This window comes from Tachypleus tridentatus, chromosome 13 (genome assembly GCF_004210375.1).
Source record: "Tachypleus tridentatus isolate NWPU-2018 chromosome 13, ASM421037v1, whole genome shotgun sequence".
NCBI classification, from domain to species: Eukaryota; Metazoa; Arthropoda; class Merostomata; order Xiphosura; family Limulidae; genus Tachypleus; species Tachypleus tridentatus.
The window spans coordinates 77,646,437-77,790,615 of NC_134837.1; the positions used below are offsets into that span (position 1 = coordinate 77,646,437).

At 35.1% G+C, this 144,179-nt stretch overlaps 2 protein-coding genes and 1 long non-coding RNA gene across 4 annotated transcripts; 2 read left to right on the plus strand and 1 right to left on the minus strand.

Annotated features, from left to right (window-relative positions):
* Nucleotides 1–13,114: 13,114 nt before the first annotated feature.
* On the plus strand, nucleotides 13,115–61,811 carry LOC143237442 (excitatory amino acid transporter-like). Of its 2 annotated transcripts, XM_076476689.1 has the most exons (10): nucleotides 13,115–13,683; nucleotides 29,800–29,911; nucleotides 46,258–46,456; nucleotides 47,601–47,808; nucleotides 49,402–49,589; nucleotides 50,357–50,483; nucleotides 53,429–53,662; nucleotides 55,006–55,200; nucleotides 57,716–57,850; nucleotides 59,399–61,811. In XM_076476689.1, the coding sequence occupies exons 2-10, from the start codon at nucleotides 29,810–29,812 to the stop codon at nucleotides 59,667–59,669; spliced, it is 1,659 nt and encodes a 552-aa protein (XP_076332804.1). In that variant the 5' UTR covers nucleotides 13,115–13,683; nucleotides 29,800–29,809; the 3' UTR covers nucleotides 59,670–61,811. The 2 variants fall into 2 exon arrangements, with proteins under 2 accessions (XP_076332804.1, XP_076332803.1); XM_076476688.1 differs by lacking the exons at nucleotides 13,115–13,683; nucleotides 29,800–29,911 and adding an exon at nucleotides 36,779–36,980.
* On the minus strand, nucleotides 39,942–42,603 carry LOC143239862 (protein FAM200C-like). The gene is made up of 4 exons (XM_076481444.1): nucleotides 42,548–42,603; nucleotides 41,651–42,380; nucleotides 41,250–41,385; nucleotides 39,942–40,042 (listed from the first exon to the last, which is right to left on the minus strand). The coding sequence occupies exons 2-4, from the start codon at nucleotides 42,365–42,367 to the stop codon at nucleotides 39,942–39,944; spliced, it is 954 nt and encodes a 317-aa protein (XP_076337559.1). The 5' UTR covers nucleotides 42,368–42,380; nucleotides 42,548–42,603.
* Nucleotides 61,812–71,875: 10,064 nt separating the features above from the next.
* Nucleotides 71,876–76,701, plus strand: LOC143237444 (uncharacterized). Its single transcript, XR_013020072.1, has 2 exons — nucleotides 71,876–72,395; nucleotides 76,309–76,701. It is a non-coding gene; the product is annotated as an uncharacterized LOC143237444 (long non-coding RNA).
* The last annotated feature ends 67,478 nt before the right edge of the window (nucleotides 76,702–144,179 follow it).

Here is a 144,179-nt window from a genome sequence, read left to right on the forward strand (position 1 = left end):
AGCAAGGAATAAGATGAGTGAACAATCTCTGAGATTGTACGCATGTCTGTAATTAATCTCGTATGATGAAGTATCTCAAAAACTGATGTATCTCAGTTACAGTCGTTTGCTCCTTTCTACAGTTTCTCATCGGATGGGGACCACCGACATAGTTCATAAAGAAGAAAGCTTGAAAATGTTGATAAAGAGCCTACGCCATGTTATGGAAATAAAACACTGATGGTAATCGTGAATTTCTGTAACAATATTACAACAACCATTAGTTTACATTATTCAGTTTGGTATTGAAATTTAAAATAAATAGTCTGTAGTTCCCTTATTCTAACTCTAACCACAGGATGAATACTTTGTTAAGGGTCAAATAAAAGTCATAAAAGAAGAAAATCCTAAATGTTAATAGGATGAGATGAACACCCTAGTTTTCTAGTTTTAATAAATTTCAAACATCTAATTCTAACATCTTTAAATTTTCAGAGTGGAAATTAGTGTAATAATATACGAGACCTAACTATTTTATTTTGTATCAAAAACAATAATAGTTCTTGTTATTAACCCTCTGTTCGATTTGGTGCTGTGTGTATCCTATAGCTGAACCCAGAGAATCAATACGTGCTTGATGATAGACATGCTCCGCAGTCTGAGGCCGCGAGTGCTTCAAAACAGTGACGGTCAAATCTCACAATTCAATCAGAAAATAGTAACTTACAGTGTATTTCTTATGACTTGGCCGAGAATTTAAGCTTAACATTTCCAAATTCAATTACTAAATGATAAACAAAGCTAATTGCTACTTATTAACAGATTCAAAAATGAATAATCACGTACTCTTGTTTATCTTACGTTTTACACTGCATAAATAGTCCTAAAACTTTAGAGACATTTCCAGACGTCAGGCTCTGCGCTCGTCACATTATGACAGACTTCCATATGGTTAAACTACCATAAAAACGTCTTAATCAAAAATATAGTTGACAACAATAAAAAAAATACTTAAATAATCATTTCACGTAATAATCATAAATTTATTTTTAAATAATTCATATACATATAAATATATGTGTAAAACAGTAACACAGTACAATTACAAAAACAACGGCAAGATTACAATGGTCCACACAGAGCTGACAAAAGAAATAAGAGGACCATATTCCTCAAAAAAAAATCGAAAAGTAAACAACAGTTAAGTAAACTAAATATCGTATTTCCAGGTTTTACAGTATCAAAATGAGGAGACCAAGTTTAAACAAATAAAGTTAATACTTTAAATGTATGTATCCCTGCATCACTGTATTAAATCTTCTAATAATTTTACTTCTGTCTAGTTCCCAAATCTTTATTTTACAAGAACAAACCTGTCTTTATATACAAAACTACCGAAAACTACATCGATAAAGGTAGGTTCACACACAAATGCGCCTCACATCCAAGATCTGTGTGCAATGGTATACGACTGCCCCTAAGCGTTCGTTATCCGATTCGTTTAGAGAAAAAATTGCTGAGTGTCGCATACTATCTCCCCTGCAAAAGCAATGGCTAATTGCCAATTAGCGAACCCACATCTTTCATTATCTTAAAATAGGAAAAGTTAAAATGTTACTTCAATGAATATGAAAAATTCGAAAAATATAATTATTTTGAAAACAAAATAATTATTCTCATTTGGTCTACACCTTTGTCTTGTTGCTAGTAGTGTTATTTGGTCTTCAGTTTAGTAAAGCAATCCAGTTGTTATTATTTGGTTTATAGCCCTTAAGAAAGCACTCTAGTTGCTGTAGTTTTTACTTGGTTTATAGTTTAGTTGTTGTTGTTATTTGACATTCAATTCAATAAATTATCCCAGTTTTTGTTATTCTTACTTGTTTTATAGTTTAACAAATCACAGTTTAGTTATTGTTATTTAAGTTGTACTTTGTAAAACAATACAGCCTATACTTTATTAAACTAGTTCTTTGAATCCTTGTTAAAAGCATATAACAAGTAATTTCAGCATTTTAAAAGTAAAAACTTTAATATTTTTCCTATAAGTTTCTGGGCCTCTGCATTGCATGGTTGGAACTATTTTAAACGACATATTATAAAGATGGCAAAAATGTCAAAACTGAAAAACTAATAACTTGTACCGGCTTCAAAATGTTTGTTGTGTTAATAATTATGTCTTTTTGTCTTTGTAATTACTAAAATTAAAACGAAAAAATGCATTATAATTGATTTTATTTTATAACAATCGTAGTTTTACTAGAGCAACGTTTGCTGTCTAAACTACACTAAAAGTTGGCTTTTGTGAGCCCTGAAGTTATAATAAAGTGCTGTTTTTTATAGTATGTGGGTGAGTATTCTTGTAGAAAAGCCAAATCGCGCTATCTGCTGAGTTCATCGAATGGAATCGAACCGCTGATTTTATCGTTGTAAATCTGTAGACTTACCGCTGTACCAGCAGGAGAAATTTAGAAAAGTTAGGCGTAAGTAAACGTATGGCTTCAAATAAGATACCACTTTTCTTCATTAATTAACAGGATCAAACTCATAATATCACAGATAATACAGTTTTATTATCTTACCACAATTGCTATGCTAAACACAATACAAAATTTAAAAAAAAATTGTGCTAGCATAAGTAATTGTTACTGATACTTTTGGCAAAAAGACGTAGCAGGTATAAGAACATACACAGTAAAGCCAGTAGAAGTAGAAATAACTTTTATAATAAAAAATAAAAAGAGGACAATACTACAACATTGTTTTATACCAGCTACGGCTCAAACCATGTTCACCACTTACTATTCGTGCCTATTTGGGTTCATTAGATACTGTACTAATTTATAAATTATAATATAATTAAAAATTATAATATACCTTTTTTATGTGACACATTTTAATGTGTATCTTAAAGTTTCTCATGTCAACTACTGACTATAGACGGCGAGCAGAAGTAAAGGTAAAGACATCTTCACGTTATCCTATATATTTTGTTCCGTTCCTTGATAAAAACACCGTCGCGTTATCCTTTATATTTTGTTCCGTTTCTCGTTCCTTTGAGCTGGATTGATTAGTATCTCACCTACAAAAAGACGTTTAATAAACTATTAAAACTTGAATGAGTATCAAAAAACTTTATTACAAATTTAACATAGTGGCAAATGTACAAGGTTTTCTCATCAACATCTGATTTCATTAGCCTCAAAGTGGGTTCCTCATCATCCTGTTTGACAGGCTCGGTGTCTCCGTCATTAAACGAGTCCTGTTTTCAATATTGCACATTTGTGTTTCTTTCACTTTTATGTTTGTGTACTGATGATTGAAAAATATTACGTACAGGTATGTAGTTATACTATTTCAAATTTACTCCTTTGTGATAAGACTAAAAAGTTGAAAGAATCAGTATCTTTTGGTTTTGCAATAGGCCTTCGACTTTGGCATTTATTGGCATTGTGATAAACGCCATCTAGAGAGATTTCTTCAATGATTTCTGGAAACTTACTACTGAAAGTATATTGCAACTTTTCTGTCTCTCTCTAAATTGAGAAGAACCGTCACGCTTTTATTAACTTAATATTTGAAGAGTTGAACGCCACCTAGTGGTACGAATACAGGACACAAGGTTTGACTTGAACTGTGAACGTAATATCCGTTTCAGTGCTCTTTTGTATCAAAACAACGTTTGCATATACATCACAAATAACCATACAAAAAATCTTATGTTTTCACCATTTGTGTCTTCGGTCATTTTTCTAACCAAAAACGTATTACTCGGTATTTGGAAGAATGTTAAGTACCAAGGTGCACTGTCATGAAGGTTTGTAATGTACTATAGTTTTGGAAGAATGTTAAGTACCAAGGTGCACTGTTATGAAGGTTTCTAATGTACTATAGTTTTGGAAGAATGTTAAGTACCAAGGTGCACTGTTATGAAGGTTTCTAATGTACTATAGTTTTCTTTTTATGTGGTTTTTACTTATTCACATTAGAACATCATGTATGCAGTGCACTTTCGTTTTAAAAGATCAGACATCGCTTCTTAACATCAACTGATGTACTTATCTTTGTTACTTCAAAATATAAATTACTAAAGCTCAGAAGTCCCATAATATAAGCGACCTCTTAGAGAGCTCGGATTGTAACTTTCATAATTCGTGGTTCGTATTCCGTTGTTACAAAAGCGATCTTCAAACTTTGGGCCATCACATCACACTATTTGGTAAGACAAAAGCAGTCCAAGAGTTGGCGATGGGTGCTTTTGGATGGCAAAATGCGCTCAGCAGTTAAGTTTATATGACACTGCTCTCGGGTTCCAAGTAACAGTGCTAGACCAAATGATAGTGAAAGATGGAAAAATTCTAACTTCAAATTGAATGATTGTTCAGGTCGACATCAAAACAGGAAATTAAATTTTACGTTAAAAATGCCCGAAAATAAAATTATTGTGCAGACCCAAATGTGCACCATGCAAGGTGGAAATTTTCTCCAAAATTAGTTATCGTACAGGTTTAATTAGTTAGAACGAGAGAGTATTTGACAAAACAAAAGTAGTCCAAGAGTTAACGATCCAGAATTAGGAAGGCTAATAGATGAAACCTGAAATGCACTAATCCAGTAAATAATATACTATACGCAGAAAAACTTTATTAAAGTGTATATGTGTCGTTAGAGAGAACTATTTATTACAAATATATACATGTTTACTGTTTTGTTTAGTTAGTCAATTTGTTGTTTAGCGCAATGCTACACAATGGACTACCTTTTCTATGTCAACCAAGGGTATATAATCTAAATTTTTAACATAAGAACTTCTAGACATAATGAACCACTGTGAGCAGTTTTCTTAGTAGAAAATAGAACAATTTCCAGTCTAATACTTTGTCATAGATTTACAGCGATTGTTGGTTAATTAAAGTTAAGAAAACAAACACGATCTTTACACTCTAGATAAATATAAAGTAATATGTTTCTATTAAAACCAACGTTTCGTCTTTACGGTTCCTTGGGGATACATAACTGTCTGGTAAAGGTTAATAAAGGTTGTTGCTTTTTCAACTTAAATGGCACAGTTGGAAATAAATATACACTGGTTTCTGTTAGTTAGCTTTGGTTTTCCCACTAGACTACTATGGGACTATTTGTTTTGGCCGTCCCTAATATAGCAGTAATAAATACAGGGAAGACAGCTAATCAGCAATACTCACTGATAATTCTTTTGTCAATGAACAGTAGGACTGACCGTCACATAACACCCTCACGGCTGAAAGGGAGACGCAATCGGCAGATAACGAGTCGAACGCCTTAATCATCAGGCCATAGATACAAAATCATGCATAATGGTATTGTAAAGAATAGCTTGTTTCTTTCTTTCTTGTAGAGTAAAGACATATTGGACTATCTACTGTGTTACCGTGGGGAATCGACCTTATATTTTAGAGTTATAATCTGTAAGCTTACTGCTAATCCACCGAGGGACTGTAAAAATGTGTAATATTATGAGTGATGTCATGATCTACATATATATATTTTGTCTTTACCGTAGCAAAATGTATGTAGAGATACTGTTGACATTAAATGTGCATCCACTACCTCTCTCTCTAATGGGCCCGACATGGCCAGATGGCTAAGACACTCGGCTCATAATCCGTGAGTCGCAGGTTCGAATCCCTGTCACACCAAACATGCTCACCCCTTCAGCAGTGGGGGCTATGTAATATGACAGTAAATCGCACTATTCGCTGGTAAAAGAGTAGCTCAAAGGTTAGCGGTAGGGGATGTTAACTAGCTACCTTCCCTCCAGTCTGACACTGCTAAATTAGAGACGGTTAGTGTAGATAACCCTTGTGTGGCTGGGGCACAGATAGCCTATCTGCTTTGTGCCATAAAACACCAAATCAACCAACCAACCAACCAACCTTTATGTGGCTTTGCGCGAAATTCAGAACCAAACCAAACTCTCTCTAATGATGCATGAATGTGATACTCCAAGAATAAACCACGCTTACAGTTACCCAAACTTTGCACTGCAAGAGACTCGCGGATATAACATATGAAATGACAGGTATTACAAGTGTAATAAAAAAAGAGACAAGACGCGATGCGAAGTTGAGAGGAAAATAAAGACCTCATTTATGAAGATGACAGGAAGCAGATTGGGAGAAAGCAAAAGGAGTCTATAGCATTGTGATGAAGGTTAGGGCAAAATAATCTGTATTTATATAAGTGTAAGATACTGTAGTTAAATAATGAAATATGAAAATAGCTATACTTTGTAGTAAACTAAAAATTTGTTGACCGGATAACTAAGGATTGGTTTGGTTTGTTTTAAAGTTCGCGCAAAGCTGCTCGAGGGCTATCTGCGCTGTTAGCTAAGTAAAATACGAACAAACCAGGAGGAGAGTGAAGGTTAATATGGTTAACAGGTCTTAGCTCTCCCAGGACAGAAACAGGTTTGATTTGGAAATGTCAATCCATGCTCGGGAATCAAAGTTCCACTATACACAATCAATTATAATATTGAGCCACAAGTATTCTGAAGTACGTCTTAAAGCAATCCAAAAAGTACAAGACACATACAGTACTATTGTGATAAAAAACAATTATCTTAAGAACTGTAGATAAACTTCTAGTCTAATTCCTGCTACAGAAAATAGCATTTTGTAAACATTTTGTAGGTATAAATATATACTATACGAGAGAAAGGTTTATATTACTATAACCTCTTCTAAGCATTCAGTGGCATTGATAACATGCATTAAAATCGGCCTTTCCTAACTATTATCCTTTAAATCATCCTAAAATATTAATAACACATCTGTCACAGTCTTCCTGTTTGCAAGGTTAATGATGATAAATTACCAAGTAAAATTCATAACAAAGATGTTAACAGTACATAACTGAGGTCTTACTGTTCAAACGTATCTCATTTTGTTCATATTGAACAGCTCCATCAAAGAGCCTACAGATATAACAGTAAATGTTTAATAGCCGTCATGTTCTCACACACATTATTTTAAGCATGCATAGTATTGGTTAGTTAACAATAAGAAAAATAAATTAAACCCCAGAGCTTCTGAATCATGGTAAATACTGAGGGGGCGTACATGAATAACGTCGTACATATGGTGTATTTCTGCGAATACTTGTAATAAAGTAGCACAAAATCATACACCTATAGTAATTATATAAATTGGTATACTGATATAAATATGAAACAAAATGGGAAATACTAACGTGTAATCAAATAGTCAATCGATTAATATTGAATCATATTTAAGAGGCCAGGCATAGCGAGGTGGTTAAGGTACACGACTCGTAATCCGAGAATTGCAGGTTCGAATCCCCATCACACCAAAATTGCTCGTCCTTTCAGCCATGGGAGCTTTATAATGTAACGGTCAATCCGACTACTCGTTGGTAAAAGATTAGCCCGAGAGTGGGCGGTGGGTGGTGATGACTAACTGCCTTCTCTCTAGTCTTACACTATTAAATTAGGGATGGCTAGCGCTGATAGCCCCGTGTAGCTTTGCGCGAAATTCAAACCATATTTAAAAACAATTATGATTGTAAACAAAGTATTAAATATTTAAGAGAGGACCATCTAGTAAGCGTTTTTTATAATACTGTTTTGTTAAGTAGGTAAAAGAACCAAAGTTTAAAACATCAAAGTGTTTTAATCCAAGACACTAGACATTTAGCCTTGTGTTAGCAACATATCTTTCTGGCCTGCTCATTCACGAGATGTTTACAATAAGTCACAGATGCAAGGAAGTCGATTAGCTTCTTAACGACTTTTAATATTTAATAGGTCTAGTAAGTAGATTTTTATTTCGCTATCAGCAGTTATGCCTTTCACAAACGTCTACGTGAACTTAATAAAAGATCCAAAAGCAGTGACATCATAAAGCGTCTGGAGTACATCAAGAAAATGTTCAAATTGAAAATAATTTTATACTAATTGATAATTTTTTGAACAAACTTCACAAAATGCAGGAAGGTGTCTTGACCGACTGTAACACATCCGCCGAGAAGTATCTTTAGAGTTCGTCCCAGATATACTGAAAAGTCAAACTATGATTGGACTGTTACGAAAATATTGTAGACATACTTTTTGAACCAGTTTCGTAGAACATGAGATTGTTAGGAACACAAAATGGTGGAACAGATATGATCAAGAATACTCTGGAAGGTATCGACTCTTCTGAAGACACCACAGGAACACACACACACTAGTATACCACCTGTCTAAACGTCTTATCGGTCATAATACATTGGCGGCCAAAGTGTTACTAGTTGGAGATGTATTTCCTACGACTGGCACTGTTGATAGGTTATTATTACTAATATATTCAATATTACTGTCAAATAAACGGCCTTTGGTGACCACTTTCTTGTCAAAGGGTATCTACTGTAAGTTTATTTGTTTTGTTTTCTGCTCTTTTTTTTTTTAATTTCACGCAAAGTTACACGGGAGCTATCTGCGCTACCCGTCCCTACCTTAGCAATGAAATATTAGAGAGAAGGCAACTAGTCATCACTACCCACCGCCAACTCTTGGGCTACTTTTTTTTTTTTTACCAACCAATAATTGGATTGATCACAACGCTGTGACGTCCCCACAACTGAAAGGGCGAGCATGTTTGGTGTGATGAAGATTCGAACCCGCGATTCTCGAATTATGAGCTGAGCGCCTTAACCACCTGGCCATATCGGGCTAACTACTGTAAGCGAGAATCCTGTTTATAACCAGTTATCTTGCAGACAAACAGGTCTAACTATAAATGTAGAAATATAGTCATATCATAGAAATGTAGAATAATTTGAAATAATTATTACCTAAAGTAAATAAAATGTTTCATAACTGTGAAAATACGTCATAATGTTAATTCATTGTTCATCTGTCTATCACGTAACTTTGTAAATGTCCAATATTTAAACATAATTACCTATTATTTATATTGTGGAAAATGATTGTGAAAATTATTTAACTTTTTCAAGGTTTTTTTTTATAAGTTTGAGGAACAAAATATCCGCGAAACTAGATTAATTCAGTGCCTATCAGAAGAAAGAACAATATACTACGTGATTCCTTGACAAGAAGTTAAGTGTTCCAACATAAAAAAAAGTTTACAATAAGAACGAGTAAATAAGTAGAAAAGTATGTATAGAGACAGACATATCGGTATATCTGTAAGAAAACCAACAGTTCAACATATTCTAATTAGGACTCCTTGTTATCTTTTCTAACTACCTCATATCAATCCCCAAATAATACAACCAGAACACAAGACTTTACGTTATCAAATTACTAGGCCTGACATGGTCAGGTGAGTTAAGGTGCTCGACTCGTAATCCGAAGGTCACGGGTTCGAATCACAGTCGCACCAAACATGCTCGCCCTTTCAGTCATGGGGGCGTTATAATGTGACGGTCAATCCCACTATTCGTTGATAAAGGAGTAGCCCAAGAGTTGACGATGGGTGGAAGGCAGCTGCCTTCCCTCTAGTCTTATACTACTAAGTTAGGGACAGCCAGCGCAGATAGCCCTCCTGTTCCTTTACGCAAAGTTCAAAAACAAACAAACAATCAAATTACTTTACAAATTAAAAGTAATTATTTTTCCAAAAACGTCTGTAGGTGTATAATGCTGTTTGTATACAACTGATGCATTTTACTGATCGAATGAGGTAAGAGTACTTTTGTTCACACTGGTTCCAATCAAACATTATTTATGTGTGTGTGTGTGTATTATGAAAGTTTAAGGTTTCAGTCAAAACTCGACTAATCCAGTCGTTGTTTTCTTCTGCCTCCGAATGTTTCATTAACACATGAATATTTTACAAATTAAATCTCATTAAACTCCAAACGCTAGGTGGTGTTGCTGTGAATTATAGATGGATTTCTACGGAAAAAAAAAAAGAGAGAAACGACCGCCATGTTTGGAAATTGGTCACAACATGTTAAATGTTGAATGTAATGAGCTTATATAAGTACCTCTATAACACAGTTGTGTTTGACAATCCTTTTATTGTGTAACTTTTATTACTTCAACAATGTGTTTCTCCGTTTTATACATAAACATCTGTAAGAAAAATGTTTTGTTTTGTTTTTATTTTGCGCAGATCTAACTGACGGCTATCTGCATTAGTTTTCACTAACGTAGAAGTAACAAACTAGAGGGCAAACAGTTTCTGACTTTCACCCACAGATGCACACGGGTTATCTGCACTAAGAGTCCATACTTTTAATGTGATAAGCTAAGGGGAAGAGGGTTAGTCAGTAGCACCCACTAATAATTCTTGAGCAACTAATCGAATAGTGGGATTTGTCTGTCACTCTTATAACGTAAACACGACCATAAAGTATTGACCATGATTTTTTTTTAGGTAACAGATACAAACCTTGGATCCTGACATTCACAGTCCGACACATTAACCACTAGGCTTTGCCTAACTCCTTGCTTTATTAATAGACACACTTAACCACATTAAATCTACACAAAGCCTACTTTCCTAACATACAAACAGATGCACCATTAAGTTGCTAATTACTAGACCATTATATAGTTCACAAAAAAACATCGTTATTTAATATGTCTCACTCTTTGAATTACACTGAAGGTTTTCCTTCGTCAACTACATGTCATAGGCTTAAATATAATAAACAATTATCTCACATACCAATTTTATATCATAGATAATTTTCTAGTTAACATATGCCACGACTTCTGCCAAAAATGTTTCACTATTTTAAACCACGTGATAATACGCTTCACTACATGTGTTTGTTTTGTTTTTGAATTTCGCGCAAAGCTACTCGAGGGCTATCTGCACTAGCCGTCCCTAATTTTACAGTGTAAGACTAGAGGGAAGGCAGCTAGTCATCACCACTCACCGTCAACTCTTGAGCTACTCTTTTACCAAAGAATGGTGGGATTGATCGTCACATTATAACGCCTCTTCGGCTGAAAGGGCGACGATGTTTGGTGTGACGGAGATTCGAACCCTCGATCCTCAGATTACGAGTCGTAGGCCTTAACCACTTTGCCATGCAGGGCCCATCTATGAAGTATACACACATATATACTGAAGTCTTTTAACCTATTCTTATATATGATCTGATATTTCTGAGTTATTTAGTTATATGAATAATATATATCGCAAGTAAAACACGTTCAGTTTTTTATTTTGAGAGAAATGTTTATATATATTTTTCGTGTTCCGTGGAGTGAAAATATATTATGCAATCATGTTTGTGTTTTGTGTACTTTAACATGATATTCGAGTTACGTAAATTATTTGTTATGTTACTGATGGTTTCTGCTAGGTAAACTTTTTTCGTGTGTGTGCGTGTGAAAATAATATAATTTTCCATATTAGGTGAAATACTTTATAAATATATAATATAAATAACCCAAGTGTGTATAAATACACTCTTTTGCACATGTAGTGAGGCATGGCCAAGCGTGTTAAGACGTTCGACTCGTAATCTGAGGATCGAGGGTTCGAATCTCTGTCACACCAAACATGGTCGCCCTTTCAGCCAAAGAGGCGTTATAATGTTACCATCAATCACACCATTTTTTGGTAAAAGAGTAGCTCAAGAGTTGACGGTGAGTGGTGATGACTAGCTGCCTTCCCTCTAGTCTTACACTGTAAAATTAGGGACGGCTAGCTTTGCGCGAAATTCAAAACAAAAAACAAACCAGATTTAATACACAACAATTATATTGTATGTAGTGTTCCTTTAGTAAGGCTCAAGAGTTAATACAGGATAACTAATAAATGTTGTGTAAAGTAGGCCGTTATTACAATATAAAGTTGATAGACGGTAATTTATCTTTTGTCAAGTTTTATTTCAACGAAGCTTCAGACTTAGTAGCGGATAATTAATTAATCTTATGTGAAGAATCACTTTAATGACCTACAAAATTAATAGAAGATAATTCATCTTGTACGAAACTATAGAGTCAGCAGAAAATACTGTTATTTTGTAGACTGTGATTCTGAAATAAAACTTTAAAACAGCAGTATACTTCCTGTGATTGTAGTTTTTAGACCAAATATTCTCATATTTAAATAGAAAAAAGTATATTTTAAAAAAGTGCTCTGGGTAACAACTAATGACGTATTTTAAAGCCCCCGAAGCTTTTGTACATTTGACATTTGTACTTACTAAACTAAGGTAGAAAGAACAGTGAATTTAGTATCTGACTCACAAAAAAGGAATGATTTTGTTACTCATACTAAAGAATATTTATTGGTGTACATGACAGCTTTTAAGTATATTCACTGTGTATTTAATATTCAGTTCTTTCAAACTACCCTGGGGAGAAATAAAATGTTAAATGCGCGTGTTACAGTCACTTTACAACTGAATTACCTCAGAGGTAATTATCCTCTGCTATCTCTGGAGCTTATATAAAGGGACACTACACATAATAGGTAATTATTCTCTATTAATTCTGGAGCTTGTATAAAGGGACACTACACACAATAGGTAATTATCCTCTATTAATTCTGGAGCGTTACTGAAGGGATAATATCCACATGCTTACTTATCTCTATATTACAGGAATAGGTCGCATAAGTTTCCACCATTTAGCTATTGGTTTTACTAAAAGATTTAAATGCATTCTTATCTTCCCCAGTAAGCTTAATAAACGGCTAAAATCCACTATAGATGGCTTATCTGTAAAATATAAAATAGGGTGAGTACAAGATACCAGTAAAGCTTCAATAGAAAACAAAGAAGAAGAAGAAAACAAGATGTAATATTTTAATAAAAAAAACCATGACGATGTATTTATAGAAACTGTTTCTCAAATAGTTGATGTTATTCCCTCTTTATCCATTGACCCTCAAATATCGAGAATTCTCCAAGCTATTTTAACGTTTCGCTTACGTCGCTGGCGGCTCTGTACTTTGCTTTTTAAAGATTTGAAAATTGTTCATAATGTCAACTCAGTTTCGACTATCATTTCAAATGTTTCATGTGCGTGGGTGTAACGTACAGATATGACATAACGTGAATGAATCAAGGTGCTTTAATACTTCTCAAAATTCACATTTGTTGTTTTCATCATATATAAACTCTCTTGCACTGACACTTGTGTTTATTTACGTTCGGTGCAGTTTCTCATGGCTTAAACTGATGAACGGCCGAAAATGTCTCCGTAGCTAAGATGATGCACGGTGATGGAGAATCAAGCCAGGCAATGAGAATAGATTTCATTTCCCACAATCCAACATGATGTCGAAACGTCCTACGCTAACGCAATCCGAGATATCACGTGACTCGAACCTTTATCGCGAGAGCGTCACAGAGTACGTGCCGTGACGCTTATTTTTTTCGAGTTCGGAAAGTTAGTTCACTGTTCAAACCAAGAGATCCATGCTAGAGCACAAGCTCTGTCGCGGATGCGTCGTGTAACATCAAAAGGTTCTTTTTGCGCTCGGAGCAAAGTTACTCGACAGGTTTAACATCGGAAATCTCAATGTTGTTTAAAATCCAGCTTTTATCTTAGTGCCACTAGTGTTTGGAACCACCTAATCTGAACGGTCATTAGTTTTATTGAATAACGATTAGAATAAATAGCTTATGCAAGATAAAAATAAGCAACAGACTACCTGCACAAACTTATATCGGAGTGCTTGAATACAACTGTTGACATAAGAACTGAAAAGAGAAAAAGGGAACTTAAAACAGGTAAGTAACACAGCAACAGAATACTAATTCATGATTCTTTGTCACACAGATGATACGTATTACCTTAATAATGTAGTTTTTATATCTATTCCTGTGCTATTTTGTGGTGTTTAAATAAACAATACGGCTATGTTATGTTTCTAAAATTGACGATATTGTTAATATACAGTATTCAAGGAACCAGGATATAGAAGTTTCATTATACTTTACGTTCTCTTCTGTACTGTATCGTGTTTTAGTCTATTTACAACAATGATAAAAAATCAATACAACACGAACGAAAATAAACTTTGAGAACGTTTCTTACATGTATAACGACGGTGATTAAAAGAGATGTCGAAATATTTACTGTACTTGTGCTTAAATCACGTTCTATTTTCTTTGCTTGCATAATTTTCCTGCATTTATGAAGGATTTATCTCACTTCTCATCACGCCTGAAAGTGGTTTCAAATTTTTATTTGAGAATCAAGCGAATATTATTAAAACTAGTGGTAGCTTGTTTTGCTTGCTTACACACTATTTTTATCATCAGTAAATTATCAAAGTTGGCATTAATTTCTTCTTATAAGTGTTCGTGAAGCACCTTTCAGAAGTTGTAAGAGAATTGTCGTGTTGTCTGGTTACAGTTTCTTGCACACCATTTACCATCTGTAACTTGACTGTAATTTCTTCTCAAGACAGTGTTCGTGAGACACCTTTAAAATCTTTACTAATCGCTATAAGCGTTTGACTTTTCTCTGTCATCTATTTGACAAAGATCTAATATTAGTTAAAAACACTTAGTAGTCACAGAATTTGATTTTATCAGCCATGCTGGATAAACGAAGAGGTGTATCGTCAGATACTCTTAAACAGACGAAGTTAATGTTAGTAATAAAGTTTTAGTGTTGATTGATGAACATCGAAAACAGGAAGCTATCACTAAGATAATAAACAAAACTACAATTCAATAGCTGTTATTGTATTTTACTTTGTTCCTCGGTGGAGCAGAAGTAAGTTTACGGACTTACAGCGCTCAAATCCGAAGTTCGATTCCTCGTGGTAGACACAGCAGAAAGTTTAACGTAGCTTTACTCTGAAAAGAAGCGAAGTAGGTCGAATTTATTTGTTGATTTAAAGATAAATCTATATGTGATTCCCGCATTAGTTTGAAACCATTTGCTATGATATAACAGCAACATTTTCGCTGTAAAAATACAATTTGTAAGGTAATTTTAAATAAACACGTGCTTCGATAAATAATTTGAATTGTGTCGTCTTAATATAATGCTTCGAAGAGCGATTCAAATGTCAGTGAATTGACGTATTAAAGCTAGGTTAGACACGGTTGAAAATATGTGTAATGTATCGTTTTGGCCATAGGTACTATATCAAATAAAGTTGCTAGGTTTTGGTCGTTTTTAAACAGAACTTTTGAATCCAATATTGTTTGTTTGCAGTTACGCTCAAAAGTATAAAATGGGCTATCCGTGCTCTGCCCGCTACGAGTATCTAATTCTACAGACTGCCACTAGGGTGCCAAATTCAGTAATCCATATGCCAATTAAACTTCGTTTACGTAATACTTTTGTTGTAATTTATCCATATATCAAGATAAGAAATTATTTTAAAAACTGGAAATAACCATATGTCTGTAACTGTAACTATAGTAACCATGATGGACCATTAATACCCGTTAGTTATGAGCTAAATTATACTGCACCAAATTAATCTTGAATGTATATATATATATAGCTTCCCAACTACCACTAAGCCTGTTCTGTTATAACCAGCCTAAGAATAGTCGGACTGATTTGTTTAGAATTTTTCACAAAGCTGCACGAAGACTATCTACACTAGTCGTCCCTAATTTAGTAGTGTAAGACTAGAGGGAAGGCAGCTAGTCATGACATTCTACCGCCAACGTTTGAGCTACTGTTTTACCAATGAATACGGGATTAACTGTCACGTTATAATGCTCCAACGGCTGAAAAGGCAAGCACGTTTTGTGGAACGAGAATACAAATCCACCAACCACAGACAGCAATTCAAGCTCCATAGCCGGGCGAACAACTTCGTCGACACTGAACATAACATATATATCAATATTACATCATCTCGCTATTATAAAACATTTCCACTCGAATATTCAAAAACTATTGTGACGTCACAAAAATATTACTTCATTCGTTTGTGACAGCCTCGATCCCTGAAGAGGATATTTACAGTTTACTAAACTAATAGGTTCTTCATATTTAAACAGCATGGAATACATACAGCTATGTGCTTAATTTGTAGTTTGTTTTTCAAAATTATTTTTCTACTTTGGTTTTAAAATAATTTTGTGAATATCTCTGCGATGTTCATTGACTCGTAATCTGAGGGTTGCGGGTTCGTATCCCCGTCACATCAAACATGCTCGCCCCTTTAGCCGTGAAGCGTTATAATGTCACGGTCAATACCACTATTCGTTGGTAAAAGAGTAGCCCAAGAGTTGGCGGTGGGTGGTGATGACTAGCTGCCTTCCATCTAGTCTTACACTGCTAATTAGGGACGGCTAGCGCAGATAGCCCTCGTGAAGCTTTGCGCGAAATTCGAAACAAAACAAACGTAACAGCAACAATAGTCCTAAGGATTTTAATTTGCAAAAGGATATTTGAACTTCTTTGCAAGTGAAACGAATGACATTTGTTTTAATTAACATCAGTTGTTTCGGCAATGAAACAGTTTTAATTATTATCTACTGCTGTCTATGACTCACGTTTTGTGTGTGTTGGTTTTAGTTAGGTTTGGTTGGAATTAAACAGAAAACTACACAATGGGTTTTCCTCCTCCACAACTCTCACGAGTATCAAAACCCTGTTTTTAATGACGTGAGTCCGCAGACATGCAGCTGTGCCATTGAGAAGGATTTAGTTATATTATTGTAACGTATAATTTCCAGGTTGTATTCATGTTATATTTTTAATTTGGATAGGAAAAGTTAGATTTAGCCCATAAAATACAACACTTATATACAACATGTATATATATATATATATATATATATACATATAGGTCGAAGTATAAAGCAAAACAAAATTGCCAAAATAAGGAAATAACTCACAAAAAAGAAAAAAAATAAGCTTTTTAACCCCACCTAACTAATAACAGTACACTCAACCATCAATCAGCACAGACGTCAGTAACATCTGGATATTTCTCCACAAATCTTTCAAATAGTTAATTGTTTCAAACCCTAATAGAAGAGATCTCAGTCAAGTGGATATAATACAAACCTTTCGAATTCTGGCCTCTATTACCACAAAAGTCCTTAAAACTACCCTAAGAATGACGACAATAAATTAGCAGCTACAACATGGAGTGATAATTGTGTTGCAATTAGTATTCGGTAAAAAGACAAATAATTCATAATAACTTTCGATTGTAGCAACTAGAAATCGGATTTGTAATGAGCGTAATTAATCAAATATACACTTCTTACGTTCTCACGTTGATTGTATTGTTTCATCTTTTTGGATATCTTCACTGTTAACGATGTTTTTGGCCTTAAATCTAATTGTAGCTCACGCGGTTCACTATATTAGAAAATTTACGTTAGTCCTATATGCATATATAATATTATACATTTTATAATACACACAAGAGAAAGATGATCTGGCAGATTGTTTATCATGAACCATGATGGTGGTTCTTAAAAGCGATCACAATGAATTGCACAAAACACTAATAGAGCGTTCGGCAAAAAACACCTTGAAGAATAAAGATTCTGTTTAAATAACACTTTAAAACCTTTCATATTGACTGCTACGACTGTATACATATAATAAAGCACAAAAAGAGCACGCATAATAGTGTTACAAGGAAAATAAACTCCACTCAGAACGACCCGTTTGTAATTCTTATTATCTTGTTAGGCTAAAACAAAATAGACTTGGTATACTGAACCCTAATCGTTTGTAGGATACTAAATAATGTTCTGCAAAGATTGTAGTCGTATTGAAAAGTCGATTTGTTTCTTCTATATTTTACGTAAGCTAAAAACATCTTAATTCTTGTGAAGAAGATGCTTTCATTACCTAATTGAAATTAGCTTTCTTACAAACATACCATGTTCTTTAAAAAACTTAAGTACAAAGTGAAACAGGAATTACCAGCCAATAATAGATGAACATTAGTTGACTGTTATATGTAGATACTTAATGCTTTGTACACTATGCAATCGGTGTCTTTAGGGAGCCAACTCCTACAATATGTGTAAAATGAAAGGATAAAAAAATAATCCGTACACATAATAGTAAATTTTATTACACAGATTTGTAGAATAGTTACTTTAAAAGACACGAAGGTTTATTTAAAGCGATGTTTTAAACGTGTATGTTTTATTTTAAATGGTTTGCTGTTATACTGGTAGAATGTTATATACGCTTAGTGTGGGTTGTGTCTTAGACAAGGTGCATTGTTATGCAGTATATGTATATAGAATTTACACAGACGCTATAAATGCTCACTGTATTCTAAAAAAAATCTCCATGATAATCTCTTGCTGCAGCTTAAAATTTTACATCTTGAACTAATGTGATCAAATAGTCAATATTTACAGTAAATCATCATGAGCCGTATCAGCTAGTTGCTGCCTATGTTTATTATCATTATAATGCATAAAGTGAGATACTATATCAATAATTCTTTGCCCGTAGTTGAGCATAAATAAGCCAGGAAACAAGATAAATAAAAAATTGGTAATTTAGTAAACTGCAAATCGAGATCGTAAAGAAGTAAGGAAACAAGGCTGGGATTACATTAAACATCATTTACCCAAACTACAAATCCCTATTTCGACTCCACGAAACGTAATTATAGGTAACAGCATGAAGCCAAAGTAAGAAGAAAAAGTAGCCTGCTAAATTGTTTATGATTAAGAATTGTGATTTTTGGGTGAAGTATTTTTCTAAATTCAGTTCAATAATTTTAAAATATTCGGTAAATATTTTTAATTTAAAAAGAGAAAACGACTGAGCGGACTTAGGAAATGATCCAACACTGTTGTTTCCTTTACAATGGCAGATACAATAATTTCAATTATTCATTTCCGATTTTTACTCATGGTTTCAAACAATTCCTGAATGGATTGTCTCACATAAACAACATCTTTAGGTGACATCATTCGTAAGATTACACTTCACTTTTCTGCCGGTACAACCTCTATTCTCTGTTACAAGTAAATGGAAAACTTGACTTCCATAATGTGTTATACTTTATGTAACATAACACAATCGCTCTCCAGATCTTTTTGCCAAGATAAAACTTCTTCAAAATCTTCTTCCAAAAACACGAGCTTGAATATAAACCCTTTGTCACTGTTGGTGAGAGGAAAAGATTTCTTTAATGTCGGGCATTGTTTTTGTTCGGGACATCCTTCCTCTCCAAAAAAGCCATCAGGCCATTCCACATGTGTATAACAATAAGCAGGCTCTCAACGAAACTAAACCATCTAGTAGAAATGAAAACTGGGGTTTTTATTACATTTTCAGTTCCAAATTTACCACACATTTCATTGTACAGTTGTTATAGTTTGCAGTCATGATTAAACAAGGCACCAGATTTGATAAACACTTTTCTAGCAGCTGAAACTGTGAACCAATTAAAGGCAGTGTCAACAGAAATTTGAATGAAATGTGTCATATCTTTGTCACGCAGGACTTTACATACACTTTCACCACATCGTATGTCATTCGCCACTTTTGAATGTACCGTAAAGAATCAAATACAATGGGAAGAACGCCAAACCATTTTTTCTCTTATTGCAATAAGCATCCAAATAACATTATGTAATTTGACGTCAATGTATGGACTGTTCTTTCTAAGTACATCCGACTAACACCAGTGTATGGACTGTTCTTTCTAAGTACATCCGACTGACATCAGTGTATGGACTTCTTTCTAAGTACATCCGACTGACTTCAGTATATGGACTGTTCTTTCTCAGTACATCCGACTGACGTCAGTATATGGACTGTTCTTTCTCAGTACATCCGACTGAAATCAGTGTATAGACTGTTCTTTCTAAGTACATCCAACGACTCGTCAACAGCTAAACATACTTCTTTTTAGCATTTTACTTATCCTTTAATTTCTGTTTCAAGTTTCCGATACACTTCAAGCAAGTATGTTTCTTAAGGAAATAAACAGGCTTTGGAATTCTTTTTGGTCCTGAACAACGTTTCTTCACAAATTATTTTTAAAGATACATCACTCACATGTAAACCCAACTCAGCTTTGTAAAGTACAAGAAGAACTGCACCCTGACCTTCCTGTACCTCGTTATCCCTCTACATGTCTTGCATATCCATTAAAGCTGACTACACAGTTCTAGAATTCCATCATTTTTCAGTCTCTGTTTCAGAGTACTAATGACCTGCACTACGAAAATGCTCATTTAAATGGTTTCTTTTGTCTGTTAACAAAACTTCAATTGTCAGTATTTGCGTATAATAGCTGTTTCTTTGAACTCAATACCAATGACGCCACAAAGAACAAAACATGATACTACTTTACCCTGTCAACAGGTACTTTGCATTTGCTACCCATAATATGAAAATGAGCTTATCAGTCTCCCCAGTTCTATACCTTCTGTTGTTGTTTCATTTTTTATGTTCCAATTCAATTTTTATTACTTTGCAGAAGAGTTGCAGATAACAATTGCATTACAAAACATACAGAAAACCGAAACTTATTATTTCTTACTTCATGCCGTTTTACAAAGATAAAAGATTGGTCATGGCATCTATACTGGAAGTAGAAACTAAAAACTCAAAGCTATATTTCTATAATAATTGTAAAATCGAATTCAAAATACACATTTTCTTCTTACAGGAAAAAACCTTGCATGGCTTTGTTGTTAGGGCGCTCGATTCACAACATTCCCCTTCTTTAAACTATGGGAGCATTATAATGTAACAGTCAATCACATTATTCGTTGGTACAAAAGTACTCCAGGAGATGGCAGTGGGTCTTGTTAACTCGCTGCCTCTAGTCTATTACCACTAAATTAGGGACAAAGGATGGCGCAGGTATCCCTCGAACAGCTTTGTGCGAAATTCTGAAGTAATTTTTACAGATAAGTAAATTTACCTTTGTCGACATCAACTTTATATTTTTGCATTTGAATCACAGACAAGCTTTGTTTTTCTTACACAGTGTTCTGCCTATTTGGAGAAGATTTTGGGTTAAATCTCAATACAGAAAAAAAAGGAATTCGGAAAAGGGGACAAAATCGGGCACAACTCGAAAATTACAAACCTTATTTAAAAAGTGGAGAATGGTTTGGTTTGCTAGCAGTCCCTAATTTAGCAGAGCAAAAGTAGAGGGAAGACAGTTAGTCATCACCACCCATGGATAACTCTTTTACCAACGTATAGCGGGATTGACCGTCACATTATAATAACCCACGGCTGAAAGGGTGTTCATGTTTGGTGTGAGGGGAATTCGACCCCGCGACCCTCAGATAAGGAGTCGAGTGTCCTAACCACCTGGCCATGCCGGGATCTTTGTTTATAGTTTATCAGAACTGTATCCCTTGTAGCTACTTATGAATTTTGGTTTCCTTTTCTTTTGGATTTTTGAAAATAGACATTAAGAATATATATAAATAAACACAGCGTAACACTATTTTTTTTAACATCAAGTTTCTAGGAAATATTTCTGATAGATCTGACACCATGAGCCTCAACGGACAGAAAATACCCAACGAAGGTTTTTACGACAGAAAAATTAGGCAGTATTGAGTTTTACTGATCTGTGCCAAGAAGATAACTTTCTTGTTGTGTGTGGTTGGTATAGAGTTATTTAAAGAGTCAGCCAACATACCAGCCTCTCTCTCACACCAGAATAAGTCGGGTGCTAAACAGGCATACAAAAAGAAGACAAAACAATTTAAAAGTTAAAGTAAAAGAGAATTTTTTGGCATCATTCTCCTTCTGTTTCTACAAGATTCCTACATTTTACTTTTATCTTGGGGACCATCTTTTAATTTGCAAAGTGCATTTCTAGTGTCATTGTACATATAAATAATGAATTCGACCATAGCAATTATTCCTAAATCATGGAGAGTTTCCTCATCGTGAATTGTTTCTTGTTTATCTAGCAGTTCATTATGGGTCGTGGAGAGTTTTATCCTTTATCGTTTATTTATGCTTATTAAGCAGGTCGGGTTAGGGCGCTCGACTCGTAACCTGAGGGTTACGGGTTTGAACCCATATCATACTAAACATACTCACACTTTCAGCAGTGGGTCATTCCCAGTATTCATTGGTGAAAAAGTAGCCCAAGAACGAAGAGTGGCTGTACATTATGGACGGCTAGCGCAGATAGCCCTCATGTAGCTTTGCGCGAGATAAAAAACAACAACAACAAACAAACAAAAGAAACTAATGAGGTCCTCATAGGTCGTGGAATTTTCCGTTGTAGTTGTTTTCATGTAATAAGTCATTTTTCATTGGCCGTGGAAAGTTTTACTTCTGTAGTACTTTTTATTTGTTAAGAAGCTCTTCCAACGTCGTCAGAATTTTTCTTTCGTGATTGTTTCTTGTATTAAAGAGCTTTTCCAATGTCGTGGATAGGTTTTCTTCTCTAATTGTTCTTGTTTATTAAGAAATGTTTGCAATGTTACGGGGAAGTTTTCTCTTTTTGTTCCGTATTTATTTTTCTTTACTACTCAGTTTTTCCAAGGTCCTGAAGAGTTTTGACTCTATAATTTATCTTGTGCAATACGCAACTCTCCCTAAGCCATAGATAGTTTTCACGCGAATCTGTTTTTGCTGAGTTGATCATTCCTGCTAAGGTGACAAGAATTATCCGTTGTCTTTTAGTCAGTAGTTTTTCGGAAGATACTAAGAACGTTTAGAAAAATTAGTGCCTTGTTAAACTTTAGGCTACTTAGGAAATTAACTAATAGTAACAAAGAAGTAGGACGTTTTCATTAATTAACTTTTTAAAGTGAAACATTATTATAGTTTGGTTTGTTTTGAATTTCGCGCAAAGCTACACAAGGGCTATCTGCGCTAGTCGTCCCTAATTTAGCCGTGTAAGATTATAGGGAAGGCAGCTAGTTATCACCACCCACCGCCAACTCTTTGGCTTCTCTTTTACCAATGAATAGTGAAATTGACCGTCACATTATAACGCCCTCACGACTGAAAGGGCGAGTATGTCTGGTGTGATGGGGATTCGAACTCCCGACCATCGGTTTACGAGTCGAATGCCTTAACCACCTGGCTATGCCGGGCCTAACATTATTATTACTTGCAGAAATATCCGCTCTCCGGACAAGTATAACTGCTGGTTCCCAGGGAATGTTATTGGGCCTGCGGCCTTTTCTGGAATTGACTGATAGTTTTACAAGAATATATGCATTGTTGATATGAGAAAACGGATTTTATTAAAATTTTAGTTTAAAAATAAGCTATCATTACAGAGTATATTTTTTGAAGATGCAGTTATTAATGAAAGTGTCTTTCTTCTTGTTACAACAGTCACGAGAGTTTCACGAAAGAAAAACAATTATTTTTTAAATTTGTGTCTCATTGTTTTGTGTCCCACTCTGGTACGGCGATATTTCAACAGATATACACCGCTAAAATCAGGTGTTTGATTCCCCTCCGTGAACTCAGCAGATAGCCCGATGTGTCTTTGCTATAAGAAAAACACACACACACATTGTTTTATATTTGAAACTTACTCATTTTTAGCCCCCCGCTAGTACAGCGGTATGTCTCCGGATTTACAACGCTAAAATCAGGGGTTCGATTCCCCTCGGTGGGCTGAGCAGATAGTCCTAGGTGGCTTTGCTATAAGAAAAACAAACAAATACTCGTTTTTGTAATTTTTATTGGTTAAATCTGAAACTTGTTTCTCTTTGTTTTTATTTTTATTGGTTAAATGTTAAACATATCGTTTTTGTGGAGATTTCTATTGTTTTTTTATTGCTCAGCTAATAAAATACTGCCTAGTTACAAAAATATTATCCAGTTATGATCGGTGAGGTAGTTTGCGAAATCCGAGTTTTGGATGTATACATCTAAGCTCCGTTACAATAAGATTATATTCACATATCTATCTATCCAGCTATATATCTAGCTATCAAAAATAGACTGAATTCAAGAACGTCTATGGCTTATTTTAGATCAAAATGTCATGAAATTTCATTTTCTGAAATAATTTCTTCATTTTTTTTACTTTCTAAGCCCTGGGGGCGTTATAATGTGCGGTCAATCCCACTATTCGTTGGTAAAAGAGTAGCCCAAGAGTTGGCGGTGGGTTGGGATGACTAGTTGCCTTCCTTCTAGTCTTACACTGTTAAATTAGGGACGGATAGCCCTCGAGTAGCTTTGCGCGAAATTAAAAAAAATACTCAAATTCAAAAACAAACAAACAAACCCTAACCACCTATCAATGCCGGACCCGACTGTTTTATGAAATAATAACTCACGTTATTTTGGAAAATAATGTTGTTATAGCTGAAGATCTCTATTTGAGAAATTTTTGCTCGGCTAAGGTAGATTTTGTTTTTTCTCTAAAAATGTGGAATTATAAGGCAGTTCAAACATTTTTGAAAAACAAAAATTGCAGCGGTATTTTTTCTGGTAAATCTGGTGGTGTTGAGACCCTTCCTACTGTCTGCCAACTTGTAATTGTCAAGTTAAATCATTAAAAAGCATAAAATAAAAATAGTTTGTTTGTTTTATTGAACTTCATGCAAAGCTACACGAGGGCTATCTGCGCTAGCCATCCCTCATTTAGCAATGTAATACTAGAAGGAAGGCAATTAATCATCACCATCAAGTGCCAACATTTATTAAAAATAGTGGGATTGACCGTTACACTATAACGCCACCACGACTGAAAGGATGAGTATGTTTGGTGTGACGAGAATTCGAACCCCCGAACCTCAGGTTAAGAGTCGAGCGCTCTAACCACCCGGCCATTCTGGGTAAAATGAAAATGGCCACTAGAAAACAGGAGGAGATCCAGTTTTACTTACTAGTGCCATGACAGATCTTTCTAAATAATTTTCCCTATGAAATTGGAGTGCTGAATCCAAATATCTTATCTGTTAAATCCAAGGGCAAAGTTTAAGGTTGAAGCTGCACCCAAACAAAATGGCTACCAATGCAGGAGCAGCACCATTATTCGAAAACGATAATGCTATGTAGTTTGTTATAACTACTTTAATATATACTTAATGATTAAAACTTAGCAAAGATGTAGCTACATAATTTCAACTGGGGCTTTTTTTTTCGAACTTTGTTTTCAAAGTTAAGCGCAAAGTTACCTGAAATTTAGGTCGCCTAAAATTAATGTTGTAAAATAATAATGTGATTCAGTAAAATTAATTATTTTATAGATTAATGTTCAAACATGGTCCTAATTTGGATTTTATTACTGATCAGAATCTTTACGAGACTACTCTCAAAGCAATCGAAAATATTTTATTACCTGAGTCCAGAACTATAATTATATCTCAAATCGGTCAAGAGATGACGGAGTTATAAGCTACACTATTAAAACTCATGACCATTCTATTAACCGCTATGCTACGGCTAAAAATAGCTAGATTTGCCATCTAGATTATTGGTAGAAGTGTATCAGAACAGAATTGGTAATCTTAGCACTAGGTTATGAAAATCAAACTGAGCTCGACGGTGAAGAAAGTAATTCCAAACATAGCACCTTATCCGGAATATAATGTTTTATTAAGTGCGAGCAGTCCTCATCAGTAGGGAAGTAATCATGACGAAGTGGAAATGAAAAGCGTGAAGATGGTCCGGACCAGAAAAGTCATTGTTTTGCATCATGTTATATTTGTATCAATATATATGAGACCCAGAAATTATGGATTAAAATAATAGTACAATTTTTTGTGTCTAATATTATTCTAATATTCTAAACAAGATAAAAAAATCCTATCTGACCTGTGAAACGTCCCCAATAAGTCACTGTTACAAGCATAGAATGTCTTATTGAAGGTTCATTTAGTTGTTCCTCAGCGACACAGTAATATGTCTGCGAAGTAGCAACACTAAAAACCGGGTTTCGATACCAGTAGAGGGCAAAGCATTACTATTCTATCATGAAGCTTTGTGTTTGAGAAACAACCGAAGTGACTATTTAGTTAAAAACAGAAAAACAGTGCCATCTATGCTATTTTTAATCAAGAAACACTCTAAAATATATACAATACTGCCCTCCTAAAGTGCCCCGCTAATACATTAAGTCTACGGATTTACAACGCTAAAATCAGGGGTTCGATTCCTCTCTATGAGCTCAGCAGATAGCTCGATGTGGCTTTGCAATAAGAAGACACAAACGCCCTCCTATAATTTTTGAAGGAACTAAATTTGACTCCATGTGACAGTGAAGCCTTTGTCTTATAAAGAATTCTTCCCTGTCCTGCCAGATTTCTAAGGCCTCTGAATCAGTTTTACCATATTTCAGAAGTAGAAGATTTTTTTAGGATATTCTACTTGTTTATCTAAATATAAGAGTTAAGTAGCTGTATGATTAAGAAGAGACATGTTTGAATTCCCTTGTTTTCTGATATATTAAAATACACGCTGGTCTGTAGAATAAGTAAATATCTATATTCAATTATTCTGCGGCCTTTAAGCATTTTTAAATAGAACTTACATACATATATGTGTGTTCTATTTACATGTATAATTTTCAAGTGTAATAAAACGGATTTTTTACCAATTGGACAACATTAATATATTCTAGGACTGACAGCTAGTCTTTATTTCTACCTGATTGCTATAATGATTACTATTTTTGTGACTAATGAGATAACTGGTGAAGCTTAATTTTAGCTCTTGTTTGTTATTAAGCACAAAGAGCTGTCTGTATTCTGCCCATCACGAGTATCGAAACCGGGCATGCCGCTGTACCGCTAGGGGGGCTAACTTTAGTCTAGCTTACTTACCCGAAACAGTATGCGTCATGAACACTTGTAAATTATTACTTTCTTTTAACTGAATGCTGTTTTATTACAACAAAATAAAATTAGACAGTATTTCCGAATTGTATTTTTCTGAGTAGTCATCATATTATTTCGTTTTTCTCGTTTTATTTTTGTCAGCAGAACAAACTACATATTTACAGCGACATCTAGTGTTAAATATTAAATTTAAGTTTATTTTTATACCTTCTTTATTAAAAATCTGATCATTTTATCTGTCCCAGTGTTTACTGTTTCCAATAACACCAATATTTATATTTCATCCATTCCTCACTAGAAAAGAATAGAATAAACAAAATGTTGCAGAACACAAACTCTAAAACACTTTACATAAAGACAGCAAAGTAAATTTATTCACCTTTATTAACGTTCACAGATCATTATCATGAACCATCTAACAACGCACACTGAGTGGCCTTATAAACGTTAAGTTATGATCTAATCCTCCAAAAAGTAATGTCAGGTTTAAACCATTAGTGCTTGCAACACTTTGCGAGGTTAGGTTAACTCGACAACTTTTATTGTTAAAACATATAAAAAACAATGTGTTAAAACACTAACTAATCAGTTACTTCAGATAACAGCTTAGAGAATGTCATTAAAAACTAGATATATTTTTGATCACGAAGTTAATTTAGTCGTTTGTCCTGTTTTCTTGCATTTTTGTTTTAAAAAACGACTGAAAAGGAACAATAAATCACCAAAAGCGACTTTGTGTGCGTTTAACATTTTAGGTCAAGGCCTATGTACGACATTTTGAGGCTTAAGTTCAATCTGCCATTAAGATGATACTGTCGCTGCAATAAGGAAGTCGCTGTTCCCTTTTATCAACTTTATTTTTTTTTTAAATTAAGTTGACAGTTGACTGACAAAGTGCAACAGATAAGTTACACTATAAATACAACAACAATAAAAATGTTTCATGATTACTCTCAAAGTATATATGCCCCTATCGCCGTAGTAAACTAACAAATATTCATGATTTATGCTTACGCAATAGAAATTACTACTTTGAAGCCTGGTAACACAACAAAAAATAAAATAAAAATAAAGAGAAAGTAAATGCTTTGCTCATCAAGTTATTTCGTTGTTCTTGATGAAAACTCTTAACACGATCTCGTTAACTGAAATAACGGTAAATCATGCGTTGTTGAAACACATATTTAACGACTGATTTCGCTTACGTCACTGAATAGTTTTTTTTCACACCAGTTTAACTTCAGCATTGCAAAAAATAAATATTAATGTAAAATTTACAAATTAGTGGGGCCCGGCATGGCCAGGTGGATTAACGCTTTCGACTCGTATTCTGAGGGTCGCGGGTTCGAAGCCCTGTCGTATCAAACATACTCGCCCTTTCAGCCGTGAGGGCGTTATAATGTTCGGTCAATCCCACTATTCGTTGGTAAAAGAGTAGTCCAAGAGTTGGCGGTGGGTGGTGATGACTAGCTGCCTTCCTCTAGTCTTACGCTGCAAAATTAGGGACAGCTAGCGCAGATAGCTCTCGTGTAGCTTTGCTCGAAATTCAAAACAAACCAAACCAAACAAATTAGTGAGAAAGATAAAAAGCACTGAATTATAGGAAGGTGGTTTAAGTCTTCTCTTCCAGGGTTTACACCAAGATGAGATTGTGATTAGTTCTCAAGAAAGTTTATTGAAACATTTCTGTCAGACTCGTATTATTGTACACTTACGTAACATAAGTTAATATTTTTTCGAATACATTCTGTCTTTTATGTTGTCCTACCCTTTTAAACTTGAAACAAATGTGTAATTACGCATTATAAAATGTCCTTCGTTGATAAGCGGTAAGGTTACGGTTTGTTTGTTTGGTTGAAGTCAATCTACACAGTAGGTTTGGTTTGTTTTGTTTTGAAGTTCACGCAAAGCTACACGAGGGCTATCTGAGCTAGCCGTCCCTAATTTAGCAGTGTAAGACAAAAGGGAAGGCAACTAGTCATCACCATCTTCCGCCACCCCTTGGGCTACTTTTTTATTAACGAATAGTGGGATTGACCGTAACATTATAATGCCCTCACGGCTGAAAGGGCGAGCATAATATGATATCACGGGGATTCGAACCCGCGACCCTTAGATTACGAGTCAAGTGCCTTAACCACCTGGCCATGCCGGACTTGCAATAGGCTATTTGTGCTTTGCCCACCGAGTGATATCGATTTTTTTGTTTAGAATTAAGCACAAAGCTACACAATGGGCCATCTGTGCTCTACTTATCACAGGTATCGAAACCTGGTTTCTAGCGACGTGTGATACATAACAAATCATTAGTTTCAATATTTTACACGAAGAGTAAACATAAGAAGAATGGTACAACACTTAGCATGGTATCACCATAACACAATTCACACAGATTTCATCATGTCACCATAATACAATCCACATAGATTTCATCATGTCACCATAACACAATTCACACAGATTTCATCATGTCACCATAACACAATTCACACAGATTTCATCATGTCACCATAACACGATTCACACAGATTTCATCATGTCACCATAATACAATCCACATAGGTTTCATCATGTCACCATAATACAATCCACATAGGTTTCATCATGTCACCATAATACAATCCACATAGATTTCATCATGTCACCATAACACAATCCACATAGATTTCATCATGTCACCATAATATAATCCGCATAGTTTTATCGTGTCGCACTTTCTTTAATAATTGTTTCGCTCTTTACATTTTATATGTTGTACCAAGCTAAAATCATTAAGACCTCTTGAAATAACTATAAAACAGTTTCAGGAATGACCACCCTGATGACCATCCTACGCGCAGTACTAAAAGATGCTGGGCAGATGTTAAATAAATCATGTTAAAATTATCAAACAGAAAATTTTTTATATACCATCTTTATAAATTTCTATCCGTTTCTTTTTACTGAATATTATACAACAAAAGCTTGATTAATAAATTAGTAAAAAAATAACAGACACACACTCTTGAAACAACAAATGTTTGTAATGTGTATGCACGCAGTTTGTCTGTTTATCTTTTAATAGCGTATTGTTAACAACCCTATCTCTTCTTATTACCTGTGTTGGGTCAGTAACTAAATATTTTTTTCCTTCATTAACAGAAGAGTCATCATGCCAGAAGCCAATTCTCCAGGCGTCAAAGCGAAAACACCCATGTTGGGTATGGTAAATGTTATCCGAACGACAGAGCCACCTCGTTCTTGCTTCAGAAAGGTAAGTTTTATACGAACATGCACGATAATGTAAACATTACTCAAATGACGTAGCATCTGTGGCCTGAAAATGATTGACTTATGGAACTTCTGCAAATGTTTTCATTCACAAACTAAACTGGTGATTAGAAACTACATGACTGCTACGACTTCCAAGAGCTGATTCCTATCACATAATGTGTAAACTGACGTTTAAGAGCTAATATATTTTATGGCTTGTACGACCTTTGAGATCCAACACAAGGCTGTTTTTAAAACAAAAACGTTTAAAGTTAGTATTTATAATACGTGTCAATTACAGCTTATGATATTCTACTATTGGACATACAAGAAGTCAAAACTCGTTTCTTTTGAAGCTAAATAGCACAACTAAACCTCATGACAATGGAGCAGAAAGTAGTTAATCATGCTCGTTCTTTTAGCTATTGGGGCGTTATAATGTGACGATCAATCCTACTATTCATTGGTAAAAGAGTAGCCCAAGAGTTGGCGGTCGGTGGTGATGACTAGCTACCTTCCTTTTAGCCTTACACTGCTAAATCAGGAAGGGCTAGCACAAATAGCCCTCGTGTTGCTTTACGCGAAATTCAAAGAAGCTTGTTGTTTATTTAAAGTTAATATTAATTTTCGCCCCCCCAAAAAAACAAAAAAAAAAAATGCTTCACAGCCTTCAGGGAGGCCGCGGTTCCCACTTTGTAAAACACTGAAATAAATTACTATGTTAGAGATTTGTTTGTACGTCTAACTATATAGTTATCAGTGCTTAGCGCCCACGAGTGCTGAAAGTTGCCTACCACTTATGTTTTCACTTAGCCATCGAAACCCAAGACGTAGCTGAGTTTTGTGTTATTAGACCGTATAACAGGATTCTTCAGTTTATAAGGTAAGGAAGGAGTTTACAAAGTATATGGGAACATCGTGGTTTTCCGATACAACTATCACCATACTTTTCATTGCAAAAAAGTTTAAGCTTATCTAACCAGCGCTAGTTAGAGTAGGCAATCTAAAAATATTCTAGAAAAACACGCCGTTTATCAGTCAACAAAATTTAGATCAACAATCCTTACGACTACTTAGAGCCTTGCCTGGTGGACATACCTTATTACTAACGTAATTCGGTTGATAGAGAAGGGGCACAGATCAGAACTGAAGAATAGTAAGGATTTTTTACACGCCTCACTATGAACTACTGCGTTGATTTTACCAAATGATGTATCGGCTACAATAAATACACTTTATTAAGTATTTATTGTTGCTTCCCTCAGTATTATATTCTATATCACATAAGCTATTCTCGTGAGAAGCAGTCCTATACAAACTGTTGTGGCCAGTAGTTCCTACAATAAAGTATCAAGTAAACAATGTTATAGTTAAACCTCCATTAGCTATTGTTGAACGAGGCAGCATTTGTTATGTGTCAGTGTTTTACAATTAAACCAACAATATAATAGTACAAAGTTCCTGATATCTATTCTTACTTTACGTTCTTATAACGTCATCAGCCTTTATTTTTATTATTTATTAATTTTTTGTTTACAATATTTCTTCCTGTAAAAAATAAATTCTTCCAATGACTTTTGGGTGATTTAATCTAAACATAAATGAATTAATTCAATATTTTATTAAGCCTTAAAGTCGATTTATCTTCAGTTTGAGCTGACGAAAAAGGTGACGACAATTTGAAACATAGAAACAGAGTTCAGCATTAAAGGCTCCAAAGTAGAATTATGTGCTTTACCTTTGAGGAAAGGAACATCTCAGCTGTCAGAAACCCGTTGTTACACCTGTTTAGTCTTTTCAATAACAGACACTTCCCCAAGTGGCTCAGGGGTAAGTTTGCAGGCTTGCAACGTTTATAATTGGGTTTCGATTGTTCGGTGGGAAGAGCACAGATGGTCCACTTTGTGCTTGAAGCAAACAAACCAGCCATCTTGCATAGCATATTTCAAACACTCTACCACAGTCAAGATGGAGGTGATACTACTAAAAAAAAACTTAGCTATCTAGGGATAAGACGTACAATCATGTTTGTATGAAATATTGTTATCGTCCATATAAATACCAAATAGTTGCCGTAAGCTACTATTGATATTTGTAGGGAATATAGACTTAAAATCATGTTTGTGTATATATTATAACCACCAATACAAACAGGTATAAAATAAGTGCCACAATTATATAATTACATCATAGTTATAAAGCTGTCACGTTTTACCATTTACTGTTCTAATGTAGTGACAGAAGAGAATTAAACCCTGAAGTTTAGCATTTTAAATTTGTAGACTAACTGTTGTCCCATCAGTATAGATAGAGTAACATACTGTCTATCTGATTTCAAATATTACATAATTTTCTGTACTGAAGATGACAAAACTCGTTGCTTTTCTGAAGCTAAATAGCACAACCAGACCTTATGACAATGGAGCAGAAAGTGGTTATTCATGCTCGTTCTTTTAGCTATGGGGCGTTATAATGTTACGGTCAATCCCACTATTTGTTGGTAAAAGAGTAGCCCAAGAGTTGGCGGTGGGTGATGATGACTAGCTGCCTTCCCTCTAGTCTTACACTACAAAAATAGGAACGGCTAGCGCAGATAGTCCTCGTGTTGCTTTGCGCGAAATTCAAAAACAATCAACAACACTGCTTTTTCTAATTCAACTACAGCGTGTGATAAACTAAATATTTCGGTTTAACAAGAGAAACTACAACAGCGTTAATTTTTCACAAAGCATGTAGAAGCCCATGAACTTGCCATTTCTTATGCTAGCTGTTATGTACTACAATTTTAAATATTTAAATATTTATTTATACTCAAACAGCGAGGACATCTGCAGATCATTTTCTTGCTCGACGATCAGTTTGCTTCTAGCAAACAAAAGTTCAACAAATGAACCAAATCTATCACATCCATTATTATCAGTTACCGAAGAATTGTCAGTAGAACAATTATTTACAAGGTTTCTGTCAGTTATAAAATATGACTTATACAAATACATTATATCTTCCTGTAAATATGCGTCTATCATTTCTTTGTAGCTTAATTTCTTAGTGATCGGCTCACCAAGCATTTTGGGTTCAGCAACAGCTTTTCCCTCAGCCAAGTCGCTTCTCAACAATAATAATAATAATACACCCTTTATTGGCAGAGCAGGTCTTACTCCAACCACAACTGGTCCTGAAACTAGGTCTGATGTTAAATAAACGTTATGGAGAGGAACATTAACAAAGCCACCCTAAATACTCTGAGCAATAACAGACTGATCAGTTGCAGAACTAGAATCGAAAGCAATATACCTTCTAACAACAATGATTGAGTCACCCTAATATTACGTAGAATACAATACGCATTGGTATGGTATTAGTAGTGTCATTTATCAAAGACACAAAACCAACAGACACTAAAGGTCTAAACTCCTCTCTGACTACATTAGCCTTTGCATCAGTAGCCGAATCATTAACATCCGCTGATATAATGATTTGTTTGTTTGTATTACAATTTCGATCTAATGGATTGTTTGTTTGTATTTCAATTTCGCGCAAAGCAACACAAGGGCAATCTGTGCTAGCTGTCCCTAATTTAACAGTCTAAGGCTAGAAGGAAGTCACCACCCACCGCCTAATTTTCAACTGATTAGGAATGACCGTCACATAATAACGCCTCAACTACTGAGAAAACGAGTATGTTTGGTGTGACTGGGATTGGCTACGAGTCCAGAGCAGCTGGCCTGATCTAATGAAACTATATCTACAAGTGGACACAAACGTACTGGATGTTGCCTCCTTTTTTGTTCAAACACCAACAATCAGACACAACATGACAAGGTTTTAATTAGAATGGCAGACAGACCTTGATGATCTTTATGAAATTTTGTCCTGCCTTTCATCAGATTTCGAACTGAAGGAGCTGGATTTTTTATAAAAATCCTCAACTTTAGGGGAATGAACAGATATAGGTTTATGCTGATATGGCAAGACTTTCTATGAAAAGTGGTTTTATGTGTTAAATTGTAATCATCGGAAAGAGCAGCTGCTTTCTGTAGTGTTTCAACTTTCTTTTTAATCTCATCATGATTCTTTTATAGAGAGAGCATCAGAAGCTTCTTGTGCTTTACCAGTCAAAACACTTTGTAATAATAATAATAATGACCATTTTTTATGGGATATTCCATTATATGGGCAGCCTTTTCAAAATGTTAGAAATATTTATCAACTTTATGTTCATTAAATGATGATATTTTAACATTAAGTTCAAAGCTGTAATTTTACCTCGGTCGATCGGAGTCGAGTTTCTTTCCATTTCTGTCAGCTTACTTTCTTTTTCGGTTTCAATACAAGCTTGTTCAGCCTCGAGACATTTTCCTTCTCTTTCAACTTCGATACGGGCTTGTTGAAGTTCGATTTGTTTGAGTTTTAGCTGGATCTCAAACTTATCTTTGTCACTCAACCCCAATTGAACAGTGTGGACACTAGAATATTCCTTTAACACTTCTTCAGGCAACAAATAATTATCGACTAGAATTTTAATAACATAATTTTTTATTTCATTTCTTCTCATTGATTTCTCAATCTCTAGTTTTGAAACTTTGGCAATTTCGAGCAATTCACTTTTGTATATATTTCTAATTGTTAAAAGAAGGATGATTTAAAGGAAACCGTGGTAATGAGACACGATTAAATCTTATTGGCACTGATAGGTATAAACTGAATTATGATTTGAATTATAATTTAAATCGAATTTTGTCTTTGATTCAGATCCTGGACGAATTCCTAATTTGTTTGTTAGGTATAACAATTTCAAATATCCTGAAACTCAATTAAATAATAATTTAAATTTAGAAGTTAAAAAAATGTCGACATGTATCAAACCAATGATACTTTCTAACAAGATTGATACATACAGCTTCTTTTTTAATACAAATTGATTTTAATATACAAATAATAATACAATTTACGATAACGGTTATTACAATCGAGACTTCTTTGTGGTCTGGAACTTCCTTGATGTCTTATCGAGGGCTCATGATGAACGAGTTAATTTCGAGTTGATGCAGGTAAAATTTCTTTAACAGGGAGCTAGCTATCCCTGCGTTCCTCGCTGATCACACGTCGACTTTTTCACAGCTGAAGTTATATAATGCTTTTGTGAAAATACTAATATCCGATGTGAATCCATTAAAGTTGAACTGTTTGTAATGTTCGAAATCTATTAACGTTCCTGATCAAATATCTGAAGTTTCGTGATTAAAAAGCGTTTATCACAGTTATAGCTTCCAAGCTTTACAGTACACCAATTATGTCAAACTAATAATATATACTGTCTCTTGGAGCGTCGCATTGATTGCATTTATAGGCGTGGAGAGAGTTTTTAGAAATCTCAGCCTGCACAACGATATTGAAGATACCCTAGGTTTTTACGTACGCACATATATTGTTGATTCATACACTCGAGTATCTTCAACACAGTGAATAAGCGGGAATTTTGCTATACAGATGTAACAGTATAAATTATGTGCATTTCTAAATATAGATTTAACCTAAACAATGATATCAAAACAGATGTATAATGGTAAATCTGTCACATAGTGTGTGCCACGTAGGTTTTGATAGTTATATATTTTTAATCTACATTCTATCCTTTATTGAAGTCGATAGTAACATTTTTTTGTGTTCTTCTTGTTAAGCTTAAAACTGCACAATGGATTATCAGTGCTGTGCCCACCTTGAGTATAGAAACCCCGTTTTTAGCGTTATAAGCCTCTATACTTACCGCTCAGCTACTGTATGTCTACAAGGTTTTGGCCTCGGCATAACGGCTCATAGAACGACTCTGAAGTGTTTTTTTTTTTAAGTACAAATTTTAGCTCATAGTTCCGTCATCTCTTGACCCATTTGAGATCTAATTACAATTTCGAATCATGTATTTTACCACGCCCAAGGTCTCATAGATTAATTTACTCTAATCCTACCTAAAAAAAATCCAATTTGACGATAGGCTGGTAGAGATCCTGATGAATAACAAAATTAAACGGGGTATACGCGCCCTCTACGCTTGGTTTTGCTGTAGCACAAAAATATAGCTAATAAAAAAGGGGGGAAAACAGGTCTCATAGATTAATTTACTCTAATCCTGTCTAAGAGATTTTCAAGTGCTGCGACTATTGAGAATTCTCTCTTGTTGAAATTTACATTTAATTCTTTTACTACACACATCCTACTGAAAACTAAATTATATCACATGGGAAAACGTATAGTCAAAACATATTTTCGGGCAGCAATGTAATCCATATTGTCATTAATTTTAAATTGTTTATTTTATTTCTAAGTTAAAATATACACACTGTTTAACACTATTGATCTTATAATTATATGATAACATTGACACGTGATCACAGATACATCATTACACACGATCTCAATTATTCTTCATTCTGTTCTGCTATTGTACCTACTAAATTTTCTGTATAATTGATTGTGCAGTCCAATACTGCTCAAGGAAGTGTATCTTCAGCTATACGCCAGTCCACTGCTGTTAATACAAGCGCCTTGTCGGAGCCGTGTCCCCGCTTCCCTGCTACAGCGTATCGATCTTCAATGTCTCCTGTAGTCTCCTTCCAAACACTGCTACAGCTTCTGTTAAGCCTTCTAATCTTGTCTTTGAAGCAGAACTCACTGTGAGACAGATACATGTAAGGAAGGACTTAATTTACGGCTAACTGTTGTATTTATTTGAATAACGTTCGTAGAAAATATAACAACGTATAAGTTCACGCATAGCAACATAGTGCACCGTACGGAATAGCCGTGACATGTGTCCTGGTATTTTTGAGACATAAATAGTGTTAGCAACGTATCAGCATCGTCTTTGTTACCGTTTAGGAAGAAAACGTATTTAAAGAGATCTGTCTGAGCCTACTGTTTCGAAATATAGACTGAGCACGGTTGAAACGATGAAAGAACAGAGACCACTTCTCGAGCGTAGCCACAGCAATGGTTTTTCTGCCAGCACCAACAGTCCGACAATAGACACAAGTGACTCATTAACTGTAATAACTGTGGCACGAAAAGGAAAGGTAAGAATATAGGATCACCTTCACTAAGCCTTTCCTTTTTGATATTTTTTGTATTTGTTGAAAAGATCCGCCTGGAACTAAAGAACTCTTTAATCAAGGGTTTTACCCATTTTCAGTGAAAAAATACGCCCTTGCCCGGTTATCAAAGAACACTTCCAACAACAGGTTCCCCCAATTTGGTGAGAAAACCTGCCTTGGCCTTGCTTATAAAGAGTACCTCGATCAGGGATAACTTTTTTTTGGTAACAATATACATTCAAGCCTTGCTATGAAAGAGTACCACAGTTAGGGATTCCTTTCGCTATTTTGGTAAGAAAAGTCGCCTGTGCGTTACTATTAAAGTGTACTTCTATCAGAGATAACTTTCCTTTTTTTGGTAAAAAATCCTCCTGGGGCTTGCTATTAAGAAGAACATCAATCATGGGTTTCCTTCTCATTTTTGGTAAGAAAATCTCTCCGTGCTTTGCTACGAAAGAGTATCTCAGTGAGAGATTTTGTTTTTTTCCTTTGGCGAGTTTATTTGTTTCTTATTGAATTTCGCGCAAAGCTACACCAGGGCTATCTGCGCTAGCCTTCCAAATTTAGTAGTGTAAGACTAGATGGAAGGCAGCTAGTCATCACCACCCACAGCCAACTCTTGGGCTATTCTTTTACCATTTAATAGTAGGATTGACCGTCACATTACGACGCCCCACAGCTGAAAGGGCGAGCATGTTTGGTGTGACGGAGATTCGAATCCGCGACTCTCACATTACAAGTCGAGTGCGTTAACCAGCTGACTATGCCGGGCTATTTTTGGTGAGAAAATTCGTCTGAGACTTCCCTTTGAGGTTCGATTCGAACAACCTTTAATAAATCAAAGTATATAATTTTTAATTCGTAATTAATTTATAATAATATTGCACGACACAAATACACTGAATCAATCTGCATTTTGACTTCAAAATATAAATTATTCTTTTAATTTGTTTATTTACAACACAAATGTTTTGAACCAGAAAAAACTAGGTTTATGTCAGTTACAAATGGCCAATCTAAATGGTTGTGTGAAACTGTTAAAACTTTCAATCTTTCGTTACGAAAGACCTGTATGGTTTTGAGTTAAGCTATTACAAAATTATGCATTCATTATAAGACAAGAGAGACTATTATTGTAAAATGTTATTTATAGTTTCTTATTCTATTCGTCCAGTGGAACTGGAACTGTAAAACTTACAGTCGAAAGAGAAAAGAATACTAGTGTAAATGAGAATTATTACAAATAACATTCAATGATACTTTAAGCATCTCTAATATCTTTATTTGCCATCATGACCAAATCGAGACCGGAACCTGTTTCTGAAATTACGAAATTACAGCATGAGTAAAATTAGGTCTGAATGAGATAAACTATGTTTTTGTCTTAAGTATATATAGCTTTCTACGTGCAATTTTACAAGTAATCACTGATTACTTTAACTCATAGGAAAGCATTATCAAATATAATTGAGTTTAATTTTCTTAATCTTAAAACAGGATATTCTATTTGTTAATTTTTATGGATGGTCAATGATACAGTCTTAACCGTTATTGTAAACATTTCGATTTTCTAATAAAACTCGAAGGTTATTTGCGCTAGCTGTTCCTAATTTAGCAGTGATAACGAAGACGGAAGCCAACACCACTGACCGCCAACTCTTGGAATACTCTTTTACCAAAGAACAGCGTGACTTATAACAGCTTATAACTTTGACATGGCTGAAAGGTTAAGGATGTTCGATGACGGGTATTCAAACCAGGAATCTGCGGGTCAAGTGCCCTGATCTCCAGACATTTTTACAAAGAGAAGAACGTGAGTGCTTAACTAACTTTCAATGTAGAAAAGGCGCGGTATGACCAACTGGTTAGGGCGCTCGTCTTGCAACCTACGGGTCGCTGGTTCGAATTTCATCACCAAACATTTCAGACACGTGAACGTTATAATGTCACAGGTAGATGATGTTTTCTCTCTAGGCTTTAATTTTTTAAATTAGTAAGAGCTAGATGAATTAGTTTTTGAGTATATGTGCGCAAAATTCATTTAAAAGCAAACAAACACCATAAAAACAATTAGGACAAGTACTGGAAATATAATTTTCAGTTTTTTTTTTTCGGAAACGATGATATTATTACTTTTAGAGGATTGGACATTAAAGAACACATTCTTATTTTTTGAACCTCCTTCATGTATATGAAATTATTAAAGCAAACCTTTTAGCAAGCTTTAAAATGTGTGGATAGTTAATTTCAATGAACGTCACTTTCATCTGATAAGTAGGAAATGTTTTTATCTGCATCATACCAAGAACAAACCGATTCAGTAAAGATTTCTTAAAATTGAAACAACAGGACAGTTAATTCACGCATAAATATTTGAAATCAGCAACATGAAATACGTTCTCCCTCAGTAATTTTCGAGTTTAGTATGAAACATTCTCGCCATAAATTTCTTTTCATAGAAAAATTATTTTTGTAATATTATTTCTTCTACTTAATTAGACATGGCCTGGTGCTTAGGGCTCCCGACTCGCATTCTGCAGATCAGATCACGGGTTTGAATCCTTGCCACCGACTATGTTTTCCCTCGCCATTTCAGCCGAGGGGACATCACAATGTTACGGTTAATGTCATTATTCGTTGTTAAAAAAATAGACCAAGAGTTGGCAGTGAATGGTGTAATATGGGTAAATATGTCACAGTCCTTTTCAGTAAAATATATACCTGTGGCGATTTGCTATACAAAGTAAAGTCAAATAATTATCTCAAACATTCGACAAGGAAGCTTTTAATGCTATTGATGTTTAGATAACCAAAGAAACATTTACAATTCAAAACGTCATTGCGGTGAACCCTAACGTATTTCCCGGTATTAAAAGTTGACAAATACGCAAAGGCTTTCAGATACACCTTGAAACCAACGGTTCTTTTCATAGAAAAGAAGGTCTAGCAAGCCGGAACTGCACCAATTCCATTCCATCTTATATTTATCAAGTCTGCAGATGCAGCCTCAATGGACGCTTGTGGCTTTAGTTTGCTTAAACGTCCTATTAGAACAGTGGTTCCCAAATTTTTCAGCTTGTTACCCAATTTAACATGCCACATTAAGCATGTTACCCCTTTCACAAAATGTTTTCAACATTGATATATATGGCTAAATTAAACTAGAGATATATTGCACTTTATTTATTACACTTTATTTATTTACAATTTATTTATATAATTTATTTACACTGAATTACACTTTTAATTATTGTATTTGATCATTGTGCATTTCTAATGAATATTGCCAAAGGTGTCAAGAACATCAGTGGGATGGATGGAGTTGCATACTTGAAGCTAGTTTAGGAATTCTTGGCTTTGTGGTTGAAAGTGCCAGCCTGGCATCGTTTGCAACATTCAAGCGAGTCCTCCTTTTTGTTTTCATCCCCAGCACGTTTGAGAACCCCTTCTCGCACAGATACGTTGTTGAGAATGATACCAACAACTTCAAGGCTCTCTTGGACAGAGTTGGCGAGTCAGCTAGTTGTGAAATCCAAAAGAAATCTGCATTTTGGTTTTGGAATTTGACTTTCAAGGCTTCATTTGCTCGCATTGTGATCCACTCCTCCTTTGCAGGGAAATCATCATCATGAATGGCCTCATCAGGTACAGAAAAGGGATGAATGATCCACTGAAGACTGGCTGTTTTTAGGTCACTCTCTGGAAAGTAGTGCTGCATGCTTGTTTCAAGCCCCTTCAAATGGTCGCTCATCTCTTTGTTGATGGTCTGTAAAAGTGATCCAGTATCATAACTATTCTCCTCAACAAACTGGTCTAGGGTGGGAAACTGAGCGATCACTCCTTTCTCCAAGCGTCGAATCCAGAGTCTAAGTTTTCCCAGAAATGCAGTCACAGTGTGATGGGCATCAATGGCAGTCGTGTTTTGGCCCTGGAGTTGCAGATTATCACTGTTCAGCTCCGCAAATATGTCAGCCAAGTAACAAAGTCGAGCAAGCCACTCCTTATCAGTGAACTTGGTAGCAAAAGGAGATTCTTCTTGTTTCAGAAATTCCTGAAGAGCCGTTCCGAGCTCAATGACTCGACGTACAACCTTGCCTCGTGACAACCAGCGAACATCGGTGTGGTAGAGCAGAACTTGATACTGCTCTCCCATTTCCTTGCACAGCTCCCTGAATATGCGCGAATTCACATCCCTGGACTTGATAAAATTGACGATTTTCAACACATCTTCAAACACTAATTTCAGATTACCAGGCAGGCATTTTGATCCAAGAGAGTACCGATGAATGATGCAATGATCTACAGAAATTCCTGGATTCACAGCTTGTATGAGGCCCCTTAATCCACGATTACGACCCATCATCGACGGTGCTCCATCGACGGAGACCTAGATTAAAAAAGAAAAGCTATTATAGATTGCGTCAGTTAGTCATTCTTACTTATCTTTTGCGTTATAATTATATGGTTTTAATTTAATTTATTTTGGTACTTTAGTATTTCAGTACGACAGGCACGATACTTTTTTGTGAATTATGTATAAAATATTAGCTACACTACAGCTACTTGTACAATAAATAAAACTATATGACTATATGCCATGTAATTCATTGTATTTATACTAATCTAGACTTTATATAAACATCTATCCCTACCTGTTGAACGCTGTTCCAATCCAATCCATTCGTGGTAAAGAAACTGTTGATGATATTGAAGATATCTTCTCCCTTCGTGGTTGTCAGCAGATCTTCGCATAATAGGAACTCTTCTTTAATCTTGTCCTGGTGGACGTAACGAACGAACCCAAGGAGAACAGCACAACTGGCTACGTCACACGATTCATCAAATTGCAAGGAGAATTTGCTATATGAGCTTTCCTTGATCTCTGTTGTAACTTGGGACAGAATATCTGATGCCATGTCATCGACTCGTCGGCGGATTGTGTTGTTTGATAGAGATATGACACTCAGTTTCTTCGCTTGATCCTCCCCACATACCTTGCTTACCATCTCGTATGCACAAGGCATAATCAGATTCTCTGCAATGGTGTAGCATTTTTGTTGTTCGGCAACTTTATATGCAACAAAGTAAGATGCTTTGACCGCACCTTGAAGCTTATGGGCTTGAATTCCAGATGAACCGAACTGGATATTCTTCAGTGCTACAGCCCGGCGCTGAAAATAAGCCTGATCCTCGTTTTGAAGATTTGGATGGCACTTCTGGAGGTGAGCTGAGAGTTTTGATGGCTTGAGGCTTTCATTTGTCAACACTTTGTGACATACTACACATTGTGGCCGATCCTCTCCACCAGAAGGTAAATTCACAAAGCCATAGCGAAGAAAGGCGTCAGAGTAGGTGCGCTTTTTAGACATTTTATTGTTTAATCTGCAGAAAAGAAAAGAAAAACTGCATAAAAAAGTGTGAACAATGTGAACTTATTATTTATTTTTTCATGGCATTCTAGATAGCATTAAAAGAGCTTATTCAGCATAGGAATGATGTAATAGTAGGTAAATACTAACTATACTGCACAGGGCAGTACACATACATACCAGGTTTTGTCTACCTCGGCTGATGCTCACATAGAAACTGACAGTGTGAAATAGAGGTTACCTCAGGCAATGAGTGACGCGTACTGGACACGTCGATGAGTCATTAGGGTTACTGAGTGACTTGTGTTCTGAAGCATACTTGTCAAAATACTTTTAGGTTACCACACACTTAGATACATATTTTTTCTTTTCTACTACTGTATATTAGTTTTTGATGTTTATTGTTATTTGGTTTAACTTTATTACATACTTAAAATAGGTTTAATTTACAAATTTACATACTAAGACTAAGTTAACATTAATCCTAATACCAGCTACCTCAATATTTTCTTGATTTTCAGAATTTTAACTTTTTTTCTGTCACCCCTCCATTACCCCGATAAATTGTTAAATTACCCCCAGGGTAATTTATCCCCAGTTTGGGAACCACTGTATTAGAAAATAGAGACTGCGTATAGTAGAAGATCTGCAGAAAGATTCTAAGATTAATCACGTGGTCCTTATCAAATGTTTGTTACAATGTTAACTGTAGTATCGAACAATATTGCGTAATCATAGTAATCAGACTGAATGCGATCAACGCCCACCAGTGCCACAGCAGTGTGTCTACGGACTTATACCGTTAGAAACCGAGTTTCGACACCTGTGGTGAGTAGAGCACAGATAATCCTTTGTGTAGTTTTGTACTTGATAACAAACAACAAAAACAACGAGTGCAATTGGCATGGTAGGAGGTGGATTTATAAGAGCGTAGTAACTTGAACACCATTTTTATAAGGATCGAATTACCTACTGTACATGCACGTAAAGACATCATTAGCGTACACTTTAAAGACTCCACCAGAGAATTATGTTGGAGGTTTCAATAAAATGATGAAGGATTTCAATTTGAAGACTTTAATACATTTATGAAGGACTTTATTTTGTAGATCTCAATAAAATGATGAAGGGATTTAAATTCGAAGGTTTAATGAGATTATAAAGGGATTTATGTTGGAGGTCCTCCATTGGGACAAAGGTAAGTACTCGGATCTACATTGTCAAAATTAGGGCTTTGCTTGCCCTCGGTGGACTCAGCAAATAGCCTGATGTGGCTTTGATAAAAAAATCACATTATTTTGGAGACCTTAATCAAAATTATATGTGGATTTTTTTTTCATATCGTGACTACGTTATTAATTAAATTATTCATATGTGTAACGTGAATATTTGCTTGTAATTTTTGTTGTAAAGAAACCGAATGAACAGTTTCAGATGCAATCGTTGTCAATCCAGCTTACCATAACAACGTAAAATATATATAAAACATTCAAACGTTTTAAGTAAAAACAAAATGATTATCTTACACAAGTAGTTTTTGTCGTGTGTTTTTTTTTCTTATAGCAAAGCCACATAGGCTATCTGCTCAGCCCACCGAGGGTAATCGAACCCCTAATTTTAGCGTTGTAAATCCGTTTGATCTTTAGGTTAACGACCTCTAGATGGACATTTTGCTGCATGGTCATTAGTTTTCTATCAAACTAAAATAATATTTTGTAACAAAACACAAGTTTGACACAAAATGATGAAATCGAAATAATATTTTATATTGACTTCGCAGAAAGATAAAATAATATATGAAATATTTGACTGAGATTTTGAAAATAATTGATTTCCATAACTTATATCTGAAGCTAGTGTTAATAACTTTATTCAAAATATGATAAAGGTAGTGAATGCATAGAGTTTCTTACATGTTTTTTTCTAATTTCGCGCAAAACTTCTCGAGAACTATCTCTTTTATCCGTCCCTAGTTTTGAAGTGATAGACACTATAAAGAAGGCAGCTAGTCAATACCACGAACTGTGCTTCTCTTGTACCAACGAATAGTGGGATTGATTGAAATATTACAACGCTTATACAGATGAAATGGTGGGCATGATCGAATCCGAGATTTGATCCAGCGATCCAGAAATTGTGAGTCGAGTGTCCTGACCACTAGTCTGCGCTATACTTTTGTCCACTTATCCAGCTGTTAGCAGTTGAACTTAATCTACACTTTTTGATTTCAAAAATATTTCGTTTGTGCAAGACACAAGGGTATAGATTGTGTTACAACTTAATGGCACCTTTCCCATCTGCCTTTGAAGCCACAAACGTACTAAACACTTCTCAGCGTTCAGTTTACAACATTCTTGCCCCCCCCGCCGCCAGTACAGCGGTAACTCTAAGGATTAACAACACTAAAATCAGGGGTTCAATTCCCCTTAATGGGCTCAGCAGATAGCTATAAGAAAAACCACATACACGACATTCTTAGGTAGTCAGTATTGCATAGTAATGTACTATATGTTAGTCTTTACAGTAAAGCAAAAGTTGATTAAATGAGAACTGAAACTGCAATCAGTATAGCTCTCACTAGAATACAGTTCTCATTAAACCAACAAATAGTGATAACGATACAGCTCTAACTAAAACTGACAAATAGTGATAACAATACGGATCTCACTAGAACTAACAAATAGTGATAACAGTACAGTTCTCACTAGAACTGATAAATAATGATAACAATACAGTTCTCATTAGACCAACAAATAGTGATAACAGTACAGTTCTCATTAAACCAACAAATAGTGATAACAATACGGATCTCACTAAAACTAACAAACATTGATAACAATACAGTTCTCATTAGGCCAACAAATAACGATGACAATACAGCTCTAATTAGCCCAAAAATAGTGATGATAATAGAAACATCCCTTAATAGCTCAACAAACAATGATGACTATACAGCTTTCTTTAGCACAAGAAATAGTGATGACAATACAGTTCTCATAAGACCAACAAGCAGTGATGACAATACAGTTCTCATAAGACCAACAAATAACGATGGCAATACAGCTCTCAGTAGACCAACAAATAACGATGACAAACAGCTCTAATTAACCCAAAAACAGCCTTTATTAGCTCAACAAACAGTAATGACAATACAGCTCTCATTAGTCCAACAAATAGTGAAGACATTATAATAGGGAAGACAATACAGCCCTAATTAGCCCTAAAGTAGTGATGACTATACAACTATTAGTCGTCCAACAAATACTGAGGAGAATATAATGGTTAATGGTGAAAAATGACACTGGAATTTCGTTCAGCCTAACAAAGGTTATTTATAAAGGATGTCATTTGTTTTAGCTTTATTTGATTGTAAGTGGGATGGGGTACTTGAAAATTTAAATCGAGTACTATTGAATTTCACAAAGCACTAACCATAGGTATTTCCTAGAATACCAAACTGCTACACGATACTACTAGTTATATGCCATTATCGAAATATAATCAGTAACCGCTATCTCCTTACTTTCCTTCAATGGTTCAACAGAGAGCTTGAGAATTTATAACGCTTAATTTCAGGACTCGATTCATCCGTTGAGCAATACACAGAACTCTTATTTGGGCTAAACGACAAAGAACTGTTTTTCTCATAGTAACACAAGAATCTATAAATAATTTTGATTTGCTTTAAATATATAAAAGATACAAAATTCTCACACCCCAACATAATGTTTATAAATGGACACCCGATGACTTGTTTGTTGGTGTTTTTTGTTTCCGTCTGCAAGTGCAAACGTTTGTTCTCACGTTTGTACATTTCATTGTGTGTACGAAGTTAAACAATAATACATTAATGATACGAAGCAGCAGTTGGAAGTTTTCTCTGGTTGTAGGTGCTGTCCTGGCTGAAGGAAAATTTGCTGTTGATACTCACAATTTGTGGTGTTCTCCTTGGTATCGTAATTGGCTTCCTGGCTCGGTTCGCTGACTACGGAGAGGACACCGTTATGCTTGTTTCGTTTCCTGGAGATATTCTGATGAGGATGTTGAAAATGCTGATTCTTCCACTCATCGTCTCGTCCATGATATCGGGTAATGTAATAATAATCCTATTTAGGGTTAACGACAGGTTTAGAAATCCTATTACATTCAGCGTTCTCTAAAACGTTAATTAAGTTATTAGATCGTCTTTATTTTAAGGACTTTTGCTTTGATACATACGTTATAGTATCCGAAATGTTTGATTGTCGCCATGGAAACGAAGTGGATCTCCAGTGTAAATACATTAAGCTTTTAAAGGATAATATTTGATTTGCTAGCAGCTTTTTAAGTGCCTTGAAAATGATTTCCGTTTTACAATAATAGCATTTTGAGATGAAAATATCTCAAACACAAGTTAATAATGTATATCGAAAGGTATTTATGCCGTCAGTAATGGGCTCCTAGTATCAAAATGGTATGTCTGCCAACTTATATACTACTAAAAACCAGGTTTTGATATTCGTAGTGGGCAGAACACGGATAACCCTTTGTATAACTTCGCGCATAACAAGAAACAGACAAGCCGTTAGTGATGGTTTGTTTGTTTGTTTTTAAATTTCGCGCAAAGTTACACTAGGGCTATTTGCGCTAGCCGTCCCTAATTTTGTAGTGTAAGACTAGAGGGACGGCAGCTAGTCATCACCACCCACCACCAACTCATGGGCTACTCTTTTAGCAACGAATAGTGGGATTGATCGTAACTATATAACATCCCCATGGCTGAAAGTGCAAGCATGTTTGGTGAGACAGGAATTCGAACCCGCGATCCTCATATTACGAGTCGAGCGCCCTAACAACCTGGCCATGCTCGGCCAATTTTCTTTTTACATTCGCACCATTCTCATAACGGAAGTTACAGACCCAAAGTGTGGAACACAATTTTTCGAGAATGAGATGTGAATTATGAATCCTTCGATTCACAGTCTGGCACGCTAATCACTGAGCCAATATCTTTCGATATCTGATATCTCAAAAAAAAAAAAAGAAATTTGGTGCATTGGATCTCCTATACTCATTAAACTGGTGTTTGAAAATCTTGTTAAAACCTGGTAAACTTTGCGTGACTGAGAGTCATTAACCTAACAGTTTACTATTTGTGAGAAATGTTTTTCGTTAAACACTTTAATAGTGTAACTCAGTATTGTTTTAGATTCGCTGAAATAACTAATCCCTAATCATATTTTGCGTTTTGAAGGTCTCGCTCAACTGGATCCAAAGTCCAGCGGGAAGATGGGATCTTATGCCTTATCATACTACTTTGCTACAACCATGTTAGCTGCTATTGTTGGAATTATCCTGGTTTGTAGCATACACCCTGGAGACCCTTCAATCAAGGAAGAAGTGGGATCGGGCACCGAAGATAAGAGTGTGTCAACATTAGACGCTTTCCTGGATCTTATCAGGTTAGCTTCTAACACACAACTAAATAGACTGATACTTGGACTCAACGAACGGCTTACCAAATCAACAGTTTCAATATTCAAAAGTTACATATTTTAGTCACTTTTAGTTTAGAATACAATTTTACTTCTAGACAAACACAGTTAATCAGTAAAAGTACCGTATTTCACGCCTTGTAAAACGCACGTTTTTCTTTAAAAATACCTTGAAAAATCCCCATGCGTCTTCCAAAACAAAAAGTAATGGGTTAAGTCAAGAGGTTAGCTTAGGATCTACTTAAAACGGCCTCTCATATGGATAGTAACCTCATTGCTTACTAATTACAAGTATTTTAAAGAGCATTAAACATCCAATTTAACTAATATTGTCTATATACTGGGAAGATTTGCTTTGGTTTGTTTCGAATTTCGCGCAAAGCTACACGAGAGCTATATGCGCTAGACGTCCCTAATTAAGCAGTGTAAAACTAGAGGGCAGGCAGCTAGTCATCAACATCCACCGCCAACTCTTGGGCTACTCTTTTACCAACGAATAGTGGGATTGACCGTAATATTATAATGCCCCTACGGCTGAAAGGGCGAGCATGTTTGGTCGGTAATTCAAACCCTCGAATACTGTGAAGAATATAATGTATTTGACTGCATTTACTCAGTTGGTTGAAAAACAAGTCACAACTGCATCACGGTATTGGTTTCTGAGTCAGAATATATTTTCTTAGAATTGTCTTTCAAAAATTAGGGTGCGTCTTCCATGATGTAGTGTCTTATAAGGCGTAAAATACGGTACATTATGAATTTTTTTATGGCAAGAAGAAACTGACCGATGCTTTATTATTAATCAAAACCGCTGTAGTAAACATGCATGTTTGTTTATTTGTTGTTAAATACATAATGGGCTTTCCATGCTCTGCCCACCGAAAACGAAACCTGTTTTTAGGTTGATAAGCTCTAAAATTACCTCTAAGCTACCAGAAAACTTACCTGATGCTCTCATTAAAAATTAAGTGTGACTTTAAAACCACCTTAACATGTGACTATTTGATATAATTAAACTCATTTGATAGATGCTGAGCTAACTTTTTATACAAATTGTCAGCGTTAATATCACTGTATTGGGGCTTCTTATAAAACTATTTTTAGTACTTATTATTATTTTATTTAAATATTATTAATATTTAAGTAGACAAAATAGATACGTGAAAATACTGTGTGTTTTTATAGCAAAGCCACATGGAGCTATGTGCTGAGTTCACCGAGTGGAATCGCACCCCTAATTTTAGCGTTGTAAATTCGTAGACTCACAGCTGTACCAGCGTGGTACATGGTGAAAAGAAACTCCTGGGTCATGATTTCGACTGACATGGACGGTGCTGTACCATTGAACCACCTAATAAAACAAGTCATCTCCGTCAGGGCTTGGTTTTAAAGTCTCACATTATGAGTGTGGCCACTATACAATGTTATATTGTTATAATAAGAAAATTAATGGATTTTTCAGTGCGACATTCTATATGAATTATTTCGAATTGTTCAAAGTATCACTGTATCACATGATTTCTATCTAAAATTTAACTTTTATTTCCTGTTATTGTTTAGAAATATGTTTCCGGAAAATCTTCTGCAGGCTTGTTTCCAGCAGGTGGAAACTGTTTACGTAGAAGTGAAGGCAAAACCAAGTTTTATCCGGACAGCAGTGAACGCGAGTAACGACACCGACTTCGATAATTTCACACAGTTTGTGGACAAAAGGCACCTTCAATACAAAGACGGAACAAATGTTTTGGGTACGAATATTACATTCACTTTTGCTATATGCTCCATTTAAGAAATTATTACTTGACGAAATTAAGATTTTGAAGTAAAACAGATTTCTGTAAGTTTTATAAAATTATGTTCAAACTAAAATTAATTGTTTTTTGGCATAACACCTATATCTCAGTACTTCAAACTTATCGCATGGTTTTAAGACTCATTTGTTTAAAATTGAGAAAGAATCATATAAAACAAGGTGAGAAGAAATAAGGTAGTACTTAAGCCTAATTTTTTGTCGTTTATTTTATTTTGATTACGTATAAATTATCAAAAGGAATTCCCACAACTATTTAATTTTAACGTAAAATCAGATACTTGGAGTCTAAATTTTTCTCAAATTTGACGTACGGTTGGCTTGTTACAGGCGTCAGGTCAATGACTATCAGCGAGTTAAGGCACTCGACTCGTGATCTGAGGGTTGCGGGTTTGAATCCCCGTCACACCAAAAATGCTCACCCTTTTAACCGTAGGGGCGTTATAAAGTGATGGTTAATCCCACTATTCGTTAGTAAAAGAGTAGCCCAAGAGTTAGCGGTGGGTGGTAATGACTATCTACCTTCCCCCTAGTCTTACACTGTTAAATTAGGGACGGCTAGCGCATATAGTCCTCGTGTAGCTTTGCGCGAAATTCGAAAACAAACAATGAATACCCAACACATTTGTGTGTGTGTTTCTAAGAATATTTTAGCCTTTCACGCAAGTAACATATTTAATTTATATTTTCTTAATGTTCCTTTAGGATTGATCGTTTTCTGTATCGCTTTTGGGATTATATGTGGACAAATAGGACAAGAAGGAGAGATTATGGTGAACTTTTTCATAATCCTCAACGAGATTATCATGCGTATAGTTGTGTTGGTCATGTGGTAGGTTCATGTTAACTGAACGTCTTGCTGGTAAGGTGTTATAATTATCTGTGAACATTCTTGTTTGCTTTATTCCACTTTCTTTACAACAACTACGAAACGGTTGTAGCTCAAGATACTTTTGGTTATTTTATTGTATCGTTATGAATCATGTGACAGATCCCTTTCAAACGTTTCTAGTAAGGCCTGTTTAATACACTTCTGTTTGGGTATAATTACTAAAGTCTAATCTCTAACGTATCAAGTTTATATATAGTCTTTATAGAATTATAGTTAAACACTACTAAAGCTCCCTTATAAATATCCTAGTAAAGTTTCAATCAACATTTATCAAATGGATTCGACTGTGAATTGTAATAAATTTTATAACTGCCAATAGAGGTTCTAAAGGCACAGATAGCATTGTATAACTTTGTACTTAACTTCAAACAAACAGAGGTTCTAAAGATAAAAGAAGGAGAAATACATTCAAATCCTAAATAAAATATCTGAAACGAGAGTTTTTATATTTACAATCGAATTGAGTGTATTGTTTAACTGGCAGTCTTAAAGGATAGAGTCCTCTCAGTGGCAGAGCTGTATGTCTGAGGAATTACAATGTCCGAAATAGCCCATCGTGTAGTTTGTGCTTAACTACAAGTAAATAATGCATATAAAACTAAGGTAAGAATTATTTACTTTCACTCTTTTTAATGAACAAATAACTTGTTCATTCCTGTAACACCTGAAGACATCGTACTGTAAATAAACAATACTACAGTGGTTCAGCTGTAAGTCTGTAGTACTAGAACGCTAGAAATTGGGTTTCGATACCCGTTGGGGGCGGAACACCGATAGCCTAATTTTTAACTTTGCAGTTAATAACAACCAAACCAAGTTCAGTGGTTCGGTATTAAATTTATTACTGGCAATAACTCCATAGGAATTTGTAAACTGGGATCTCGTAGCTTTTTATACAAACTGTAAAATTTCACGTGAATTTGACACTAAAGGTCAAATAAAAATTTATAACTATTACAATATATAAATTCTGAAATCTCAGTGGATTGCTAAATATTTGGATAGATATATGAAACATTTCAAACTGGTAAAACTAGAAGTAAAATATTTGTATAATAATTGTTTACTGCTATTCCCTGAACTTGTGCATACAGACTTATGCATACATACATCATAGGCTATCTATTCCCTTAATTTCTTCCTATAGGCACATAAAAACAAAACATTAAGTAAAGTAAAGCAGTATGTTTATAGTCAAAACCTTTCAGAATGTTTCTAACATAATTACTACTAACACAAGAAAACGTGTTTATATGACTTAATAACTTTGCTGGAGATCTAAAAATAGTGTCTAAATAAATAAAAATGTCAAGTAAATCATGATTGGATCAGCAAACTTTGCTGAAATTTTATTGGTTGTTACTGCTACTGCTGGCCATAGATTTGATTAAAATGTATACAATAACAATAAACGCGCAGTGCATACTTCAACTGGTTTCTAAAATTCCTTTATTTTTTTCACAATATGCTAGCTCAGTCAGCTGTAATACATACAATACAAAATAAACTAAGAATAAACAATTATCAGTATATTTTTCATCTTTCATCTGTAAATAAATGGTATAGCTATTATTATCTTTTGTATGTCACAATGACTTATAAACTTCCCAAAGAAAATGTGAAATAAACAGAAATTATAATACAGTGGAATCTTCTATTTTTAAATTTATATTGTAATACTAAGTATATTGTTTTGTATCATGTTGTCAGTATCAATTACGATTACCAGGTTATTATTGTTGACCTTAGATTAGGCTTAATTAATGGCTTAGGTGTCACATTCTGATCCTGTAGATATGCGTAATATGTCTTGTAGCGATTTTTTTTTTTTTAATTTCGCGCAAAGCTACTCGAGGGCTTTCTGGTCTAGCCGTTCCTAATTTAGCAGTGTAAGACTAAAGGGAACGCAGCTAGTCATTATCACCCACCGCCAACTCTTGGGCTACTCTTTTACCAACGAATAGTGGGATTGACCGTACTTTATAACGCTCCCACGGCTGAAAAGGCGAGCATGTTTGGTGCGGCGGGCATGCGAATCCGCGACCCTCAGATTACGAGTCGCATGCCTTAACCCACCTGGCCATGCCGGGCCGTAGCGATTTTGTTTTTTACACAAGTTTTAAAGCAGTCTTCTTTTGAAAAAAGAAATTACAGTTATACAATAAATATTGAAACCTAAACAAAAAAAAAATAAAATAGTATAACTTGTTCAACAAGATATAACTAGGCAGTAGTTCCCCAGTGGTACAGCAGTATGTTTGCGGACTCACATCGCTAGAAACCGAGTTTCGATACCATTAGTGGGCAGAGCACAAATAGCCCATTGCGTATCTTTGTGCTTAATTCAAAACAACCAAACATTAACAAGATTTAGTGCTGTCACAACATCGAAGTAAGTCTGGTGGTTTATCATCATGATAATTTGTATATCGACAACAAATTATTTTAATTCTATCTTAGGCTGTTTCTTTTGACCCGGCATGACCAGGTGGCTAAGGCGCTCGACTCGTAATCTAAGGGACGCGGGTTCGAATCCCTGTCGCACCAAACATGCTCGCCCTTTCAGCCGTGGGGACATTATAATGGGACAGTCAATCCTACTATTCGTTGGTAAAAGATTAGCCCAAGAGTTGGCGGTGGATGGTGATGACTAGCTGCATTCTCTCTAGTCTTACATTGCTAAATTAGGGATGGCTAGCGCAGATAGCCCTCGAGTAGCTTGGCGCGAAATTCAAAACAAACAAACTTTTGGTTTTATTTTAATGAGGTGATTTGTATATCAAATTATCAAAAAATAGTATTCTTAGACTATCATTATTTTTAACGAAGCCATCGTTAACTTATACATGTGTTTTCCTAATGGTAATATGTGACTATTTTCATAGGTACTCCCCCTTCGGTATCATGTCACTGATTATTGGCAAGATTATGTCCATCAAAGATCTAGCCCTCACTGCCCAACAGTTAGGTTTATATATGCTCACAGTAATGACTGGCCTCGTGATCCATGCAACAATCACTCTTCCTCTCATCTATTTCATCTTCACAAGGAAGAATCCGTTGACTTTCTTCAGAGGGATGCTCCAAGCATGGGTTACTGCTCTGGGCACCGCTTCAAGGTGAGGCACATACAGTAGTTTTAAATTTTTCAACTTACATAATACCCTACTATATTCTTTATTTATATTCCTACCATTCTACTCATCTGTGTTTTAGTATCATAAAGAGAGAAGGAAGTGTTACCACACGACCTCTGAAAATATTACTGTGAAGACTATCGTAAGTATTTACAATATTATGGTTAAGAAGGAGATTAGAAGAAAGTCAGGAACAGTAATAGAATAACGTAATGATATTTAAGTACTAAAATATTACGTTTAATATGAACTTATTATTATTCGCAACAGGTACCAAATTTCAACCACAAAAGACCTACCTAAAGAGGAAAACCAAGAAATATCAAAACCAAAATAGAATTTACAGTGAAAGATTGTCGCTGAATATATAAAGTTTATTGTAAAAGTTTGTAATAATTAGTTGGCTAGCCTTACTGCTGACAATGTTAATATTTACTTATAAACGGAAAAAATTTTCAAAACGTAATCTTGTCTCAACGGAGGCCAGTAGGAGGAATACGTTAAAATGTAAAAGAAAGTTTTCTTGTCACATAGGAGCACAAGTAGGAGGAGGACATCCTGACACGTATTATTTATAAAAGTAAGAAAAGAACTACTTTTCACAAGGTTGAACAAGTAGTAGGAGGACATCCTGATACGTATTATTTACAAAAGTAAGAAAAGAACTACTTTTCACACGGTTGAATAAGTAAATAGTAGGAAGACATTCTGACACGTATTACGTATAAAAGTAAGAGAAGGACTACTTTCATAGGGTTGAACAAGCAGGAGTAGAACATCTTGATATGTAGATTACAAAAAATAGGACATTTTTTGTCACATATTTAGAGAAGTAGGGAAGAGTTTCTTACCATATGGATGACAAATAAGACTGACACCTTTGTACAGAAGTGGAAAATTAGGAAACGGATTTTTTCGGTAACACTGGGACACGGAGTATAGAATTGTATTTCCGTTGATGACATAGCAGAAGTGGAAGGCTGTCTTGTGCTACGATAAAGAAGATTAGAATGCAGTAGAACATCTCAACAATCAAGAACTTTTTGAATGTCTAGTTATAACAGTGGTATAAAAATACAGAAAATCATAGCTAGCAATTTTTGGGAAAACAATAATCATTGTAGAAAGTATGAAGTGTAAGCAAAGCAGACTTACGATGAATTTCGTAGGCCTATTGTCTTCGATGGTGTACTTTATATTATAGTTGCAGTGATTCGTGGGATTGTGTTTCTATAATCATTATATTTTGTATGGCATTTCTTAAACATTCATGTTTGTGCTGTATCTTATTATCACCTCATTTCTTTCTTTTTTCTTACCCCTAGTGCTGCAACGCTCCCTATAACTTTCCGTTGCTTGGAGGAGAATAACAACATTGACAAACGCGTGACTCGCTTCGTTTTGCCGATAGGGGCTACAGTGAACATGGATGGTACTGCCCTCTATGAAGCTGTTGCAGCACTTTTTATAGCACAAATGAACGGGATATACCTCAGTGTTGGGCAGATTATCGCTGTGAGGTAAAATAGCATTATACCTACTGATATACGTACAGTAATAAATGACTTAGAAACTTATGAATGAAAATTAATAAGCATTCTACGTGGATATGTGGATTAAAATATCTTAAAATAAGATATTTCAAATTTTCAGTAACGTCCTACAATCACTTTCTCATTTTATTTTGATCATGTAGCATACACAATTATTTTATTCAAAGCATGTATTTTGATATTATGAAAGCCTGGAAAAAATGTATACGTTTCGTGTAGCATAAATATTTTTTTACGAAATAATTTTCTCAGATAGTTCATAGACTGTAAGTAATAATACACAAGTTATTTTCTAAACAAACTTGTCTGCAAATAAACAAAAATACATTGTGTTTAAACTTTCGAAAGTATGAATAAAAATTTGTTTAAATTTCACAAGCCGATTCTGTCAAAAACTAATTTATAGCTTCTATAAAGAAGTATTAGTTCATATTTTTAAGGGTTCCTTTCAAATCGTTTAACAAAATGTTTATATTGCCTATTTCCTGAGAATGGTTGACAACGTCAAACGAATCAATATGTCGAAAAGATGAACTGGCGAATATTTAGAAATGTCTTTCACATTTATTTATATCATTATTAACTGACGAGGTGTAGGGGAAACAGTATATGTTTATTTTATAAAGTATTAATAATTTCAGCTTGAACAACGCCTATTACAACAAATTATTGAAGACAACCATTCACTTGTACACATTGCCTATGTGGCAGGATTAATTGTCACAGTTATAACTCTTTCATAAGTGAAACTGTAGAGCATGTTCAGCAGGATATTGTAGCTCGACCTTTCGATCCCCAGTCTAGTACGCTACCCACTAAGCCACATTCAGTTGTATTATATATAATTTACTTATATTTTAGTTTAAATATTTTATCCTCTTTGCTGTTTTAATGCCAAGCAGAGATACAAAGTCACATTGGGCTGTCTACTGAGCCCACCGGAGGGAATAGAACCGTTGATTTTAGAGTTATAAATCCGTAGACTTACAGCTGTACTAACGGGGAGCATACCACGTGTCCACATTGTGTGTTGTAGTAATAATCGATTAGATTGTTTCAGTTTTTACATGTCGGAACTTGACATAGCATCTTTCCACGCCTTCTTTATCTGTCGTTCACCATTATATCTATTGCATCTCCCATAAACTATAAGTCTGTACTTGGATACGTTAATTTGATTATGACACGCAAAACTATTTAGCATTCGTAGTTTGGTCACAGTTACCAAACAATGGAATATTTCCTGTATTAAATGATGACATAAAATTAATATTATTACATGGTTATTTTCATTGTTTAATAAAATCGTTTGCTTAGTAACAACTAAGACTGTGCCTTGCTTCGTACCAAAATACAATGTGGGACATCACACTGCGCGATACGAGTAAACATTTGTACTAATGCAAGTAAATACGCAAGTGAGATAAAGGGTTAGTAATTACTAGCAGAGCATTAATAAGCTACTATATATTAATAACATTTACATACATACATATGCATATTTTGTGTTCGTTTAGACTCTCAGATGTAGGAACTCTGACACACTACTTACAGAAAGTGACTAAGTAGTGTATATTAACAGCTAGGTCCGGCATGGCTGGGTGTGTTAAGGCGTTCGACTCGTAATCCGAGGGTCGAGGGCTCGAATCCTCGTAATACCAAACATGTTCGCCCTTTCAGCCGTGGGGGTGTTATAATATTACGATAAATCCAACTATTCGTTGGTAAAGGGGTAGCCCAAGAGATGGCGGTGGGTGGTGATGACTAACTGCCTTCCCTCTAGTCTTACACTGCTAAATTAGGGACGGCTAGCGCATCGTGTAGCTTTCGCGAAATTCAGAAACAAACAAACAACATTAATAGTTTTTGTTTGTTTAATGTTTTATGAATATAAGTTACCCACACACACAGCATTTTACAAATTAACAAATAACGGAATAAAAGGTGATGTAAAGAACGATATTTTCCAAGTAAAACATATCTAATGGGTTGTGAATAATAATAAAAATAACCTATTTGTATGACTCCTTAAATCACTCTGACTATGACAATGTATGGGTGTCTTAAACATACTTATTTCTCCTAGTTAATGCTCTTTATGAGTTGCACTGTTTAATATGTATAGCTGTTTTACGTTGCGACTTAACTGTTAATATAAACAGGTGAGGGTACTTACCTCACAAGAGCAAGCAATTGATTACTTAGAACATTTCAAGTATTAGACAGAAGTAGCACTATCTATTGGTTTGTATTTCTAATAAAAATCATATTGGGAAGGGATTCATGGATGAAACAGGTAATTGTATATATATTTTAAGTCATTTTATTCACACAGAGTATGGGTATTTATTGAAAAGCTACATTTACATATTACGCTGTGATGTGATTAATAGAACAAGTTCGTACATTTTGTGAAAATACAAAAAATAAATTAATTAATCAAATGCTGAACTGTAACTCTTGAGACGTACCCTTCTTTCAGCTTGACAGCCACAGCAGCCAGTATAGGAGCCGCTAGTGTTCCAAGTGCTGGACTAGTTACCATGTTGCTGGTGCTGTCTGCAGTTGGACTTCCAACAAAGGACATCTCTATGATTGTTGCGGTTGACTGGTTACTGTAAGTAGTCTCATAAAACAAAACTTAAAACAGTCTTAGTGTATCTAAAACTGCTGGTCAAACACAGTACAAAACAACGATAAGTTAACAGCATTTATAGGTACGTAACAGAGTCGTGAACATTCAAAGATTACGGACGATATAAGAAATAATGTAGAACAAAAAAAAAATCAATAAACCAAAATATTGAGAGAAACTCACCAGGGTAAAGTAGTATAATATCTTTAGTGAACATGGACAATACAAAAGCTCGTGTAATTAACAGTGATAAAAAACAACATAGGTATTTATACATAAGGTCAGTGAACATTGCACAGATAGTTCTATACAACTTCGAGTAATCATTGACAACTCAGACATAGGTAAAAGTAAATAGCACGTAATACATTCTATTTGGACTGAGATTATTTTGTTAAACAAGACAAAAAATTCTCTATTTCTTAGAGCAAACACATGAATAAATGCTGTTGTCTTTCTAAGTCGTGGAAATAGCAAATATATTCAAACTCAGTATATTATTTATGAATAAGATAAGCTAACTTTTGAACTAAAATGAAAAAATAGAATAAGAAATACGTTTATGAAGAAAAATAAAAAAAAAAACAATATTTAATTTCGTATAGTTAATATTACCGGTTTGGGTTTAAATATTGTACCACATTGAGAAATGTTCAGTTTACTTTATTTTTCCTTTCACAACAGTCAGTGCAAGGAATGACCAGAAATAATTGTGTCAAATACTCAATTTTAATGTAAAGTGCATCTGAGACCACATAGCAATGATCAAAAAGATTATTAGTACTGTTACTGTCGTTTGTTTGGTGTTTCGTATGTAACTCATTGACTGCTAGGTCTATAACAAAATACAGTAGCATATGTTATTAGAAGGTCTGTAACAAGCACTTGGGTACGTGAATCATTTAGTAAAATATGTTAAAAAAACAATGCAATTAGATAGGCCCTATCGGTAATCATAAAGCACAGTAAAGCAAATATAGAACATTCCTGTTAGTGATGAATGAATAATAGCTTTATAACAAAAAACTCAACATCTAATGTACACTTCCAGTGATCATAAATTGCTTTCAACTCTTTATTTCAGCATTGCTTCAATACCTCAAGATAATTAACGTTGAGAAGTAATGACTTTACCTTAAAATAAGTGAATAATTCATCACTATTAAACATTTTGAGTGTTCTAACCTGAGTTATTTAATTTGACTTTTGAAAATGCCAATAAAAACTTAGTTCTTTGGTTGAATTAAAATATACATTATGATTTCCTTGTACATTTAACAATTCATTTCACAGACACGAAAATAAAAAAAAAACAACAACATTCGTTTCGAAACTAATTTGATTGTTAAAAGTGCATGTATATAAATGAATACATCTGCAGGAAGAACACAGTCTTTTCAAAGATTATTTCCCCTAACACTATTTGGACAGATATACTGTTACTATTGTAATTGGTATATAATATTCATTTTGTAGCTCATGTAGTCAAAAAATTGTTAATCGTAATTGAAAAACCAATTCCTTATCTAGTGATCGAATTCGGACTTCTATTAACGTACTTGGCGATGCCTTTGGAGCAGGGATCGTTGATCACTTGTGTAAAGAAGACCTACAAAAGATGGACGCTGAGCATGCTCGATTAGAAATGGAAATGGCTGAGGCAGGCTACTTCCGTAAACCGTCACTTGCTGCTAGAGGGAGTCTGAGTGCTAACCCCAATGTTGATAAAACTAACAGTACCAAACACAACATTGCAAGCAGTACAGGTGGCTATGACGAAAACAGCGAAACTCAGATCTAGAATAAAAACTTTGTTCTAATTGTCAGACGTCCAAATTATATAAAAAAAAACTGTCCAGATGTTTCAATCCTTAAGTCTGGACGTCTTACTTGGTTGCAAGTAAGACTTGACGTTTCTGGAACAACATATAATTAGCGCTTTTTTAATCTAATATTTTATGTGATTTAATTAATTAACCTCAAACCATGTTCTACGCCAATGTATGTTCTTTGTTGCTTTGGTTTAAAATGTAACCTTTAAATGATTAAATTCTAAATACAAGTTTCAAAGTTATATTATGAGAAGCAGAGAAACTGAAATCATGTGTTGTTTTTTAACCTGTGCTGCTTCAAATATGAGAAATATTTTATTTGTTTAAAAGGAATCACCTGAAGCACTTGTGCGAAAGAATTAATTAATTATTTAAACTGCATGCAGGACTTTATCATATGTTTTTAATATCGTTGAGAAAATATATTACTAATTCATTGTCAACTCACAATATTTAAATACATTTACCTTTGAGAAGTAACGGTATTATTAAAACAAGCCAATTTCTTCATGGTAATACTTGGATGTTGTTTGATTTCCATTTTCATTAAGAGAAGAGAGAGAATGACAAAATCCGAATTTCTCTTTCCATAAAGATTGTTTAGAGAGAAAACAAAGCTTTTGAATATAAGATTAACTTGTGTGCAACTTGGTTTGAAACCTTCAATAAGAATGATTATTGAACAGATGTCAGAGGTACATTCTTATAGACATCAGTGGAATAATCACCATTGTAACATTTTCTTACCCTAAATTTTGGGCGCAAGTATGTACAAAATAAGATGTTGTGTTCCTTATCTAAGTTAACATTTGTGTTTATTTTGCTTTATTTTAACATACCTGATTAAACACTGATTTTAGTGCGGCTGACGATACATCTTTCAGACCAAACCGTTGACACATTAGAAGGTAACAGTGACAAAAAAAGCTTTTCTATTCCTTTAGAGTTTTATTTATCTAGTATATACGTATTCTAGCTTCACAAATAAAGGTTCAGCCTTTGGTACTATAAATTTTCCAAGCTTCTTACAAAGCTCAGCTGTAAAGCCTGAATCTATGGGCTTTCATGAGATTTAATGTTACACGTTTACCGTACTTATTAGTACAAAACGTTGTGTATGTTTTTTCAACAAATTTATTTTTTCCAATTTAAGATATATTCTCCCAAAACAAAAAGTGTACTCCATAACTAATTTACTTCTGTTTCTTTTCAGTAAAGCTCTCAGTGCACACTGCTCAATAACTGGTTTAACATACACGTTAAAGATTATGTAATACCTAACCCACTCAGTGGGTAGGAGACTAAACGTTAGATGTTTCTACTTAGCATCAAATTGAGCAACACATCTAGTTGACAGCTCCCAATCAAAATCATATAAAATTATTACACTACAAACATTTTATAATTATTATTTTTTGACACATTTTCCTACAAGTTGTAACAATTGTTAATAATATCCCCTGGTGACTCAAATGTAAGGTTGAGAACTTAGAACGTTAAAATTCGGGGTTCGATCCCTGTGGTTGGCACAGCACAGATAGCTCAAAACGTTGTTTTGTGCTCAACAACAAGCAAAAAGGTTTTATGATCTAAAACAATTAACTTTTGAAACAGCTGCGGGTAAACTCATTATTGGGAACAAAATATTATATTATCTGTATCTACCTTTTTAAAACAAAAAAGAGAAACAGTGCAAGTTCTATTTGAGGATTTTATCCAGAAAGTGTGCAGAAGTTCTCTAAGTTTCACGAAACAGTGGCAATCTTTCCACGTCGCAATCTTTTCCATCTGAGAACTAGCTTTACAAGAGCTTTTACTGAAAGGAAGAAAGTCGTTGCAAGAATAACAGAATAATATAAACAAGAAATATCAATAGCTCGTAACGTGACCTCAACAGTCATTGGTTGATACCATCTGTTAATATATCCAACTCTAAGTAATTTGTTGTTTTTTAGTCTTTTTCTTTTCTAAAAATAAAAAAATTGCAGTTTTTGTTATCAAGAGGCACTTTTTATATTACCTGAATTTCTCACTGTATATTAAAATGTTGTTGTTATCTTGGATATGTAATTACAGACTGGTTAATCAAAAATAAACCAATGTTATATTTGTTTTTGTTTAATGATTTCTTTATTGGAAATCTTATTGTTCAAAACAAGATATTGAGGAATTATAAAGTATTATATATTTTACAAGGTGGACTCAGCACAGGTTTGTATAGCTTTGTGATTAATAATAAATATATATGGGGTAGAATTAAATCTTAAACACAAACATTTAGGTATATGTCACTGTGAAAAAAATGTTGAATGCAAATGTTTTGTCAACGATTTTCTATATTTATCATGCAGTTTTGCAATGTATTTAATTTTATATTCAATTCCTTTTGCTCTTAATCCTAACATATTTGTGTCTACTGGCAGTTGTGCTAAGTTACTCGCTAATAAACCCAGGAACTCTTGTTGAATAGACATTAATGAAGTAGTTCTTATTAGGTATATTTCAGTCACTTAAAGGAAACATTTGTCGTTTTTATGTCATTCTAGACAGTTTCGTCGTAAACAAAATAAATGATAAATATAGAAGTTTCGTTGCTTGTAACTGGATTAAAGAGTCTCATGTTTTCTTTTTTTCAAAATAGAACAACTCGTTAACGATAAAGTTTGCAAGCAAAGATGCTTAACCGAAAGTAATAACAAAAATAAAATAAATATATTTTGACATTCCTCTCTCTTTCTATTAATAAAATTAAATGGTAATTTACAAAAACCAGGCACAAAACTAAGGTTTATACTATATAAAAACTACACTGACAAACACTATACCAACATTATTTATAAAATACAATGTGATAACTGCCACGACTTCTATATTCGAGAAACAAGTAGAAAAATTGAAACCAGATTCAAAGAACACAAAAAGTCACCTTCACATGTTTTCGAACACTGCAAGTCAAATGAACACAACATAACCATAGAAAACAACCAAATACTAAATAAAGAAACAAACACAAACAAACGCAAAATTAAAGCCTTACTTATACAACAACTCAAGCCCAAAATAAACCAATACAAAGGAACACCTTTATAACTATATTAATAAATGTAATCAAACATCTAAGCACGCCCTCTACATCACTACACTCAGTTACACAACCCCCTTCAAACATGTGGTCAGCTATCAGTCGGTTTCCTTTTTCTTTCTTTGTGAACCTGACGATGACCGAAGAAGGTCGAAATGTTGTTCGCTCCTCTACATAAAACATTTTCTCAATCTAAACCAGCCTTTTTTGCATATATATTTTTCTCTACAAGTGGGATTCTCGTCATCACTGATTATAACTCTTCTATCCCCAGATTCATCCTAGTTTTCTTTCTGAACCATTGTCAATAAGTCAGCATTCCTTCTCATATAATGAAACCAAAACTGTAAATAGTAGTATTTTTTGTGATGGTTAATTAGTCATTTGTGTAAATACATTACCTCTTGTTCTGTCTTCAATAAGTCTATGAACACGTTTTAACATTATATTAACTTAGCTACAAGTAACAGAACATTGCTTCAATGACTTGAGTGGCTTATTCACCACTATGTTAAGATCCTTTTTCTTCAGTCACATTATTTAGTTTGGTTCCTTCTATTTATGTTATTAATGTAGATAAAAAAAACTGACTCCCCAGGACACCCTAGCAGTAACAAAGTTAGGCTGGAACTCATGATTATGATTAAACATATTTTTGCTTTCTCTTATCGAACAATTCCAAGTTACTAGTTCCAAGAATGTGATCTTATTAGCCAATCTTGATATCTTATGAAAAGCTTTTAGAAAGTTTAACTACACCAACAAGTAACATCAAGTTCACAGATTAGTAAGGTAAAATTTACTTTTGGTGAGTTCACGTTGACTTTCATTTCTAATATCGTATTTTACGAAATGATTTAACATATTTATTTATTTATAAATCTTTTCAGGAAGAGAACTAACTAGATTACTGTTTTTTTAGATAAACTACTATCACCCCTTTTGAAAATAGTAGTACCAATCATCAGGCACCTGCTCAAAAATCTGGAGAAACTTTGTATTGTTGTTAAGTGCTTATGATAAGGTTATTGCTGTCATATGTCGATGGTTGTCGTGTTTGGCAATTAGTACGATCGTCTAAATCGTTATTGAATAAACGGAAGCAGAAATATTTTGATAGCCAGATGATAACTATTAGTAATCAATAATTAGATTTTTGGAACCTGATCCTTTGTCTGTTTTTAGTCCTTGTTATTAACACCAGGTAGTGAACGTCTACATGATTCAGGTCAATTTTAGTTTTATTTTTAGAATACTGGACACAGACAGCCCATTATGTAGCTTTAGGCTTAACTTCAAATAACCAATTCTTTATGCCTTTAGTAAATTAGTTAAGTTTGGTCTTAATTGTTATTCTGTTTGTCTTTTTAAAAACTTGGCTATCTTGATGAGAAAACATTTCTTAAGAAGTATTCTCAGTTGTGTTTACACATAACCTTTTAACTCATACTAATTCACTAATGAAGAAACTTGTTTGACGATTTAAAAATTACGTTTACTGAAAATTACAAACGATATCGCTTTTCTTTCTCTAGCAACATACAGCAAAAGAACCAAAATTATATAATGAACTTCTTCTCCAAGTGTTCACTTCTTGCCACCATATTATCATTAGTGATTAATAATAAACATAAAATGGCATCTCTCATGGTTGGATCCATGATTGACTAATAAGAAAACTACTATGAATCATTTTAATAAACCTGTCTCCACCAGTATTTTACTCAGCACAATCCAGTTATTGTGTCTAAAATTAAAACATCTCCCATAAGTATTGAATCTCTCTCCGTATTATTAGTAACTCCAATCTCATTATACAATTTCCAGATGACATCACATTTTGACAGGAAGCGTATAACAATTACCAGTTTAACATTTTTTATTCTCGCAGCTTCTGATGGTAACCCCTACACGTATACTTTTTTAACTACCATTTTCTACGTCTCTAGCCCCCACAGGATCGGAATGTATTTCGTGTATAATGAGCCCCCGCCAATCTTCTTTTAAAAAGTATATCATTATTAAATAGCTTATATCCTGAGATTTCAAAATTCTGTAATTTACATAATATTGTAGTCTTCCATTTAACTAGGGCTCTGAACTCATCCAACTTGTCCCTAATATTAAATTAATAGTAATTAACCTTATTTTTCACTGTATTGTGCTTACATTTAAGTTTGACATACTTATTTAAGTTATGCACTAAATCTCTTTGTTACTTTAACTGCTATATCAGTTTGTTTGTTCCCAATTTCAGTCTCTCTCAACGCTATGCAAGTTTAGTTTAAATTAATATACGTAGAGCTTCTCCAAGTGCCTTAGTACCTAGCCTGCTGAGGTGGAGTTTCTCTGTAACATACAATTCACTCTTGCCTGAAAACTATCCAACGGATCCAGCTCACCATTTGCATTAAGCGTATTAATTTATTAAAACAAATATATTGTCATGAAGATTAGATTTAAAGAAGGCCGAAGACAGGCTTACTTGACAGGTGTATGAACACGTTCATTAAGTGGATATTTTCTTTTTTGTTTTGTTTTTTTAATTTCGCGCAAAGCTACCCGAGTGCTATCTGCACTAGCCGTTCCTAATTTAGCAGTGTAAGACTAGAGGGAAGGCAGCTAGTCGTCACCACCCACCATGGAATTCCATATCGTGGCAAGCGAATAAAACGCATCGTGCAACTAAAACGTTCTAAGTAATCACATAAGGAGCAGCATTTCCAAAGCGAGGGTGTATGGTGGGAGAGAAAGGGTTGATAAAGCTTGAAGGTTACATTTAGAGTTTAAAAACATGTACGTATATATATATATATAAAGTTGCATTTTTCATGTTTAATCCACTGCAAATGGCAATAAATTCAGCACGGAAAATCCTCACATTATTAGGATGGCAATTTAGATAATCTCTACGATCGTACATAAAATGTGTATACAGTACAATCATAATACGAATTAAATGAACCATCTGTATAAACGGCCAATGCACCTTGGAAACTATATTAAAAATATAGACACTGGGTAAGAAGACACCCATCACTTGGGAAACAAAATATGATCAACATTGACGTTGCTGCGTAACAAAGGTTGAGGAAAATAACAGGTTGTTAAAAGTTGTGCACGTCAATCTGGATCGATCTCCGTGGAGGAAAGCAGAGCGACATCTTGTAATGAGACTGGAAAATATTATAAGAACAGTGATAAAAAAAACACCTGGCGTTCTTGGTCATTAAGGCTGGCTGATGCAGTATTAAGTACAGCGTTATAAGAACAGGGTAAGGTACTCAAACTTGTTTAACTACGTACTTACACGTAAAGCAGTGTACTCTAGACTACCGTCCATTTCTATTAAACTTGGTTTGAAACGTGTCTGTGGTTTGAAAACCAAAGCGCCCTTGTATATTTTGAAAGCCTCAAGCAACGCAATCTATAAATAATATTTTGAACCGCATGCTTAGGTGTGCAAAATTGAAAATATTAGAATACTAATAAATCAGTAGATCGAAAACTGTAAAAGTAGGTAATGCTCCAAAATCGGTAATTTACTGTAAAAATCACAAGAAACGTAAATATAGGCTTATACGTTTGGCATATCTTAGTCAGTTTAGTTTTCTTTGGAGCTGAATTGTTTTAAAACTTGATAATGTACTGAGTAAGTTAAGCAGAGAATAATGAACGTAACAACTTAATTCATCTGAATAATATGTATTTTTTATGTGATAACAAAAAGTGTATGTTTTATCGTTTTAAAATGTATCATTTATTGAAATACAATGTTTCTGGAATTGAACTCCAATAATCATGCCTCAAAGTTCAAAGAGTTGCTGATATAACTGTGACTAGCTCGGCTACACCCATCCTCTGCTAATGGCAATAGAACGTTTAAGCGTTCTTCAATACATTATTTTAAATACGTTAGTTTGTTCGTTTTAATTTCGCGCAACGTTACATGAGGGCTATCTGCGCTAGCCGTCCCTAATTTAGCAGTGTAAGCCTAGAGGGAAGGCAGCTAGTCATCACCACCCACCGCCAACTCTTGGGCTACTCTTTTACCAACGAATAGTGGGATTGACCGTCACATTATAACGCCCCCACGGCTGGGAGGGCGAGCATGTTTGGCACGACTCGGGCGCGATTTAGCAGTATTATAGAAAAGTTTTTCCGTGCATAAAAATAAAGTAACTAGGTCGTTTTACCAAAAATCACGATTTGTTAGGCCGTATTTAAATTAGGCTTTATTAGCCTAAGTAGCCATGTTTAAGTTAGGCCTTACCAGTCTAAGTAGCCGTGTTTAAGTTAGGTCTTATAAGTCTAAGTAACCGCTTTATTGGTCAATCACGGTCAATCACGAAAAAGAAATGTAGTAAAATATATTAATGAATATAAAATAAGTTTAAAACGTGTCACATATTCTAAACAAAACTTTCTGGTTAACAATTTAAATATATGATTTCCTGATAATTTTGGTATATTATATAAAAAAAAAGTTATATGTTTTACATTGCCAATGACAAACACGGTGAAACTGCGTGCGGTGTTTCTCGAATCGATACAATGTAGTTTTATTCAGTGAATCACTTTACTGGAAACTTTTAGGATAACATGGAAATGTTGAAACATCAGTAGTTGAAAGCTAACAAATGCAAACATTTTATTTCTTATACGAAATCTTTTCGACTTTTCAAAACTGCAAAGTCACACAATATTAGACATAAAAATAATTTATTTTACAGAAACTACAGAATCGGTATATGTTTTCTCATAGCAAAGCTGCAACGGGCTCTCTGCTGAGTTCACTGAGGGGAATCGAACTGCTGATTTGAGGGTTGTAAGTCCGTAGACTTACTGCTGTATCAGCAGGGTATAAATAATTAGTAAAAAAAGTTCAAGTTTTAAAATGTTCATTTATTATTTTACCTATTTGCAACCTATAACGGAATTTTTTGTTTATTTTTGAATTTCGCGCAACGCTACACGAGAGCTATCTGCGCTAGTCGCCCCTAATTTAGTAGTGTAAGACTAGAGAGAAGGCAGCTACTCAACACCACCCACCGGTAACTCTTGGACTACTTTTTATCAACGAATAGTGGGATTAACTGACAAATTATAACGTCCCAACATGTGGAAGGATGAACATGTTTGATGGGACTGATATTCGACCTTGCGACCCTCCGGTTGCAAATTCAGCTCCTTAACCACATTATATTTGTGTTTATGATAAAGCCACTGAAGCTAGCTGCCGCTGTCCCTAGTTTCGATCTAATGTAGCCAACCACCAGCACCCTAGCACCCATCATAATTCTTATGACACATCAACAGTTTAGATTGTTGGGAATATTTTATAATATCGCATAGATTCGAGCTTATCTCCGAACTCCAGGACTTGGCTGCAACCCAAATAAGCGTATCAGAAATAATTGAATAAAACAATTTCTCTTGTTTCCAAGATAGGAAAGTCCATTTGTCAAATCGACAATCAATATACTTTGTCTCTTTGTTTTGTTGTGTTTTATGTACTATCCAGACTTTTAATGATTAAGCTATGTCTTCAAAGCTTCCGATTGACTCAGAAAAGATTGCGTAAGCAGTAAATATGGATTACCATTAAACTGGGTTAGATTTTAAACTTCGTGCAGCTGTTTTTGTTGTTTTATTTCTCTGTTCACTTTCTTTGGATAGATATAACATTTTAAACAAAAGAACAACCGAATAAAGGATTGATTTCAATTCCAAATATACTGGACCCGGCAGTATCAGGTGGTAAGGGTGATTGACTTGTACTGTGAGGGTCGCGGGTTCGAATTCCTGTCCCACCAAACACACTCACCTTTTCACGTTAAAAAGCGACAGTCAATCTCACTAGTCGTTGTTAAAATAACAGCCCAAAAGTTGGCAGTGGGTGGTGATGACTAGCTCCTTTCCCTCCCGTCTTCCACTACTAAATTAGGGACGGCTAGCTTTGTGCAAAATTCAAAACAAACCAGTCGACGATAGTCCACACGTAAAGTTTCTTAAGATACTTTGTAGTTTAAACGTTTGCATAATTTATTTATATTTCAATACTGGGGATAGAGCAACCCGTTGTTATTGTTACGGTAACAGCATGGTACTAACACTACTGCAAGTCCTCTACGTCGAGGTTAGCTGTGGGCTAGTGAGGGCGTGTTTGGACTGTGAATCCAAAGGTTTTTTATTCTTATTTTGAGGCCATGGTTGAGCAGTAAAAGTAGCTATCCAATCAGATATAAATAACTCAAGGCAGACTCGTTGAATCGTTTAACTAATATAAAACGTGACACGCTTTTACGCTCTGACACACTTCCACACTCCGTAGACTTCTTTTGGTAAATAATACTATATGGATGTGACGTAAGGAGTTTCTAATAAAAATAAGTTTTCTTTTATAACATTACATCAACTAAACAGTTATATGTCATGAAGTAATATGTAATGATGGCTAATGTGACGAGATCAAAACGCAAACACATAAATTGTACTTCTAATTAGTCAAGTAATATATATATACTTTGTAAGCATTCATACAATGCAAGTGTCAGTGTACGTGTATATACACATGCAAGATATCATGGAAATAAATTATTTATTGTAAAATATATAGGATTACAGTATGAGAACACAGTATCATGAAAGACATTCTTTCATCATAAAACGACTAATTTTTGTACAGTGATTCATTCTAATGTTATATTCACATTGTCTTCCAGCTGTTTCATATTATGTCCATCATTATCGGACTTGCCTTATTTTCAAAAAGACATCACAGTTAAGTGTCTGAAACACTGTTGAAATTGAACAACTGTTTTTGTTCTTCCGGCGACATTATTCAAGCGTTCCAGACACGTTTAACGTCCATAGATTTGAATAGTGTAAGGGTGGTCGTAACTTCCCTCTGTTGTTTTGGTGGTCTTAGGAGTCGTAACCTTTCCCTGTTCCTTTGGTGATCAGGGGTGGTCAAAGAGTGTAGTATTCTCTCCATGTCCCTTCGGCAGTCAGAAGGGATCCTAACCTTCACCTTCCCTTCGATTCCCGCGCCACAGATTGATTGTTGTTTAAAATGTAATGAGAAAAGTGTGTTATGTTAATGAATGTAACCTTTCAGATTCTCTAATTACTTATTTCACAAAAGTATAAACAGACTTTCTGTGGTCAACGCAAGTCAAGGCGTAGTTTTGTAAAATGATAAAGCTTGTCGTACCTGTTGAAACTAATTATTCTGATGCATGTTTCAATCCTTGATATTTCCTGCCTTTCTGTTTCCGTGTGTTTGAAACACCAGAAAGAGATGACTCCAGTATCTCAGCAGTAACACTAAACGCCAGGTTTCGGATACCAGTAGTTGACGCAGCATAGATGGGTTTAGGGGAATACCAGTCCTTAAAAAGTCAAAAAACATACATATTTTATATATGTAACACCATTATAAGAGGCCTAGTCGTATTTTTTTAGTTTCTGGCTCCAGCTGTGTTAATTTGCCTTGAATAGACAAAACTGCAGTCCACAACAGTGGGTACAGTAATAGAAGAATGCATTAGGCCTCTACGTCACAGAAGGAATTTAAAATTTTATATTTGGTGAACAAAAATGTGTAATACATACAACACAAATAGGTCATTGTGTAGCTCTGAGCTTAACAACAAATCAGAAACTAAAAATTTACAAAATGCTATAAATTCATCGAAATTCTGCGAGATATAAACATCATTATTGTAAACTCCTTACTTCTATTCACAGCATTATTGGAAGTTGTGTAAAAAGTACTCCACTGGAGTTAGTTGTTCTTCACTATTGGCAAGGCACATATTTTTTAACATCGTTATATTTTCATGACGCATAATAAGTATCGTCATCGAATTTGAGTAGTGTCATCAAAACTGTAACGTTTTTTGTTCTTCTATTTGACTTCTCAGTTACTGTAATATGACATCAAGCAGCGCCATGTTTTTACGAGTTGTTTGCGAAGCCCAGAATTCTGAAGTTTCAAAGCTTTTCAACCGAATTTATTTTTAGGGCAGAGGTATAAAATGTTAATAAATCCACTCGGTTATATTTCGGGCATAAAATGTGTAAGCCAGTTTCAGGTCACTTTATTTTTCTCTCTGAATAATACTTGATTGGCATATATAGAAACCAGACCGAAGCATGAAGCCACACCCACTATTATGATGGTTCAGATGTGAGATTTTTACTGAATGCGGACGTATATAAGTGTATATAAGATTTCTGTCAAGCTGAATGTTATTTCTTGCATTGTGAGAGTGTTACCACGTGTTGGTAACTGAGACCTTTTTCAATCACGATGAGTGTCGGGTCGATGAAAATAAATGTACGTCACTAATATATTAACATTGTATTTTGATTGAAACAATTAAAGGAATTAGTTTCCTGTAATAATAAAAAAATATGTCCAGGCGTGTGTTAATAGGTAGGCAAATAACGATTTATGAGCATAAATAGGAATTTTATTTATGGTGAAACATATTAGGTTGAGGAATAATTCGTGAGCGTTTTTAAATAATTTCATTCAAGCATTACATGCAAGACTATACAATACTTCAATGCATGAACACATTACACCCAAAACATTTATTATGATACTTTATTTCATGTAATACCTAGGTATATAGTATGCATTGTTTTAAACGAAATTGCAAGAAATTAAATGCGAAAAGCAGATGGTGTCGAAAATGCTCGATTTTGTCCACTTGACATTCCATTTAATGAGCTGAAAATGAAAGCAAAAATTAAAGACATATGAAAATCAAACACACCATCTATTGGAGCAAAAAATTATCTACCAAATGACATGAAATATTTTGCGAAAGCGTTTCATTTATGAATATATTTGTTTAACTTGACAAAACGCTCACGAATTATTCCTCAACCCAATAATTATGCTAATAAATCGTGTTTTACCTACCTTTTATTATATTAGCATAATGTGCTTAGGACTTAAGAGCATGATATTTAAACAGGAAGTACAAGAACATTACGACTGGTAAAGCACAAAAAAACTATTTCTTCATACCTTACTAAGTTAGAGGTTGCGCGCACCAGTAGACACTTGGAGAGAGATATCGAGCTTGCAGGATGCAAGCGCTAAGTATAGAGAAATCGACCAACGGTGCGGGTTGTCTGCCTCAGTACACTTTAAAATGTTGACTCATTTTCTGTGCTGCAGAGGGCGCTTTTAGCGGAATCTGGAACGGTAACTGCAGGGAAGCTTTCGCTGTGGAGTCTATATGCTATCTCCCCAGACTGCGTCAGTGGATGGTTTGAAGACAAGGATCAAATAAACATCCGTAGCTATAAGTGCCCTGAATTGCAAAGTTTAATGGGTTGTGGCACCTTTCTCGGACAGAAATCATTTGAACAGGAAATTGATAATATATGGTGCAGTGAAAATTTGGTTTTTGGTGCGACCACATGATATTCATTTTTAAACGTTTTAAATATGTTCGACTGTATTGGGGAAACGGCGGACTCGTGAGCGACTTTGTGTGACTTGAAGATATGGTAGTGACTTCCTTCGCAAAATATTTCCGTGCGCGTGATGCGGAAATGAATGGGAATCATCATGAATATTGATGTAAATGTAAGCAGTCTCCATTCTACTAGTGTAGTGTACTTATACAATATTCTGGCAAACGATGCTTTAGTGATGTAAAGTGTGTATTTTCTGTTTAAAAACCTGGAAGAAGCTGTGTGTTAGTTCAGGTTCTAGCCATCACGAAACACGAAAACTTGAATCGTTTTCATGAGATGGAATCAACTGTGTTTCTACAACGTCTGAACCTAAATATATCAGAGTGTCTTGAGTAATTTTTGTAATATTCTTTGGATATTTTCTCATTAATAATTAGACTGAACTAGAACTCTATACTCGGTGCTGCCAGCCCCAGGTTTATGCGTAGCATTAAAATCTTTCTATGATACATTTCGTTAGTTCTCTCTTGTTTGTATGACATACTTTTTTCCACTTTGTTTTCTATGTATGCCCAGTTCTAACTGAAAAGAACAGTTGATACATTGTGATCTGAATGAAGATGATATAAGGATGTCTCTACAATCAATTCGTGTCTTGTAATGTTGTTGTGTACACAAAATATTATTACTGAAGCAACAACAAAAATAAGATTTATCACGTGTGATGTTAGTAACCTCCTTTTAGTGATTGAAACTACAAGCTGTACCTACAGAAGTTCTCTGTTTTTGTTTTGTTTTTTGCGAGCCCGATTAACTTTACAATATCGCATTAATAAAGGAGGAATTGGTAATTACAAAAAACAGTAAGAAAACTGTCATTGGCCACCAGTGTTTCGGATATGATATTTTTTTGCTCTTGTGCACGGTGCTGGTTGTGTTTTTACGTTTTATTAGAAATAGACGTTTGTCTTGTGAAAGACATCTGCTATGCTGACTGGCGCTGAAGGTTTCTACGTCACAATACTTAGTGTTTGATACTCCTTAACTATTTATCTTCCTTTGATTCAGTAGGTATGCTGTAGGTAACCCTGTGTTGATTCTTGGATGGACTCCCGCGAGTACATCACCTCAGAGGACTGTGAATGTGAACATAGTTTCATCCACAATATCCCACCGCCCCTTCCGCCACCTCCAGATGAATGCGCTCCTAGATATAAAGAGCCTTCGCTGTTCGCTAAGGCTAAACAATACCGGCAGAGCAAGGCGTGGTTTGGCCTCAGTACTATTGCAATCACGCTTATTGCTGTCTTTATCGTCGGATTTATTGTTTTGTCGCCTATTTTCCACTACTTTATGTAGCATCGATAGGCCGTAGCGTATACTTAGACATTTCAGTAATTATAAAATTAACTTTTAAAAACAGTGTTTTTTAATACTGGTGAGCTTTTCTGAAAAAAAATTACACAACGTGAAATAAAAATTACTTGGGACTGTGAAACCGGGAACAAGCGTGTTATTTAATGGAAAGCATGAAACCTAAGCGTATTTGAAGCCCAATAGCATCAAAGTCTGTCTTTCTTTGTCATTGTTAATGTTTTCCTCCTATTAATAAAATTTCCTCATATCTTCACATATTTTTACCTCTACTTTCTCAATCATAGTCATACGTATTGTACTTCCTTTGTGTTTATTATTTTAGTGCAGTGGGTACATCTAATCTGCATTTTAGATAATAAAACGGAATTACACCCATTGTTCCTGCCCTTCCTTCCCCCTTAGTGCCATAAAGTTCACGTACAGTATTAGAATATGGAAAATTTAATTCAACCTTTCGCTGTATTTATTCTATTATCTAAACTTATCATTTGTCAAATGTTAACTACGTTCAGGGTGAATCGTGTATATCGGAATAAACACGTTTCAAGAAAACAGATCGTATAATGATGTGCTATTTTCGTTTTGTAACCGTATTATTATTTGTACAGTTTTTCATTAGTTACGTATGGCAACGCTGTAACGCACGTTATCAATGCGTACATCTTTTGATAGCCGACGTCCCGTCCAATTTCTCGTTGAAGGATGCGGGCATCGTGAACGTTTTTGTAAAAACAAGAAAACCGTAAGTCAAATATGTTTCAAACATTGTGGATGAAGTTAACTCACGAACGTTTAAAGCCCAACCAAATTAGAAAATAAGTAACACTTTAAGACAGGTATACTGAAATATCTGGTAGATTTTCATCACTGAAACTTATCCAGAACAACATTATTAATATTGTAACTGGAACTGTTATGTTACAGTACTTGTATGAACGAGTTAAATAGCCTTCAGCGCTTAAACTGAATAACAAGTTATCGTTTGATATTAAAATATTATATTTTCAGAGCTCAGAAGCTCTGGAATAGTCTCTGATAATTACCGAGAATGTAACAGGTGACATGTCCAAACAAGCAAGTTTTTTCTTAGCTCCTCGCTACCTGTTGGTATCATTAAGTTTTAAACCGTGTAGAAAGGACATTTATCCAAACAATCTGGCTTGTTAAGCTTAATTTAAATGTGTTCTCTGAGTATCTGGATCTTAATATGTGTAAATATGTGTTGGATTTTTAAAGTGAATTAAAATTAAGAAAGAATAATAACGAATGTGCCATCAAAGTCACTTCATTTTTTTAGTCACCAACTTTTGATTAATAAATGAAACGCGCGCTCTAATCGTTCCACATAATATGCATTGTATGTTAATATACATTTATAAATTCACACTGTTACTTAACACAGAGGTTGAAGAATAAAACGTTGAGTAGGTTTTGTGTCTCAAAAACTAATTACAACCTTCGCTTGTGTGAACAAATAAATATTAAAACGAAATAATGAATACAATATTCGTGTTAATGTGAATCTGTAGAAAGTTAGACCTGTTTAGCAAACCAGTGTGAATCTATGAAAATAGAGGTCTTACTTAGCATGAAAAAAAACAACGTTTAAATTGATATGTTTCGATCAGTTACCCAGAGAGCTCGCCTTGAAGCTAGCGAAACAAAACAAGCACTATATGGTTTGCGAAACGAGTACTCTTGATACGTAAAACAGTAAATGTAATCACTAAAAACATGATCTTACTATTGCGATTATACCCGTTATACTCGTATAATGATGATTTCCCTAACACAAGTACTTTTTTCTTTTTGAAACATGTAACCACATTGTACAGTGGATAAAGTGCCACTCAGTGTAGTGCTATATATTTGTTTTGTGAACTGTGTGAAACGCTATGACTCAATCAAATTTCTGGATTTTAAGGTAAACAAAGTAAACACTGTAAAGGAACCAATGCCAGCGGTGGTATGCACTAAACGCTCAGATTGGCACACACACTTTCTTGCATGTAGCGAGTATGCTTAGCAAGCTCAATCCGCAGTTAAAAGTTGTACAGATTAACTGACAATCGGTTGTGTTTCACATCTATATGTGTTCCAACTGCATAACTGTAACTCAGTTGTCTCTAAGTTCTTTTGGAAGTTATTTCCTTATCGAAGATAAATGTTACTTTTTGTCATCCAGCTCATAATACGCATAAAACATTTTTTAAGGACGATCAATCAAGTTGGATATTTCAGGATATAAACCTTAAACTTATACGAAATGTTCTGTTGGAAAACTCTACTATTAAATCGGTTGAAAGGTTATTGAAAGGTTCACTGTCTTAAAAAGTTATCTTTCCATATTACATAACTAATCCGAAGAACAGTAGAATATTCTGATGCTTGTTTGGCATTTTGCCGACTTACTCATGCGGTGCTTTTCGTGAGAAAAATAAATAAGAAATGGATATTAATCTTCCATATAAAAATAACGTTTGTACATACGACTTGAATCACTGTTGATATATGAATTCTAACCAGTGCGGGATTAACGTTGGGGCTGACAGGTCAGCAACCAGAGGCCCCATGGATTTTAAGTCCCCACTGACCTTGAAATGTTATTTTAAAATCCATACAATTCTATCGACGGTCTCTCAATATGATAAACACGTCTCTTATCCTAACTGTATGATTCATGTGCTATATATTTTTTTTTACAGTGTGTCATGAAACGAGAGAATCGGACGTAGTGTATAAACATTGGAAAGCAACAGTTTGCTCAAAATATTTGTGCTAGCTATGAACCTGCAAACATATGAGGCATATAGTAAACATTTGTTTTATGGAATTCCATATGTGTTTTTGAAGTACTTGAAATTTCAAAAACTCGGGAAACTTGTACAAAGTTGAAAATAATTTTGGTTTGATGAATGTAACAAGAGTAGCCTGATATAACGAAAATCTTTGCTCTTATGTCTTTATTAAAAAATATTATGAACAGCTATTCTATAATACTCATTAGTTCATCAGATCGAAGATTGTAGCTGTATTGTTTTATCGTATGTGTGATATGCTGAAATAATTGTTTTTCTAATAAACTTTGTTGTGGAGCACACTAGTAGTGTTTATTTGATGCAGTAGCTTCCTTCAGTGTACCAAGTATCATCTTGGTCTCATACTATTATCATTAGTAGTTTATAATTTATGAAATGTTGTAGAACAAAGACAGATGCTAACTAAACACAACCTCTATCAGACACATTTCTAGGAATCTCTTGTATTTATTTTAATATTTTGAATTAGCATCTGATTACAATATTAAATATCACAAGTTTCTTTCCACAGAAGTCTTGAAGAGGTGTGGATGAGAAAACACTTCGCACGCTCTCCCTATGGCGTACTTTAATCCGGCCACACAAGAACTGTCTCAGACAAGCTGTCATCCTCCTCTAGCTTAGTGAGGATGGTCGCTTGCCCCTTTAGAAAAAAATGAATTCCCTGGTGAATATATTGGATATAAATACTTGTTATGTTTTGACAGTTGAATTAGAGAAAGCTTCTAATGGTATCATTTAAATCTAAGCATTTTATGTTTAAGTACTTCTGATCAGACTAAAATCTGTAGAGAAACTGACAGATAATACAGATTTACCATTGTAGCACGGTAAAGTTTAAGTAATATGCGTTGTTTTATTTATTTACTTTTAATTAAACAAATGATTTCATATTTTTAAAGGTTATTTTAACTTCTTTTTTAATCACAAAACACATTAAAACTGTTTGATAAAGCTCCTGTTCATATTAAATGTATTCGATAAGGGAAATCTCAGTTTGAGAGTATAGTAAACATTTTCAGTTGATAAATAGATAAACCAGACAAGAAACTCAAAGCAGTTATTATTTCAGTAATTAAGTACAAAAACGTCTGTTGAACATGGACAGATTTTGAAACAATACTGAGAGTTAGAAACTGTCACAACTTACGATTTCGTAATTTTTTTGATTGAGAAGTACGCAGCTGTAAATTTGTGTTCACTTAGACATAAAGGACGAGGCAAAAGTATTATCTTTTTTTTTTCTAAAAGTAAGTAGTAATCATAGAGGTTTGGTTTGAATTTCGCGCAAAGCCCCACGAGGGTTATCTGCGCTAGTCGTCCCTAATTTAGCAGTGTAAGACTATAGGGAAGGCAGCTAGTCATCACCACCCACCGTCAACTCTTGGGCTAGTCTTTAACCAACGAATAGTGGAATTGAATGTCACATTATAACGCCCCCACATCTGAAAGAGCGAGCATGTTTGGTGTGACGGGGATTACGAGTCGAGTGCCTTAATCACCTGGCCATGCCGGACCAGAATTTTAATTATGGTGAACTTTGACTATAATATAATCATACTTTAGGGTAATGTTTAACTCCGTCAAGCGTACAGCTGTGATTAATAATTCTATTATTACTAATCTATATTAACTTGGTTGATTTGACACATCAGAAATATCTCACTCTTCCAGAATTAAAGCTCCACATTCTATGGCCCTTTTCTAATTAGTTGCTTATTGAGAAAAGCTTGATATATGATAATCTAAAACTTGAGTGTTTCTGATCCACTTTCTGTATCCCTCATCAGCAGGTCCATGGTAATCAGCAGCGACTTTGACACTTATGAATTATTAAGCAACTGGTATGTAACTCTTGCAGAAATAAGATAATAATTCTTGAACACGAAAGGCTATGTGTAATGAACATAATTGTTTTCATATTTTATTCGTGAGAAAGACAACTTGGAAACAGATATCGATATTTTGGAGTGATATGAATGCATTTTATGGCATCTTGTATAAATAGAACTCTTAAAGAAATAGATTATGCGCATACATTAGGTTTAGACATTTCGATATAGTAAAATCAAACATATATATATATGTGTATATTATTTAAAAGCCTATCGAATATTAGAGTATCTAAAAATGATCTATGTTTCACATCATAATTTTACAAGATGTGAGATATAATATTAAAACTTTTATGAAATTAAAAATTTCAACCTATACTCCCCTTTCTATATTTCCAATTAACACATTTAGGAAAATTTACATATCACATATTTATTTTCTATGTACCAATGCAATCAGTTTGATACCCACAATCAGCATTATGTCACATGCATATTCAATCAGTTTGTCAGTATGCTTTAAGAGTTAGTCATTTTAACAAAGAATCATTTAGAATAAATAAAGATCTACTGCTTAAAACTGTTTTTATATTACGAAACAGTATTTGTATTTACGTTTTGGAAAATCTAATTTCGTCCAAATATTCTAAACCTTGATATCGTCCAAATTCACACATTCAAAGGAACGTGGAAACTATCCTGGAAAACGTACAATATTGTTGTAGATACAAAGCTGAACAGTGAAATATTGTGCGATATTTTTACATTATGCTATGTGTATAGCTTCAAAGTTTACCATTTTGAATAAGAAAATAGGTCCATCAACAAGTTGTGGTCACTGAGTCGTCCTCCACACTTGAAGCAGTAGATACATTGTTAGACTAACCACTAAATCCCACTATTCAGCCTGATAAGACTAGTCCAGGAGTTTGCGGTGGTCGGGGTTAACTAGTAATTTTCCTTCTAGCCCAACACAGATTGAACAATTGTAGCGTTGCGCTAAGTTATACAAACGAATGTTGTGGCCATCAACAGTTCATTACAACAATTTTTAACTCCATTTTATCACCCTTCTCAGCAACAGAGAAAGCATAACGTCAGAAAACAGCCAGATGTTTTCGAATGCCTTTTAATAAGTAATACCTTCCCTGCACTAATTTCATTTTTTCTTTTTGCTACGAATGTCATACTTAAGGGTTTTTTCATTCATTTCGTGACATGAGAAGAAAAGTCTTTTTGTAAGTGACAGGTATAGTCTGTTATTGAATGAACATTGAATGATTTTATTTATTTCAGAAAATATAAAATAATAAAATAATACAGTTATATTTAAGGTTGCTGCTTTGACATTTCAAAACTCATTTAGCTTCATTGAATGTATTCAGATCCTTGGCGTTACCAATGTTTACCCATAATATCACGTGCTATTGAAAGTAATGCGTGTACTAATATCCATTTCCCATGGTTTACTGTCCATTTTCAATATTATTATCAATTGCCATTGATAACGGTGTACTAGGAGTGCAAGCTACAACATTTGTAACACAAATTTAATATATAATATAAAAATGCAGTAAGTGAATAAGAAATTTAAACATAATTAAATCATACCCGAGCACATTCTGATAAATAATTTGCCTTGTTTAGCCATGAACAACAAAACATCACATTAACAAAAACAAAGTAAGACAGTGGTATTTCAGGTACACAGCTGGTTAAAAGTATTTAAAATAATATTAATTTTGGAAATGTATTACGGAGAATAATTTAGAACCCGGACAACAAAAGAATGAGAGAAACAAAGTGACTAAATGAAAACGAAATAGTTATTTACAATGGTTGTGTTTTTGTTTAATTACCTGACTGACCGACTTACAACCTTTCATTGACTTCACTGGTTACTGGGATAGAGAGTAATACTTTTATACAAAATAGGGCAAATACACGAATAGTTCTTGTTTACCGCACTTTAAAATCAGAATACGGGTCCAAGTATCCTATACAATAGTTCTAGAATGCATTCATCATCGCCCATTCCAATTAACACATATGAAGGAAAAATCCTCTAACTTATACCAATTTATACAAGAAACTGTATCAACCCTTAAGATAGGCCAAAGTGATACAAATTTGTAGCCATTGCCATATGCAACCGTTACTTAAGTGAAAAGATCAGCATTTATTTACATATTCAAAGAAAATGTCATAATTACGTTCAGAATACTTGCAAGAAAATCTAGAAGTTACATGAATATATCTGATTAAGGATATATTTTGAACTAGTTGTGTAAAGGTGAAGGTGCGGTTCAGTTTAGCAATATGTGACAGTGACAGCTTAATGGATCGCACAGATGCGTTGAGAGGTACTGAGCAGAGGTTGGCTGCCGTACAGGAAATGGAAGTTTTTTTAAAAGATGTTACCGGTGGTCTTCTGGTTGTAGATGGTCATACTGATTCCCCATTCTATGTTTTTGTCGCTAATTAATAGTGTACCTTATTTTCCAACAGTCCCATTCCCTCTGAATGTCAGTGAAGACCTTTCATGGTTGCTATTTTTATCTTGCTAGTATAGAGGAAGAAGCCAGCCACGAGAGTCGTGCTGGATTCGATATATAGATATGTTTCTTTTGTAGGCTTATCAACCTCCTCACTTAGCTTTATCCTTGTATCGGTTGGCATATACATCAAGGCGATGGACTTACCATACCGTTGCTTTGCTTTTTGCTACCCCAATCGGGACCAACATTTCTGAATTTCATGGGGTACAACCTGAGAGTCAGTCAATCTAAAGTAAAGTCCACTTTATGGGTTTCAGCTCAATCTCTGTCATGCTTCAGGAAAGCCTGAAGCTTCGCCAGCCTTTTGAAGAAGCCTGTTGCTCTACAAGACAGTGAAAATCAAACTAGTTATCTCACTACTAGTTATGTAGGAACCATCTGTGACTATAATGACAGGTGACTCTCCATCATGGTCTTATAAGGGCTGACAGATTTTTGTTCTTTTTCACTCTTTTCACAGCCTCTAAACATTTTGTGTAGGCTAATTTCCAAATATTCCATGTGCCATATGTTTATTTCATAAAAGGAAGTCTGAGATCTGTTGGTAAACACTTATCTCAATATTGGCTCCATATCATCTGTCCACCCATGACTATCTTCTAAAGTATCTTTTAAGCAAACTCTTGCTTCGTTTATAGCCTTGAGGTGGTTGTAGAACTGGAATATTCCAATTCAAAAGAGCAAAATAATGCATTATCATTACACTGAAAAAAATCATAGTGAATAATTTCGCTAGTAAGCATTTTGTTGTCTTGTAATGCTCTTGAGGTGCAATAAGACCTTGAAGAAGATGGCTAAGGAAAATCCCGTTATTAAGCTCAAACAGGTGTTTTGTATCTTTTCAGTCCTACCTAGCTGCATATCGCTCATTCTGATCATCAGTAGTGCATAATTCAGGATCAAATAGTTAATGTTTAAGAGAGTATAGCATAAGCTCTGTTTACTGTTGTAACTTATAGTGCATTGATGCCTTTAGTAGCTCTGCTTGTCATGATGTTAATGTGATTTGTAAAAATTGAATCATCTGTCAAAGGCTACCTCCAGTTATTTCAGTATAACTTTGAGAGGAATGGCAGTGCTCCCAAAATATAGTGATGATTTCTCCTTTTCAGCAAATTATTTGCTGAGTGTACAGAACATACATGTGACTTTGTAAGGATTGATTACCATTTCTGTGTCATCCTTGTTGTATGTTGATTTCAATTTCAACTTTGCTATCAATTCGTTAGCACGCAACAACTGGTTAAATTGTTAAAATTGGCTATATCCATGTTATACACTGCTGGCCAAAATCTTAAGGTCAATGAACATAAAGACAAAATATGCATTTTGTGTTGTTAGACTCAACCAATTATTTGAGTAAAGCTTCGAAAGATGAAAATAAGAAAAGGAAAAAAAAAAAAAAAAAACCTTTTTGGCATTTAATAGGGAAAATATGAACACTATGAAATAGCCTAAATACTAGCTGGTCAAAAGTTTAAGACCATACCAAAAGGTCCTAAACATGGTAGGAAATGCCCAACAAGAGTTCTCAGTAGTGAGTTGCACGACCGTCATTGCGAGTAACTTCAAACATTCACTTTGGCATGGTCGATATAAGCGTTTGCAGAAGGCTGGCTGGAATGTTATTCCAAGTGGTGAAGATGGCTTCACGAAGATCATGTACTGTTTGGAATTGACGCCCATTTCTATAGACTTCCCTTGCCATCCACCCCCAAACATTTTCAATGGGGTTCACTTTGGGCGAACACGCTGGATGGTCCAAAAGAATCACGTTATTCGCCATGAAAAAGTCCTTTGTCCTGCGGGCATTGTGGATTGCAGCGTTGCTCTGCTAAAAGATCCAGTCATTCCCAGACAAGCGAGGGCCTTCAGTCAATAAGGATGCTCTCTCCAACATGTCAATGTAGCCAGCTGCTGTTTGACGCCCCTGTATAATCTGAAGCTCCATTGTTCCATGGAAGGAGAAAGCCCCCCAGATCATGATGGAACCTTCTCCACTGTGTCGTGTAGACAATGTCTCCGGTGGATATCCTTATCGTGCCAGTAACGTTGAAAGCCGTCTGGACCATCGAGGTTAATTTTTTTTCTCATCAGAGAACAAAACCTTCTTCCACTTTTCTACGACCCATGTTTGATGCTTCTCAGCAAAGTTTAACTGAGCTGTTTCGTGGTGTGGAAGGAGGCGTGGCCTTTGAAAATGTTTACGGTTTTAAAGCTTTTCTCTCGTAGATGCCGTATTATTGTTCTTGAGCTGCATTCTGCATGCGTAAGGGCCTTAGTCTGTTTCGACGATCAGCTGGTGTCTTGCTGGACAGCCCGTCGAATCCTCCTGCTCAACGCCAGCGAAAATTTCTTGGGCCGACCACTTGAAATTCTCGTTCCGTATCCCTCAGGATCTTTTAAGAAATTTGCAACAGCAGTTTTACTATGCCGAATCTCAACAGTGATGGTACGTTGAGAGAGACCTTGCTTTTGCAGCTCGACACTTCTACAACGTTCAAACTCTGTCAACTTTTTAGCTTTTGCCATGTTTTTACTCAATGTAACACAGGAGATGTCAGTGGGAGATGTTGACAATGCTAATGCTTGAACACAAATGACTAAATTTCGTTACGTGTTTACCGATTAACGCTTCGTTTCAGTATGGTCTTAAACTTTTGGCCAGCTAGTATTTAAACTAATTTCATAGGGTTCACACTTTCTCTATTAAATGTTAAAAAGCTTTTTAATTTTATTTTCTCTTTTCTTCTTTCGAGCTTTACTCAAATAAGTGGTTGAGTCTAACAATGCAAAATGCATATTTTTTTTCTTTATGTTCATTGATCTTTAGTTTTTGGCCAGCAGATTATATGTTGTAAAGGATTGTTAAGAATGAGGATCCTTGAGGTAAATTTTGTTGATGGTGAACCAATGTGATTACCAGCTTCCAAGCTTCATGGTGCAATCTTCTGGGAGTTAATTATGACTTTTATGATGACAATGATTCTTCACAGGTTAGGGTAAGAATTTGAATAAAAACATCAGTCCATATTTCAGACACGCTATGTTTTGTTTAGATATATTGATACTCTGAGATTATTTTTAATAACCTGATTTCTGTAAGCTTCTTAAAGGTGGAAATTTTAAATGTATTTTTGGCTGTATATATTTCACCCACAATAAAGAGGCTGTCATATCTGCACGTAGCCATAGTTCAGATGGAGATAGCTGTAATTTAAAATTAAATAATAGATTGAAAAAATGCTAAGTTATGATGAATCTTGTCGCAATGTAACTATTCTTCGAAGCTATTGTAAAGATGAATGATCATCCCATAGAATATGAGTGGGTAGATGTTGTAACATGGACGGTAATGTCATAATGAGGTTCCAAAATCATTTTTATATGATGTACTCAACTTCTGCATAGCAATGGTAAAACTAATCACTAATCATAGCTTGATAATTAGTAAATTAAACCAAGTTATCTGTCATATTATAAAAATAAACTTAAATTAATTGAAGTATCTTATAACATAGCAATTGGTGAACTGCTTTAGTTTTTAAAGCAACTGTATAATTTCTAGTAAAAGCATCTGTACCATCGTCTGTTTACCTTCAGGAATTAAAACCATGCTAATGATACTTTCACTGGCGTCTGTATCCAGGATGAATGAAGAACCTTGAGTAGAACAAGCTAACACTCGTAATTCAAGGATTGGAATGTGTCTTCATGGTTCTTTGCCTATACAAAATACCATTCAACCTTATTCAGTGCAGACAATTAAAAAAAAAAAAAACTGGCAACAGACATTGATAATACGATACAAAACCTAACAATTTGCATATTCCTTGTTTATTAGAAGGTGGGAATAATACTTTATTTATGAATTTTTGTAGATTCGTTAACCAATCCATCTTTACTAACTGTATGACCAGGAATCTTCACTTTTACTTTCACATGTGTACATGTTCCTGGTTCAGTTTCAAGTCTGCGTATTTGCAGCACTGAAATACCGTTCTCAGGTTTTCAGCCGAAGCTTGAAATATGCAATCAAATCCAAGTATGTCACCCTAATATATGAGATATCTTTCTCACATTGCATTGCTCTAAATATAAACTCCATCAGTCTCTATAAAGTGGCAAGTACATCACACAGACCAAGTATATTACACAGACCAAATAGCATAATATGGAATTAATGCAGTCATTCTCTAGTATTTGAAATAAGCTTAAATCTGCTTTTATTCTCCAGTCCGATTTCCATTATCCATAAGCTAAGTCTAGTACTTCGAACCAATAAGCATCTTCCACTGTTTCCAGACATTCATCTGTAGATGCAGTAGAAGAAAGATGTTGATGTATGTTTGGCATACTTTCTTTATTTTTAAAAATCACCAAACACTCTCTAAAATGTGTATTATTCTGTCCTTCAACATTATCTCAGTTTAAGCGCTTGATCTTTACCTGTTGCACACCATTTCTTTTTCAGATACATGGAAAGGTCAACTAAGGTCCTGGATACTACAGTATCCACTAAAAAGGTCATTCTCATTTTCATATATCGGTATTGGCAGAAATCAAATGCCACATAGTCTATGCTTCTTTGAAATAGCCACCATGATGTTTTGTGCAAGCTAAATATTAGACTTGCCAAAATTGGCAGCAAGGTTCAAGTGATGCTTTACAAGTATAAACCACTAGGTGCTGCGGCATTTGAAAAAGAGACTCATTCCATTGTGTTCACGATGCTTTCATGAATCCAATTAAGTTTGCATCTGTAGTTTTGCCATGGCAGATGGGTCAGAGAAATGCTGTTGTTTCATAACAAAACATAATACCTTGTGACATGTGCTTTATAGGATTTGTTAGAACCAATGGTTGACTTTCCTTCTGAGCCTTGTGGTCATTGCAGACACTTGAAGGCTGTTTTGGAGATTTGTGTGCAGTTGCAGTTGCTGTTGCTACTAGTTTATTTGTCTGCTCAATACAAAGCTTAATGTCACCACTTCAAACTGTACTGTCATAGAAAACGCGTCCAATGAAATATGGGTTCACTCTGTAACTTTTCTATGAATGAACTTTCCAATGAGTATGTTATCACGATATACTGGAAATATTCTCATGAATTTATTGTCATATACAGTCATGTGAGAAAGTTAGGACACCCTATGAAAGTTTGTGTATTTTTGTAACATTTTTGGATATATAAATATTTAATCTCAATTTTAACAATACTGAGAGATTATAGGAATATAACTAAATAATTAAAACTGAAGAAAAGACTTTTCAAGATCTTCTGTAAATATAATTCTACAAAATTGCATATTCTAACCGAGGAAAAGTTAGGACACCCCCACATTTATTCCCACTTAAAATGGCTCAACTCACACACAGGTGTATCACACTAGGTGCACATGATTAGAAGATCGTTACTCAGAATTTTGAATGAGGCTTGCCCTATTTAAACCTCATACACTTAGTTTGGTGTGCTCACTGTTGAAGTGAGAGCAAGTACCGTGGTGAGAGCTGTCTGAGACCTTCAGAAAGACACTTGTAGCAGCTTATGAGTCTGGTAAGGGATTTAAAAAGATCCCAAAAGATTTTGAAATCAGCCATTCCACTGTTTGGAAAATAGTCAACAAGTGGAGGACTTTCAAACAATTGCCAACATGCCCAGGTCTGGTCGCCCAAGCAAGTTCACCCCGAGAGCAAACCGCAAGATGTTAAAAGAAGTCTCCAAACACCATAACATGTCATCACGGACATACAGCAGGCTCTGGCTACTGTTGATGTGAAAGTGCATGCCTGTACAATCAGAAAGAGACTGCACAAGTTTAACTTGCATGGGAGGTGTGCAAGGAGAAGACCCTTGCTCTCTAAGAGAAACATCTAGGCCAGACTGAAGAGTACCAGAGAGAATGTAGAAAACGACCAGGACTTCTGGAATAATGTTCTTTGGACAGATGAGTTTAAAATTGAATTATTTGGACACCAGAACATAGAACATGTTCGGCATAAACCGAATACAGCATTCCAGGAAAAGAACCTCATACCAACTGTGAAGCATGGAGGTGGAAGTGTCATGGTTTGGGGCTGCTTTGCTGCAGCAGGACCTGGACAGCTTACAATCATAGAATCCACCATGAATTCTAGAATTCTACTGTGTATCAGAGGGTACTTGAGGATTATGTAAGACCATCTGTAAGATAATTAAAGCTGAAGCGGAAATGGTCCATGCAATACGACAATGACCCAAAACATATCAGTAAATCCGCCAAGGACTGGCTGAAAACTAAGAAATGGAGAGTCCTGGAATGGCCGAGTCAAAGCCCAGATCTTAATCCCATTGAGATGCTGTGGAGGGACTTGAAACGGGCTGTACATGCAAGAAACCTCTCAAGCATCTCACAGCTGAAAAAATTCTGCATTGAGGAGTGGGGCAAACTTTCTTCAGACCGATGTCAGAGACTAATAGATGGCTACAAGAAGCGTCTCACTGCAGTTATTTCAGCCAAAGGGGTAACACTAGCTATTAGGGGGTAGGATGTCCTAACTTTTTCCTCAGTTAGAATATGCATTTTTGTAGAATTATATTTACAGAAGATCTTGAAAAGTCTTTTCTTCAGTTTTAATTGTTTAGTTATATTCCTATAATCTCTCAGTGTTGTTAAAATTGAGATTACATATCTATATATCCAAAAATGTTACAAAAATACACAGGCTTTCATAGGGTATTCTAACGTTTTCACATGACTGTAATCTTAAACTGTCTGTACAAGTAACCACGTTTTTAATGGATCTCTAACCTTTGAGTTTTAACCTCAAAGTTCTAGGATGCTTTTTATTATACAAGGTTGAATTTGCAATGCAACTTTTAAGAACTTTGCCCCAGTTGTTAAGCTGCTCCTCATCCAAGTCTTTTAATTCATCAAACTTCAAAACTACAAGATCATCCTTTCAAATCAACATCTTGCTTGAAGCTTTTGAGGAGATTGTCCAAGGTTTAATTTACAGTCCCTTAAACATTAACATATTTACTTGTTTCACATTACTTCCATAATTAAAGGGTGGTCTTGACAGGAACCTGCTTATCGCTTCTCTGTCTTTGTGAGACTGAAAGGCTACGTGCGTTTGTAGAGACTCTCATCTCCTCCTAAACGTACAGAAACACGTGTATTTTCACACTTCCATCATCCTTAGGTGGTTAAGGCACTCGCCTCGTAATCCGAATGTCGCAGGTTCGAATCCCCGTCACACCAAACATGCTCGCCCTTTCAGCAGTGGGTCGTTATAATATGATGGTCAATCCCACTATTCGTTGGTAAAAGAGTAGCCCAAGAGTTGACGGTTGGTGGTGATGACTAGCTGCCTTCCCTACAGTCTTACTGCTAAATTATGGATGGCTAGCGCAGATTGCCCTCGAGTAGCTTTGTGCGAAATTCAAAACAAACAAACTGCTTCAAAGATTGTGAAATAAATTTATTTTTTTATTTTCCAACATTCGTTTTGATCTTTACTGATATCTTTCGCTTGTATTTTGCTCGTAGTGTTTCTCACTCATTTACATAATATATTTTAAAAATAACATTAAGTGTTGTAATATAAAACGAAAAATTAAATGATAATAGTGGTACTTAAAGAGTTAAACCCCTTTTAGAGAAAACAGATATTTGGAATTTGTTAATGCATTAGGTGGTTTTGTTAAATATCTCATTTATAGTCCTAAGTATTTACGTGAGGTTGAGTCAATCGGATAAAAACTATGTCCTGGTTAAAAGCCTGTGTGATCACCTAAGTTTGATTATTAATTAGTAACTTTTTCATATCTGAATTATAATTCTTAAGCGATTATTCAAGAGGTTATTTTTGGAAGCTGGGACAATTAGTTTTCCCAACTTGGATGTTTTTTGTTCATTCGCATTTTAAAAGAGGGATTACTAAACGACCAAATGAAATCGTGTAATTGTCTTAGTTTCAGAGTTTTTAACTGATGTCGTTACATTTAAAAACAGATAAACCATTAGACTTGTAAGTCTAATTAGCCTTCCAGTGGCACAGCAGTATTTGTTCGGACTTACAGCGCTAGAAATCGGGTTTCGATACCCGTGATGGGCAGATAACAAATATCCATTGTACAGCTTTGTGCTTAACTTCAAATAAATTATTTAAAGGTGGTCATTAATTATTTTTTATTAGAATATCATCTCTAATTAGTGGTTTAAGAAAAATGCTAAGTTCTATCAGTCCACGTGGTAATTAAAAGTAGTTGTCTTTGTTGTTGTTCTTTTTTGTTCTCTAAAACTTACTTAAACTAAACAAACAAAAACTAGTCTTACGTTACTATCCTCCATGTTTGTTGTTGTTGTTGTTGCTTATTTAATGTCTTTAAATTTTTTTACTATTTTTTAACTAAGGAAAGCATTTATATAATTATTACGTTTCCCCTCAGTGGACTCACACATATAACACTATGTAACAAAGGTTTTACTTGTTCTTATTCCTGGGCAGAAAGTGTTATTTCCCAGTTACTTACGCCTAAAGTAAATGGAAAAGACCTATTTTTCTCTTCAAACTTTGCTTTTGTGACTTGGAAGCGTATAACGAGAACATGATAGGAGACTATATTTGGGGGCTGATACGCGAAAGTGATTTACATAACAGTCGCAAATCTCGAAAAACTACTCACTTCTAAACATTTTTATGTATAACTTTAGTATAAATACTCGTAAATCTTGATTCATATGTTGTTTTATTCAGACCTTATGTAAATCAAAATGTGGAAATTTGACTATTTTTACATAGAAAATATGTTAATTTCTAAATTTCATTATCCAGGTTACAAAAGTAAAGTTTTAAGGGAATAATGACCATTTTGTGTATTTTTACAACATAAGCAATTAAGAAATAATACATACTACCCAGGAACAAAATTTGTATTACATAGTATAATTATTAAACGATGTATCAGATTCATTACGTTCTCTTCCTATTGGGCATTCAATGCGCTCAATTCAAGGCAAGGCACAACATTTTGTTACATATGGTTTCGAACAAATCAATAGTGTTCGATGTTTTAAAGCCTATACGCGAAAGCGTAAACTGCAATACTCCAGCTTATTTTGTGAGAACGACTATAATGTCATTATATTACTAACGAAAAATCGATCTGTGGCAACTGGAAAAAATTCGATATGAAGAAAAATGTTATTGACTGAACTATGAAGTCGTTCTAATATTGAATATTTATGAGATTAAACGTTTATGTTTTGATATATTTGGGGTTCAGCATAATAATGGCTTGGTAGTAATATGCTGGTTGGTTTTACAATAACCAAGTTAATGACGATGTAGTAATTTGTTAATTGGGTTTCGTATTAAGCGTAGAACTGACTTTGTGATCATGTGTTGATTGGGTTTCACAATAAGCATGTTAATGACAATATAGCCGCGTGCTTCTTGGATTTCGTGTTAAGCCTGGTACTGAATTGGTGATCATGTGCTGATTGGGTTTCACTTTAGACAGATTAAAGACAATCTGATAATCGTCGTACCTAATAACCTCCGCAAGGCGACGTGGCATGCTGTCAGTGAGGTCATTCATTTAATCCACCGTTATTTCATCCCACTTTGTCACCAGAAGGCAGTGTAACTCAGCTAGAGTAGTTAGTTTAGGATTGTAATTAGCAATTTCCCCAGCTCAATTCTATCCAATAATTTTCAATGGGATTACAATATGGAGACTTTTCTAGTCATGCCAGTCTTATAACGTCCTCCTGGTCGAGATAATCCTATACAATACACACGCTGTAGGCAGTAACATTATCATTCTGGAACAAAACGTCATTGCCAAACCTTACCCTAGCATATGGTGGAAATATCATCTTTATGTGATGCCTGAAGGAGGCGCCATTGACGTTTTCCTGGAGCATATAAATATAAAGAGAAGTTTTCTCACGGTGATGAACAGTTGCCCAACGATGTACTACTCTACCTCATGTGTGAAAGACATGGCTTTCCTCATTTGTTCTTCAAACAAACGACGAACATGGATCCTATCACCAGTTATTAACAAGCCAGAAACAGGACTCATCTTGAAAGATAACATGTCGCTAATATCCTAACTGTAAGTTAGCTTGCTGTCTTGCCCGAGAGACACAGTGGATTCTGATTAATATCAGTTTGCGGATAGCCATTTTTTGCAAAATAATCTTGGTTGATCAGTCTCATATTCACTGTTCTTCTGAATACCCTAGAATGATTGTGTTCATGGTATTTCTGCCGTAAGATATTTCAAACCTTCTTTCAACATTTATTTGTTAACCATAGTAGTTTTTCGACATCTATCATTAGACTTTCCTGGAAAAAGTTTCCTGTAGTCCGTTGACGTTTCAGGATTCTGGATACAATACAGTGGAAGTATATTCTACTGTTGTTGCAATGTACGTTTGCTTTATACTGTTTCTGGGCGGTCGAACAATTTGACCCTCAGTAACGTTTGGCACGTGACAAGGCATGACTTTACACCAAGTACAGATATATTTTGTGAACGAAGCTTTGATCTTTTTTGAAAAAATGTATACCAAAAGACACCATTTTATAGCAAACAGGTGTGTATGGGTGTTTTGACGACCAACTGCTCACAACAACTTATACCGATCAGAGTAACAACTCGCACATGTTTTTCCAATAATACGCTACCTTCTCTGTTACTACTCTGACATTTTCCCAACAAATCTTCAATGTATTTATGCAGTAACTTCAATATGGAACAGCAAGCAAACATTCTAGCCAAGACTGTATGTAAATATAAGTAAATATATGCACCTAGTGTACAAATCGACTATCTTTGGGACATTGTAAAAACAACAGAATATAAATAGCCTTTAAGAACAAATAAGTTCTAGAGATTAACAGCATGTTCAAGAAATCACATAATTAAACGATTGGAAGAGTGTAAATATCAGCCGGTGGTCGCCACATCTCTTATTTTATTTCTGTCCACGGATAGAAGGGTGACAGAAAAGCTTGAGGAAACAACGAGGTCCCTAAAACCAACAGAACTGACTCTTTACGTTGTGAAGTGTGTGAAAACTGACTCAGATCAAACAAGTGATTCTACTATCATGATATATTTGTCTTTATAACATGAACTACAATAATAGACGAAAGATTCTCTTTATTCTCAGCCAACTCAGTAGCACTCACAGAAACCATCACATCCTCCTATGTTTGAGGGCATCAGTTTTTCCCCTCAAGTCCCGATTTGCACAATTCTCGGACATTGGGCACACTTAAGTTTGGCATCTAGGAATGTATGTACAATCCACAATAAAATTCAATGGTATTTCTGTTACAGTGTTAGGTGTTCTCTAGTCAGCTGTATTACCATGCGGATGTATTATATATGCGAAATAATAGTCGATACACGTCACAATTCTAGAGCAATAACTTTTACCAGTCTACGCCAATGACCAACTTACCAACAAGTCAGTGTCTTCATACAGTATGAGGCTCCTGTATATTCAGTCTAATTCTAAAAATAATGCGTTGAAGAACTCCTCTGTGGCGTTGTCAGATGTGTCATCCATCCTCATTCGTTTCCTGTGTAACGGTTTTACTATTATATATTTATTTTAAAATCGATGTTTGTTTCAGTTAAATATATATTTAGAAATGCATGTATCTCATACTGTTAAATCTGTTTTGCGAAATTCTCGCCTATTTGTAGAATTGTAGAAGATTCTCGATTACAAGAATCAACAATTTAACCGAAATTTCTAGAAAATCTCCTCTCAAGCTTAAAAAAGGAAATCAACGCAACGCGGAGAGACAGTTTATGTTGTTGGTTTGCTACAGTTGATATACTATAAACCTCGAAAACTATAACTTTGATAAACATTTATTAATTGGGAAAGTACAGATATTTTAAGAGAGACGTTTATAGATTTTTAACATTACAATATATCGTTTAACTTCAGCAAATTAGCATCGCAAGCTAGTAGTTTTATGAAGACATTATATAATTTCGGTGGTAAAAATCTCATTTATGAAAAGCTAGCTAGCTATCCCGTTAAGTGTACTGTACGTATATCAACTCAGAGTTAATTCGCTCGTCGAGAATCCTCGGTAAGATATCAAGGAAGTTCCGGATCGGATAGAAGACTCAGTATTGTTCGTAAGTTTGTAAAACTTTTACATATAAATAATTATTTGTAATAACTGTTACTATCAATTATATTATTGTTTACATATCCAAATCTACTTGTGTTAAGAAAGAAACTGTATGTATCTATATTGTTTGCAGATATTAGAAATTGAATACATATCGACATTTATTTAACTTCTAAATCTGAATTAAAATTCAACTTGGCTTCAGGCTATTTCAATTATATTGCATAATATAATAAATTGGAGGCTTATCCAAAATAAATTATAATACTTAACTCCTACGAAAGAGGCCTAAGCAACCAACTTTTGAAAACACCCTCAGGTAGGTTTATTGTTAACAGCGAGGTGTACTCGCACAGAAAAAAGATTCCAGATACTACACAAAATATGAAGTGTAACCACAAATATGCTTTAACTGTTTCAAAGGAGAGATTCAATAAGTGCTAATGCTAATATTTATTTATATGATAGCGTGGCATTCTTTTTGGAGTAAGTATCTACTTATTTATTAGAACGTAAGCCTTGTTACGTTGTTGTCATGACATCAGAACCGGATGTAGAACTTTGAGGCCGCCATGCAATACTGCCATATGAAGATCCCCTTCCTAGAGTATTTCAAAATGGAGACTTATTTAATATTAGAGACCCTTTGATGCTCGATGCTCCCATGTAATTACATGCGGTGCGCCCCCTCTCAAAAGCGGGCACTGCGTGATATGTTTATGTCTTTGTTTGTTCTATTATCAAGATACAGGTTTTCCTCATCAACAAACGGTTAACTTTCATCAGCACAATGAGTGTCAAAACAACATAAAAAAGCATTTTTCCTTCTTATCAGGAGTCAAGTGTGACAAAGTCGTGAATGCACTATAAGAGATCCTACCATTAAAACAGACATGCATTACCCTAGCGGCTTCCTTCATGTTGGTCTATCAGCCAAAGTTAGGGACTTTGCTATGCTCAGATAACCCACGCATAGCTTCATGCGAAAAATAAACCAAAAAACTTTAGGCTACGGGTGCCTGTTGGCCCCGTGATAAAGCAATGAATTATAGAGTTGGCGATCCGGTGTCAAATCCATGCAATAACACCAAATAATCTCCCCTACTTTAAGATGTGGGATTTTATAAGACATGAATGTTAGGTGGTAGGCTGCTGTTCACTGGCCGCTTATTCTCTGGTCAGTAGTTCAAAATGGCCAGGTGAGTTAAAGCGTGCGACTCGTAATCCGAAGGTCGCGGGTTCCATCCCCTTCGCGTCAAACATGCTCGCCCTTTTAGCCGTGGGGGCGTTATAATGTGACCGTCAATCCCCACTATTCGTTGGTAAAAGAGTAGCCCAAGAGTTGGCGGTGGGTGGTGATGACTAGCTGCCTTCCCTCTAGTCTTACACTGCTAAATTAGGGACGGCTAGCGCAGATAGCCCTTAAGTAGCTTTGCGCGAAATTCAAAAAACAAAAACAAACAAACTTTGTCATAAGCACAAAAGACATATAAAATTAAGTTGTCTTGGTAATATTGTAGAAGTGTTAGTTAACTTGGTTCGTCATAAACACAAATAAAGTTAAATTACTTTAGAAATATCTTTGAAGTCTTAGTTAACTTGACTGTATGTCATGATACATATGAAAACAGAAGAATTGTTAGGGTTATTTTATTGTTACCACATCTTTTCTTATAAAACTTTTTTTCACCAGCAACCCATATTTTGTATTGAATTGGTTTAGTTTGTTTTGAATTTCGCGCAAAACTACACGAGGGCTATCTGCGCTAGCCGTCCCTAATTTAACAGTGTAAGACTAGAGAGAAGGCAGCTAGCCATCACCACCCACTGCTAACTTTTACCAACGAATAGTGGGATTGACCGTTACTTTATAACGCTCTCACAGCTGAAAAGGAAGCGTGTTTGTGCGACGGGGATTCGAACCCGTGACACCATCAGATTACGAGTTTAATGCCTTAACCACCAGGCCATGCCAGGCCTTTGTATTGGAAGCGCTCTTTATTTTTATTTTAACCTCAAATAAAATAACGTAAAACTGAAAGTCCATATTGCTATCTCCTTTGAACTTTATGTAAGTTTTACCGATTCCGGAATAAAGTGTCCTGTGGTAATTCAATCTAAACATTTTTCTTTCATTGCATTTCTGTACTTCAACAAAGCGTCAGTCACTTATGCTATCACTTAAAATGTAAGTGTTCATAACAAGTTAAAAATAGATGAAACATTATAAACAGTGATATATTGCAGTGCCTGATGCAATACCGTATATGATACGTAGGTTATGTTTTTATTTGTAAAAAAACCTTGTCACATGATAATTAATATACTCACTGTGTACATAGCCTTCACTTAACATCATGAAACCATAAAGAAACTGATAAAAGACAGCATAAGAAATATTATATAATTCAGTTTGCAAAGTTTATGGCAATCGATATAAGATTGAACGTCTCCATGAAATACCAGTCTAAAATACATTACTATCAATCAGAAAAAAACAGCTGAAAAATTGTACGTAAAATATAAACTATAATTTCCAACACGAGTGAATAGTGTTTCTAATTATCTTCCATCTATCGTCCGAGTGGTGAATGTTCTTCCATAGTACTTTAATTACATGAGCCATGTTGCTCATTTTTGTTATGAATATTAACATTTATATTTAAATACACTTGCTGACTTCGATATATTATACCTACGTTACCATAGTTACCAATGTTTGGCTCTATCATTAAGCGTTAACTAAGTTTGTTTTGGTGGGTTACCAAGATACCCGTTGCTTGTTTTGGTTACTACGCTCAACAAGGCTGTAATTTTTCAGAAATTGTCTGTATAACCTTCCTTTCTTTCTACTCCTTCTTTAGTTGAGCCAGAACAAATTTCAAGTGGTCAATAACAGCTTGAATATCCTAAGAAATTTGCAAAACAAAAGACGCGAGAGATAACCAAAGGATTATATTCTACTGTCTCAAATTGTACTGTCTTGTTACCGTAATCGAATTTTAATATTTTCGACTGGTAAATATAAAGTATCTTCCAAACTGTAACAATTCACAAGATGTGCCATTCGAATAAAAATAATACATTTAATTTCCGAAAAGTGGCTACATAGAAAGAAATTTTAAAAAAGTTGTTTTCTTTGTTTATTGATACTATTTGAAATAACTCGTTGGGGGTGTGGAAACTGTATGAAGTACAATGTTTGATAATGTTTCTCCTCCGTCTTTCTTGAAGGTAATAATTGACACATTAAATACTCGTATCTCGAAATTCAAGCCGAACAGCTAAAGTTATAGCTAGCCAATCGTGATTGATGGAATTCTGTCGCTGTGGTGATTTAATTCATGATGACGAGAAACCCACTTGAAGTAAAAATGTATTCTAAAGATGACTGGTATGGGTATTAAAACTTTATTAAAACAAAGAGAGTTTTGTTAACCTGAAGATGACCTAAGCAGGTCGAAACGTTATTCTGTTGATTATCTTAATTAAAATTTTAGTATCCATACCAGCCGTCTTAGAATACAGAAGTTTGTCTGTTTGAAGTTAAGCGCAAAGCTACAGATTTGATGAAAACCAAACGTCCTTAAAAAGATTAGAAATGTACTTTGTTTCAGAGGGGCTCTATATCACTTCTCGGGCAAAAATCCAAAACACAGAATCTTTTATAAACTAACTGAATTGTAGCCATACAATTACCATACAAAAACTTACGGTAATCGAGCCAGGCACCTTTGGATGATAGATGCTAACACACACACATATAATATTTATAACAAAATTTAAATTATCTTATGAAAACTCATTATATCGCCTGAACAATATTTTTTATACATTCAATTGTTGTTGTTTTTTCTTAATAAATATCCTAAAACTTCTTGACCAATACAAACAACTAAATTATTGCAGTGCACGTGGCTAGGTGATTAGGGACTCGCAATCTGAAGGTCACGGTTTCGAATCTCCTTCCCACCTAATGTGCTCGCCCTTTCAGTCGTGGGAGCATTATAATGTTCGGTCAATCCCACTATTCGTTAGTAAAAAGAGTGGCCCAAGAGTTGTCGATGGGTGATAATGACTAGTTGCTGTCCTTCCAGTTTTGATTTTTTTTTACTGTCAAATGAGAGACGGCTAGCGCAGATAGTCTTCGTGTAGCTTTGCGTGAAATTCAAAACAAATTATTACACTACAACTAGCAAGTTATTTTGTAAACCTGTTTGACACCGTACCTGATTCTTATTTTTGAAGACAAACCTCTAACGTAGCGAGAAATAAATTTAGTAAGTATGGATATAATTACAAAAATTGAACTACAGTTTGTCTTTATATTAGACCGTATGAGGCGTATTTTTGCGTGCCCAATCTGCCAATCTGGGACCATAGTGCTTCGTGTTGTTTAGGCAACGGGTCGTGAGCTCCGAGTCCTCGGATTGGCAGATTGGACACGCAAAAATACGCCTCATACGGTCTAATATAAAGATATAATATATAATGATATAATATATCATTCCGATATAGGAATGACTGTCAAATTTTACTTGTGATCAGATGACAATAACCCAAGTATTGGTAGTAATAACTACTTACTAGGTAATATATTTCAAAATTAAGAACTGCTTAGCGCAGATAGGTCCTCCATTAGGTCCAAGCTAAGTTTATGTATTTACAACACAGATATCTGTGATTCAGTTTCTCGCAGTGGATAATCTGTTGTGTATCTTTAGGTTGAAATAACAACAATAAGCGCTGGTAGCTTTGTGTGAAAGTTTGAAACAAATCCTTTACGTCACTATTGAAAAAAACAGTTTTCATTCTTACGTCTTCAGATGTTTCTAGATTATTTGCTTTACATGAATATTACTTTTGTATTTTGCTTTACGTATTGGTACAGTCAAGTAGTCGCCAGAAAGTGCTTAATTACCATATGATGGTCGTTTACTCGTCGAAGTTTTTTACGTCGACAACAAATTATAACACGTGGAATCGTGAAGCGGCCGGGTAAGCCTTCAATACGCAGGTGCAAGTTATTGATTATTACATTCTGAGGTCGAAATGTTTGAAAACACAGTTCAAAATTTCGAGAAAAAATATTTTCTTGAAAAAGTATCGCAGATATTTCAAATGTCTATGGTTCTTACCAAGTACAAAAATTATAATATAAACAAATACCAATATCTCAGCTTAATCGTTTATTATAAACTTGTTTCGATACAATAGGCCCTCACCCTCATCGTTATAAACAATATAGTTTGTGACAGATTTTGAACTATGCATCTGTTTCTATCAATCATTGTCTCACTTACATTGGATCATTACTGGGATCAGGAAGGGTCAGGATCCACCTCTTCTGCTCGCCAGTACAGATGTTTTGTTTTACGATTTAAATGGTGAACAAACGCATAAGTAAGGGAATTGATATCAGTCTAAAGTCACTGCGTATATTGTCTTATACCCAATTCAGAACTTCATACTTAAACCCCTTATAGTTTTGAGGTATCTCGACTGGGGATTTCGAAAACGTTATAGTGTTTTCAGACAAGAAAGCTTATGTATATATACGTGTGTGTGTATCATTATCTCATGACTCAACTGTTTGATTTATGTTTAATTGTTCTCTAATTAAGCAAGCTTTTAATTATCTATAAAGTTGTTAATCTATTACCACCTTCATATGGGTAGTTTTGAGGATCGTTAGTGGGAGTCGAACGTGAGACCTTAGGAATAGGAGGCGGACGTATCATGTACTGGACTGAATTGTTGCCCAATAACATTCCTTCTGATAGACGCTGTGCCACTTATCGAATCCCTGTCATGCCAAACATGCTTGACCTTTCAGCCGTAGGGGTGTTATAACGTTACGGTCAATCCCACTATTCGTTGGTAAAAGAGTAGTCTAAAAGTTGGCGGTGGGTGGTTATGACTATCTGGTGTGACGGGCATTCGAACCCGCGACCCTCAGAATACGAAACGAACGCTCTGACCACCCCGCCGTGTCGGGCCTTTTGTTATTGTTTTTTAGTTGTTTACCAATCATGTCCCTCGTTAGTATATATTGAATATTTTCACGTTCAAACAGCCTTAGCTTAGCTATAAACATCGGATGGAGACATTCGCCTAACGCATTGTTTAGTTTGATAAAATACATACCGGTATATGTGGTCAATTTCCGATCAACTTTTTTCAAAGTTCATCGTATGAAGACCTAGCTTTATTTGGACTCAGAAACTAACGATCTCCAATCTTCATCCTTCTTCTAATTAATTGTAATGTGAGAATAGAAAATAACGAAATAAAGAACTCGTGGACTGAAGAAGTTAATTGCATTTTCACTGAGTTTATAACTCTCACCGAATAATTTTTTTTATAGAAATACGAACCCAAGCTACAGAGCATCCACTGGGTAAACTCATTCTAGGTTAGCTAGTAACGATAAAATTGTGGCGATTGAATATCAGTCGTTATGAAGGTTAGTAACCTATACGAACAAGTAACTGAAATTACTAACTGCTTACTTTTTAATTATTCACTGATTATTAATATTCAGTCTAGCTGCTAATCAAGAGAATTCTGAGAAGGATCGAGCTGTCATTCTGCTAGGATTTGATTCGAGTTTTTGTATGGTTTCAACAGAGGTTGTTGAAAATCCGGTGGCCACTATGCTAGGTTGGTTGAGTATGTGTCAGTTGGTTACATGTATAAAGATTGTTGGTTTGTTTTTTTCTCGTGCGTAGTTTGTATCCCCTTATTTTGGTATTATTCGACTTTTTGCTAGTTGGGCTGATTCAGATGGGTCAGTATTATGGAACCTCATGGGTATGTATTGTAAATTCCAAATATTTTTGGCCGTTTTTGTTTGTCCAGTGTATTGGAGTTATGCTTTATTGGATGTTTCTATTCTCTGTTAAAGTTTTGGTGATTTGACAGGTCGTAACTAGGATCGTACTCTGTTGTGAGCTCTACATGACTGTTTCGACAAGCCTTTGAAATAAAGGAATACGGCTGTATTTGTCTATATATTTCTTGCTGCCTGTTCTAGGAGTATATTTGTTCAAGTTAATTCTAAGCCAGAGAAATAGAGTGTGGTATATGACCCAGACAGAAAATCATTACCTGACTGTCACAACAGACACATAGTAATGAGCACCTTTAGTGATCACATCATTATAAAAATAATATATATATATTTTGTTTATTGCGATATTCGAAATAAATTCGCTGTTTTCCTTTGAGTATGTAGTATCAAAATTCTTCGTAACTCAACATTCTTTTTAAGGCAGTAGAGTGCAAAGACAAGGACAAATAAACCTTTTCAACGATCTGTTTTATACTGACGTAACAATCTTCCGTTTCAGTTGATCGATCCAAAGGTTCCATGTCTTTGCGTTCACGTGACCAGATACGTTTATAAACTCTAGAGGTCGGTTCAAACCTTGTCGCTGCTACGAAGTTGTATGTGCCACACAAAGAGAATCTTACCAAAATCCCCCCCTTTTCTTCTCTTCTGTTTACTCTCAAAAGAATCAGCAAATTGTAAAGAAAATTATTATCACTCGTACGGTGATAGATAAATTAGTAGCTCATACTAACAAGACGAATTGGTCTCTTTAAGAGCGTTTTCTTTCTGTACATTAGAAGCATGGTGTCTAAGAACAAATGAGTTTCACTTGAAATTCCCAGAGCTAGCTCCATTGAAAAATTATTTGTTTAAACGCTTGTGAATCTCAGCTAAGGTGCACAAACATCGTCGGGTCGTGTCATTACTTCAGTATTCCAACCTTTCTAGTGAATCTCAGCTAAGGTGCACAAACCTCGTCGGGTCGTGTCATTACTTCAGTATTCCAACCTTTCTAGTGAATCTCAGCTAAGATGCACAAACCTCGTCGGGTCGTGTCATTACTTTAGTATTCCAACCTTTCCAGTGAATCTCAGCTAAGGTGCACAAACTTCGTCGGGTCGTGTCATTACTTCAGTATAACAACCTTTCTAGTGAATCTCAGCTAAGATGCACAAACCTCGTCGGGTCGTGTCATTACTTTGGTATGACAACTTTTCCAGTGAATCTCAGTTAAAGTACACAAACTTCGTCGGGTCGTGTCATTACTTCAGTATTCCAACCTTTCTAGTGAATCTCAGCTAAGGTGCACAAACCTCGTCGGGTCGTGTCATTACTTTAGTATAACAACCTTTCCAGTGAATCTCAGCTAAGGTGCACAAACATCGTCGGGTCGTGTCATTACTTTGGTATGACAACTTTTCCAGTGAATCTCAGTTAAGGTACACAAACCTCGTCGGGTCGTGTTATTACTTCAGTATTCCAACCTTTCTAGTGAATCTCAGCTAAGGTGCACAAACTTCGTCGGGTCGTGTCATTACATAAGTATGCCAACCTTTCCAAATATTTTAGCACTGACAGTGTCACTTTGTTGCGTAGAGATGTTTTATCTGTCTATTCATTAAGCGTAAAGGTTTTAAAAGCTGTGTTGTATAAAACCTCACTATTTTCTAAGTTCTTAAATAAATGATTGTATGACTAGAAATCGTCTTGTGGCATTACGTAATCCTATTTCTATTGTTAAAATATTAGTAACACAGTCCACCTTCACCCAAACTGACATACATAAAACATTACTGGCACGGTTACCTTTACCAAACGTGACACAAAAGAACACTAGCGCAATCCACCCTTACCAAAATTTGCATAAAACAACACAAGTACAGTCTATCGTTGTCCAAATTGACATGAAACAACACTAGCACAGTCCATCATGACCCAAACTTGCATAAAACAATACTAAAACTGTCCACCATTACCCAAAGTTACATAAACAATACTAGACCAGTCCACCATTATCCAAAGTTCCATAAAACAATACTAGACCAGTCCACCATTACCCAAAGTTGCATAAAACAATACTAGACCAGTCCACCATTACCAAAACGTACATAAAACAATACTAGACCAGTTCACCATTACCAAAACTTACATAAAACAATACTAGACCAGTCCACCATTACCCAAAGTTCCATAAAACAATACTAGACCAGTCCACCATTACCTAAACTTACATAAAACAATACTAGACCAGTCCACCATTACTCAAAGTTACATAAACCAATACTAGACCAGTCCACCATTACTCAAAGTTACATAAAACAATACTAGACCAGTCCACCATTACCAAAACGTACATAAAACAATACTAGACCAGTTCACCATTACCCAAAGTTACATAAAACAATACTAGACCAGTCCACCATTACCAAAACTTACATAAAACAATACTAGACCAGTCCACCATTACCCAAAGTTCCATAAAACAATACTAGACCAGTCCACCATTACTCAAAGTTACATAAAACAATACTAGACCAGTCCACCATTACCCAAAGTTACATAAAACAATACTAGACCAGTTCACCATTACCAAAACGTACATAAAACAATACTAGACCAGTTCACCATTACCAAAACTTACATAAAACAATACTAGACCAATCCACCCTTTCCCATGCTCACCTTTATCCATCCATTTTCTGTAGAAGATTAAAATTGCATAATAATATGAGTCTTACTAACGCTATTAAAATGTTTTCCTTGCACAAATGTTGTGAAACTATAGAAAACGTTTTTAAATTATTAATAGCTTCTCTCAGACAATGTTGTGTGGGACATTTTATGTGTTTTTTTTCCATTTTCTATTAAAGTTCACAAGACTAATTAACCTTAGATCTATATCTTCTTGAACTGACATCAAACTAGCTAAAGTTTGACGCAAGAGTATTCACACACACACATACATACGGACAGTTATTATATGAAGGATCGTGATATCAAATAATAGATTTAATTTCATGTAAAACATTATTCTACAATACACAGAATCACCATGGAAATAATGACGTCATTATTGTGCACCATTCTTTAACTCGGCCCGGCATGGCCAGGTGGTTTAGGCACTCGACTGGTAATCTGAGGGTCGCGGGTTCGAATATCCGTCGCGCCAAATATGCTCGCCCTTTCATCCGTGAGGACATTGTAATGTAACGGTCAATCCCACTATTAGTTGGTAAACGAATGACCCAAGAGTTGGCAGTGGGTGGTGATGACTAGCTACCTTCCCTATAGTCTTACACTGCAAAATTAGGGACGGCTAGCACAGATTGATCTCGTATAGCTTTGCGCAAAATTCAAAAACCAACCAACCTTTAACTCAACAAACTGTTTACCAAGTGGATGTATTCCGGGCCACTGACTGTTTGGATTTTACAGAAAATATATGTGACCGAGATTCAGGGTTAGAAAAAACTTTAGTGTTATCTTAACCGTTATGAAATGTGGTCAAGGCAAAGTTGAACTTGTTCGTTACCTTGTAATTCATTAACTCACTTCTCATGAAAGACTAATATAATTTTAACACATGTAAGGCTTAAGTATCACATGCACTGAAATATCTGTTTTAAAAAAAAACTCCAAGAAGCTAGTAACAATTTAAAAATGGGTTCCATAGTTTCACAAGATTTGTGCAAGGAATAAATTTTAATAGCGTTCGTCACACTAATATTATTATGCAATTTTAAGCTTCTACAGAAAATGGATGGATAAATAGTAGTAGTTGTTGTTTTTTGAATTAAGCACAAAGCTACACAATGGGCTATCTGTGCTCTGCCCACCACGGGTATAGAAATCCGGTTTTTAGCGTTGTAAATCTGCAGACATATCGCTAAGCCACTGGGGGACGGATAAATAGTAAGTTGTTCATTTGTTACTATTAGTTATAGCAAAATGAATTAGAACAGATAATAAAATATAAAAAATAATTATTTTAAGATTATTAAATCTGGACATTCATGACTTAGTCGTATGTTGAAGTGTAGTAACACTATGACAACATATTTGTTAACATCCTACGAACAGTCGTTAAAATAATGTACTTTACACACAAATATGGACAATGATCATGTTTGTAGCTTCTGCCTTTTCAAAACTATAAAGTATCATGTGTAATACTAAATATTCTGTCGTGCATATTCAGTTAGTGCCAAAAATCTATGAAATAATTGATTGATTTATTCTTAAAGAGTCAAGCAGTTCTAATTACTTCATTATATCGTCCATTTGAGATTATTTAAATATACATTGTCAAGAAATGTAATTAATAATTTAGTGATAACCGTCATTTTTAGAATTATTTAAATGGTTAGGAAATGTCCACAACTACTGCATTAGTGTTAAGTTTCCTTTTTAGGACATAAATTGTGAGAATATTGCTTAAACTTAAGCACAAAGCCGCACAATGGGCTATCTGTGCTCTGCCTACCAGAGGTATGGATATTCGTAATTCTCCGTTATGGCTGGCTGTCATAGCAACAAAGCAATGTGACTTCTGGTGACTTTTGTAGAACTATGAAGTCGTCATCTTTGACTGTATCATCTCCCTTGTCCCTCACCCTCTCGTCTTAGGGTGACACGTGTGTGGCGCTAGCTAGCGACGAGGCTCGCTGTATTCTGCTTAACAACTCAAGTCATTCTCATTTAAATACTAGTAATTACTGACTGGTGTGGAAGTCAACTGTTAAAATACAAAAGAAATGCGAAAGGTATATACATTATAAATGGAAATATACTTACACATTTGTTATTTCTTATTTATTTGTCATCAGCTGATAATTTAGCCCATAAAATTCGTCTAAATAAATAGGACGTGGAGTTCTTGCTTTATGTATGTGTGTAATAAAATCACATTTAGTTAAGTACAAGTGTTACAGACTTGTCATAGCCTACTAGTTAGAGCACTCGACTCAAATATGAGGGTCAGAACTTCGTATCTCAAATCTAACATATTCGCCCTTTCAGTCATGCGAGCATTATAAAGTGACGGTGAATCTCGCTATTCGCAGGTAAAAAAATAGCCCAAGGGTTGGTGGTAGGCGATGATGACTAGCTACCTTCCCTCTAGTCTTTCATTGCTAAATTAGGGATGGTGTTATTTTTTAAAATACCATGAATCATAAGTGATTTAAGTGTGTGTGTTTTTTTCTTATAGCAAAGCCACATTGGGCTATCTGCTCAGCCCACCGAGGGGAATTGAATCGCTGATTTTAGCGTTGAAAATCCGGAGACATACCGCTGTACTAGCGGGGTTTTTTTTTCCTATTATTCACTCAGGTGTAATTTAAGAAGACATGTTTTTGGAATATTTCGGGTTTTTTATTTGATTTGTTGATAATTCTAATGTTAGTCCCACTTTGAACAATTTTTCAATTAAAGTGTCTTTTAAACTCAACGACTTTGCAACTTATTGTGTCGAAAAATTGATTCCAGCTTCGCTTTTTGTTTTTTTTAATTTCGCACAAAGCTAATCGAGGGATATCTGCGCTAGCCGTCCCTAATTTAGCAGTGTAAGAATAGAGGGAAGGCAGCTAGTCATCACCACCCACCGCCAGATCTTGGGCTACTCTTTTACCAACATCACATTATAACGCCCCCACGGCTGAAAGGGCGAGCATGTGTGGTGCGACCGGGATTCGAACCCGCGACCCTCGGATTACGAGTCGAACGCCTTAACATACTTGGCCATGCCGGGCCCTTTAGTTTCCCCTTCCATAGTATATGTCACAATTTTGTTTGAATGGTCTTTGATATCGAGATTTCTTTTAAAGTTGTAATAGTGTTTCCTGACTGATAAAAACGAAAGAAAACTATCTATGTAGTTCAAAAAACCGGTAAAGAATCCAGGGTATCAAGTTCAGGTAAACCTAGGGTGATATTTAATTATTTTAATTTAGTTATTCTGTCCCTGAAATACGAGGTGTCATCAAAACGTTCTAACACTTCACTTTTATTCCAAAGATTAATGTACATACATCAGTATTATATAGTATCCCATTCAAAGTAACCTCTCCCAACTAATACACACTTGTTACAACGTTCATGTCATTTTTGAAAGCAATGCTGGAAGTCTTCATCTGTTATGCGACAAAGTTCTGCTTTCACGTTACTATGGGTGGTTGGAATGTTATCAAATAATTTTCCTTTCAACTTAATTTTGATTTTTAGGAACAGAAAAAATCACATGGGGCAAAATCAGGATAATACGGGAGATGTTGTATCACAGGAATGTTTTTTTCTGCCAAAAATTCTTGAACAAACGCGTTGTCACGATGAAGAAACCAGTGACCGTTAACCCACAGCTCTTAGTGGTTTCATCTATCTTTCTCCTTGAAGCGAATTAAGACCTTTTTATAAAAGGCCTGGTTAGTTCTCTTTCAACTTCGCAACTCTTTCATCAGTGGACAATGTCGTCAGTCGCCCAGAACATGGGTCATCTTTGATCGATTCCCGGCCATCTTGGAAGCGTTTTATCCATTGATAAATGATCGTCTTACTTAAGCAGTCATCACCAAAGGCAGTTGTTAACATTTTGAGGATTTCTGTTCCTTCTTTACCATTTTTCACACAAAACTTGACGCAAACACGTTGTTCTTCTTTTCTGTACATTTTTATTACGACAGGGACAAAAGATACGACTGTCTTTGAACACGTTTTTCTCAACACTGGTGTAAGCTCTGGAGAAATCGTTTGATAGCGGGGTAGACACTATTTGTACTTTGTACACACCTCAGTGAAACTCACTGCCTCTGTACTGGCACCTGTTACAGAAGAAGTCTTAGAACTTTTTGATCAGACTCGAATATAATTCAAGTAAACAAACAATATTGAAGAGACGACAGAAGCAAAGATAAAATAATTACATGTAGTAATGCTTACTTATATGTGTAGTAGAATTAACCTGCTGATAAATCTACTCGTATAAAGAAAGGTATGTTAAGACTGTCACTTTAACTTTGAATACGGTTTTCACCAGTTAAAAAGAATGTTGTAAAATGAATCCTGTTTTATTACAAGTGTAGGTTCTAGTCAAAACAAAAATTAGATATTGAGAAAAAGTGGACTTCTTGTCGTTAAAGGCCATTTTATCTATAAGGTATGATAAAACAGACACCTCAAGATGAGGTAAAATGGGGCCCCGGCATGGCCAGATGGGTTAAGGCATTCGACTCATAATATGAGGGTTGCAGGTTAAGATCCCGGTCGCACCAAACATGCTCGCGCTTTCAGCCGTGGGGGCATTATAATGTGACGGTAATCCCAATATTTGTTGGTAAAAGAGTAGCCCAAGAGTTGGCAGTGGGTGGTGATGACTAGCTGCCTTCCCTCTAGTCTTACACTGCTAAATTAGGGACGGCTAGCGCAGATAGCCCTGGTGTAGCTTTGCGCGAAATTCAAAAGTAAACAAACAAGGTAAAATGGCCTTCATGCAGTTCATAACAATTACGCTTCGAAGTAAATTTTGCATTTGGCAAATGCGTCTAAATCACTTAATTTGTAATTTAAATGCTCACAGCAGGGATCAGAAAAGCCATGCACATATAAGCGCAACTGGCAATGGACATATGAAACCATATTGAAGAGGTAATTTGAAAGTTAGCCTCTTGAGTCTTTCTGAAATACACCTGGTATATTTTGTTGATTTTTTTTTCCTGATGTCTTTGTAAAACTCTGCGCTTAGCGATACTAAGCTCCTCGGCAATTCCTATATTAATTTTTCCATGTGTTTGGAATAACTAGCAAATAAAAAACCACATTCAGAAATCTGTATGAACATTAATAGCGTTATGATTTAGCCGCAGAAACTCAATGCTTATCATGTTAATCATATCAAGATAGACTAGACCATGTACCATCCCAGTGCTTTTCAATAATGTTTCATAGAAAACGAGGACTTTTTATGTAAAATTATTTGTAAATTATTAGAAACCTTATTAGAAAAGTAATTTTAAGTGATAACAGACAAAATGCTTACGTAAATGTCTAGACTGTGCTTCATGATAAATCACTATAATAATGCACGTAATAGAACCTTCGAGTTATTTCCAAGTCAAATAAATCAATATTCTTTATTTTTAAAAAAGTAAACCATTCTCCATAAGAAATGTGTTTACGTTCCCAAAATCGTTTTATTAGATTGTTGATGTTTCAGCGCAAAGTTACACAACAGAGTATGTAATCTTTGTCATCGCGGGTAATCGAACCGCGGATCTTAACATTGTAAATTCTGTCATTACAATGTTCATATTCCTTTATTACTCCGCTAGGTTTGGCATGGGTAGGTGGTTAAGACACTCGACTTGTAATCTGAGGGTCGCGGGTTCGAATCCCTGTCACAACTCATCCTCCCAGCCGTGGGGCGTTATAATGTGACGGTCAATCCCACTACTCGTTGGTAAAAGAGTAGCCCAAGAGGTGGCGATGGGTGGTGATGATTAATTGCCTTCCCTCTAGTCATAAACTACTAAATTAGGGACGGCTAGCGCAGACAGTCCTCGTGTTGCCTTGCGCAAAATTCAAAACAAACCAAATTATCACTACAATACCACAGTTAAAAAAAGATCAGGATATAAGGTATCATAGATATATGATATATATTGTTTCATATTGTTTCACATTTCTTCGTCACTGACTTCGTGTACAAGAAAATAACATCTCGGAATTATGTTTTAACAAGATTGAGTAAATATACATTATTATTGGGTAATTAGCAGGAATAGTTAACTTTGTCTTGTTTCAAACATTTCGCATAAAATTACATAAGGAATATCTGCTAATAACCACCCCCATGTTTAAGCTCATGGGAGGAAGCTAATCAACAGCACCAGCCGCCAATTATTGGGCTATTCTCGTCTGAACAAGTAGTGTGATTTGGCCGTCACTCTTACAACGCATGTACGCCACCAAAGTGCGGAGCACGTTTTTGCGGCAAAGGACTATTTGTTACAAGCCTCATACGCTGATCACTAGGCCTAAAGTGATCAGGATATCCCTTAATTTGATGCATTGTCATTTTCATTCATAAATAAAACTAATCCTCAAAATATACACATGATGGCGCTTCGTTAAACAGAACCACGTTATTAAGCCAGATTTATTACAGCTAGAAATACTTTATGCTTTAAACGCAAAAGAAAATTTGAAACAAAAAATGTTTTGCTGTATTATAAAATAATAAATATCTGTATCGGTTATCTGGTAAAACAAGTTGTCATATTGTATCACATTTCTTCTGATGATCCTTGTTGATAATCCGTTAATGGAATGAGTAATATCAGTACGCCTTTAAACTTTCATCACTAGAGTTAATGTAACAGAAAAGAAGTACCGAAACACGAGCTGTTAATGTAGAGAAATCTATGCGGAGTGAGATTCCACTCACTGTTACAAAACTTTATGGCGAAACGGATCATAATTCGCGTTCAATCTTTTCATTTTTTTCTTATTCAATTACTGGACATTAACTAAAGATTTCCAGAAATAAAGCGGTTTTGAATTTCTGTCTGAATATTTTAGCAACGAATGAATAAATTTTAAGCATCGAAGTACTTTCATGTTACTTTCATATAAGTATTGTTGTTTCAAAAACACTTTCCGAGATTTTTAAAAATGCACAGAATATCATACGTTATAACTATTTTATATTATATCTGGTGACAAGTGAATTTTAATTACATCATTTGAAAACATTTTTGTAATATTATAGCCTGAAGATGTCTTTTAATATTACCCAAGCAGTTTCATATAAATATGTCAAAATAGAGAACACCAAATCTTGTCAACAGGGTTGTTCCTTCGCTCTAGGATCGACTAACAAATACGAGTATAAGACCTGAACTGGAACACCCAGCCTTCAAACAGCGTGTGATAGGTTATATATTAGTCACGTGATTCTTATCGTATTGAAAGGAGTGAGATGTTACCGAAAATCGAAAAATAAATATTAAAAAATATATAAAGTTAATAAATCTTACTCGTTATAGACTTGCAACTAGACATAGATTTTTGTATCCTCCTGTGGGTCAATCGTAAATATAAAGGCGCTAAAATCTTGGGTTTGGTCCTCGTAGCAAACTAGACACATCTAGCCTATTGTGCAGCTTTGGACTAAAAACAATATGTGGTGTTCCTAACTGAGAAATAAAACTAATTCTTAAAATATACACACGATGGTGTTTCGTAAAAGAGAACCAAATTATTAAGCGTAATATATTAGAGTTTGTTTCAGTTCAAAGTAACGTCAAAGAAAATACACAAAGTTTAAAGTGGCATGAAATAAACTATTAGAATTTAAAGTAACATCAAAGAAAGTCTGTTAATATTTTTGTTGACAGAAATGTAGTGACCAATGAAGGCAAGAAAAGGCGTGAAGGGTTAACGGTAAATAATTGGCAACGTAACTGATTTAACTTTTAGATCAAAATAACTCTAAAGGCACTGAATATAACATATTATATGAACACTCTAAACAAATCAAAACAAACAGATAAAAGAATGTTTACACAAGTCACACTTAAACAACATCTCATTGTAACAGCTCTACTCACAAGACCATAAAGGCTGTAACCTCACAAGAACAACTTGGTGGTCACCAAGTCTTAAAAGACCAACTGAAAGACAGAAATCTAGAATGACAGCAAATAGAACCAGTACCAAGTTTGCAGTTAATCAATGACAGACTTTTTGTTTCAGTTTAAAGTAACATTAAGAAAGTATACAACATTCAGCAGTATATACAGTTCAATATTATAATATTGAAAGTACAGAGTATAAATGCACCACGATATATTTAGTTTCTTAAAACACGTTTGAACCCACGAAGTTTGATGTTGTTTCTTTCGGCTATCCGTGTTTTGTCCACTAAGGGAATCGAGCCCCAGATTTTATCATTAAAAACTCTGAAACCTACCTCTGCAGGATAAACTAAGATATAAAAATATCAAAGATAAATTCTTGTATGGATGATTTTATATTCCTTGTCTACCACGATAACAATGGTTTAACAAGTTAAGAAAGCTTCAAGGTGGTTTGTTGTACTTTCTTCGCGTGGCCAGGCGGTTAGAGCGCTCGAGTCGCCATCTGCGGGTTCGAATCCCCGTTCCACCAAGCATGCTCACCTTTTCAGCTGGGGAAAGGCGTTATTATATCGGTAAATCCCACTTAGTAAAAGAGAGTGGGTGGAGATGACGAATTACCTTCCCTATATTCTGTTACTGGTAAATTAGGGATGGTTTCGTATAGCTTTGCGTGAAATTTAAAACAAAACAACCCTTTTTCGAGTGTTGGTCATTTATAGTAGAGCTCAGTGTGAGGTAATACACACTAAGTACAGTAAGTAACTTGATGGTTTCAAGCTCATCTTATACATAATAACATTTTACTCATTGTGCACAAATGATTTAACAATGAGGCCAAAATATTCATTTTAAAAACATGAATATTTACAACATGTAGAAAAACCATTAATCACTGAAAAACAACAAAATATTAACACAAAAAACGTGTCGTAAATAATGTATTACAATAAGAAGTTTCTGTTTTGTTTCTAATTTCGCGCAGCAAAGCTAAACGAGAGTTATCTGCGCTAGCCGTCCCTAATTTAGCAGTGTAAGACTAGAGGGAAAGTAGATAATCATCACCACCCACCGCCAACTCATGAACTACCATTTTACCACCGAATAGTGAAGAGTAGCCCAAGAGTTGGGGGTGGATGGTGCTGACTAGCTGCCTTCCCTCTAATCTTACACTGCTAAATTATGGACGGCTAACGCAGATAACCCTCGAGTAGCTTTGCGCGAAATTCAAAACAAACAAACAAATTTATTTAATAATTATTCAATACGACGCAATCATCGATGAGGTTTTTTTTTGCAGCGAGAGTATAGAAGAGGACGATGTATCTTTTTCGTTAAAGCGTCTTCATAAAGTCAATATGATTACTATATACACATATGTGTGTGCACTTAAAAGTGGTGAGGTGAAGGCCTTAGTAAGTAAATCGAAATTTCTGCTTCTAAACTCAAATACAATCCACAAAATATTTTCTTCCAATACAATCTTCTTTGCCGATTGAATTTTGAAATCACTGCTGTGTTTTATTGATTTATGGCATTCATAACGACAGCACAAACGAGTAGTTTTGGTTTGTTTTGAATTTCTCGCCAAGCTACACGAGGGCTATTTGCGCTAGCCGTCCCGAATTTAGCAGTGTAAGACTAGAGGAAAGGCAACTAGTCATCACCACCCACCGCCAACTTTTGGGCTACTCCTTTACCAACGAATAGTGGAATTGACTGTCACGTTATAACGCCCCCACGTCTGAAAGGGCTGACATGTTTGATGTCACGTGGTTTCGATCCCTCAACCCTCGGATTACGAGTTAAGTGACTTAACCACCTGGCCATGCCGGGCCTAAATGAGTAGTTAACTGACAACAAGTGGATGCAACACTCAGTTTAAATGTAAAGTAAGAAGTAGTTTCTAGTAATATGAGTGCTTGAAAGGAAACGACTCATTTGGCCATGTATTTTGAAACGAAAGTATTGTTAAATGACTACTTTATGATACTTAAAGCAGTGATTAATAATACTAAAAACGAAATGAATACTGGTGGTTGAATTTGTAGAGATATTTCTAAGAAGCTGAACGTATACCGACTGTGTGACTGGTTGTTTCTTGTTGAGCACAAAGTTACGCAAAATCGGCTATTTGGTTTGTGACCACTAATATTGAAATCCGGTTTCTAATGTTATAAGCCTTGTGACTTACCGTTGTTGCACTTGAGGGCCCTTACTGTAGAAAAACTGGCAAAAAAGAATTGGAAGACTGTGGGTATGTGTGTAGAACTGTGTTATAAAACCTAGGTAATTTATGAACCTGACGATGACCGAAGAAGGTCGAAACGTTGTTCGCTCTTCTACGTAAAATATTTTCTCAACCCAAACGAGCCGTTTTTGCATATACATTATTCTCCATGTATTTATGCTGTAGATAAGCTTAAAAAGTGACAGTCAATCCGTTAACATGAATGATGCGCGGTGGGATGCTTTAAACCTGCTACTTCCCTCAGGTCAGGAGTCCAATACAAGGGCTGGTGATAAATAGCATTGAAAGCTTTGTCATTAAAGTAAAATTCAGTAAACTCACACTTTGTGTATTTTAGAACACATAAGTAAAGTGTTTCTGTGTTCAGAAATTTTAATTTTAAGATACGATCCATTTCTTTGTGCGTAACCTTAAATGCGCCATACTTTAAAGATAAGATTATGAAAGTGAATAATTCATGATGGCATGTAACTCACCTGAAGTGCATATATATATATACAGTAGAGACAGCTTAAGTGGGTATTTAAAATTTCATTTAAAAACGCAAAACATTTAACAACGTTTCAAATTCCTTAGTTCATAATGTTACTTGGTTTGTAAATTAAAAAAAAAAGTTTATAATACATGCAGGTAATAAAAGCTTTTATTTAACAACACAAAACAGTTAACAATGTTTCAAACTCCTTAGGTCATCATGTTTCTTGGTTTGTATTTTTAAATAAACATTTTTAATATCAATATCAGCTTTTCCATTACATGTATTTATGAAAGTGCACAGTTTATCGTGTAGTCTTAAGCATTTCGAAATATCTTAAAGACTTAAAACATGTAGTTTGTAGTGTTGTTACGTTTAGACTTGCTGTTCCATCGAAAGAGTGTAATATGAGTAATTCATTCGGTAAGTTCGTCTATTTTCCCTTCGTACACATGCAATAGGATAGCGGAGGAATATAACAAGTGAATTATATTTAAGATATTATGAACTTCGATACAAACTTGAAACGCGTGTTATCATTCTTGTACTAACACTTCCGTACAAAGTGTGTATTGTTTTCTAATAAAAAGATATATTAATTACATGTTTTACGTGTTCCATAAAATCATATCAATACTTATAATTAACAAAACTAATTTGTCGTCAAAAACAATAGTTATAAAAAATTCCTCTCCTTCATATGATTTAATTGACAGAGGTTGTGGGGGAAGCTATATCTGTAATACTATATTTTAGGGAAACATTCTATTAATAGACTCGTTCAATTAATCTTTGTCTTTGTTAGGAGGACAGGCATTGGTGTTCACTTGATTTCTACCAATCAATGAACGACTAAGAAAATCTGAATATGTTGAAACGGTTCAGCTGCTCTAAATTTCGTTCTTCTTTACGATTGAAGTACGTGTGACGTCAAGAAAACTTTAGGGTGATGATAATCCAAATAATGGAACATTTATTTCCACAGTTAAGTTCGAGTTGAAATACTAGAGTAACATGACAATAAATAACGTGGAAGTCGAAACTCTGTATATATATAGACATGGTGAATGAATGATGGTAAAAAATAAAAATCTGAAGTCGTCACACAATAAAAGTGAAGCATCAGTAAACGCGAAAACAGCATTTTTTATAATTTAGTCACCCACTTCTTAAAACTGTTTCTAAATCACTAAAATTTATTGTTTGGTTTATTTTGAATTTCGCGCAAAGCTACACGAGGGCTATCTGCGCTATCCGTCCCTAATTTAGCAGAGAAAGACTATAGAGAAGGCAGCTAGTCATCACCACCCACCGCCAACTCTTGGGCTACTATTTTACCAACGAATAGTAGGATTGACCGAAACATTATAAAGTCCCTACGGCTAAGAGGGCGAGCATGTTTGATGTGACAGAGATTCGAACCCTCGATCCTCGAATTTCGAGTCGAGCGCCTTAACCTACGGGCCATGTCGGGCCATAAAGTTTATGACAATCAACCATTTTCATAGCAAAACATATTTTAATCAGTTGAAGGAAGTTTATTAATTTCCTAAATATCTTACCTTTGTACTAACTAATAACTTTATGTTAACGCCTGTTTGGTGAATTTTGCCTTTTCTTTTTAAGCGAGTAATCATAGTATAAAAGAATTGTTAAATTAAAAGGCTATAAACCCAAGTTATATTTACAATTTTCAAATTCGAAATTGACTATTATGAAATAAAACCTTATAGAGTTTACTTTAATTATTAACTATTTGTTATATTACAATAAATAAATTTACTGTGCTCTTGAATTTTATCATATCCCTAAGTTACTGCAGCTAAAAATAATATTAATATCATTATGCATAAGTTTTGTTCAGAACTAGATAGCAGACGATTACGTCTTAAATAGAGGCAGCCTGGTGTTGAAACGAGTAAGTGGCATTTAAAATTCGGGATGTCATTGTATAAAACATTATTTATCAGTGATATCAGTGCTTGTACCAGTCATAATAACAGACACTGAATGTGTCTCAATGTACAATTGTGTATAGCAAAAGGACTTCACTAAATAAAATCTCGTAAAGTTCAAAAGATTCAATCGAAATATTTTCTCGCTGATGTAGATATCGTAGTATACTGTAGGTGTTCAAACAAACGACGTCGTCATTGTTACAGATTTACCTTTAACAATACATTCCTGTCTGCAAGATTTGTTGATGCTGTTTTCTCGTATTTTCTGTGAAACAAGAACTGTTTTTTTTTTAAATATATTGAAAAGGAATCCTTACATTCATTTTCGTGTTAAAAGAAAGATTTTTTTGTATATGAGAAACACCACTCAGATATAGGGACAATCTGTATATCTGTATCATCTCTATATCCTTGTTTGTATTCTTTTTAACACTGACATCCGTACATTATTTTACTTTCACAAAATGTTTCTCATTATTTGTTTAGTAGCGTTTTTCTCCTGACTGAAAGTTAGTATATTCTATGAATGTATGTAGTAAAGTTTAATATTAAGGTTGCTGAGTTGTTATTACTCTTTCATTTCAGAGATGGCTCCCTAAAGACACCAATTGTATAGTGTACAAAGCATTGAGTTATTTTACATGTTACAGTCATCTAATAATCATCCATTACTGACTAATAATTCCTATTTCACCCTGTAATCAAGTTGTTTTTGTTTTAAAAAAACTGCAAATTTTAGTAAAAAAGTAACTCCAAGAGATTACGATAACATCATTTTCGTAGAATTTTGATTTTTTAAAAATTATTACCAGTTATTACGACTAAGCGACGACATGGTGTACTGCCCAGAAACACATACAATGGTTTTAGTTTTAAACTGACGTTAGTGATTCAGTAGTTAGAGAGTTATCTCGACTAAAACAAGAAGAATGTCTGGTTAGTTGGTCACTTTCTAGTTTGGTATCTTAGCAAAGGTTTCTTGCCTTGTGTTTTAGACTTGTTAGGTAGAAAACCAAATTTCGTTTGAAACGTGAAAAAATATTAATTTTTTGTATATTTATTAAAAAGTTTTATTGGGTTATGGGATACCAGTTTATAAATATATAAATGCTGAGGTGAATAATTTTCTGGAAAAAATGCAGATCATTTTTATCAGTGTCCTTATAGCCCAAAAACATAGTTTTAAAAGTTTATATTGAGTTTGACAATAGGTGCATATATCCACACAAACATATAATATATAATATAGTGTCTATTCAGTGATTAGAAACTAGTTAATTTTTAGGTGCGTATATTTCTGAATCAAAATTGCCATAGAATATAAAACGCACAAAACAACGTTGATTACTAATACATGTTAGAGGTTCAGTTGATGTATTTCTTTTAATCTTAGAATGTTGAATGCAGACTTGACTACCTTACCATTATTAAAGGTCAAACACGTGTTCGTTAATTGACGATAAATTTGTGATCTGTGTGATCGTTTGTAGGTCGGGCGTGACTTAATGATTATCATGTCGGGATGCGAACGTAACGTAAAGGTCCTAGATTCGAGCCCAATATACCACTGAACAGTGTCTACACTTTTATCTGTGATGGCGTTATAATTATGTTATTCAATCCATCTTTTTGATTAAAACGAGTCATATATGAGGTGATGTCTAGAGTTATAAATTAAGGATGGTTGCATCAGAAACTCATAATTTTAAATCTAGCTTTACCATAAAAATGCGCCCCATAATTTTTAGGGTCGTGGGTTTATTTATTATTGAAAATATGTTTAAATATTGTTTCGTCATGGTAAGCTACTTTAAAATTGGTTAGTATTGGCAATTCCTTTTAAAACTTCAATGTACTCCATTTTCATCATGTTTGAACGGATTTTCAAACAAAAACTGTAATTTCCTTATCTTTAAAAATGACAGGACAGACTAATTATAATAAGAAAGTTACATTAGCATTCGAGAAGTTTATAAACACAGTTCCTCTATTGATTCAGCGATAACATTAATGGCTTATAACACTAGAAATAAAGGCTTAATACAGCGAAGATAGCCCATCCCCGTCCAATCAAACATTCCCATGTGACCGTTATGACGTCACGGTAAATCCCACTATTCCAAGGTAAAAGAGTAGCCCAAGAGTTGGTGGTGGGCGTTGTTGACTAGCTGCTTTCCCTCTTGTTTCTCATTGCTAAATTAGGGACGGCTAATGCAAAGAGTCCTTGTGTAGCTTTGCGCGAAATTCGAAACAAAACAATTTATTTGATCAAACAAACCGTTTCTTGTCATGCGTGATATCATGTTTGAAGGGTTTTTTTATATATTTGTCTCTTTATGTGAATGTGAGAGAGAGCAACACAAATAAAGAACGTGTTTTGAAATTGTTTGTTAGGCTTGATTAAATTCATTTCAATAAATAATTTCATTAGGGATTCTAGGATGATTCCTCAGTTGAAAAGGTTGTCACACGAGTACAGGTTAAGGTATCTGAAATTGTTTTCAGAGTTAAAAGAGATCTGGTTGAGGCGTTTAAGATTACTAAATGAATTGATAGCGCGGATGCATCATAATGTTTCGTATTTCATGGTGAGAATGGTTGGACTAGAGAACACAAATATAAATTTTGTTAGGGTTGGAGTCATCTTTAGCTAAAGCAACTTATGTCTTCTAACAGGGTGGTTGGTCTTTGGAATACGTTGCCTTCACGTGTGATGAATGCGGTCAATTTCAAAGTTTCAGGGAAAGCTTTATAAATATTTGAATGAAAAGTGTTGGCTTTGAGTATTTTAGTTTTATTCACAAGTTTTGTTTGGTAGTTTCAAATAACCTACATGGACCAATAGGTCTCTTGTTCTCTTTATATATATATATATGTGTGTGTGAGAGGTGAACTTCTCTGTTTATCTAACACCTAGTCGATAAGACCAAATTGAAGGTGTTGGGTGGCCTTGAGAAAATGTCACGAATTACATGTACTCCAATAAAAGGTTCAGTCTATAAATCTTAAAAACACATACACACTTTACTAGATAACTCACCTCTCACTAGTGTTCGCCTTCGAGAATACAGATTTTAAGAGGCTGGCTGGACTGTGGTCTTGTGGCATAAAATAGTAGAAGTGTTCATGTTGAAAAACTTTAATTAGTCAAATCACAAGTGCTTATGAATATAAGATTATGATTGATCTAAAGCAGAGATACAAAAATTCTATTGGTCAATATTTCATCTTGATATTTTTACTACTTTTGCTATTACTAGTGCTGCGCAGCTACAAGCTAATGTTACTACCACTACTACTACCTTTTCCTTCGTACATCAAACCACTTTCTGCAACCAATACGTCTAGTGTTTGTCTGTGATTATGAGTACAACTTATCATAACAGAAACAATGATGGCTGGACTTTCCCTCCTCAACCACTTCTTTCATCGGAATTCGTGAAGACCGCTGATAAAATGGCCTTATTTAGCTGAGAAAACACTCCTTGTATTGTGCAACATTGCAACCAATGCTGAGTTTTGTGTTTTACTTTCTCATTTCTTGGAAAGTTAATACCAATTTCGGCACGTTGGTGATTAATACAGACCCTGGATATCACAAGGAGTTCAAAGTTTTATTTATAATTTAAAAATGAGGAAGGGAGAACACCGGAAGGCTTTATTTGGAAATCAACCAATCACAAATTTGTCCCTTACTCGTACACAAGCATGACCAGGTGATTAGGGCAATCGACTTGCAATCTGAGTATACTGTTGACTAAGTGCTCTAACTTTAGTCTATCAGAAAAATCTGGGAATGCCTTTGCATAACTTTTTGTTAAGTTTTGCTACGACCTAGTTTATTTACCCGGAGTTGACAAGAAACCTTGTAACCCAGGTTCTCATGTGACCAGTCTTGCTTCTAAAATTGTTATATTGCCTTGCCTTGAAATAATATTAATAATAAGTTATCATGCATATGTTTTATCGAATAATTTTGTTTAGTTTAAAAAAACAAAATGATATAAGCAATAAAAATTATCTTCAAAGCTCTTTTAATTCACATGCTACTGTTTGTCGTAAACCAAACTGTAAACACGTTCAGGGCGTTCGTTTAGAATTGTAAATAAACGAAATACAATTCATATTTTAATGTAAATAGCTTTTTCCATGCTCAATGTCTGCATATTTTGCGACCCTCACATTTCAAGTCCTTATCAAAACTAATTTCAAGTAGAGCCCTCGCAGTTTCAAAACACTGACTTTACTGAAGACAAATATTATTTTACTATACACCTTGGGCCATTTACGATTAAATTAAGGTTTCTGGAGCCATTATTTTATTTAAGTACAAACCGTACAGTGTAAACAATAGTACTTCAATGTTGGGTAAACATATATAAAATACATATCACTTATTTGCATAATCCTCTGTTCGTATAATGTTTGTATGTGGAAATTAAGATGCGCTTTTAGTACGCCATTTTCTTTTTCACAATAATGTTGTTTTTATCGATTTTGGTAACAGTCCCATGTTGTTTGTATTTGCAGAGAAGTTTATATATAGAGTTTAGAATATGTATTCCTTTAGAATTTGGTGTTGGAATACATAACATTGTTATGAGTTGGCACAAGACAAAAATATTCAACAGGAAACGGTCACGGATACCAACGTTATGCTCTACTTTATAATAAATAACTATATTAAAGTATAAAAAAGTTAGTTTATGTAACCTAAAAACTAATACTGACATACTGAATATGTGATAAACCTGTGATAATAATATTTAAATTTAAGTGCAGCAAATTAAATGGATACCAGATAACAACGCGTTTTTTTTATAGAATTAATGGTGTGTGTGTATGTGTTTTATAGCAAAGCCACATTGGGCTATCTGCTGAGTCCAAGAATTAATGGTAAATATTACTATGTGAAACTTCTTACTTACCAAATATGTACGTGATAGAATTATTCAGGCCCGGCATGGCCAAGCGTGTTAAGGCGTGCGACTCGTAATCTGAGGGTCGCGGGTTCGCATCCCGGTCGCGCCAAACATGCTCACCCTTTCAGCCGTGGGGGCATTATAATGTGACAGTCAATCCAACTATTCGTTGGTAAAAGAGTAGCTCAAGAGTTGGCGGTGGGTGGTGATGACTAGCTGCCTTCCCTCTAGTCTTACACTGCTGCTAAATTAGGGACGGCTAGCACAGATAGCCCTCGAGTAGCTTTGTGCGAAATTCCAAAACAAACAAACCTCTAGTATATCACTACTAAATCATAGATAGCTAGTGCAGATGATTCTCGAGTATTTTTGTGTGAAATTTAAAAATAACTAAAATTGATAATTAATCATGTACCACGTGATGTTAATATTTAATATAATTTGTAGAGGAGTCTCCATCATAGTTTAGGTAGCCATTTAAAATAAAAATGCATAGAAAAATATTACTTGTCCTAACTATAAGTGAGAATTAACATCAATTCATATGATAATGGTTGCCGTTTAAGGGTTAACTATACGTAGTTATGGTACATCGCTCGCGATCTGTATGTGGCGAGTTCGAATCCAGTCATCTAAAATATTCCCCCATTCATCCATAGGGCGTTATTATGTGATGGTTAACCCCACTGTTTGTTGGTAAAAGAATAGCGCAAGAATTGACGGCGGGTGGTGTTGACTAGCTGCATTTCTTATAGTTTATTACTCCAAAATTTCGGACGTGTAATACAGATAAACCTCGATTCGTTGCGCACAATTCGACAAACATATCCTTTAGCTATACGTTTTTAATTTTAACTTAACGAATTACACGTTTTCTATAGTTTAGTATTATTATTAAATTTCGGTTTTTAAACACGGAAAACTGGTGAAACACTAGAAGCCAGTAGGCCAAAAAGTTATGATAAAAACCACGCAAGCTGTTGATTTGTTTTTAACTCATTCCTCCAAATTTGTCCTTTTTGAAATTAAAACCATAAGCGTGTAAAAATACTATTTAAAACACATTTTGTTTCCCACAAGTCTAGTACCAAGAACAGAATATGCGCTATGGGGAGGAAGACAGGTTGTGGAAAACGAAACCAAAATCAATAAAGAGGCATTCATTACTATTTGGTGTCACTGTACTTTAATTAATACCCCATACCACACTGTGTTAGTATGAGATATTCATACGAATGTAGGTTGTTGTTTTTTTTTCATTGTTTATTATTAGTATTATTATCCGGGCATTAGGAAAAAAAAACATTTGTGTCTGAACTGCTTATTAATCTATATATGTGTTCTATTTTCATGTTTGGCTTGTACCCCTGACAGAATTTTTTTAATATCAATCTGAAATCTGAAACTTGCAAGGAGCCATACGATCTAAACACCCCTTAACAACTTCCTTAGCACCGCCCTGTACAAGTCACTGCCTAAGAGGTCTATCTTTGATCCAAATGACAAATGCTAGAATTGAACAACAGGGCTTTTGTAAGAAGTGTTGTTAAGCATTGACACACGATTCTATTTGACACTTTTAAGAATTCCCAGTTGGTGTCTTGAAAAATCAGATTAGAAAATCATGATCGATATCACACTGAAACGCCGAAAATTCGCGAACCTATGAGTCTGAACTCTGAATATTTTTGAAGCAGTTCGCAACACCTCTGGCTCTTGTTTAGTGACGTGTGAAACACAAAAAATGGTGTGTTTGGTTTGTTTGTTTTCGAATTTTGTGTAAAGCCACTCAAGGGCTATCTGTGCTAGCCGTCCCTAACTTAGCAGTGTGAGACTAGAGGGAAAGCAGCTAGTCATCACCACCCACCACCAACTCTTGGGCTACTCTTTTACCACGAATAGTGGGATTACCGTCACATTATAATGCCCCCCACGGCTGAAAGCGCGAGCATGTTTGGTGCGACCGAGATTCGAATTTGCGACCCTCAGATTACAAGTCGTACTCCTTAACCACCTGGCCATGCTGGCCGAAACACAAAAGATACATCTGAAACGTTAACTAGATATACCTCTTATTTTGAATCTGAAACGGGCACATTAAGAGGAAAGAGGTGGGGAGCATATGTATATTACACAATTTTACCATTAATTTTTAGCCTCTTGATTATGTTACATTGTTCAAATTATTTATTAATACCCCGATACATTTATTCCTGAATAGTCTTGCAACTTATAACTATCTTAGAAATAAATATATTCAGACTTCTGTTTGTAGAAACTGAATATTGAATCATTTATATGCAAAAACGGCTCGTTTGGGCTGATAAAACACTTTTACATAGAAGAGCGAACAAAGAACCTGACGATGAACCTGACAAACCTTTGTGAACCTGACGATGACCGAAGAAGGTCGAAACGTTGTTCGCTCTTCTATGTAAAAGTGTTTTATCAGCCCAAACGAGCCGTTTTTGCATATAAATTTCTCAACAAGTGGGTTTCTCGTCATCACTGATGAATATTGAATCAGTTGTATTTCTAAACGTTTATGTTTGTGTGAAATAAACGTGATGTTTGTCGCAAGTATTTCTTTGCTTTCCATCAGATACATCTAATGAATGTGTAACATTTTCCTTACAGTTGCCCAAAATTTCCTTGAGAAACTGTTATTTATTAGCGATTTATAGTTCTTCGATGTCATTCAGAACGAAGTCGTACTTATTAAAGTGAAGCAGAACAGCGACTATTTTATAGATCAAACATTGCTCTAATGACGTTCTGTTGTTACGATTCTTTTGAAAGCAAATGTTCTCTTATTAAGGTGTAAAGCGCCTGGGTATGGTGGACTGAGAACGTTTATTGAACTGTCACGTTTGATTGCATATATATTAGACTCGATACATGTATTTATATTGGAAATTAGAGCAGCAGTGTAACTAATAATCACAAATGGTAATAAGGTATCGGTACGTTTATTTATTTGATATTTAATTATTTACGTTCTCACATGTGCTTAAAAATTATGTGTTATATCTAAGAATGTGTTTTCCTGTTTTAATAAATTGATTATATATGTCTGTGTGAATATATGTATTGTCAGTTCATACTTTTGGGCCCGCCATGGCCAGGTGGGTTAAGGCGTTCGACTCGTAATTTGAGGGTCGCGGGTTCCAATCCCCGTCGCACCAAACATGTCGCCCTTTAAGCCGTGGGGGTGTTATAATGTGACGGTCAATCCCATTATTCTTTGGTAATATAGTAGTAGTGATGACTAGCTGCCTTCCCTCTAGTCTTACATTGCTAAATTAGGGACGGCTAGTGCAGATAGCCCTCATGTAGCTTTGCGCGAAATTCATAAAACAAACAATCACACTTTTGAGTGATAGATATATTTTATTCTATCTCGTGAATAGGCGTGGCCAGGTGGGTTAAGGCGTTCGACTCGTAATCTGAGGGTCGCGGGTTCCAATCTCCGTCGCACCAAACATGCTTGCCCTTTCAATCATGGGGACGTTATAATGTTACGGTCAATCCCACTCTTCGTTGATAAAAGAATAGCCCAAGAGTTGGCGGTGGGTGGTGATGACTAGCTGCCTTCCCTCTAATCTAGGCTAGCGCAGATAGCCCTCGAGTAGCTTTGCGCGAAATTAAAAAACAAGCAAACAATGTTTTCAATAAATTTCTATCACTTTATGGAACACCTACAAAGTGCCTTCGTTGTCTTCCTGTAGAACATTAGGAGTTCCAAACATAAAGCTCCAGAAACAATCCAGATGTACGTGGTACATTTTGATTAATTTATTGTTTAAACCAGTATTGAAAAACAAATACCTGAATTTCCCTTGTTCGTGCTTTTCTGCAGAACATCTATTCTCTGAATCATCACCTGTAAGCAGAGTCCTTTATAAATGTGTCACCATAGAACCACCAAAAGTTGAATGTTGATATATATGTCAATACTATCACAAATAAACACGTATGTAGTTCAGTCAGAGATTGCTCTACGAATGTCTCATATTTTTATTAGGTGGAATTCAGTTCCAAATTATAAAATTATGTACTGTGCACTCTAAAGGAGATACATGTGATGAATTCTGCTATGTAGTGTGCCAACAACTCTTATTCGTCCTCTGTGCTAGGATCTCTGAAATTCTATTAGTTACAAGAAGGAATGTATGCGTATAGTAATGTAACAACAGAAACCCACAAAATAAGAATCTTTCACGTAATTATCTGTTTAAATTAGTGAACTTTACATTGCCATTTTTCTTACAACTGACCAAGGATAACTTCAGTTCGTGAAAGTTACACTGCCATGTTTCTTACTACTAACCAAGGATAACTTCAGTTCCTGAAAGTTACACTGCCATTTTTCTTAATACTGACCAAGGATAAGTTCAGTTCGTGAAAGACACTGCCACGTTTCTTACTACTGACCAAGGATAAGTTCAGTTCGTGAAAGACACTGCCACGTTTCTTACTACTAACCAAGGATAATTTCAGTTTATGAAAGTTACACTGCCAGGTTTCTTACTACTAACCGAATTGTTTTTGTTGTGAGATGTATGTATTGTAAGTTAGAATATTTGGTATTTCCAAAGACCAAACCTTTTATAATATCAACAGTAATGTACAGGCCAATCATATCTGATCTCAGGTCTCGGCCTGTGAAAGATAAAAGTTCTCTTTAATATTCAAGTTCTGCTCATCACTGACTCTTACTAAAATCTTAAGCCGGTTAAATTGGACTACTTCGTTGATAAAAGAGTAGCCCAAGAAGTAGCGGTGGGAGGTGGCGACTAGCTACCTTCCCTTAAACTTACACTATTAAGTCAGTGCAGATAGCCCTTGTGTGGCTTTGCGCGAAATTCAATAAACAAATAAACACTGCTAAATTAGGGGCGGCTAATGCGAAGAGCTCTCGTGTAGTTTTGCGCGAAATTCAAAACAAGCCAAACCAATCAGTAGTCCTTGTGTACAAAACACAGCAACGTACAACTTTTTTTCAAATAATTGTACAACATAAAAGAACACAGGAAACAACCAATTCCAATATTCTTCAGATATAAATATTTAATAGACACATACGAGTGTGTTTTTCTTATAGCAAAGCCACATCGGGCTATCTGCTAAGCCCACCGAGGGGAATCGAACCCCTGATTATAGCGTTGTAAATCCGGAGATATACCGCTGTACTAGGGGGGGGGCAGACCCATACAAACAGTAGCAATGTATCACAGTGTCTTAAGCACCTATGTGTGTGTGTGTATCTGTAATGCCATAGTTGTAGGTTTTGTATAAAATTCATTTCAAACTCTGACTTTCTCTTTCCTTCACACACATAAACATGTTTTTATTTTTATTATTATTAATGCTATTTTCTCTTTCACAAAAAAAAATATACATATACAATTACTCCCCATTTATGGACAGTTACCAAGTAAAAAATATAACCTTGAAACTTTTAACGAAGAAAATAAAAGCAAACATCTAAAATGATTTTAAAACTTGAATGAGAATGTAATTCAGTGAACATTATTCTTATGATAAGAGCACAACATTTCACGTGACCTGTTGTGACAATACAACGCTGTCATAGCTCATACCACTCAACCTACTACTTGCTTGTTCAACACACATTGTCTTCCTTCCGACATTAAGCTGTTTGATCGCGAGAACTGTTGGTAGCTAATAATTAGAGCAGCGTTAACAAGAAGCGTTTATTTTCTTCCTAATGAAATAACGGGACTCGTTTAGTATTATAGCTTCTACAGTGCAAATTGTTTTGGTCTGAAGTCTCAACCACTTCGAATCTCGCTATTGTAATCATACTGTACATAAAGGGATTACACAGCCACAAGAACATTATTTCCGAAACAATTAAAACATAACTTCTGAGTTCGTGGAACTAGTGTACTTCACCAGTCAAACACTTTGTCAAAGTTGAACTAAAATAAAAATGTTTGGTCTTACAGAGGAAAGTAAACGCATAACCCCTGTCGCACCAAACATGCTTGCCCTTTCAGTCGTGAGGGCATTTTTATGTGATGGTCATCAATGATGACGAGAAAACCCACTTGTAGATAACTATATATGTAAAAACGGCTGGTATGGGTTTAGAAAATTTTTATATAGAGGAGCGAACAACGTTTCGACCTTCTTCGGTCATCGTCAAGTTCACAAAGAAAGAAAGAGGTAACTGACCGATAGCTGACCACATGTTTGAAGAGGGTTGTGTAACTGAGTGTAGGAATTAAAGAAGCCTTACTTATACAACAACTCAAGCCCAAAATAAACCAATACAAAGGAACACCTTTATACTTCTATTAATAAATCTAATCCAACATCTAAGCACGACCTCTACATTCCTACACTCAGTTACACAATCTCCTTCAAACATGTGGTCAGCCATCAGTCAGTTACCTCTTCTTTCTTTGTGAACTTGATGATGACCGAAGAAGGTCGAATGTTGTTCGCTCCTCTACATAAAAATGTTCTCAACACAAACCAGCCGTTTTTACACATATAATGTGATGGTCAATCCCACTATTCGTTGGTAAAAGAGTAGCCAAAGAGTTGGCGGTGGGTGATGATGACTAGTTGCCTTCCCTGTAGTCTTACACTACTAAATTAGGGACGGATAGGGCAGATAGCCCTCGTGTAGCTTTGCGCAAAATTCAAAACTAATCCAAACCACTTTTGTGCATATATAACCAGGATTGGTAGTTTTATATAAACTGTTTTCCTCAACAGATTCAGAAGAATTCGCAAATAACGAGAGGTTCAAACAGAATCTGCATTACTGAGTTAATCTGGGCTCTGCTGGTTTTGACTGAACCGTGAAAAAGAAAGATACTCGACTTAAAAAAAAAACAGAGCAAAAATTTTCCTTATTAAACCTTTAAACTCTAACGAAATTTAGGCGTGTATGAAACGAAAGAACACATTTACTAGATCGTTAACTCTAAGCTCTCCTAAGAACTAAACAAGACACTTGTGAAAAAGCAGTTCAGTTGGCTTATTAAACTTTGGACTTAAACGTTATTTCTTAAACAGAGACCTTCATCTTCAGAGAGAGAGTTGACTAGTATAACATAGTATTGTATACAATATTCCATAGTGCCAGCCCTCTCAAGACGCGTGCACTACGAATACGTCACTGTTCGCCATTCCAATACAACAGTGAGGGATGATATATCATCAAAATATTACCTAACCTGTCAATGGAAAAAGTCATTGTTTATTTACCTTTACATTGTGTGTTCTGCTTCACAACAATTTTTCTCAAAAGAAAGTTTGCGTGATACAATAGAAATATGTCCCAAAATAATAGTTGAAGTGAGCAAAAGTCATTTAAAGACTTCCTTTAACCAATATTCTGCTTTTAAGCCTACATACTCATGCATACAAAAAAAAAAACGTTTTAACATTTTAAATGAACTTTAAGAGTTCTCTTCACTACATAAAAGTGGTAGAAAACGCCTAGTATACTTGCATACTACACACTTATAAGATAATACAATAAAAATAAGTTTTCTTTTTTATTATTTGATCACCCCAAATCAATACATAAAGTGCATTTATTCCATTTCTATACAACATTCAATGCATCTAATTAGCAATCTATAAAAAATAATGATAATGTTTTAAGACGTCTTGTACCCAGGAGAAAAACGAATCAAATATCGAGTGCTTTTTCCTTAGTTTAGTTTAGTTTAAAACTGCCCTATTGTGTGTAGTTATTTATAATAGTTCTTTGATGAAACCAGATTTATTGTGAAAAAGATTTTTCTTCATATTTTGAAGAACCACATAATTAATTTACATAGTTTTGTGAGTTATAATCCCACGGTATTCCTAGCTTTTAATCTCAGGGTCGTGGATAGTGCAGATAGCCTAGCTGCTTTGGGCCATAAAACACCAAATGAACCAACCAACTAACCTAGTCCAGAACTTCATATACGTGGAAGTAATGTAAATACTAGGGTAAACGATAAACTAGTTCTTCAGCACTTTCCTGCCATCTGTTAATTTCAAATTACTACAACATTAAAAATTTGTAAATGAGTCATCGTGATGAAACATACTGACCCATTTAAAGTTTGTTAAAGCATTACAGAGATGTTTCATATGCTGTAGAAAATCTGGCTACTTAAAAACTTGTCAAATTATAAATGTTTCACCTTTACATGTTTTAGTGAGCTTCTAAAAATGGCTGCCACTGATATTATTATTTATTTGTGTTCTATTCATGTAACAATGTGCTATATACACTCGATCTCCAGTTATCTTTAATTGGCAACAATTGTGAATCAACTTATTTATTGTAATCCACTCTATAATTGGTTGGAGTCAGTGATTTCTTTTACAACTTGGTTATGCTCTGTTTTCATCATGTTGGAACGGATTTTGAAACTAAAATTGCAGTCCTGGTATCCTTAAAAATCATATATCACACTTTATTTATAATATAAAATCTATATTAGCATTCGAGAGGTTTATAAACACAGTTCCTCTATTAGCTCAGCGGTAACTTTAAGGGCTTGTAACAATAGCAGGTAAGGTTCAATGCTCGCGATGGGCACATCGAGAATAGCCAATTGTGTGTAGCTTTAAATTCAAAAATAAAAGCAATAGAAACACAGAAAAAAGTGCAAAGTGATCTGTATAAGTGCAACATATCGATTCCTTTACGCAAGAATCGTCAGTTAAATCAGGTATGATGTCACAAAAATGTACATTGGAAAGCTATTATAATATATATCTTCCAATAAACGTTAAGAAAATTGAATTATATGAATAGTATTAAAGCATATACAAACAAAATACAGACATCGTTTAGGAATTGAACAAGTTACCCCTGTGGAAAGTGATGCTAACGTTTTTCTGATAGGGTTCTAGTTCTAGGAGTCACAGTTCTCTCGTGTACTTACATTAAAAAACTCAACACTAGCCCACAGAAAAACGAATTCACGATCTTTTTCAAATAAATTAAGCTTCTGTTTCATATGAAAAAAGTAAGTTCAACCAAAGAAAAACTGGACAACAGAGAAACAAACTCCAATCCTAAGTCGGATTTTTTTAGGAGATTTCATTTGTTTCTATGATAGATGGCTTAACCAAAGTATTCATGATGAAACTTAGTCGAATGGACGACAACTGCATGTAGAGCAGTGGTTCTTAACCTGGGTTCAATCGAACCCCAGGGGTTCGTTGAGTCAATCTCAGGGGTTCGGCGGAGGTCAAAACACACATACTGTGTGTGCGTGTCCGTTCGTTCACCCCACTCGTGTGATTCGTGAGATCATGCTCCACTTGGCCATCATTGGCTGCGGCTGATCACGTAACATCACTTGGCTTTAATATCTGTGCTGCAAGGAACTTCGTGCGCTTAGCAATCGACTTGTGGCTGTAGTAATCGTGCGTCATTTGTGATTTTTTCCTACTCTTTCAATTCATACTAACTATGTCGAGCAAAAACAGAAAGTGATCGGACGAATACGTACAATATGGATTCACGAGCATTACGGAACATGATGGGAGTCAGCGTCCTCATTGCATGATTTGCAATGCCAAGTTGATCAATTCTAGTCTAGCACCGGCAAAACTAAGAGAACACTCCATAAAGCTGCATGGAGATGAGAAATACAAGAACACAACGCTTGCTTAATTCAAGGTAAAGAGAGCCAGGTTCGATGAAAAGGCTACTTTGCCTGTTCTCGGCTTTGTACCCATCGACAAACCGATCCTCACAGCATCATACGAAGTTGCGTACTTCATCACAAAGCAGGAAAAACCACACACTATTGATGAAGCACTCGTAAAACTAGCTGCGTTGAAGATGGCGAATATCATGCTGGGAAAAACTGCTGAAAATAAGTTATCCCAAATTCCTCTTTCAAATGATACCATAAGCAGCAGAATAGATGACATGAGCGATGAGATCTTGGCTCAAGTAGCTGCAGATATTATTTCAAGCCCAGTAAAATTCAGCTTTCAACTCGACGAGACCACCGACGTTTCCAATCTAAGCCAGCTTGTTGTATTCGTGCGCTATGTGAGGAACGACGAGATAAAAGAAGATTTTTTTATTTTGTAAGCCTCTTACAACAACAACTAAGGCAGCCGACGTGAAGAAAATTGTGGGTAAATTCTTCAGAGACAACGATCTTTCGTGGAGTATGGTTTTTGCAGTTTGTTCGGACGAAGCTCTAGTCATGCTGGGACGAAACTCTGGTTTTGGTGCGCTGGTGAAAGCCGATGCACCACACATCATTGTAACGCACTGTGTTCTGCATAGGCATGCGTTGGCAACAAAAACTTTGCCTTCAAAACTGGCAGAAGCATTAAAAATTGTAGTGAAATGTGTGAACTTTGTACGAAATAGTGCCCTGAAACAACGCATCTTCAAAGAGCTGTGTAATGAAATGGGCTCTGAATTCGAGGTACTTCTGTACCATTCTAACGCTCGGTGGTTATCCCGGGGAAAAGTGCTGAATCGTGTTTTTGCCATGCGTGTGGAATTATCCCTGTTTTTGCGAGAGCACCAACATTGTCATGCAGATTGCTCCGAAAAATCTGAGGTCATTCTCATTTTGGCGTACATGGCCGATATCTTCAATGCTCTCAATCATCTCAATCAACAGATGCAGGACGGTGGAGTCAACATCATCGAAGCGAAGGAAAACCTGAAGGCTTTTCAAAAAAAGCTATCGTTATGGAAACGACGAACAAAGAATGATAACTTTGCAAACTTTTCCCTGCTGGATGACTGTGTGAGTAAGATCGAAGATGTGTCTGAAATCGGAGACATTTCTGTACCCGTGGAATTGAAGCAAGCAATTGCCATGCACTTAGACGAGCTCGCAAAGTCTCTCGACGGATACTTCCCCATCAGAGAGTCATATCCAGCATGGGTTAGACAGTCGTTCACGTTTAGTGTTGCGACAGCAGATGTCAATGATGAATACTTCGACGAAATCATTGAACTTCAGCAGAGCCAGGTTCAACAGCAACTTTTCAGAACAACGCTCTCAACGTTTTGGTGTCACCAAATCGTAGCGTACCCTCTTATTGCTAAGAAAGCCCTTGAGATACACATACCATATCTTTGCGAGCAATCCTTTTCGAGGATGGTAGACATAAAACGTAAAAAAGGAACAGACTTTGTTGCGAAAATGATATGAGAGTGGCACTTGCCAAGGTGAAGCCGCGCATTTCTGAACTTGTCTCTGAAAGGCAACAGCAAAATTCACATTGATTTGCAGTAAATATTCATTGAGTTATGTTTTTGTTTCTGTGTGAAATTCATGTTTTGTTGGTTTTGTTCTTTGAACACAGTGATATTGTGTGCAACTGATGCATGGTTCATTTTGTGCACTAATAAAATATCTACTTATGTTTTGAATTTGAAAAAAAATCATATTTTATTTTTCCAATTACGAAGGGTTCAGTGAATGCAAGTACGAAACTTCCGGGGTTCAGTACCTCCAATAAGGTTAAGAACCACTGATGTGGAGGGGGACGTTTCGAAAGTCTTCAGGCTTTTCTTAATAACATTCAAACGTTCGTTACTGACTCACACTCTACACGGTCAGCAAAAATCTTTACAGAAAAACACGTGTTGATGATGAAGCATTTTAAACCAATAACGTCTACCAAACCCAAACCTGATCAGTATCTACATTTACCTGAATCTGAACTTTTTTTTATAATTCGTGTGTAATCTAATCATGTTTTCTGGGAGACATATCGTTAATGCCAAGTTTTATATCTTGTCACAAGTATTAATGTATTTTTTTTGTGTTTACGTCTATCCCACGGGGGTTAGCTGTACGTTTACGAGCTTAAAATGCTAAAATCTAGAATTTCGTTCACTGCGCCCCTCTAGTACAGTGATAAGTCTACGGATTTACAACGCTGAAATGAGAGGGTTCGATTTCCCCCCGTCGACTCTCCAGATAGCCTTATGTGGCTTTATTATAAGAAAACCCTCTCAATTTACTGCTGTTGGTAAAGAATCGATAGCCAATTGTATAGCTTTCAATTAAAACATCAACAACTTTCTTTAGGCTCACGATGACTCTGAAATAGGCTTAAGTTTTTATAAGTAGAACCTCCTAATTCTACAAAATATTATTTGCGAGTTAATTCGGTTTTAACTCAAGGAACGTATCTTTAAATATAAATAGTATTCGACTTCATCAGCATATCCATGAACGACTTGTTATTTCATAACGGTATTTTTTCGGAAGAAATCGACGTAAATTATTACTGCAAACAAAAATTAAATGTAGTGTGTAAATTGTTGGCCCATGATAATTTTAAGCACTTGGATTACATATACTTAATCATGGATATCCTCATGTCAGAAAGGTCCGGCATGGCCTAGTGGGTTAAAGCCTGCGACTCGTAATCTGAGGTTCGCGTCCTCATCGCGTCAAACATGCTCACCCTTTCAGTCGTAGGGGCGATATAATGTGACGGTTAATCCCACTATCCATTGGTAACAGATTAGCCCAAGCGTTGGCGTGAGGGATGATGACTAGCTGCCTTCCCTCTTGTCTTACACTGGAAAATTAGGGACGGTTAGCACAGATAGTCCTCGAGTAGCTTTGCGCAAAATTCAAAAACAAAACATATGAGAATAATTTTTGGTACTGTTACAATTGTTACGAGAAAGGAGACGATTGTTTGTTTGTTTTTGAATTTCGCGCAAAGCTACATGAGGGCTATCCGCGCTAGCCATCCCTAATTATGCAGTGTGTGTGTGTGTGTGTTTTCTTATAGCAAAGGCACATCGGACTATCTGCTGAGTTCACTGAGGGGAATCGAACCCCTGATTTTAGTGTTGTAAATCCGTGGACTTACCGGTGTACTAGCGAAGGACAGCAGTGTAAGACTAGAGAGAAGGTAGCTATTCATCACCACCCACGCCAATTCTTGGGGTAATCTGTTACCAATGGATAGTGGGATTATTCGTCACATTATAATGACTCCACGGCTGAAATGGCGAGCATGTTTGGTGTAACATGGATTCGAACCCGCGACCCTCGGTTCACGTAAAGGAGACGAATGATAAGAAAATCAACAAAATAGTGAAGTAATGTTAAAACGTTTCCCCTTCAACCTTATGACATATTCATAATCACTAAATTATTAGGCATTATTCGGTCTTTGTGGAATTTTTATACGCATGTACATATCCAACAAAAAGAATTCACAAGTGTAAAGTACAATTTCATATACTTTAAAATGTCACTCAAAATATGTATTTTAAGACCAAAAATAATATGCGTCAAGAGTGTAATCATTGTGTTGTTTGTTTTTTTAAAATAAATCTATAATAGTTGATGACGTACACTATTACTGTTATGATTGCTTAGATATCAAAGATGTTAATTAGAACCTTTCAGTGCGATGGATATATGCTAGATATATATATATATATATCGACTGTATTCAAGGTAGAAATAGTCTTTTAGTATATGTCACAAAAATGTATATAGGAAAGTTATTATAATATATGCCTTCCAATAAACGTTAAGAAAATTGAATTATATGAACAGTATTAAAACATACACACAAAATATAAAAATTGTTAAAGATTTGAAGAAGTTACCCCTGTAGCAAGTGATGCTAACATATCGTTACCATCATGGTAACAGACAATTAGGGTCTGAAATAACTGTCATGGTATCCCATGCAGTGTTTTAATTATATAGAAAGAAGATAACAAGGAACTTCCATATGGTACCGATATGTGCTAAAAGAAATCGCATAGCGTTCCGGTATATGCAAAAGAAATCAACTTATTAGACACTACATAAACACTGTTGAGGAATTGAAAGGACACATTAATTACAAAAATTTGTAACATATTTTCTATTGAGAATACACTAACACAAAAACACATGAATCATCTTCATCGAGTGTCTGTACTGTCATTCTTATCGATTCAGAGAGGGTGCACGTGATTCAGTTTTTATACTTATCAGGCTTTCTACCAGTCTACCCTTAAATTGAAATTCTTTTAAGCAGGATTAGAATAACTTTACCTATGAGACCTTAAGCGTGGTCAAATACATCAGTAGAAAGGGTTTGACCTATTGAGTCCCTAAGTATAATTACAGCTCAAATCGGTCAAGAAGTAACGGAGCTGTGAACTACAAGTTTGTACTGGAAAAAAACTTTATTCTATGAGCCGCTCACTCGCAACTAAAGAATTGAGAGTTTCAGTTAAATACAAAAACAAGTGAAGAGAATACTTAAAATAAGTACTAATTTGTTTAAGAAAACGGAAACAAATAAAATAGTTGTCTTTCACCCAAGTAACCTAACTTTAAACTAGGTGTATTGGGTTTAAACTTTACAGGTTTGAGCTAAGCCTCGTTTAAAGAACTGCGTTAATTCGTCGGCTGAATGCTTCCACTTAGGGAATGTACTCATAAATGTATAGGACTTTTTTTTTTTTTGTAACGATAAATTAAGCCTAACGTATATCTTACAGTGTGATACTCGTAGATCGGTTTATACTACCCATTTCAGGACTTTGTCGTTGTTATTTTGTCTAAAAATCTGCAATGTATGAGAAAAAAAAATACTCAAAACACCATGACCAAATTTGCGAGCAAGAACATTGTATTTAAGAACGTGTTTAGTTTTTTAATGTTCTTTGGTTCGAACAGGTCTTTCTTTAATGTCTTTGAAGACATCATATCAGTAAAATAAATTAAACAATTAAAAAATCAGAAATCAAATAGCTCATATTTACTGAAGGAGAAATCAGTTTGTTTTACATTTAAAAATATAAGACTTGTGGCCGAGGTTTATTTGAAAGAAATTGATTATTGAATTTCGTGCAAAGATATTCGAGTACAATATGAGTTAGTTGTCCCTAATTTTGAAGTACTACAGTGTTGTGTTGATATTACCTATCGCCAACTATTAGGCTACTCTTCAACAACAAAAAGGATGATTTACCTGCACGTTATAGCGTCTCATCAGCTGAATGAGCAAATATGTACGGCGATTGTATTTGAACCCATGACCAACATATTGCGAATTGAGCTATGCCAGGCTTATTTTTAGAAGGAACTTGAAGATTTTTAGCTATATAATATATATCCTAAACTGCTGTCTATTTATGAAAGCGTTAACTTTTCATCTGAACTTCAGGTTGCGTTTTTTGTTTTTGGTTTTTGTTACAACAAATATGTTTCATATTTTCCTTCCAAATCGTAAATACTTTATTCAAAATTTCAAATTTAGTTAAAGCCTTTATAATACACGCCTTCTCAGTTTAAAAAATGAAATCAAAGTTAACAAAAAATACTAACTGAAAGCAAATAAATTTGTCTTTCTTTAGTATAACAAAAGTTCACAATTAACACGTCGTCAACATGTTTTGCTGAACAGCACCTTACGTATTGTTTGTTTTGTAATTTACGCATAGTCACACGAGGACTATCGGCGTTAGCCGTCTCTCATTTAGTAGTAAAAGATTAGAAAGAAAATAGTGATGTCCACTCATCGCCACCTCTTTATCTACTCTTTTACAACGAACAGTGGAATTAGCTATCACGTTATAACGCCCTCACGACTGTAAGAGCGAACACGTTTGGTGGTAGAGGTATTCGATCCCGCGACCCTCCCCGAGACAGCGCATTACTAATCATAACCTTTTAAATAAAGATACTAGGGTAAGCAACACACACAACTGTCATCTTGTGAAATTAAAAAATAATTTAATCATCTTTTCTACGATAAGCCTTTATTTAAAAAATATACTGAGCACTTGTTAGTAAAATTTCAGTGAGAGAATTATTTCAGACGCGTTAGAGACTACACTGTAATAATTGGTATGTATAAAAGAGATGACAGAGTTTTCTTTTACCGCAGTAATTAAATACATGCTTGACAAAAGACTTACGTTGGAGCACACCAGTAAAATATACGAGTTTAAGAACGTTAACTGGAGTTTTCTATGCTAAATTATGACGCTTGTTTTTGGTTTGGTTTGTTTTGAAATTCGTACAAAGCTACACGAGGGTTATGTGCACTAGCCGTTTCTAATTTAGCAGTGTAAGACTAGAGGGAAGGCAGCTAGTCATCACCACCCATCGCCAACTCTTGGGCTACTCTTTTACCAACGAATAGTGGGATTGACCGTCAAATTATAACGTCTCCATGGCTGAAAGGGCGAGCATGTTTGGTGTGACGGGGATTCGAACCCGCGACCCTCAGATTACGAGTCGAGTGCCTTAACCACCTGGCTATGCAGGGGCTTTTTTTAATCTGAAGCTACTGTTGCTAATCTTCTGCAGCCATGCCAATCAGTCATAAGGTACTTCAGCTGCACTGATGATTTTTTTTTCTTCTACCCATTGAAGTCGTTTGACTTTTTTTGTAGCAATGACAAAATGAAGGTTTTTATTACAGTTCTAGTACATCTTAATAAACAATGCGAATATTTTTTTTAAACCACTACATATCGTCTGGGCAGTCTAACTTGGTGTTAAATAGTTAATCTCAAATTCCTAATAGTCCTACTTTACTTTAAAACACATTCTGAGTCGGGTGAACTCTATGCCTACAAAAGTTTGGATCCCATTACCACAAAATCACCGTCGTACTTTGGTGCCATAGGTGCGTTATAAGAGTGAATTTCGAATTCGCTGTTCGATTAAATTATAGCACTGTGCAAAAGTATTAGGACAAGAGAATATTTTGTCATTCTTTTCACTTTATGGATCTAATTCTTCCATGCCATTACTGGATATAACATTCAACACTATGGTAATGCTTCACTGATCCTTGTTGACAATTGAACAGGCCAAGGTGAGAATGCTTATCATTCGTTAGAATTCCCATATACTGTACCAAGGGCATGTCATAAGGGTTCTGCTTGAGTGATGAACGCACTGATCAAATTTAGAGTCTGAAATAACTGTCATGGTACCCCATGCAGTGTCTTAACTATGTAGAAAGAATATAACAAGGAGATTGCATATGGTACCGATATATGCTAAAAGAAATCGCATAGGATTCCGGTATATGCAAGAGAAATCAGTTTAATAATCTCTACAAATAAACCTTGATAAAAACAGTCTTTAATACTATATATTAAGTTTACTGTCATGTCACGGCCTGAAAAAGTGTTGAGAATTGTCAGTAGACTAGATAGTTCGCATAAAAGTTTATGTGATGCTGGTTGGATTCTCTGACAAATTACTGTAGACTTGAAATGCTCCCCAAACACTGTCAAGTACACCTTTGATCGTAAAACTAAAATGTGTTTGTTTGTTTCTATGGACAACGCTATACAAAAAGCTATCTATGCTCTGTCCACCACGGATATCAAAACCCCGTTTCTAGCAATATAAGTCCGTATACATACCGCTGTACCACTGGGGGACATGAATGAGAAAGGTCAGTTTGAAAATAGGAAAGGAAAAGGCAGAACACCTAAACTCAATGTTATTAATGTTTATGCAGCCTTCAGGACAGAAGGAAGACTGTCACTGATCTATGAGACAAATAATCATCTACCAAATGATAGAAAAGTGTCCAGATCTGTAGTACCAAGAAGACTCAATGAGAAATAAATATTTGTTCATTTAGCATTTTGAAGACATTTACTTCGATCTCCAAATATTATCAAGAGACTGAAATTTACTAAAACGTACAAAAATTGGGCTTATGATGATTGGAAAATAATGTTATGGACGAACAAGTCCAAGTTTGAAATATTTAATTCAAAGCGTAGGTTGTATGTCTAGTAGAAGAAAGGTGAAAAATACTTACCTCAATGCATAACACCTACCATGAAAAATGAGGGAGAAAGTGTGATGGTTTGGGTATGTTTTTTCTGCTTAGGCGACGGGAGATATTTGCAAAGAAAAAGCTGCTTGATTCATTCAAATAATACAATGTCCTCCAAGAGCTTCGATCTCAACCATATCAAGGAGATCTGGGATTTGATAGATCAAAAACTTGACAAATCAAAAGTTATTTTCAAAGTAACCTTATTGGAGTGCATAAGAAACATTTGGAATAAAATCCCAAAGGAAGGACATTTTGATTAAATATGTTTCAAGAATGCCTGAAAGACTGTCTGAACTAAAACACTTCCACCGAGTTTCAACTGTACTAAATATAAATATTAATAAGATGTTATGTTTCACTCGTGATTTAACTTTCATTGTTCTTTGAAAATAATCTGAAATCTAACTTTTTACTTTGTCCTAATACTATTGCACAGTAGGCCAAGAACCAGGGATGGTTGCTGTTGACGAGCTGCCTTCCCTGTAGTCTGCCAGTTCAAAGTTATGGACGACTTCTGTAGCTTTATTTGTTAGGTAAAAACATTTTCTTGGATGTTTTGTTTGTTTGCCTAAAGTTAAATTTAAAGTTACACGTGTGTGTGTATTTGTGTGTGCGTTTTCTTGTAGCAAAGCCACATCTGATTATGCTGTGTCCACCGATTTTATCGTTGTAAATCAGTAGACTTACCGCTGTTACAGCGGGGCACCTAAAGCTACGCAATGAGTTATATGTGCCCTACCATCACGTGTATCTGATAAAACGCCCGTTCTAGGGTTGTAAGTCCGCAGACACACTGCTTTGGGGAGATTTCTCAGATGTTGAACATGATGAAATCTTAACGCTTTGATTTGATTTGATATAATACATTAAAAACAGAAGACAAATGGTTGAAAGTTAAGTTTACAGAGAGATCACATAAACGCGGACCAAGTATACTTAGAGGTTCTCTTTCTACTCTTTGGATTGGCAGAGCCAAGATCTGAATCCGCGATATACCGCTAATCATTCTCCACACATTTAGCTCTGGGCACGTTATAAAAAAGTAATACTCAATACCGCTACTTCCTTCAAAGTATACTCGTAAATGGTGGGTTCTGTTAATTGACTGCCCTCCACCTGGTCAGCAATTTTAAATTACAGATGGCTATGATTCAGCTTTGGTGTATCTGACCTAGTCGTTTAGCCAATGCGTAGTATAAGGTGTCATTCGAATTGAAAAACTCCAAACACCATTTTACATCTGCAAATAATGGCATGCTATTTCATTTACGGTGCGAAAATCTAATTTATAAATAGAAATTTATTTCGGCAAACAGAGTTTAATTTGATAAGTGCCACGGATTTACTATTATACACCTATTTTAATATTGATGTTTGTTTCAGCTAAATATATATTTAGAAATGCATGTAACTTATACTGTTAAATATATACTGCGAAATTCCCACCTATTCACTAAAACTGTAGAAGATTCTCGAATGTAAAGATAAAAAATATATGTGTGTTCGAAAGGACTGACGTATCATCAGTATTGTTGTGCAGGCTGAAATTTCTAAAAGATGTAAAGACATCTACAAAGGAAATCAATGCAATGCACCAGGAAACAGTATGTATTGTTGGTTTGCTACAGTTGATATATTATAAACCTTGGAAGCTATAACGGTGATTAACGCTTATTAATCTGGAACTTCAGATATCCTACCAGGAACGTTTATAGATTTTGAACATTACAAACCATTTAACTTCAGCGAATTAAAGTCGTGCATTAGTATTTTCAGCAGTGAAAAACTAACGTGTGATCAGTGAAGAGTTAGCTAGCTCCTCGTTAAACGAAATGCACCATTATCAACTCGAAATTAATTCACTCATCGTGAAACCATGATAGGATACCTAGGAAGTTCCGGATCTGGTAGTATACTCTGTATTGTTTTTAAGTTTGAAAAACGTTTTTATATAAATAATTATTTTTAATGATCGTTATTATAAATTATATTACTGTTTGTATATTAAAAAAGGAAACTGTGTGTATCAATCTTGTTGACAACTATCATATGCTTAAGACATATCAACATGTAATTAACTTCTAAATTTAAATTATAATTTAACTGAATTTTCGGCCACATGAAATCGTTATACGTAACATAAAAACAAATATATATTAATATTGGTCAGCGTTGCATATGTAGCAACTGTAGAATACTGTTTTCAGAATATAAAACTCCCTCACAAAATTAAAGAATAATAAAAATAATATGTCACATATTTGTTTTCATAATTTCTTAATGACTTTGAAGTGGTAAGGCTTGGCAACGTTAAACAAGAATTTTCAGATCAGGTTTTAACTGTAACAGTTAACGAGGCTCAAGTACAAAATACGTTATCATGTGGAGGGTGTAAAAATACGAGGAGGTTAAAAAGAGTAAGCTAAATGAATTAATTGCATTTGATTAGCGGAATATGAGATAAGAAAAATTTAGTTAGGTTAACCTGATTGTAAGTCAACAGAAACATTTTAATCTAGAAGTAGCAGTTAGTTTTCAAATGGTAAAAATACGTATATGACTATGAAACAAATCCAATAGAATATGTGGAAAGTCAATGGTTAAAGTCTATAAAGGGTAAAAGAAATGTTTAAAAAGTAGTAATTCGCTAGAAATGGCCCACGTGTGATGCAGAAAATAACGTTCGGGGCTACGGATCAGTAAGTCTATGGATCGTGTCGTGGTGCCACTGGAATATTCTGCACTTTCAACTATGGGCGGATTATAAAGTGACAGTCAATTCCGTTATTCAATTCGAAGAACCAGACAAAAGCCTACTATCGGCGGATGTTGTTGGGTGGCTGACTTCAGTAATTCGACATTAGAGACGGTTCTAACTAAACCTTATGGCGTTATTCAAAGTAGAAAATTTTCAAATTGTTTCTGTAATGTGAAAAGTTTTGCAAAATACGATATAAACTTTTTGACTCAGCTACTTTAAGTAATTTATCTAAGTTGTTCTTCGTTTTGGAGCATAGCCATTCCCCGTTATACTGCAACATTAATCTGAGTTTGGAAGCAGTTAAAAACATCTTGAAAGATTTCCCTAACATATCCAGAAGTTTTTCTTTTTATTGCCTTTCATCTTCAGGCAATGGCTCAGCAGTAAGATTGAAGGCTTAAAACATTAAAATCCAGGCCAGTCGAAGCCAATCGCCACATAATGACAAAGACATTGTGTTATCGTGTTGCTACTCGTTGCATTACAAAAAAATGATTAAGCAAATAGCAGGTAAAGTGATTCTGAATGGAAAAGCCAATATTCAATTTAGTCTTCTTGGACAACCGATCTGAACAGACAACCAATGTTGGACCTCGTTAGGACTTGGAAAGATGATCATCTGGGGATACCAGGTGGTGATGGCACTATTATTTTCTTCCCCGGGTGGAAGAGCGGTAAGTCTTCCGATTTACTAAGGCTAATATCCGTGATTCGATTTCCCTTGATGGATACAGCAGATAGCCCAATGTGGCTTTACCATAAGAAAAACACACAATCCTCGAACAAAGGCCTTTCAAACGATACGAGATTTGTAGAGTTTGATCATGAAAAGTTCCGGACAGACAAACACAAGTGTATTTCTATATAGATGTGACAGAGTTCATACGAACATCGTGGCTGAAAGACTGGAGTATCTAGGTTGGAGGAAACACAATTGCTAATAACGAAATTTGTTCAGTTGTGCTTTGTAAAACATATGTTTCCGATGTTTAGTAATATTAAGTCAGGTTTTGCTTATTATAAAAAAACAGATTTTTTAAACATTCATAACGTATTTTCAGTTTAGAATATATTGTGCGAAACAATTACATAAAAGTTAGAGCTTGAAGACTACATGTTGATTTTCAGAAGCCAAGAATTGTGTCATGTTTTTACTTAAGTATCTGTTTCCTTTCTCTTTATCTTGCGTTCTTTGTTTTGTTTTGTTTTCCCCTCCACACCGTATTAAAATGCAAGTTATCTAAGTTAACACTTTCCTGGGATCAAATTTTTTTCGGGGTTGAGTTCTATAGAGACTTCAAACAATGATCAATTGAGTAGCCATTAATCGTAGATGGTAATTGGCTTTTAAAGTTCACGACTCCCCCACAACTTCTAGCAACTTAAATTTGTATTTGTTTTGTTTTTTTATTTCCTGAAAACTTCTTGTGAAAGAGGCCTACACTTTAGCCACTAATGCCGCTCCAACGTATTGCAACTGTTGCAGCTAAATCGATTAACTTTAAATAAAGGCTAAAGTTTAAAGTGGGAAACTTCAATTTCCCATCTATATCATATTAACAAAACCTTTAAAAACAACTAGAAGCAACAACCAAATAAAAAGTTCGACTAATTCCTAACTACAAAAAATTACTTAGAGAAAACTGAACAATTTTTTTTAAATTACTTTGATTTGAATAAATCAGTCAAGAAGAAAAACGAGTTTCTTTTAAAGAGTTCCACTGAACTTCTCTTGTTAGCCATTTTTAAAAAGTAAATATTCACCAATGCAAAGTTTCTCTCTGTCAGTTTAACAACAAAAGTATTAAACGAATAATATTATTTGTTGATAGATTGTTTAGACAGAGTATTCATGATGAAACTTTGTAGAACGAACGGCAACTGTCATCTGTGGAGATACAAGTGTAGAGGACGACGTTTCAAAAGTCTTCCGCCTTTCGTCTTCAGGGAAGTCAGTGACAAAATTCATTCTACAAGGTCCGACATGACCAAGCGTGTTAAGGCGTGCGACTCGTAATCTGAGGGTCACGGGTTCGCATTCCCGTCGCGCCAAACATACTCGCACTTTCAGCCATGGGGGCGTTATAATGTGACGGTCAATATCACTATTCGTTGGTAAAAAAGTAGCCCAAGAGTTAGTGGTGGGTGGTGATGACTAGCTGCCTTCCCTCTAGTCTTACACTGCTATATTAGGGACGGCTAGCGCAGATAGCCCTCGAGTAGCTTTGTGCGAAATTCAAAAACAAACAATCATTCTACAAAGTTTTATCACGAAGAATATTATTTTGTATGTTTTGTGGTTTTCGTACATAAAACAAATTTTGGTAAGTAACTGACATTTATGAGGTAGTTTGTATACATGTATGATAATTATTACTATACTCTGTAATATTTGTATATTAATTAATAATTTTATTTACGTAGCAAAAGCACCACCAAACATCGTTTTTTGAAGTTCTACAGTTATACACTTGTTTCAAACAACCAGATCACTTCTGCATGTTCTTGCATAGGTGGTGATATCCCAACCAATTTATCGTCACAAGAGAGAGGGAAAAGACAACTGGTTAAACATAAACATGGCTTTGCGAAGATTATCATAGTAAAAGCGGGAATACAGAAATACCATGATGTTACCTGAGTTTTCTAACACGATCAAGTCCGTCCAGTTTAGATCCTACGTCCTCTTCCATTTTCATACTTCAAATTGATATTTTAAAAAAAAATCTATGAAAAATACAACTAAAAAACTAAAATAAAATAGAAGAGAAATAAATCTAGTACCAACTTGCAGAAACGCTGTCCTACAGGCGACTCTTTGTATTAGTAAATGAGGTATGAATACTACATGCAAAAACATTAGGAAAAAATGAATATTTTTTTCAAAAAAGAATTTGTATGGGAAGAGAATTTGGATTGTGCTGATATATAACTACAATGGTTTTATATATTAAACGTGGTCCCCTTTTACTGTAAAAAATAACAGTTTTTGAATACTATATATAGAAATTACATCAATAAAGATATAGTGAAACTCTCACGCACAGACCTGGTGAGAGTCGTGTCCTTGTTGTGAGGCGAGTACTCTTATTGAAACTTGTGTTCTGTGATAAGGAAATGGTGATCACAGTTATTCTTCTAATTGTCTGAATTTTGAGAACCAAAATTGTGAATGTTTTTATGAAATTTTGTTTGTTGCACCATTCAAAAGATGGCGTCATATTGTCTTCATCATTTCGGTTATATACATACCTAGATACACATACACACTACATCCATTATAGTAAGTAGTTTGTATGCAAGAGTTTCTAATATTTTACATACGACCAAAAATTGTCCGGAATAACTACCTTCGTATGAATACTTCATAATAATGCGCACGTCATTTACTAATTAATGTACAGTGACGTGTAATGGTAGTGAATATGCGAGTTAATTAATTATGATTACCTGTTTAAAATCTCTACCCCTACACACACACGATATGGCACATACTGTCGTCGCGACTTATCATGCTGCACAATAAAAAGTATGAACTTGGCACAAAGCTTTCAC

Excerpts from the sequence above, each read along its gene's own strand:
- LOC143239862 (XM_076481444.1), bottom strand. The coding sequence starts at position 42,367 with ATGTCTAAAAAGCGCACCTACTCTGACGCCTTTCTTCGCTATGGCTTT. Across the intron at positions 41,386-41,650 it reads ATTGGAACAGCGTTCAACAG|GTCTCCGTCGATGGAGCACC; the intron begins GTAGGGATAGAT and ends TTTTTAATCTAG. Across the intron at positions 40,043-41,249 it reads TGGATCAAAATGCCTGCCTG|GACGTTTAAGCAAACTAAAG; the intron begins GTAATCTGAAAT and ends CTGTTCTAATAG.
- LOC143237442 (XM_076476688.1), top strand. The coding sequence starts at position 36,858 with ATGAAAGAACAGAGACCACTTCTCGAGCGTAGCCACAGCAATGGTTTT. Across the intron at positions 55,201-57,715 it reads GGGCAGATTATCGCTGTGAG|CTTGACAGCCACAGCAGCCA; the intron begins GTAAAATAGCAT and ends CCCTTCTTTCAG. Across the intron at positions 57,851-59,398 it reads GTTGCGGTTGACTGGTTACT|TGATCGAATTCGGACTTCTA; the intron begins GTAAGTAGTCTC and ends TTCCTTATCTAG.